Raw genomic sequence first — 144,179 nt, 5'->3', positions numbered from 1 at the left:
CTTTTTCTTTGTTTTTTTAGTAGAGATGGCGTTTCACCATGTTGGCCAGGCTGGTCTCGAACCCCTGACCTCAGGTGATCCGGCCACCTTGGCCTCTCAAAGTGCTGGGATTACAGGTGTGAGCCACCACGCCTGGCCTGTACAGGATTTTTAAAACAAAATTTTAGAATTTTAATTATAGCCATTGCGTTTCCTTTTTCTCATTCAGGGTTCTTTGTCTTATGCTTGGCTTTTTTCTTTTTTTTTTTCCCAGACGTTAAAATACATATCAAAATCACCATGCAGACACCAGAGTCCTGAGACTGTCAGAGAATTTCTCACAGCAATGAAAAGCCACAAGTTGACCAAGTAAGTAAATCTCTTAAGTAGGAAGAGAGTGACACATGGTGAAATGATAGTTGCTACATTCATAGCAACCATGTATTGATATTCAGCTGGGTTTGAATTTAAAGGAGGATGATAGTATTGTAGATGAAACAACTGAAAGTTAGACATTGGGACCCTTCTAGAGTAAGGAACAAAACTTAATGGGGTTTTAAAAATCTTTTCTTGGAGTCCCAGTTTGTATGACCTATTGTATCACCCCCACTCCCAGAATTCAGACCAAATTGGATGAAAAGTAGGGTTTACAAGTTAAAGTATTAATTTTATAAAGTTGATCAATGAAGTTCTTTGATGTTTGTGTTTGCTTGAGGCAAAAGTGGCTTGATCGTATTCTGTGAGTTCTTGTAGTGTCCAGTTCCTTTTCTTGGTTTGGAATGAGTTCAACCTATTAAAATGGAAAACGTCATGTATCAGTAGTTTATAGGAGAAGAAAACTAGCCCAAATTTTTTAGATTCAGTTCCAGAACTGATAAATTTCAAAAGCTTTTGTCATTTCACTTAGGATAATCAGTAATTTTCTTTTGGAGGAACCATTTGGTGTTACAGCAGGCACACAGGTGGTACCATCAGCAAACTAAATGCACTTCTCCCACTCCTTCCTCAAGAGAACTCTGAAGACAAAACAAATTCCGTGTGTGTGTGTGCAAATCTTCCATGTGTATCTTCTGTATTCATGTATAACACTTTTTAAAAACTGTAGTAAAATACACATAACATGGCTGGGTGCAGTGGCTCATGCCTGTAATCCCAGCACTTTGGGAGCCCGAAGCAACTGGGTCATCTGAGGTTGGGAGTTCAAGACCAGCCTGACTAACATGGAGAAACCCCGTCTCTACTAGAAATACAAAATTAGCTGGGTGTGGTGGCACATGCCTGTAATCCCAGTTACTTGGGAAACTGGGAGGAGAATCGCTTAAACCTGAAAGGCAGAGGTTGCAGTGAGCTGAGATCGCGCTATTGCACTCCAGCCTGGGCAACAACAGTGAAACTCCATCTCAAAAAATATATAAATAAATACACTTAACAAAATTTACCATTTTAGGCCAGGTGCGGTGGCTCATAGCTATAATCCCAGTGCTTTGGGAGGCTGAGGCGGGCGGATCACTTGAGGCCAGGAGTTCAAGACCAGGCTGACCAACATGATGAAACCTCTTCTCTACTGAAAATAAAAAATTAGCCAAGCGTGGTGGCGGGTACCTCTAATCCCAGCTACTTGGGAGATTGAGGGAGGAGAATTGCTCAAACCTGGGAGGTTGCAGTGAGCCAAGATTGCGCTACTGCACTCCAGCCTGGGTGATAGAGCAAGACTCTGTCTCAAAAAAATTACCATTTTAACCATTTCTAAGTGTACCGTTCAATTGTTGCAACCAATATGCAGACCTTTTCAGTTTGCAAAACTGAAATTCTGTATCCCTTAAACAATTCCACACTTGCTCCTCCTCCTGTCCCTGGCAGCCACCATTCTGCTTTTTGTTTCTATGAGTTTGACGCCCTCATACAAGTGGAACCATACAGTGTTTTTTTTAAAATCATACCTGAATGTTTAATTTTAAAATCATTTTAACAATTGAAGTGTGCAATTCAGTGGCATTAAGTACATTCACATTGTACAATCACTGCCATCTATCCACAGAACATTTTATCTTGCAAAACTGAAACTCTGTGCCCAGTAATCAATAAATTCCCCGTTCTCCCTTCCTCCTAGCCCCTGGCAACCACCAATTTATTTTCTGTCTTCATGAATTTGACTACTCTAAGTATTGCATGTAAATGGAATCATACAGTATTTATCACTTAGCATAATGTCTTTGCCCGGGCGCAGTGGGTCACACCTGTAATCCCAGCACTTTGAGAGGCTGAGGTGGGTGGATCACCTGAGGTCAGGAGTTCGAGACCAGCCTGCAAAATTAGCCAGGTGTGGTAGCGCATGCTTGTAATCCCAGCTACTCGGGAGGCTGGGGCAGGAGAATTGCCTGAACCCAGGAGGCAGAGGTTGCAGTGAGCTGGGATCGTGCCATTGCACTCCAGCCTGGGCAACAAGAGCAAAACTCCGTCTCAAAAACAAAAGGGCCAGGCACGGTGGCTCACGCCCGTAATCCCAGCACTTTGGGAGGCTGAGGTGGATGGATCACCTGAGGTCAGGAGTTCGAGACCAGCCTGTCCAACATAGTGAAACCCGGTCTGTACTAAAAATACAAAAAAAATTAGCTGGCTGTGGTGGCAGGCACCTGTAATCCCAGCTACTCAGGAGGCTGAGGCAGGAGAATCGCTTGAACCTGGGAAGTGGAGGTTGCAGTGAGCCAAGATGGTGCCATTGCACTCCCGCCTGGGGTACAAGAGCAAGACTTCGTCTCAAAAAAACAAAAACAAAAACAAAAGAAAAGATGTATGAGAAATTTTTTTTCTTTGTAAAAGTGAATAATATTCCATTTTATATGTAAATCACATTTTTCTTTCTTTATTTTTTTTTTTTTGAGATGGAGCCTCACTCTGCTGCCCAGGCTGAAGTGCAATGGCGCCATCTCAGCTCACTGCAGTCTCCCCATCCCGGGTTCAAGTGATTCTCCTGCCTCAGCCTCCTGAGTAGCTAGGATTACAGGTATCCACCACCAAGCCCGGCTGATTTTTTTGTGTTTTTTAGTAGAGATGGGGTTTCACCATGATAGTCAGGCTGGTTTTGGAACTCCTGACCTCAATTGATCCATCCACCTTGGCCTCCCAAAGTACTGGGATTACAGGTGTGAGCCACCGCGCCTGGCCCACAGTTTGTTTTTCTAACATCCATTGACATACACTTGCTTCCATCTTTTGGCTATTGTGAATAATGCTGTTATGAGCATGGGGGGTTCAAATATCTCTCTGAGACCCTGCTTTCAGTTCTTTGGGTACCCAGAAGATTGATACATCATATGGTAGTTTTGTTTTTAACTTTTTTGAGGAACCACTATACTATTTTTTTCTATTGGCTACAGCATTTTACATTCCTATCAGCAGTGCACCAGAGTTGCAACTTCTCCACATCCCTGCCAATTTATTTCCTTCCTTCTTCCCTCCCTCCCTCTAGCATCTATGAAATGTGAAGCAGTCTCTCATTCTGGTTTTATTTTGCATTTCTGTAATGATAAGTGATGCCAAGCATGGTTTTATGTGCTTATTAGCTATTTGTATGTCTTCTTTGAAGACTATCTATCCCAGTCATTTTCTCTCTCTCTTTTTTTTTTTTTTTTTTTTTTTTTTGGTGAGACAGGGTCCCAGTCTGATGCCTAGGTTGAAGTGCAGTAGTGCTATCTTGGCTCACTGCAGCCTCGACCTTCCCAGATGCAGGTGAGCCTCCCAAGTAGCTGGGATTACAGGCATGCCACCACCATGCCCACTTAATTTTTGTATTTTTTGTAGAGTCAGGGTTTCTTTGTGTTACCCGGGTGGCCTCAAACTCCTGGGTTGCCTGCCTCAGCTTTCCAAAGGGATTACAGGTGTGAGCCACCACACCTCATCCTTTTCCCGTATTCGAATGAGGTTTTTTTGTTCAGTTTTAGGAATTTTATATATATTCTGGATATTAATCCTTTGGTAGATACATGATTTGCAAATATTTTCTCCCATTCTGTGGGTTGTCTTTTTATTCTGTTGGTGAGTCCTGTGATGCACAAAGTTTTTAAATGAAGTCCAGTTTGTCTCTTTTCTTTTGTTACCTGTGCATTTGGTATCAGAGATCCAAGAAATCATTATCAAATTCAATGTCATGCCCTGGCACAGTGGCTCACACCCATAATCCCAGCACTTTGGGAGGCTGAGGCGCGGATCACCTGAGGTCCAGACCAGCATGGCCAACATGGAGGAACCCCATTTCTACTAAAAATAGAAAAATTAGGCCGGGCACGGTGGCTCACACCTGTGATCCCAGCACTTTGGGAGGCCGAGACGGGTGGATCACGAGGTCAGGAGATCGAGACCATCCTGGCTAACACGGTGAAACCCCGTCTCTACTAAAAAATACAAAAAACTAGCCGGGCTAGGTGGCGGGCACCTGTAGTCCCAGCTACTCGGGAGGCTGAGGCAGGAGAATGGCGTGAACCCGGGAGGCAGAGCTTGCAGTGAGCTGAGATCTGGCCACTGCACTCCAGCCTGGGCAACAGAGCGAGACTCCGTCTCAAAAAATAAATAAAATAAATAAAATAAAATAAAATAAAATAAAATAAAATAAAATAAAATAAAAAATTAGCCAGGCATGGTGGCGGGCCCCTGGCGTCCCAACTGCTTGGGAGGCTGAGGCAGGAGAATGGCGTGAACCCGGGAGGCGGAGCTCGCAGTGAGCTGAGATCGCACCACTGCACTACATCCTGGGAGACAGAGCGGGACTCCATCTCAAAAAAAAAAATAAAATAAAATAAAATTAGCCAGGTGTGGTAGCACATGCCTGTAGTTCCAGCTACTTGGGAGACTGAGGCAGGAGAATTGCTTGAACCCGGGAGGCGGAGGTTGCAGTGAACCAAGATTGTGACACTGCACTCCAGCCTAGGCAACTCAATGAGACTGTCTCAAAAAAAAAAAAAAAATTTCAGTGTCATGAAGCTTTTTCCTTATGCTTTCTTCTAAGAGCTTTATAGTTTTAGTCTTATGTTTAAGTCTTTGATCCTTTGTGTAAAATTTAAAAAAATTTTTTTAAATTAAAAAATTTTAGGTTGGCGCAGTGGCTCATGTCTGTAATCCCAGCACTTTGGGAGGTGGAGGTGGGCAGATTACCTGAGGTAGCGAGTTCAAGACCATCCTGGCCAACATGGAGAAGCCCCATCTCTACGAAAAATATAAAATTAGCCGGGCGTGGTGGCACATGCCTGTAATCCCAGCTACTTGGGAGGCTGAGGCAGGAGAATCGCTTGAACCTGGGAGGCGGAGGTTGCAGTGAGCTAAGATCTTGCCACTGCACTGCAGTCTGGGCAACAGAGCGAGACTTGTCTCAAAAAAAATATTAATTGAGATAATTTATGCATATTTCTGGTGTATAAAGTCGTGTTTTGATATGTATATAATGTTTAATGCTCAAGTTAAGGTAATTAGCATATTTGTCACTGCAAATATTGATCCATTTTCAGTTCATTTTTGTATGTAGTATAAGGTAAGGATCCACCTTCTTCCTTTACCTGTGGATATCCAGTTTTTCTGGTACCATTTGCTGAAAAGATGATTTCTTCTTTCTTGAATGGGTCTTGGTCTCCTTGTCAAAATCGTTTGACCATATATGCAAGTGTTTTCTTTCTGGGTTCCCTACTCTATTGGTCTGTATATCTGTTTCTCTGCTAATACTACATTATTTTGATTGCTATAACTTTACAAGAAGTTTTGAAATCGGGAAGTTTGACTACTCAGACTTTATTCTTTTTCAAAATTGTTTTAGCTATTTGGGGTCTCCTCGGATTTCATATGAATTTTAGAACGGATTTTCCTATTTATGAGAAAAATGACATTGAGATTTTTGTTTGTTTGTTTTTGTTTTTGAGACGGAGTCTTGCTCTGTCACCCAGGCTGGAGTGCAGTGGCGCGATCTCTGCTCACTGCAACCTCCGCCTCCCGGGTTCACGCCATTCTGCCTCAGCCTCCCGATTAGCTGGGACAACAGGCAACTGCCACCGCGCCTGGCTAATTTTTTGTATTTTTAGTAGAGACAGTGTTTCACTGTGGTCTCGATCTAATGACCTTGTGATCCGCTTGCCTTGGCCTCCCGAAGTGCTGGGATTACAGGCGTGAGCCACCACGCCCGGCTGGTTCTGCACAAATTTTTTTTTTTTTTTTTTTTTTGAGACGGAGTCTTGCTCTATCACCCAGACTGGAGTGCAGTGGTGTGATCTCGGTTCACTGCAAGCTCCACCTCCCGGGTTCACACCATTCTCCTGCCTCAGCCTCCCGGAGTAGCTGGGACTACAGGCATCTGCCACCACGCCCGGCTAATTTTTTGTATCTTTTAGTAGAGATGGGGTTTCACTGTGTTAGCCAGGATGGTCTCCATCTCCTGATCTCGTGATCAGCCTGCCTCGGCCTCCCAAAGTGCTGGGATTACAGGTGTGAGCCACCGCGCCTGGCCTATTAGTAGTGTTTTAACGTTTACTTTCTGTATTCTTACATATTTTAAAGAACTTAGAACAGAAATAGTCTTTTATGTCTACCCAATGTCATCGTTGTTTTTTACTCTCTATTCCTGAAGTTCCCTATGTCCTTTTTATCATTTACTTCACCCGGAAGCATTTCCTTTGGCACTTTTCTGAGAATAGGTCTGCTGGCTACAAATTCCCTTATTTCATTTAGCTGAGAATGTTATTATTTTCTTTCATTCCTGAAGGATAATTTCACTGGGTTGATTGGACTTTTCTTTCAGAACTTTAAAGATGTCATTTCAGTGACTTCTGGCTGTCGCAGTTTCTGATTAGAAATCTATGATCAGGCTAGGTGCAGTGGATCATGCTTGTCATCCCAGCACTTTGGGAGGCCAAGGCAGGAGGATCACTTGAGGCCAGGAGTTTGAGACCAGCCTGGGCAGCATAGCAAGACCCCATCTCTTTTTTAAAAAATAATTAATTTTTTAAAAACTTTTAAAAAATCTGCTATCACTCTAACCATAATGTGTCCTTTTCCTGTGGCTGCTCTTAAGATTTTTTAAATCCCGTCTCTACTCCCACTGCTTCACTTCATTAGCCTGAAAAAATTTTTTTAATAAAATTAAATTTTAAAAAAGATTATTCAAGTCTTTGGTCCTCAATAATTTGATAATGATATATTTCAGTTTTTTTGCCACAGTTTATCTTTACTGAGCTCCTTGATTATGCAAATTTATGTGTCTTACTAAATTTATGAAGTTTTCAACTATTCTTGAAATATTTTTTCTCTCCCGATCTCAATCTCTTTATCTTCCCTCTTTTCTTGAACTACAGAAACACAACTGGTAGACCTCTGATGCTGCTGTACAGGTCTCTGAGGCTCTGTTTCTTTCTAAAACAATTTGTAGTTCAAATGGAATAATTAATTTCTCTTTTTTTTTCCTGTCTCTCTCTCTCCTTTTTTTTTTTTTTTTTTTTGAGACAGAGTCTCACTGTCACCTAGGCTGGAGTGCCATGGCATGATCTCGGCTCATTGTAAGCTCTGCCTCCTGAGTTCACGCCATTCTCCTACCTCAGCCTCCCAAGTACCTGGGACTCTAGGTGCCCACCACTGTGGGCCTATCCCGCCCAAGGGATCGCCGAAGCAGGCCCCTGAGGAGGAGGGAATTTGGGGACAAGAGACGAGAAATGGAGACAAGACAGTGCTCTGATCAAGTCTCGCTTTAATGGCGGTAATGCAATGCCTTATATACACTTGAGGGGAAGGGGTTGGGCCAGGAGGCGAGATGATCTCATCGCTGAGGGTGTGGCTAGGTAGGTATTGGTTTGGTCGGACGCCATGTTATACCAAGGCCTGTCAGTTGGTAATTTTCCCGGCGCAGGATGGTGCCCGGCCCTACAAAGTAACAATTTTCGCTGGGGAAAACAGGTGAAGAAAAACAGGAAGAGCTCTATCTTTATGAGGTATTGATACAAAAGAGAAACAACAAATCTAGGAGGAGGTAGAAGGTGGAAAGGAATAGAGTCATGCTTAATCATTAATTATTATTTACATGGCTGGCCATTCGACACAGGCCCAGCTTTTTTTTTTTTTTTTCAGTAGAGACGGGGTTTCACTGTGTTAGCCAGGATGGTCTTGATCTGCTGACCTCATGATCTGCCTGCCTCGGCCACCCAAAGTGTTGGGATTACAGGCGTGAGCCACCGCTCCCGGCCTCTTGTCTCTTGTTAACAGAGACAGAGTTTCACTCTGTTGCCCAAGCTGAAGTGCGGTGGCGCTGTCAGCCTCACTGCAGCTTCAGAGTCTAATGGGATAATTTCTGTTGATCTGTCTGTATATGCACAGATTATTCTAGCATCTTCCATTATCAAGCCTACCAGTGAATTTTTCATTTCAGGTATTTTTCAGTTCTAAAGTTTCCGTTTGGTTATTTTTTATACCTTCTGTTCTTTCCTGAGAACTTGTATTATTTCATTCATTTCAGGAATGTCTACTTTTACCCCCAGTTGTTATAGTAGCTAAATTCTTGATAACTTTAATGTCTGGGGTATCATGGGCTTGGCACCTGTTGATTATCTTTTCCTTGTAGAATGAGTCGTATTTTCCTCGTCTGGGTAATTGTAGATTGTATCCTGGGCATTTGAGTTGTATATTGTTTGGACTCTGGGTCCTGTTAAAAGCCTCTGTTTTGTGTTTTAGGAGGCTGTCAACCCAATTAGCTTCAGACTTCAAGTCGGTCTTGCCTTCTGGGGCAAGGATTTCAGTGTCATTTTGTTTTGAAACCCACTCTGGGTCTTTGCATATGGGGCTGGACTGGTGGTGTAACTCGCTCCTTTCTCACTGGGGGTCTTTGCTGTGCTGGGTCTGTTCCATGCTTGCTGTTTTGGTGCTGTTCTGCACGTAGCTCAGATGAACCTAGGATTTGTGTTGATTGAAATTCAAATTTGGAGTCCCCTTCTCTAGCTCTCCTCTCTGGGACTCCCTCAATCCTACTCTCTGGCCCACATGAGACCCCTTTTTTGGTTCTCTATCCACAGGTTCCAAGCTTCTCTCAAAAGTTTACCTGCCTGCCTGTGTGTAGTTGTTACTAGAGCTATCCTTGGAGCAGAGCAGGGAAAGTAGAAAAGGCAAAAGGACTCTTAGGCAGTCTGGACAGCAAGGGCTCCCTTCCTGCTGCTGGTCCCCGCCTGGGGGGCTGCCCTTGAGTTGTGAGCTCCTCATGGGTCTCCAGCCTTTCTCAGTCTCCTGGCCGGAAAGATTGGATTTCTCCTGGAGCTGGAGCTGTCTGTGGGGCCACCACAGCTGCACCAGGATTGAGGCCCTGAGACAAAAGAGGGAAAAAGCCCCAAGAAACTCACATCCATCCTCCACTCCAGATGGTTCTTGGGTTTTGTTTCCCTCCCAGACCACCTGCTTTTGTTTGCTTTTCAGAGTCCTCAGGTGTATTTTTGTATATTTTGTCTGGAGATTTTTTTTTTTTTTTTTTTTTGAGATGGGGTCTCGCTCTGTTGCCTAGACTGCAGTGCAGTGGCACAGTCCTGGCTCACTGCAACCTGTGCCTCCCGAGTTCAAGCAGTTCTCCCACCTGAGCCTCCTGAGTAGCTGGGATTACAGGCACATGCCACCACACCCGGCTAATTTTTGTATTTTTAGTAGAGATGGGGTTTTGCCATGTTGACCAGGCTGATCTCAAACTCGTGACCTCAGATTATCCTCCGCCTCAGCCTCCCAAAGTACTGGGATTACAGGCTTGAGTCACCGCACCCAGCTGTCTGGAAATTTTTCATTGTAATCTGTGGGGATAGAAAGGCTTTTGTGGGCTTTCTCAATCTTCTCCTGTAGCAGCAGTGCTAACAGTTGATTTTTAAGGCCTCTTTTCAGCTCTTTGTGTGGGCTGATGTATTGCTTCCTAGGCCAAACATCTTTTCCACTATAAATATGGACAAATACTGTTCAAAAAAAACCTACAAATAGGCATTGTCTTGCAAGCCGATTCATGATTGTCCATAATCTATATAAATTTAAAACAGATTTTAATATTAAAGGATTAATTAACTAAAATCAATTAATTTTAACTCCCTTTTTTCCACTAGTGATCCTAAAATTGAGGATTTTAAAAAATCTTTTTAAAAGGCTTTCTAAACCTTTTAACCTCAACCGTTTCATTAATTGCTTAGTTCTGTGACTCTGGCAAGAGCAAACACTACAGGTGGTGGTGTCCAACAGCCAGTAGAGGGAGCGGCAGGCTTCTTCACTGTGGCTGGGCCTGGCTCCTCCTCTAGGAACTTGCAGCCCTTGCAATTCAAACAGCCTCAGTGTCCCATGACCCACGGGGCTGCTTGACCAAAGCCATGAAGACCTGGACCATCGTGTGCTAGCTGTTGCAGTTTAAGACATTACACTTACAACAGGAACTGCTGAAGCATCTTTAATCCTGGTGTTTGAATATCCTCAACAGAATTTTTCTCTGCTATTCTCTCAGGGAGAGGAGATTCAAGATAACAGCCCTTAATGAGTCTGATTCTATTAGTGCAAGCTGGGGCTCTATTAACTTGCTTAAATACCTCCACTACCAGAGATCTTGTGGGTAGGGTAAGAATCATGTTTTGGTTGACTTTATAACCTTATTCAGCAGTGTTGGGACTCAACTGCAAGTCACTGTGATATGATGTTCTGTGTCATTTTTTCTTTCTTTCTTTCTTTTTTTTTGAGACGGAGTTTCACTCTTATCACCTAGGCTGGAGTGCAATGGCATGATATCAGCTCACTGCAACCTCTGCCTCCCAGGTTCAACCGATTTTCCTGTCTCAGCCTCCTGAGTAGCTGGGATTACAGGCGCCTGCCACCATGCCTGGCTAATTTTTGTAATTTTTAGTAGAGACGAGGTTTCACCATGTTGGCCAGGCTAGTCCTGAACTCCTGACCTCAGGAAATCCACCCGCCTTGGCCTCCCTAAGTGCTGGGATTACAGGCGTGAGCCCCCGCGCCCGCCTCTGTGTCATTTTTTCTACAGCATGTTACTTCCTCTGAAGCATTTGACTCTTTAATAATTTTAGTTTTTTCTTCAGGCATCTGTTTCTCAAAGAACTGCAGCCTGGCTTGTAGCCCCAGCTCTCATGCTGACATCTCCTCCCTAAGGTATACACTCTGTCTTAGGGTTGAGATTAGGTCTGCCAGGAATGGAGAAAGAGGACTTGCCTTCAAGACCCAGCTTAGGTAGGGTAGTAAATAACTTTGCATCCCTAAAAGGGACTCTTCTGGGCACAGATTATTCTTGGGAGTGGACACCATATTTGGAATGTGTTCCTCTGGTACCAGCAAAGCTCAGAGTCGATGGATGAGTTGTCGGGTTCCCTAGTGTCTGGAGTCCTGGTACCCTGGCTGCTTTCAGAGCATGGAGTCCTGCCCCGTATCTCCCCAGAGTTTTCCCCTTCTCTCCCATGAACTTCTGCAAGTCGGGGCTTCCCTAGCTCTTTCTCTTACATATGCTTCAGATTACGTTTACCTCATGGTAGCTTTGTCTCGGTTGTTGGGGACAAAAAGATGAACACAGCGGAAGTGCTATGGTAGGGGCACGGTGGAGAGACACCGAAGTGTCAGCAAACACCATGTGCCAAGTAAGGCCTGAGATCAGGAAGAAGCCTCGTGCTTTTCTGTAAGGTGTTTGCAGTTGGGGTCAGTTGGGGTGTGAGTGCAAAGTAGGGCCATACAAAACTGTAGAGACTGACAATGACCAGATTTCAGAGGGTTCTGGGGGCTGAACTAAGGAAATTCAAGTTCAGACCACAACCTGTGAGGACAGTGGGAGGATTACAAGCAGGATAATGAGATGACCATGTTTCTATCTTGTAAAAGAGACTTTATTTGTATGAGTGTAGACAGATTGAAAAGGTGGCAGCCCACTGAAAATGAAGGTCATTGTCCTCTAACCAAGAGGTTGGAGTGGGCTGTAGAAATGGTGAGGAGGGGAGGAGTATCTTTTTTTTTTCTTTTTTTTTTTTTTGAGACGGATTCTCACTCTCACCCAGGCTGGATGCAGTGGCATGATCTTGGCTCACTGCAACCTCTGCTTTCCAAGTTCAAACGACTCTCCTGCCTCAGCCTCCCGAATAGCTAGGATTACAGGTGCTGGCCACCGCGCCCAGCTAATTTTTTGTATTTTTAGTAGAGATGGGTTTTCACTATGTTGGCCAGGCTGGTCTTGAACTCCTGACCTCGTGAGTCTCCCGCCTCAGCCTCCCAAAGTGCTGGGATTACAGGTGTGAGCCGCTGCGCCCAGCCGGTATATGGGATATTTCAATAGGCATACAACGTGCAATAATCACAGTAGGGTAAATGGGGTAGCCATCACCTCAAGCATTTATCCTTTTCTGATAAACATCCATTTATACTCTTGTAGTGGTTTTTAAATGTATAATTAAATTATTGTTGACCATAGTCACCCTGTTGGGCTATCAAATACTAGATCTTATTCATTCTTTCTATTTTTTCATACCCATTAACCATGCAAACTTCCCCCCACCTCTCCCACCCCACTGCCCGTCCCCGCCTCTGGTCTGCTACTCTCTGGTCCTTCTCTTCTCTCTGTCTCCAGAAAGCACGGACTTCTTGGTTACAGCCTGTAGTGGTAGCTGAGATTGTGAGGCCTGGGTGAAGACGTCAGTAGGAGGGTCAGAGGATGAAAGTCAGCACCATCAGCGTGCCAGAGCCTTGTGGGAGAAGAGAAAATCCAGAAGGAGATGAAGAAGGGAGAATTGGAAGGATCAGAAAAGAATTGAGAAAGAAGGTGTCATGGAAGCCCTGAGGGCAGGCAGTTTCAAGGAGGGAATGATCAACAGTGTCACATGTCACCAACAGGATGGAGTGGGACCGAGGAGCAGCCACTATGTGTGGAGGACACCAGGCCCTTGAAGCAAGAACAGTTTTGGTGATCACTGGGGCAAGAGCTAGGGTGTGGGGAGTTGAGAAGCAAGGGGAGAAAGTAGACACAATGAAAGAGGCTTGTTTAGGCCAGGCGCAGTGGCTCATGCCTATAATCCCAACACTTTGGGAGGCCATGGTGGCAGATCACAAGGTCAGGGGATAGAGACTATCCTGACCAACATGGTGAAACCCTGTCTCTACTGGAAAAAAAAAAAAAAAAATTAGCTGGGCGTGGTGGTGCGCTTCTCTAATCACAGCTACTCAGGAGACTGAGGCAGGAGAATCCCTTGAACCTGGGAGGCGGAGGTTGTAGTGAGCCAAGATCACACCACTGCATTCCAGCCTGGGCGACAGAGCAAGACTCTGTTTCAACAAAAAAGAAAAGAAAAAAAAAGGCTTGGTTCTGAAGCCAGTGGGGAATGTTTGTAGCCTGACCCTCTTAACTGCCCCAATACCCCAGACTGGAGTGTGCAGTGTGTGGGGGCCTGCCGTGACCACAGCAGTGCTAAGCTCCTTGGATGTAGGACAGGGAACTTGCTTGGTGGTTCGACCTCGAGTTGGGGTTCTTCACGGAGCGGTTGTGAATGTCGTTGCTGATCTTACTTCTGGTCGTCTCGTTACAGATCCCCTGCAGCTTTTAGTCCTTGCAATCCCTCTTCTCCCTCTTCACGTGGAGACCTCTCAGATGGGAACTGAGAAAACTACCCGGAATGAACTCATCTCCCTTCCAGTCATTTCTGACTGACTACTGTTTTCCCCTCACTGTGGTCACGATGGAACTGTCTCGGTCTTGCTGGAGGTTTGGGCAGCAGTTTCTGAGGGTCTTTCCGTTTCCCTCCTGGAGTTTCAGCCTTTCCACGTGTTTGTCTTCCCAGCCGGTGGCCATTCTCCAGTCTCCCTCCGGACCCTCCCTCCTCAGGCAGCAGTTGCTTTTTTACTTCTGTGTTATCAAGAGGCTGTTTGCTCCACAATCATTCCTCAGTCGCCTGAGACCAGTTGTCATTCTGCTGAACTTTCCACTGTCATTCCACTGCACAGGCCACCAATGACTTCTTGGTTAGCAAATCCAGTGACTTCTACATTGACACTGTCAACCTATTTTTCTCTCTCTGTCGCCCAGGCTGGAGTGCAGTGGTGTGATCATAGCTCACTGCAGCCTCAGACTCCTGGGCTTGAGCAATCCTGCCTCAGCCTCCCGAGTGGCTGGGAGGACTACAGGTGTGTGCCACCATGCTTGACTAATTGTTTTATTTTTATTTTTTGTAGAGACAGAGTCTCAGTTTGTAGTCCAGGCTTTTTTTGAACTCGTAGCCTCAACTGATCCTCCTACTTTAGCCTCCCAAAGTGTTGGGATTACAGATGTAAGCCACCGCGTCTGGCGTCTGGCCCCTTAAATGGAGGCGCTTTATGGTGTTCTGTCCTGGTTCACTCGGTCCACAGTTGGTCTCTGGAGCATAATATCCACTCCATAGTTTCATGTAACTCCTTGCAAATAAAGCTAGTGCTAGTTTTTTTCTTTTAGTTCTAGACCAAATTAGACCTCAAACTAGACACACTTTTTGACAGAAACCTCTTCAGAGTTATAAAGGTACTACAAACTCAAATTTCATTTGAAATAATACATTTTTTTGTAAACACCCTAACCTTGACTCTATCTGTTCCTTCACTCCTCCTCCCCGCACACAATCTACGCAGGTCCTGTTAACTTTACCTGAGGGTGACAGGAAGAATTTCACATCTTTAGACGCTTACTGGCATGCCTGTTGCTGCTGGCCAACTTTATAACCTCATTCTTGCATTCTCGCTCACCCAGGGGTGTTACAGTGTGTTTCTCACTGTCTGCCTCCATTTTTTGTGGGTCTTCCAGAATCGCTGCCAGCACCAGCCAGAGCATGCCCCTCTTCCTTGGTTGCTCTCCTGTATTGACCAAATCACACCCAGCATCTTGATAAGTCAGAGCCTTTTTGATCTTTTCCCAGATGATTCTTTCACCCCGTGTCCCACCCCTTTCTAGCTGTTTCCTAAAACTCTGGGAGGTTTCTTTCCTATGTCCTTGTGTTGTTCCTGCCCTGGCTATCTGTCCCTGTCCCTCCCATCCCCTTTTTTTTTTTTGAGATGGAGTCTCGCCGTCTCCCAGGCTGGAGTGCAGTGGCGAGATCTTGGCTCACTGCAAGCTCCACCTCCCAGGTTCATGCCATTCTCCTGCCTCAGCCTCCCGAGTAGCTGGGACTACAGGCGCCCGCCACGATGCCCGGCTAATTTTTTGTATTTTTAGTTGAGACAGAGTTTCACCGTGTTAGCCAGGATGGTCTCGATCTCCTGACCACATGATCCACCCGCCTCGGCCTCCCAAAGTGCTGGGATTACAGGCATGAGCCACCGTGCCCGGCCCCTCACATCCCCTTTTGAGTTGAAAAGTCATCAGGGTCGAGAGCAAGCGTCATCTCTGTGGAGTCTCCCTTCTTGAGTCTATAGTAAATGTTTGGGGGATTACAAGAAGTAGAACTTGACTAGAGCTGCCCTAACAATGACTGCCATTTATGGAGAAATTGTTGTGGGACAGATTGCATTATGACGCTTTCCATCCGTTATCACATGTACACTAGAAGCAGATGGCCAAGAACAGGAGCTTTTCTGCCATTTACTAGCTTTGCAACTGTGGACAAGTTAATTACTATCTCAGTGTCAGTGAAATCTGAGGATTCAATGTACTTCCACATGGAAAACAAGCAATAAATGGTAGCGGTGGCCTCTGGGAAGATTTTCATCCCTCTTCATCCTCTCATAAGATAGTAAGTACTGTTATCATTTCTATTTCACAGACGAGGAAACTGAGGCTCAGGGAGAGTGGGTAGTTGTTCTGCTTCCCCCAACACATGGCTGCAGGAGTCGTGGCTTCTTCATGTTTTCACTCCGGAAGGTCTTTAATGCACTAAATACTTACTGAGCTGATTGGAAAGATGGATCTGCAGCCCCAGAGTCAAATTGAGAGAGAAATATAGAAGTTGTCACCTGCACGGGGGTGGTCATTGCAGTTGTTTGATCTCCTCGAAGTTCTGTAGTCTTTCAGTGTCCACACAATTCAGCCCCCCTTTCAGCAATGAGCTGTGTCTTTCTTTGAGGCAGATGATCACTATATCTAACTGTCACTCACATCTTTTGTTGTGAAAATTTGCATGTATTTGCCTTCTTTCTCCAGCTGGGTTAAGTGCTTTCAGGGCAGAGGGATTTTACCTTGTATTTCTGTGTATTAACTCCTGCCTCTTTTAGTCCCTGTTTTGTTTACTAAGATAATAGGTCAAATCTGGGAAACAATAAGTCTTAATCTCAAAAAGGAATTCACCCATTTCTGAGAGACGACCAAACAAGATAATTTGGTGTGTTTTAATTTTTTAGTTTTAGTCAGTTGCAGCCCGAACCTGGCTCTGCCAGCGTTCTCACCTGGCACTGTCATTATTTCTTTGGCTTGATCTTTGATCAGACTGTGGGATCAGGAGAGAGAAGGAGTCCTATTTATTGTTGCTTCCCATGTACTCTGCAATATCTAACACAGCATGCGCTAAATAATACCTACTCAGGGCATGGATGAGATCTTAGAGCCATGTTTAATCACTCACTTTGTCCTTTTGTTTTGCTTTTTTTGAGATGGAGTCTCACTCTGTCACCCAGGCTGGAGTGCAATGGCATGATCTCAGCTCACTGCAACCTTCACCTCCTGGGCTCAAGCAGTTCTTTTGCCTCAGCCTCCCAAGTAGCTGGGATTACAGGCGCCCACCACTGTGCCCAGCTAATTTTGTATTTTTGTAGAGGCGGGGTTTCGCCATGTTGGCCAGGCTGGTTTCGAACTCCTCACCTCAAGTGATCTGCCTGCTTCAGCCTCCCAAAATCCTGGGATTACAGGCATGAGCCACCATGCCTGGCCTTTTCTCATTTTTTTATCCATCTCATTTTTTTTGCCCTCCTCAACAAAGTTATGTTGCTTTGTCTTGTGGTTGTTTTTTGTTTTTTTTTTTTCATGTGGATTGCTGAACCCCACCCAGCCCCTCGTACCCTCTCCAGCCAGCTCACACTCGTTTGTCACAGCTCCTGGAACTGCCATTGACACACAGGGAATAGCCACCCACAGTGGACTGTGCTGTTCTGTTTTCTCCCTTAAATTTATCGTGCTTACAGAATGCCACTTCTGCAAACTAGTCAAGTAGGGGGCAATGGCTCGTGGATATGCTCGCTTGCTCATCCTCTTTGAAAAGGTAACCAACTCTGAATTATTTTATCTTTGAGACAGAGTTTCACTCTTGTCACCCAGGTTGGAGTTCAGTGGTATGATCTTGGCTCAGTGCTGCCTCCGCCTCCCAGGTTCAAGCAGTTCTCCTGCCTCAGCCTCTCAAATAGCTGGGATTACAGGCGTGCGCCACCACACCTATCGAATTTTGTATTTTTAGTAGGGATGAGGTTTCACCATGTTGGTCAGGCTGGTCTTGAACTCCTGCTGAGATTACAGGCATAAGCCACCGTGCCCAACCCCAGCTCTGAATTATTTATTTATTTATTTATTATTTTATTTATTTATTTTTGAAACTAAACCAGCCTGGTTTAGTTTAATTTCATCATTCATTCATTCATTCATTCATTCATTCATGACAGGGTCTCGCTCTGTCACCCAGGCTGAAATGCAGTGGTGTAAACACAGCTCACTGCAGCTTCGACCTCTGGGGCTCAAGCAGTCCTCCCACCTCAGCCTCCCAAGTGGCTGGGAACACAGATGTGTGCCACCAGGCTTGCTAATTTTTGTATTTTTTGTAGAGACGGGGTCTTGATGTGTTACCCAGGCTGGTCTTGAACTCCTGGGCTCGAGCAGTCCGCCCACCTCGGCTTCCCAAAGTGCTGGGATGACAGGTATGAACCACTGCAACTGGCCCAAAGACGTATTTTTACTTATAGTGTAGTTCAGCCTTAAGACTGTACCAGCGGATAGAGGTGGAAAAGTAATGTAAAGCGAATATCAAATTACGTTTACAAATAAAGCAGTTGCTCATTAAGGTTTTTTTTAAAGCCTCCTTTTTTATTCTGGGTTACGTCATTCCCTGGCTGTCTTTACCCCAGCATCAGTGAGTCCTGCAGTCACTATAGCCCCCTGCGAGGACAGATATTTTGGTCATCATCAAGTGGATCTTTATTTTTATCTAACTTTACAATTCTGCCAGTTCTGACCCTTACATTCTCTTGCCTTGAATCCCAGGATCTGCCTCTGGTGTTCACTGTGGTCCAGTGTGGTTCTAACTTGACCCATCAGAAGTCATCTGAATCGCTTTGTGTCTTTTTTTTTTTTTTTTTTTTTTTTTTTTTAGCACCGCTGAGAGTGCTGGGGAATAAAAAGGGGGTCTTCACTAGGCAGAGACAACCAAAAGGTGCAGCGTACCTTTTGCGAGAGAGATACTGGAAGATTGCCAATGAAACCAGGTATCCCCACTCAGTAGCCAAGTCACAGTGTTTGGAAAGTTGGTGCCCATTTATTTTGAGCAAGACTGACAATCATTCTCCGTGTGTCCCTTTCCTCCCCTCGAGTCAGGCGACTCCACAGCAGCAGAAAAGTGCCTCTCGGACTGTTCACGGCAGACTAGAACGTTTCAGGCCTGGGTTTTATGGTCATCTGTGCTAGCAGGGAACACAAGGTGGAAATAAATATTTTCGGCATGGAAATAAAGAGTTGGCATGAAAGTGGCTACTTCGAAAAGCATCTTGAAATCATTTCTGTAAGGCCGCGGTTGCTTTTCAGATCTAACTATGTGTGTGATTCTTGGAGAAACTGCCCAACACCCCCACCATGTTCAGAGCAGCTGGTTCCAGAGTATCTGCAGAAATAGCCTCCATGGTCCTGGGTCGTCAGGTGGTGTTTTGTGGTGCAGTAAACTGGGCCAGCCTCGACAGGGAGTAGAAGACTTTCACAGCTGCTGTTCGACTCCTCAGATGACCTAAGTCCCACATGCACCAACAAATTATAGAAACGCTAAGTCATGCTGGCAGCATCTTAGTGGTTCAGGAGCCAAGCCTACGGTTGTTGGCAGTAAGTTCGGAACTGGAAGGTTAGATGCGTAACTGACCTCCTTGCGATCGCTCTGATCCCTGAATTATAACGCCGGATTTAAAACAGAAAAAACTTCCATGTATTTTATTTCATAACGGATGCCACTGGAGTGTGACAAGACCTCCTTAAACAGCTCTGCCTACAAATCAGCATTCCATGGCTTTACACCCCGAAGTGATGCCACCTACCCCCTCCCAGAGCACAGTCTTTCCTTAAGGAATGTCTCCCTCTCTGGCCCTGCAAGGCAGGCGCATTTTTGGTGCATCAGTTCTGATTTGAAGTATATGCTTTGAAAAAATGTTCCTTTTGGTGTCCAGTCAGTTGGAATACAATAAACCGATAGAGTCTTTTTTGTTTTGTTTTGTTTTCTTGAGACAGTCTTGCTCCATCACCCAGGCTGGAGTGCAGTGGTGCACTGCTCGCTACAACCCTCCTTTCACCTCCGGGGTTCAAGTACTCCTCCTCTCAGCCTCCCCAAAGTGTTGGAACTACAGGCACCTGCCATCACGCCACCCAGCTAATTTTTTTTACATTTTAGTAGAGACGGAGTTTTGCCATGTTGGTCAGGCTGGTCTGGAACTCTTTGGACTGTGTGGTGATCCGCTTGCCTCACCCTCCCCAAGTGCTGGGATTACAGGCATGAGCCATTGCGCCTGGTGGGGGCAGTGTCCCTTTCCACAGGTCTTAAGTTCCAGCAATGTTAACACTTGTTCTAGTCCTTGAGGATATTCAGCTGTATTTCCAACAGATTCATCTTTTCTTGCCGATGATACCTTTTAGAGGATTATACATGAGTATTCAAGGTGTTAAAGTAAAACTATGGAAAAACAGCTCATTAATATTCTGAGTGTTCACAGAACAGGCAGGACACATTTTGTCATTAATTCTGACAATCACATACATCATAAACTCCACAGGAATTTCAAGATCTAGAGGTCTGAGGACTCCCTGAATCTTCTGCAAGTTATGTATGATTTAAGAGAAAAAGAATCAACCCTGTATACCTTAGAAATGAGGTTACAGTATTGACTTCAAGAATATAAGGCTCCTACCGAGTCTAAAAAGACTGTTTTCAGCTTTTTTGGAAATGCAACCCTGCATGGTAATATCATCAATGGGGAGCACAACTTCCACAGGTAACTTCTACATTTATTTTATACCAAAAAAGTTATGTGCAACAAATAAACATTCTTACATATTTACATTTGGTTTTATTTACCAGTTAGCAAACGGCGCCTTAAATCTCTGATAAAGAGTATTTCTATCTAGATTAAAGGGGAAACCTGCCCACTGAACTCCATTTTAAATGAATGTTTTTTACCTGGAGCTTTAAAGCAATTTGGGCTAGTAAGAAATCTTCTCATGGAATGTTCTGTATTGGTGATCATACACTCCATTTAGGTCATGCCTAATACAGTTTTATAACAAAACATTTCACCTTTTCTAGGTGAATTTGTAGTAAAAAAATGTTTAGCCAAGTAGCTGGGGCTCCCACCCTTGCCTTTTTTGTTTGATGGAAGGGTAGTTGTCACAATTAGAAACCGTAAGTGCTGCCTGAGGTGTCTGAAATGTTTCACCAATGCTTGTGTGTTGGAGGAAAAGACATGAAGACAGACACTGTATACTAGGTCATTAGGTCGTCTCCCCAAATAGGTTACCAGAAGTCACAGAAGGTCTCCTTGTTGGCATCTGTCTAATATTGATTTTCAAGACAAGATCTCCTGTCACTCTTGGTACCAATCTAAGTTATGAAGAAATTGCTGAAGATAACGCTGTACTTTTGCCACTAGTCTTTTCAAAAACTAAATGAAAAACAAAAGTCAACAAATAGTTTGTTGTTGTTGTTGTTTTGAAACAGTGTTTCACTTGTTGCCCAGGCTGCGTATCGGTGCACGAATCTACTGCAACCTCCAATTCACCGGTTCAAGCAATTCTCCTGCCTCAGCCTCCGGAGTAGCTGGCATTACAGATGCCTGCCACCATGCCCAGCTAATTTTTGTATTTTTAGTAGAGACAGGGTTCCACTGTGTTGATCAGGTTGGTCTCGAACTTCTGACCTCACGTGATCCACCTGCCTCGGCCTCCCAAAGTGCTGGGATTATAGGTATGAGCCACCATGCCCGGCCAGCAAATAGTTTTAATTTCACTGTAGTCTTGGTCCTCTTTGAATGTAGTCTCTTTGAATAAAAATAGTCAATGCTTTGAACATCATTTGAAAATAATGAATTTAAGGAGAGGACACATGTATAAAGGAACAGTGATTCTGGACACACAGCCAGTTAACCCTGAGTTATTTCACCAGAAATTTACTTTTACTGAGAGCAACTATCTGTAATGCAAAACCAAATGAAATCCCTCCAAATCACCCAGATTCCCTAGAATTTATCATCTAACCCCAATTCGTCTTATTTCTTCAAATGATATTTGTGAGCATCAAGTCAATAAATGGCTTCATTTGGAACAAATTACTTAAAAGATGAAGCATGGAGTTACTGCTAAAAACAAAAGTTTCCCCTCATCTGTCCTTTAACACTGGTAGCTAGTAATGCTGCAGTGTTCAAATATTCAGTAAATAGGGCAAAACGATCTAATTTTATAACACTGGTGATTCCCCCCTCTTCTGGGCAGAATAGAAGGTATAGAAGGGAATCTGAATTCTCCAGGGCAAAAAACACCCAACTAATACCACCAGGGTTCTGTTACTTACGGAGACACTGGCATTACAATGCTGTTATGACAGGCAGTACGTGTTCCTCTCTCAGTGAGATAAAAGGGTATTAATTCAACTGGGCCATAAGAATGTGGCAAAAAAAAATTTATACAACTGAAACAGTGGTTTCCCCGAGCCTTAGAAAAGCAAAGGAAAAACTGAAAGGGTCTGGCTGACCATTTTCCCATGTTTTCTCAGGTAAGAGTTGAAGACATTTGCAAGAATGCAACATCAAGACAAGCTTTAACTATACTCTGCTGATTGATACAAAATAGGATGAAAAACCATTGGATCCTGGGACACGAGGAACTTGTTTAGCACAACCGGTGTTATGTGTACCACAGTTTTAACCATTAGGCCATTTCACTGTAGCTTAGAGAAAAGAACCAGAGGACTGCCTTGGTAGAGCTGGACGCGCTGCTATAAGACGGCCTCGCTGTACAGCCCTCAAACGTGAGGACTTCTTTCTCCATAGGTACCAGACGGCCACTCAGTGCTTTCTAGAGTTCTTTAACTACTTCAGAATACAAGAACAGTACATCCATACTCCAACAGCCATTGAAAGATTCACATTCATGGGAAAACACAAGTCTTGATGAAATCTTGAGTTAAGCTATCTTTTAAGAAACTGGTTGAAACTGGTGAAAAGTTCATTACAATTCAGGCTTGATACCTGCCTCGGTCCAGAAGACCTACGTTGCATCAATTCTGAGTCAGTGGAAGCTACAGAATTGTTGCTGACCCTACACATTTGAGTTTACAGAGCAGAGCCTGTCCCCTCCCTTCAAAGAGAAGGCAAATAAAGCACTCAAGAGGTACTGGTCTCATTGACTGTTTTTAACATAAAATGATTAATCAGATTGGAAGCAAAAACATTACTGCTGCTTCCCAACCGGAGGAGTGAAATGATCACACAGGATCCTTCTGCAGAGTGCGGGTTTTCTACCTGACGGTGAAGACAGGAGGGTAGGACACTTCTGCCCAAGGTCAACACACAAAATATTTGGTTTGAGATTTAAGACAGAAGGCACTTTTAACATTCTGATATCAGATGTTAACCATACAAACGTCCTGTCACAATTTCATTTGGGTTTACTTGAATCCCCTTCCAAAATTCTTCTTACTGCATGTGTGTCATTATGAGAGCAGTGGCGACACGACCAGATTTAGCCTTGAGATGTGTCTACCTGTTCCTATTCTCCCGATGAAGCAAACTGCGCAGCATGTCAGCCCTGAAGGTTACAAATCCAGTATTTGGCTGCAAAACAACTAAATTAGACATCCGAGTGGTTAGTGCAGAAAGAAACAATGAGCAAGAACACTGGCTCCCACGCTGGAGCGACGGGGCTTAGACTGGTCTTTTCCATCATAATACTGTTTGGTTGACTGGCACCAACGTTAAGGAAAAATATCTGCATGAAAATTCAACTGGTGGAAGAAACTTTACCTAATAATGCCAGGCTTATATTTCCAGCTTTTCTCCAAAGAAAAAATACCCATTTTTGGTCGGGTGTGGTGGCTCACACCTGTAATCCCAGCAGGCCAAGGCAGGCAGATCACGAGGTCAGGAGATTGATACCCTGGTGAAACCCCACTCTACTAAAAATACAAAAAAATAGCCGGGCGCGGTGGTGGGCACGTGTAGTTGCAACTACTTGGGAGGCTGAGGCAGGAGAGTGGCGTGAACCCAGGAGGCGGAGCTTGCAGTGAGCCAAGATGGCACCACTGGGCTCCAGCCTGGGTGACAGCGAGACTCCGTCTCAAAGAAAAAAAAAAAAAAACTATTTTCGAATCCTTAGTGTCCTGAAGGCCTTGAACTTGAAGGTCTGGTCATTACGGACTCATTCTGTTAATTGGTCCAGTTTTATGACTGGACACAATCTGGACTTGAACATTCCAATTCAATTTCTTCCTTTCAGAAGAGGGAGATGAAAGGGAACCAACCACCCTATTATTATTTTTTTCACCCTATTATTTGCTGCAACAACAGCGGCCAGTACTTTCCACAAGATGCTGTGTAGAGGCTATTTTCACTATCTCCTCAGTCAATGCTGAACTGACAGTTCTTCAGTGCTACACTCCAACTAAACTGTACAGTAAGTTCTGCAGAAATGGATCTAATATTTCTATCTTTATTTACAAATATCACATAAACGGATTCTAGTTGAATCTACATGTTTAAATCCATTGGCTAAAAACATACTACATATTGTAAACATGGCAATATTTAATACACTATCTATTCTAGAATATTTTCATGTTATGATCACATTTGTTATACCTGAAATTGAATTTATGCACATTAAAGAATTACTAGCAATGGTTGCTGACTTTACAATTGAGGGCAGGGGGCTAGGGCTACATTTTATCATTTCAGAAACATCTTCAAAGTAAAGTTAAAGCTTGTCTTTGATTGGCTCGGCGTATCCTTTTTGTATCCATATTTAAAATGAAGATTGACACAGAAATTAGTTTAGGGCCCTAATTTATTATAGGATTTTTAAAAATCAGTTTGAGATTCTTAGGAAAGTGTCTGCTGTGAATAATACTAATAAAACCTGCTGCAAAATAAACTGAATGGAAAAGGGGCTTGAGACTGTCAGGGCAGAGTCCGTCGAGGCGTCAGTCCTGCTTGGGCTGCAGCTGCCGCTTCCAGGCCTCGTTCAAGTAAACTAGTCGTTTGTAGTTGATAATGAGAAGAAGGAAGTTCAGCACGACGTGACGACGCAGATGATGCAGAACTCCTTCAGCACAAAGTACAGAATGTAGGCCAGGTACAGGGACCCCACGACCGACATGATGGAGGACGTCATGAGGATCAAAGCCAAGCGCTTGCTGCCGCTGTCATGCCTGTAAGAGAAGAGACGCAGGCTCAATCAGGCCTTGGCGCTGGAGAGAGGCTTTCTGAGTGACAAGGACTAACACTGTGTGACTTGCTGCGGTGTTTGAATACTGATCTTCCTGCCAAACTCTGAAAATTGAGAACAGAAATACTGGTTTGTTTCGTTAAAATTATACAGGTTGACTCTAGCAAAATGCCAGTTTTTTGGCTTTTTTTTTTTTTTTTCTTTTTTTGAGACAGAGTCTCACTGTATCGCCCAGGGTGGAGTAGAGTGGCACAATCTCAGCTCATGCAACCTTCACCTCTTGAGTTTAAGCAATTCTCCTGCCTCAGCCTCCGGAGTAGCCAGGATTACAGGCAGGTGCCACCATGCCTGGCTAATTTTTGTATTTTAGCAGGAGACGGCTACCATGCTGGCCGGTGGCAGGGTCTCCAACTCCTAACCTCAGGTGATCCACCCGCCTCAGCCTCCCAAAGTGCTGGGATTACAGGTGTGGGCCACCATGCCCGGCCAAATGCCAGTTTTATAGCTGCAATGTTTTTGATTTCTCAATCTTTCAGGTGAAATATTACTAATTTCCTCATAAACTTCAACTTAATTGGAAAATATGCACACAAAACAAATATGCAGTCTCACAATCACATTACTCAATGAAGCTGACTTATAACATCAACAGCCCCAAGACACCAAATGAATAAAGGGACATGAGGACCGCAGCCTTTTCCTAAACCGAGCTGCACACATTTGGTGAGAACCTTCTCTGGTTTTCATTACAGCCTCCTCATCTGTGGAAAGTAAAATTTGCTTTTCCATGTTTAGATCAGATTGATTAAAAATCCACAATGAGAGGTGACTACACCAACAAGTTGCTGAGGAGAGAAAAACTCTTGCTAAACATTCCAGGAAGGGCTCACCCTGGTGGATAAGGGAAACCACAAAGCCATTTTCATTACCGTATGTGGGCCAAACTCGATCAAGAAAAATGGTGGACATGTGTACTAAACCCAGGCTCTCAGTACAAAAAGGCACCTAAAGCCAGGCGCGGTGGCTCATGCCTGTAATCCTAGCACTTTGAGAGGCCGAGGCAGGTAGATAAGATGTCAGGAGTTTGAGACTAGCCTGGCTAACATGGTGAAATGGCGTCTTTACTAAAAAAAAAAAATACCAAAAAAAAAAAAAAAGAAAGAAAAAGAAAAAGGAACCATTAGTTGGGCATGGTATTGTATACTTGTAACCCCAGTTACAAGGCAGGCTGAGGCATGAGAATTACTTGAACCCAGGAGGCAGAGGTTGCAGTGAGCCAAGATTGCACCACTGCACTCCAGCCTGGGTGACAGAGTAAGACTCTGTCTCAAAAAAAAAGAAAAACAAAAAGAAAAAGAAAAGGAAAAAAAGGCACCTGAATTCTGGACTCTATCTTCACATGTATTGTTTTTAATTTCCTGTGGCCAACAGTATGGAGAATATGTGCATTTATTTTCAAGGACAGAGAAGGCAGAGCATGTTAAACTACCCTCCTACCCAATGACTCATGGGTAAGGATAACAGAAACAGGAACAAAATAACAGATGGGAGCAGGTTTGAAGAAGTCAATTAAAGAGACAGATTTTCTTTGTGTAATGTTTTATATACATATTTTTTTCCAGATAGAGTCTCCCTCTGTTGCCCAGGCTAGAGTGCAATGGCACAATATCAGCTCACTGCAACCTCTGCTTCCCGGGTTCAAGCAATTCTCCTGCCTCAGCCTCCCAAGTAGCTGGGATTACAGGTGTGCGCCACCACCCCTGACTGGTTTTTGTATTTTTAGTAAAGACAGGGTTTCACCATGTTGGCCAGGATGGTGTCGAACTACTGACCTCTTGATCCGCCCGTCTTTGCCTCCCAAAATGCTGGGATTATAGGTGTGAGCCCTTGAGCCTGGTCTGTTTTTAAAACTTTTGAACCATGTGAATGGATTACCTATGAAAAAATTAAATTAAAAATGCTGTATCTCAAACAGCTTAGAAGTGAGTACAGATGCCATGCTCTGGAAACTGTTGGGTTAGTTCAAATGTGCCTCCTGTAAAGACACCAACATTAAAAAGCATGTGAAGCATCTAAATGCAAGTCAAAAAAATGCAAATAAAAAAACACATATGGTACATATGATTTAAAATATGTATACAGCATGGCATTAAATTAATGGCATAAACAGAAATTTGACTATAGCACCTCTATCTTCAAAAGTTAATCTAATCAAAGGCTTTTCTTTCTTTCTTTTTTTTTTTTTTTTGCGACAGACCCTCCCTCTGTTGCCCAGGCTGGAGTGCGGTGGCATGATCTTGACTCACTGCAAGCTCTGCCTCCTGGGTTCACGCCATTCTTCTGCCTCAACCTCTCGAGTAGCTGGGATTACAGGCACCTGCTACCACACCTGGCTAATTTTTATTTTTTAGTAGAGATGAGGTTTCACCGTGTTAGCCAGGATGGTCTAGATCTCCTGACCTTGTGATCCGCCCACCTGAGCCTCCCAAAGTGCTGGGATTACAGGCGTGAGCCACCGCACCTGGCCATTTCATAGTATTTTCTAATTTATTCAACCGTTACCTATTTCTAAGCTACTTTTTTTTTTTTTGCTATTTCACACTGTACTGCTATGAATATCCTTGTCCACACATCTTTGTAGTTCTGCAAGATAAACAGATATGGAACTGGGGAAACTCGACAGAACAACTGACAATGATTTAGATTTACAATTTGCCTTATAACAAATCAATTTCAGATAGACAGAAGAGTTACATGTATTTTTAATTAACCAAATTAGAAGAGCTGACAGATAATGGAATATTAATAATTAAAATACAAAGACATTGGTATGCAACAAGATCTTTAAAAAAGGAGAAAAGTAAAATGCAAAGACAACAATGGATGGATTTAACTCTAAAAATTTAATACAATACAAATTCATAACACTAACAAAAAGGATAAAGAATGCGCTAAATGTTTGTAACACATATAAAAACATACTACTGTCGGGATCCCAATAACTAAATGGGCAATAAAAGGAAATTAAAAAGACTAAAATTTAATGTAATAGGTACTAATGTGTAGCTATTAGCAATTTTTCCAGGTTAAGATTATCATTACAATAAAAAAAAAACAAACTTTACAAAACACTTTTTAAAAATGAAGACTGCTGGAATTTCAGGGAAACCAAAGAACTGAGAGAAAAGCAACTTGGTAACACCAATTAAAATAGAAAAATCTGTGTTTTTTGATCCTATGCCTGGAAATTTATTTTGTGGAGATAATTCAAAGAAGGAAACAGCAGAAGGTCTTTAAACAAAGTTGATCACTGCAGCATTATTTAGAAGTAAAAGGTGTGGGTCGGGCGTGGTGGCTCACGCCTGTAACCCCAGCACTTTGGGAGGCCGAGGTGCGTGGATCACGAGGTCAGGAGATCAAGACCATCCTGGCTAACACAGTGAGACCCCGTCTCTACTAAAAATACAAAAAATTAGCCGGGCATGTTGGCGGGTGCCTGTAGTCCCAGCTACTAGGGGGGCTGAGGCAGAAGAATGGTGTGAACCCGGGAGGCAGAGCTTGCAGTGTGAGCTAAGATCGTGCCACTGCACTCCAGCCTGGGCGACAGAGCGAGACTCTGTCTCAAAAAAAAGTCAAAGGTGTGAAACCTAGATGTTAACAGTAACTGGATAAACAACACTATGTTGAAACACAGTTCACATTAAATTATTATTAGTTTTTGAGACAGGTCTTGGTCTATCTCCCAGGCTGGAGTGCAGTGGTGTGATCTTGGCTCCCTGCAGCCTCCATCTCTTGGGCTCAAGTGATTCTCTCACCTCAGCCTTTCAAGTAGCTGGGACTACAGGTGTGTGCCACCACACCCAGCTACTTTTTGTATTTTCTGTAGAGACGGAGTCTCGCCATGTTGCTCAGGCTTGTCTTGAACTCCCGGACTCAAGTGATCTGCCCTTCTCAGCCTCCCAAAGTACTAGGATTACAGGCGTGAGCCACCGCACCTGGCCCCAAATTATTATTATTATTATTTTTTTTTGAGATGGAGTTTTGCTCTTGTTGTCCAGGCTGGAGTGCAATGGTGCGATCTCAGCTCACTAAAACCTCTGTCTCCCAGGTTCAAGGGATTCTCTGGCCTCGGCCTCCCGAGTAGCTGGGATAACAGGCACTTGCCACCACGCCCGGCTAATTTTGTATTTTTAGTAGATACAGACTTTCACCATGTTGGCCAGGCTGGTCTCGAACTCCCAACCTCAAGTAATCTGCCCACCTTGGCCTCTGAAAGTGCTGGGATTACAGGCGTGAGCCACCGTGCCCAGCTCCAAAATTATTTTTAAAAGCAGAAGACTGTAGAAATAGTGGATATGTAAAGGTGATGGGATTATGAATATGGTTTCTTGTTAATGTCCCCTCAATATGTGATATTTTTCAAGGCTACACAGTCTATAAAATAAGGAAACACATTTACAGGGAAGATGGGAGTGATAATTTCTGGAATGGGACTGGTTTTTCTGGACATCATGAGATACAGCTCTCCATGATTAAACAGCAAGTGACATAAATTCAACATTAATATAAAAAAATTTTAGTGAATCAAGTTTTCACAACACAAAAATGTACACGCTAGTGGCTCTATAACACATGCTTTTATTTAACATCAAGACACTTCAAGGCAAAGACACAAAGTACTAAACGGAATATAACAACCTTATTTTTGTATTGATAAATACCAAGTAATAACTGTAGTATATAAAATATAAGTCCTAAGACACTGTTTGGCTGGTTTAATACACCATCCTTTCCAAAAATGGAATCAAAAAGACCAAATTTTCGACCCCATCTGTAAAATAAGGAAAACCAGTAACCCTATATTTGAATTTCCCTATTTTAAAAAATGTAAAATTATTTGAGAACGTTATCCAATTCTAAAATCAACTAAGTTGCCATATGTCTTAAATGTCCTGTGTTGAGGGAGTGATTTACCCCAAAGAGGGAGGCCAGTCACTAGATTTCTGATTAAAAATAATCATCTAAAATGAACATATCTAAAAGTACCAATATACCCATCTGAATCAGTTGCCAATTTCTATATATTCTCTTTTCCAAAAGGTAGGGCAAAGTATTCATTTTCCAGTGGCATTAGTATTTGCAGAAGGAGACTTCTCTCTGCTTAAGCCAGGGTCTCTTAACAGTGGACCACTGACATTTTGGGCTACATAATTATTTGTGTTGTGGGGTGTTCTGTGCATTACATAACAGTACCCCTGGGCTCCACCCATTAGATGCTGCTAGTACTCCTCCACCCCAGGTGTGGCTACCAAAAACGCAGTCACAGCCATTGCCAAACGTCCCCTGGGACACAACTGTCCCCATTTGAAAGCCATAGATGTAAGTTGTGCTATTTATTCACTCAAATAATATAGATTGAAACGTTTTTTTCTTCACGAATTTCACCAGGATATGCATTAAGAAATACACTGGGAATGTATTTTTTAAATGTAGGGCTGGGCATGGTAGCTCACGCCTGTAATCTCAGCACTTTGGGAGGCCGAGGTGAGCAAATCATGAGGTCAAGAGTTCGAGACCAGGCTGAAACCCCTGTCTCTACTGAAAATAAAAAAAATTAGCTGGGTGTGGTGGCACACGCCTGTGGTCCCAGCTACTCAAGAGGCTGAGGCAGGAGAATCGCTTGAACCCAGGAGGTGGAGGTTGCAGTGAACCGAGATTGCACCACTGCACTCCAGCCTGAGCAACAAGAGCAAAACTCCATTAAAAAAAAAAAAAAGGTAGGATAATATCAGAAACCGTAGGTCTTTCCTGGAGTCCTATCTCAGAAGTAAAAAACCAGATACATGATATGCCCTTTCAGGTTTTATTTGCAAGTCAACTTTAAATCTTGCATTTGACTTAAGATTTTTAAAATCTGATTTTCTTTTTATAAATTGTTAATACTGATTTGATAAAACTTGATACAAATATCAAACTAGCACTCATTTTGAATTAAAAAAAACCTTTAAAGGTAATGTTAACTCTGGATGGAACAAGAGTGCTTCTTAAATACTAAAAAACATAACCAGTTATGGTGTTAAGTCAGTACAGAAACACTCTAAATAAAATCTAAACTTAGGTTCTGAAGACAAACTCCCCCAAAGCAAGGATAAATAAGTGATTCTTCACTGGCCACAATAGTTTAATGGCACTCGATGCCCAAGACATAGAATGAAACCCCTGCATAATGATGATGTTGGACGAGAAAAATCACCCCGATTTTACAAACAAGTGAAAGCCATGAAGATTTTTATTGTACAATTATGCAATCCTTTTTTTGCGGGGGGGGGGGGGGGGGCGGGAAGGGGACAGGATCTTTCTCTGTTGCCCAGGCTACAGTGCAGTTGCAGTCATGACTCACTGCAGCCTCAACCTCCCAGTTGCAAGTAATTCTCCTGCCTCAACCTCCCAGTTTCAAGTAATTCTCCTGCCTCAACCTCCCAAAGTAGCTGAGACTACGACACTCAGCCTTTTTTTTTTTTTTTTTTTTGTGTGTGTGTGTGTGTTTTTTGTAGAGTTGGGGCTTTGCCATGTGCCAAGGCTGGTCTCGAATTACTGGGCTCAAGCAATCCTCCCACACTGGCCTCCCAAAAATCTGGGATTACAGGCTGAGCTATCACACCCAGCCTTCAGTTATACGTTTCAAAGAAAATAAAATAATATCCATTATATTCATTTCTTCTTTCACTCATCTAAATACTTATTGGGCATGTACTGTGTGCACTGGTGCTAGGTGCTGGGGATCCAGAGTGAACGAGCCAGACAAGGTGCTGCCCTTGTGGACCTTAAATTCTATTTAGGGAAGAAATAAACAGGTAAACAAACGCCAGGTTACCTGCAGAAATGGACACACCTGGTAACAGATACACGGGAAAACACTGGCCTCAAGTGATCCGCCCCCCTCTGGTTCCCAAAGTGCTGGGGTTACTGTTCCTGGCCTCTGTCCCTGCATCTTTATGTGCTTGCAACACCAAGAGGGAGCTCTTGGCCCCTGGATTAGGGTCAGGGCCCCAGAGGCCCAGGGTCAAGGCTATGGCTGCATCCTAAGGACAAGAGGCTGCATCTGACAGGTATGGAAGAGGCTCTGCTGAGGCCTCCTTGAATTCCTGCTGGGGAAAGCAAGTGGAGGTGCTCCTTGAAGAAACAGGGGGATCCCACCGATCTCAGGGGTTCTCTTCTGGCCTGCGACCCTGGATCGTCCAGCCTGGGCCGGGATGGGGAGCAGACCTCGCCCTTCTTAGCTGGGGCTGAGGGTGAGGGTCCCGTTTCCCCAAAGGCCTAGCCTGGGGTTCCAGCCGCAAGCCCCCCTGGGCAGCGCCCAGCCTCGCCCCGCCCGGCCCCTCCAGGCCTGGCACTCGTCCTGAACCAAGATTACCCCGATGGCCTCGGGGGCGTCACGCCACCTGCCCGTGTCTCCCGACCCGCCCTAGGAGCACCTCCTGCGCTGCTCTTAACCCCGCAGATGGTGGCCGAGCGGGAGAGCGGGAAGCATGGCCCGGAGGACGGCGGTGGCCTGGGCGGCGCTCGGGCCGCTGTTGTGGGGCTGCGCGCTGGCGCTGCAGGGCGGGATGCTGTACCCCCGGGAGACCCCGTCGCGGGAGCGCAAGGAGCTGGACGGCCTCTGGTGCTTCCGCGCTGACTTCTCCCACAACCGACGCCGGGGCTTCGAGGAGCAGTGGTACCGGCGGCCGCTGCGGGAGGTGCGATCTGGGGGCAGGGCCGGGAGGCGCCCAGAAGCCCGGCGGTGGGAGTGGGGGAGCCCGGGCCCCCCCGCAGGCTCCTTTTCCTGGGCTTCCCGGAGCTGGGGGCCCGCAGGGGGTTAAAGGTCAACGGGCTTAGGGGGCGTGGGGTTGGGGGACGTGGGAACGGGAGCACCCTGGAGGGCCGGGGTGGAGGAGGCAGGAGGAGGAGAAAAGGCTCCTGCCCAGCCCCTTCCCGAGGCGAAGGCTGAGCTTGGGCAGTGTCCTTCCTTTTAATATTTATTTTTAATTAAAAAAATTTTTTTTGAGATTGGATTTGCCCCTGTCTCCCAGGCTGGAGGGGAGTGGCGCCATCCTAACTTCTGAGCTCCAGCAGTTCTCCCGCCCCAGCTTTGCAGTTTAGCTGGGGCCACCACGCCTAGCTAAGTGAAAACACACACACACACACATACACACACACACACACACACACACACAACCTTATCCAGGCTCGGTGGCTCACGCCTGTCATCACAGCACTTTGGGAGGCGGAGGCGGGTGAATCACCTGAGGCCAGGAGTTTGAGACCAGGCTGGCCAACATAACATGGTGAAACCTCGTCTCTACTAAAAATATAAAAATTAGCCGAGTGTGGTGGCTCACGCCTGTAATCCCAGCACTTTGGGAGGTCGAGGCGGGTGGATTACAAGGTAGGAGATCAAAACCATCCTGGCTAACATGGTGAAACCCCGTCTCTACTAAAAATACAAAAAAATTATCTGGGTGTGGTGGCGGGCGCCTGTAGTCCCAGCTACTAGGGATGCTGAGTCAGGAGAATGGCATGAACTGGGGAGGCGGAGCTTGCAATGAGTCCGAGATCCTGCCACTGTACTCCAGCCTGGCAACAGAGCAGACTCTGTCTCAATAAATAAATAAATAAATAAATACTCACTCCGTTACCCAGGCTGGTCTCAAACTCCTGGCCCCAAGCCATCCTCCCACGTTGACCTCCCAAAGCGCTGATTACAGTCATGAGCCACCCAGACACTTGTCAGGCCAGAGCGACAGGAGCTGCACAGAACTGGGCCCGGGGATCGGGAGGAGGGGACGGTTTAGACATCCTGAAGTCAGCTCTGCTGAGGAGGGAAGGTCCTTTGGTTTTCATGGTTCAGATAGAGGACAGGACCTGACATCAGGCCAAGGACGCGACCCCTGTTCCCCTCCTGACTTGGATGTGGTCAGCAGAGAAGTGGGACCCGGTGAGGTCTATATCCTCTTTTTCCGACTTTGCAGCATTCAGTACAGGAGGGAGAGAGGAGGGGGCTGGGTGCCAGTGTGCGCCCCACTCACAGTGTCCTAAGCAAAGTTCCCCCCATCCCCCCAACCAGCCTTCCTCCCTGTGACAGGCAGTGGGCCATCTGCCTCTTAGTCACGGGTCTGAACCTTCTTTCCTCTGGCTGGGATGTGGCCCTGGGCTCGCTCCTGTCTCAGGAGATACTGGGCCCCACCCATTCCGAGGAGGAACTCCTGGCTCCCCTGGCCCAGGTGCACGAACCGCCCTGGCAATTGACCTGTTATCAGCAAGTTATCTGTCTGTTCCGCCAAGAGTCCTCACAATGTGTCAGGGCTTTTGCACTAAGCCTGGGACACAGCTGTGCAGCACACTGGTCCCGGATCCCTTTGGGGGCCTAGGAGCTGAGCCCGGCCCTTCTCTCCACAGTCAGGCCCCACCCTGGACATGCCGGTTCCCTCCAGCTTCAACGACATCAGCCAGGACTGGCGTCTGTGGGATTTTGTCGGCTGGGTGTGGTATGAACGGGAGGTGATCCTGCCGGAGCGATGGACCCAGGACCTGAGCACAAGAGTGGTGCTGAGGATTGGCAGTGCCCACGCCTATGCCATCGTGGTCAGTGCGGTCAGGAGCAGGCAGGGTGGGTGGGCACGGCTGTTGCACGGCATGGGACCCCCAGCTGCCACCCACAGCCTGTCTGCCGGGGTGGGATGGTGGGGGGCCCTGCCCTGCCTTGGGTGCTGTGCCCTGTGTAGGGGAATAGGTGGCCTGATCTACCCCATTGGGATGCCATTCTTCCCTTCTAGCGGGCAGGCCCCAGAGCCCCATACTGTTGGATATGTGAGGGAGTGCCCGACAGCTGGGCACCTCCTCATGCCCTGACCTGCCACCCCCTGCCCATGTCTCCTGTGTCTGCAGTGGGTGAATGGGGTCGACACGCTAGAGCATGAGGGGGGCTACCTGCCCTTTGAAGCCGACATCAGCAACCTGGTTCAGGTGGGGCCCCTGTCCTCCCAGCTCCGCATCACTATCGCCATCAACAACACGCTCACCCCCACCACCCTGCCACCAGGGACCATCCAATACAAGAACGACACCTCCAAGTGGGTACCATCCTGCTTCCATTGCACGCACCACCTTCCCGCCCCACTCCATGGTCTTCCTGCTAGGGACAGGGTGGCCTTTGCAGAGTGGAGGCCCTGGATCTGGGGAGGCTGGGAAGGCATGTGAGCTGAGGTCAAGGGACCCAGGGTAAGGGCCCAGCGAACCACAGTCCTCCCACTCTAGCTATCCCAAGGGTTACTTTGTCCAGAACATATACTTTGACTTCTTCAACTACGCGGGACTGCAGCGGTCTGTGCTTCTGTACACGACACCCACCGCCTACATCGATGACATCACTGTCACCACCGGCGTGGAGCACGACAGTGGTGAGGGCTTTTGGTAGGATCCTCCCTCAGCGGGGCCCAGGGTGGCTCTGTTTGTTCCCTGTTTGGAAAGCTCTCCCAGGAAAAAGGTGCTCCCAGCATCTCTAAACCCTCACAGGTTCCCATCCACCTACAAAGCTAAATTCCAGGCTGTCTGAGTGGGCACGGGCTCCCGAAATCACCCGTGTGGTTGACCTCCCTTGGAGAAGAGGGGTCTGGCCTAACGTCACACAGCTCAGGGTGGCAGTCGTGTCCCTTCGCCACTGTGCTGCTCTCACTCCAGCTCCCCTTGCTACAGGTCATGCTCAAGGAACAGGCAGCTTCGGGGGGCCAGGCACGATGGCTCATACCTGTCATCCAGCACTTTGCAAGAAGGCCCTGGTAGGAGGATCTCTTGAGGCCAGTAGTTCAAGACCAGCCTGGGCAACGCAGCAAGGCCATCACCACAAAAAATTAAAAAATTAGCCAGGCATGGTGATGCATGCCAGTAGTCCCAGCTGCTGAGGCAGGAGAATCACTTCAGCCTGGGCGGTCAAGGGTGCAGTGAGCTATGACTGTGCCACTGCGTTCTGATCTGGGCAACAGAGGGAGACCCTGTCTTTCTTTTTTTTCTTTTTTCTTTTTTTTTTTTTTTGAGATGGAGGCTTGCTCTGTCACCAGGCTGGAGGGCAGTGGTGTGATCTCGGCTCACTGCAATCTCTGCCTCCTGGGTTCAAGCAATTCTCCTGCCTCAGCCTCCCAAGTAGCTGGGATTACAGGCACCTGCCACTACACCCGGCTAATTTTTGTATTTTTTTTAGTAGAGATGGGGTTTCACTATGTTGGTCTGACTGGTCTTGAACTCCTAACCTAAGGTGATCCACCCTCCTCGGCCTGCCAAAATGCAAAGGTTACAGGCGTGAGCCACTGCGCCCAGCTGGGGGATACCCTGTTTTTTTTTTGTTTTTTTTTTTGTTTTTTTTTTGTTTTGAGATGGAGTCTCTGTCTGTTGTCCAGGCTGGAGTGCAGTGGTATGGTCTTGGCTCACTGTAACCTCCGCCTCCCAGGTTCAAGCGATTCTCCTGCCTCAGTCTCCTGAACAGCTGGGATTACAGGCATATGTCACCATGCCCAGCTAATTTTTGTATTTTTAGTAGAGATGGGGTTTCAGCATGTTGGCCAGGCTGGTTCAACTCCTGACTTCGGGATCCACCCACCTCAGTCTCCCAAAATGCTGGGATTACAGGCATGAGCCACTGGGATATCCTGTATTTATGAAAAATTTTTGTTTTAAGTTTTTTTCTTTTTTAAAATGTACATTTTTCAGGTCGGGTGCCATGGCTCACGCCTGTAATCCCAACACTTTGGGAGGCCAAGGCAGTCGGATCACGAGATCAGGAGCTCAAGACCATCCTGGCTAACACAGTGAAACTCCGTCTCTACTAAAAATACAAAAAATTAGCCGGGCGTGGTGGTGGGCGCCTGTAGTCCCAGCTACTCGGGAGGCTGAGGCTGGAGAATGGCGTGAACCCAGGAGGCGGAGCTCGCAGTGAGCCAAGATCACATCACTGCACTCCAGCCTGGGTGACAGAGACTCCATGTCAAAAAAATAAATTAAAAAAAAACTTATCTTTTTCTTTTCCTGCTATGAGGCCTTGCACTGTCGCCCAGGCTGGAGTGTAGTGGCAAGATTATTGACAGCTGTCATAAGCCTGCAGTTCTAAGTTTAAAAGAATTTAGGTGCCGTGCGCGGTGGCTCACGCCTGTAATCCCAGCACTTTGGGAGGCCGAGGCGGGCGGATCATGAGGTCAGGAGATCGAGACCATCCTGGCTAACACAGTGAAACCCTGTCTCTACTAAAAATACAAAAAAAATTAGCTGGGTGTGGTGGCGGGTGCCTGTAGTCCCAGCTACTCTGGAGGCTGAGGCAGGAAAATGGCTTGAACCTGGGAGGGGGAGCTTGCAGTGAGCCGAGATTGCGCCACTGCACTCCAGCCTGAGCGACAGAGCAAGACTCCGTCTCAAAAAAAAAAAAAAAAAGAAAAAAAAATTTAGGCTGGGTGTGGTGGCTAATGCTTGTCATCCCAGCACTTTGGGAATCCAAGGTGGGTGGATCGCTTAAACTGAAAAGTTTCAGACCAGCCTGGGCAACATAGTGAGACCCTGTCTGAGAAAAAATAAAATAAATGAATAAAAAAGAATTGAAAAAAGAATCACACAGCAAACGCAATGCAACATAGAGCAATTTATTGCCCAGGAAAAGTATTTTGAAAGTAAAGTTTAGAATAGCCTGGGTGCAGTGGTTCATGCCTATAATACCAGCACTTTTGGAGGCCGAGGCGGGTGGATCACTTGAGCTCAGAAGTTCAAACCAGCCTAGCCAACGTTAGCTGGGCATTGTGGTGTGAGCCTGCAATCCCAACTACTCAGGAGGTTGAGATGGGAGAGTTGCTTCAACCTGGGAGATGGAGGTTGCAGTGAGCTGAGATTGCAACACTGCACTCCAGCCTGGCTGACAGAGCGACACCCCAACTCAAAAAAAATAATGAAGTGCAAAATACACGGTTCACCCTGAGACACAGAATTCAGGACAGGCTGCTCGTAAGGATGAGACAGCGCCGATTATTACTGGGGAAACTCCCTTTCTGGGAGTCTTCCATGATGAATTCCTAAGGAGCTGGGAAGAGGTGTTACTGTAAGCACGTTCTGGGCTGTCCTCTGGGTGCTGCACATGCGCAGTAGCTGTACATGCGTGTTCACACGTCACGTGTCTCAACGCCGTGGCTGGCATGTCCAAAGGGCACAGTCACTTCTTGACTACCTACCCTGCCTCAAGATCATAGCTCACTGCAGCCCCGAACTCCTAGCTCAAGCAGTCCTCCCACTTCAGCCTCCCAAGTAGCTGGGGCTGCTGGGGCTGCAAGCACGCACCAGCACGCCCGGCTGATTGTTTGTGTTTTTAGGGAAGAAGTGGTTTCCCTGTGTTACCCAGGCTGGTCTTGAACTCCTGGGCTCAAGCAATCCTCCCACCTCAGCCTCCTCAAGTGTTGGGATTACAGGTCTGACCACTGTGCCTGGCCGAAAAAATCTTTTTTTAAATTAAAAAAAGCATTGGGTGCGGTGGCTCACACCTGTAATCCCAGCACTTCGGGAGGCCAAGGTGGGTGGATCACCTAAGGTCAGGGGTTCTAGAGCAGCCTGGCCAGTATGGCAAAACCCCATCTCTACTAAAGATACAAAAATTCACCAAGCATGGTGATATAAGCCTATAATCCTAGGTACTTGGGAGGCTGAGGCAGGAGAATCACCTGAACCCCAAAGGTGGAGGTTGCAGTAAGCTTCCAGCCCAGGGGACAGAGTGAGACTCCATCTCAAAAAAATAATTAAAAAATTAACTTTAAAAAAAGCAACAGAAGCAAATGGCTGCCTGGCAGCGGTGGCTGCAGGGCACTCCCGTTTGTGCCACTCAGGTCGTGTCCCTCCCTCAGCCCTGCTCTCTCTCGTTTCTCGCAGGGCTGGTGAATTACCAGATCTCTGTCAAGGGCAGTAACCTGTTCGAGTTGGAAGTGCGTCTTCTGGATGCAGAAAACAAACTCGTGGCGAACGGGACAGGAACCCAGGGCCAACTGAAGGTGCCGGGTGCCAGGCTCTGGTGGCCATACCTGATGCACAAACGCCCCGCCTATCTGTACTCGTTGGAGGTAATGGTGGTTTGGGGCTTGCCCAAGGGAGGTCTTTTGCCCACATCTGGTGACCTTGGCTTCAGCAGGAGCCCAGGACAGGTGAACGGGCAGCGTGGTCCTCTGAGCTTTCTGATGTTTCTCACCCTTGGTGGGAGGCCCAGTTTTTTTTGTTTTGTTTTGTTTTGTTTTTGAGATGGTCTCACTCTGTCACCCCGGCTGGAGTGCAGTGGCCTGATCACAGCTCACTGCAGCCTTGAGCTCTCAGCCTGCAGCAATCCTCCTACCTTGGCCTCCTGAGTAGCTGGGACTACAGGCACATGCCGCCATGCCTGGCTAATTAAAGAAAAAAAAATTGTAAGCTGGGCACAGTGGCTCATGCCTGCAATCCCACCATTTTGGGAGGCTGAGGTGGGTGGATGGCCTGAGGCCAGGAGTTTGAGACCAGCCTGGCCAATATGGTGAAACCCTATCTCTACTAAAAATATGACAATTTGCTGGGCATGGTGGTGCACACCTGTAATTCCAGCTACTCGGGAGGCTGAGGCAGGAGAATTGCTTGAACTCAGGGGGCAGAGGTTGCAGTGAGCTGAGATCACACCACTGCACTCCAGCCTGGGGGACAGAGTGAGACTGTCTCAAAAAAGTTTTTTTTTTATAGAGATGAGGTCTCAGGCTGTTGCCAGGCTGGTCTTGAACTCCTGGACTCCAGTGATCCTTCTGCCTTAGCCTCCCAAAATGTGAGAACTCCAGGCATGAGCCTCCTTGTCTGGTCAAGGGGAAGACCCCGTTTTGAAGGGCAGGTCCCAGGTTCAGCCAGGGGAGAGCAGAGCCTCTGATTGCTGCATCTCTGCTTACAGGCCCAGAGGCGGCTGCTGGGGTGCACGAGGGGCCTTCCTGGCAGAGGGCTTAGGCTGTTGGGGTGCTCACACCTGGTGCTTTGGTTGTTGTAGGTGCGACTGACTGCACAGATGTCGCCGGGGCCTGTGTCTGACTTCTACACACTCCCTGTGGGGATCCGCACTGTGGCTGTCACCGAAAGCCAGTTCCTCATCAATGGGAAACCTTTCTATTTCCACGGCGTCAACAAGCATGAGGATGCGGACGTGCGTTGGGGCTCCTGGATCCTTGTGGGGGCTGCTTCTGGTCACCCTCCACTTTCACCTTCCCTGTGTCCTGCAGTTAAGGGCAGCTCAGGGCAATGAGGCAAATGGCTCCAAATGGAGAGGGGACTCGTGGGGTGGCTCTCCAGGGTCCTGGCTCTTGGAGAAAGTGCACCTTTGACAGGGACGGGTCATTCAGTTCTGTTGTCCCGTAGATCCGAGGGAAGGGCTTCGACTGGCCGCTGCTGGTGAAGGACTTCAACCTGCTTCGTTGGCTTGGTGCCAACGCCTTCCGCACCAGCCACTACCCCTACGCCGAGGAAGTGCTGCAGATGTGTGACCGCTATGGGATTGTGGTCATCGATGAGTGTCCTGGCGTGGGCCTGGCACTGCCGTGAGTTCCTGCTGTGCACCTGCTCCGCCTGCCCAGCCCGTGGGCTGCACCATGACCCTCTGTCCCTTCCCTCCTGGCCTGCAGGCAGTTCTTCAACAACGTGTCCCTGCAGAACCACATGCGGGTGATGGAGGAAGTGGTGCGCAGGGACAAGAACCACCCCGCCGTCGTGATGTGGTCTGTGGCCAACGAGCCTGCGTCCGACCTAGAATCTGCCGGCTACTACTTGAAGTGAGTGCCCCCTGCCTGCCCTCGGCTAGGTTGGGGAGGAGACCCTGGCAGGCGGCTGGCTGGGGTGGGCGTGTGCTGTTCGAGATCAGCCTCCCGTCCAGCCCAATGGGAAGGCCGTCTATACCTGGACATTCAGGGGACCAAATACCCACCCACATTGTGGTTTTCTATTTATTTATTTTTATTTTTGAGATGGAGTCTCACTGTGTTGCCTAGGCTGGAGTGCGGTGGCGTGATCTTGGCACACTACAACCTCTGCCTCCTGGGTTCAAGTGATTCTCCTGCCTTAGCCTCCTGAGTAGCTAGGATTACAGGCACCCATGAGCCACTGTGCCTGGCCTGGTTTTTTTTTTTTTTTTTTTCCGAAACAGGTTCTCACTCTGGTTGCTGAGGTTAGAGTGCAGTGGTGCAATGTTGGCTCACTGCAGCCTTGACTTCCCAGGCTCACGTGATCCTCCTGCCTCAGCCTCCCAAGTAGCTGGGATTATAGATGTGTGTCATCACACTCAGCTAATTTTTGCTTTTTTTGTTTGTTTTTTGATATGGAGTCTCCCTCTGTTGCCCAGGCTGGAGTGCAGGGGCATGATCTCAGCTAACTGCAACCTCTGCCTCCTGGGTTCAAGCGATTCTCCAGCCTCAGCTTCCCGAGTAGCTGGGATTACAGGCATCGGCCACCACGCCCGCTGACTTTTGCTTTTTTTGTTGTTGTTGTTGAGATGGAGTCTCACTCTGTGGCCAGGCTGGAGTGCAGTGGCACAATCTCGGCTCACTGCAACCTTCACCTCCCAGGTTCAAGTGATTCTCTTGCCTCAGCCTCTTGAGTAGTTGGGACTACAGGCACACGCCAACACACCCTGCTAATTTTTGTATTTTTACTAGAGATGGCGTTTTACCATTTTGACCAGGGTGGTCTCAATCTCTGATCTCGTGATCTGCCCAACTCGGCCTCCTGAAGTGCTGGGATTACAGACGTGAGCCACCGCGCCTGGCCAACTTTTGCATTTTTCAGTAGAGACAGGGTTTCACTATGTTGGGCCGGGCTGGTCTTGGACTCCTGACCTCAGGAGATCCACTTACCTCGGTCTCCCAAGTGCTGGGATTACAGGTGGGAGCCACTGTGCCCAGCTAATTTTTGTATTTTTAGTAGAGACTGGGTTTCACCATGTTTGCCAGGCTGGCCTGGAACTCCTGGCCTCTAGTGATCCTCCTGCCTCAGCTTCCCAAAGTGCAGGGATTACAGGAGTGAACCACTGCTGGCCCCCTTTTCTTCCTTACAATCGTGCAGTTCTAACTTAGTGTCCAGAGTAGGTTTTTCACTTGCGGTAGAGGCAGCAGAGGTGGTAGAAATGCTTGACTCATAGCACACCCCAATTTCATGCAGTGCTTTGGGCTGAGCCAAGTCTGCAGCAGGCAGAAGGCTCTGAGAAGTTGTCGCAGCCTGGGCCATGGACAATTCAGAGCTCAGGCCACAGGGGTGTGCTCAGCAGGACTGGGTGGACAGGACGTTTGTTGCGAAGGGAAGGGGAAGAGTACAGGCTTCCAGGAGCAGGTGTTTGAGGATTCCAGACAGGCTTCTTTGGGAGGTGGCCAGAGGAGATGCCTATTTTCTGGGGCAGGATTTGGAGGGAGCCACCCAGGCTGGAGAGGTTCAGCCAGGCTGTCCCAAGACTTTGAAGCATCCCATCTGAGGGCAGAGCCTGGGGCTGCTGGAGAGTGTGTGGGCTTCAACTTGGAGGGGGCGTTCTGTTCCTCCAGCAGCCAGCCTTGGACGGGCGGTGACAATGATTTCAGAGAGCGTAAAAGAAGAAATGAACTCCAGGAAGGAGGAAAACAGGCTTCAACAACAGTCTAGGCTGGGCGTGGTGGCTCACGCCTGTAATCCCAGCACTTTGGGAGGCCAAGGTGAGTGGATCACCTGAGGTCAGGAGTTTGAGACCAGCCTGGCCAACAGATATATTGAAACCCCATCTCTACTAAAAATACAAAAATTAGCCAGGCGCGTAGGTGGGCGTCTGTAATCCCAGCTACTTGGGAGACTGAGGCAGGAGAATCGCTTGAACCTGGGAGGCGGAGGTTGCAGTGAGCCTAGATCATGTCATTGCACTCCAGCCTGGGCTACAGAGTGAGATTCTGTCTCTTAAAAAAAAAAAAAAAAAAAAAAAACACAAACAAACAAAAAACCAGTCTACTGTGGAGGCCTTGGGCGGGTGCTGGGAGCTCTGAGCACAGATGGGTTCTTCTGTTGGGTTTTTCTTCTTTTCATCCCTCCTGGTTAACTCTACTCAGCATCAGGGCCATTTCTTCTTCTTCTTCTTTTTATTTTGAGACAGAGTTTTGCTCTTGTTGCCCAGGCTGGAGTGCAATGGTGCCATCTTGGCTCACGGCAACTTCTGCCTTCCAGGTTCAAGCAATTCTCCTGCCTCAGCCTCCCGAGTAGCTGGGATTACAGGCATGTGCCACTATGCCCGGCTAATTTTGTATTTTTAGTAGAGACAGGGTTTCTCCATGTTGGTCAGGCTGGTCTCAAACTCTCGACCTCAGGTGATCCGCCCCCCTCAGCCTCCCAAAGTGCTGGGATTATAGGTGTGAGCCACTGCGCCTGGCCTGCGGGCCGTTTTTTCTAAGAGGCTGTCCCTGACTCTCCAGTCCAAGTTATGTTTATTGTCTAGCAGAGCCCAATTTCTGCCACCACTTGTCACTTCCATTTGAAACATTTCTTTCATTGTTTGTTTTTCAGAGTCAGGGTCTCGCTGTTCCCCAGGCTGGAGTGCAGTGGTGCAGTCACGGCTCATTGCCACCTCGGCCTCCTGGGCTTAAGCAATCCTCCCCACTCAGCCTCCCAAATACCTGGGACCACAGGCGTGCACCGCCATGCCAGGCTAAGTTTAAATTTTTTTTTCACAAGATGGAGTCTTGCTCTGTTGCCCAGGCTGGAGAGCAGTGGTGTGATTTCGGCTCACTACAACCTCTACCTCCTGGGTTCAAGCAATTCTCCTGCTTCATGTGTAGCTGGCATTACAGGTGCGTGCCACCATGTCTGGCTAGTTTTTTTTTGTATTTTTTGTAGAGATGAAATTCCATCATGTTGGCCAGGCTGGTCTGAAACTCTTGATCTCATGATCCATCTGCCTCAACCTCCCAAAGTCCTGGGGGGATTACAGTCATGAGCCACCATGCCCGCCCCTAATTTTTAAATTTGTTGTAGAAACAAGGTCTTGCTATGTTGCCCAGGCTGGTCTTGAAATGCTGGTCTCTAGTAAGCCTCCAAAGTGCTGGGATTCTAAGCGTGAGCCACCGTGCCCAGCTCTTACACCATTTCTCTGTGCATACGTCTCCACTCCCACTGCCCAGGACCTGTGGACTTAGATTTGATCACTGCTGAGCACCTCGCACCCAGCCCCATGCCTACTTTCCAGGGAGTGCCCCTGTTTGCTTGATGCACTAATAAATACCCCACCCAATTCTGCACCCATCCACTCCTTAAGTTCAAGAGCTGTTTCAGGGAGTCAACCTCATTTTTAGCAGTGTTCAGCCCAGTGGCCTCGGCTCTGTGTACCTGGAAGGGTGGCTACTCCTGTGGGAGGATAGGATTCAGAGACGGGGGGAGAAAAAGTGATGTTAGAGAGCTCGGTCTAGGACTAGAGGAACATGTGCCCTTACTTAAAATACATCTCCAGTTAGGGGAAATAGTGCCAAGCAGCTCCATGCTTTTTCTTTGTTTTTGTTTTCTTTGTTTTTGTTTCATTTGTTTGAGACAGGGTCTTGCTCTGTGGACCAGGCTGGAGTGCAGTGGCGCGATCTCAGCTCACTGCAACCTCCACCTCCCGGGTTCCAGTGATTCTTGTGCTTCAGCCTCCCGAGTAGCTGGGGTTACAGACACGCGCCACCATGCCCGGCTAATTTTTGTATTTGTAGTAGAGAAGGGGTTTCACCATGTTGGCCAGGCTGATCTTGAACTCCTGACCTCAGGTGATCCACCTGCCTCGGCCTCCCAAACTGCTGGGATTACGAGTGTGAGCCATCTACCCTCCCCCGTAAGTTGCCCCCATGCAAGATGGGACAGAGAGATGGGAGGTGTCTGAGCCATTCCTGGACTGACAGAAACTGTGTCTTCTGCCTTTTGTGGACAGGATGGCGATCGCTCACACCAAAGCTTTGGACCCCTCCCGGCCTGTGACCTTTGTGACCAGATCCAACTATGCAGCAGACAAGGGGGTGAGCCTGGGGGCCCCCGTCCCACTTCTCCCTGACTTTGCCTAGGCTCGTCCTGAAACCTGCTCATTGGAACATCTGGAAAGAACCATGCGCTGCCAGTCTGGGTTTTTTTTTCATTTTGTTTTTTACTTAAAATGATAGAGACAGGGTCTTGCCATGTTGCCCAGGCTGGTCTCGAACTCCTGGGCTCAAGTGATCCTCCTGCCTCAGCCTCCCAAAGGGCTGGGGTTACAGGTGTGGGCCACTGTGCCCAGCCACATCCAGTCTGTTTTCACAGATGGTCTTTGGGTTAATGAGAATTCTCCCCCTGCTTACTGGCCAGGCAGTGTGGCTTTCTCAATCCAGTGAGGCTGGGCATAGGGAGATGGGATTTGTTTGCTCAGTTTGGACTCAGCGTTTTTTGCACTTCAATGTAATAGACTCATAAAACATCAAAGGTTTAAGGGAGCTTAGAGTTCATCTGGTCCACGCCTGGCTGATGAGAATCTCTAGGGGAAGTTTTTATGAAATGCCAGATCTCTACATTCTTAGATCCTGATTTAGTAACTCCAAGGTTGGAACCTAAGTTTTCCTTTTTCTTGTGTAGAGGCAAGGTCTTACTCTGTTGCCCTGGCTGGAGTGCAGTGGTGTGATCACAGCTCACTGCAGCCTTGAATTCCTGAGCCCAAGTGATCCTCCTGCCTCAGCCTCCAGAGTCTCTGGGACTCCAGGTTTTCACCACCATGCCTGCCTAATTTTACATTTATTTTTGTAGAGGTGGGATCTCTCTATGTTGCCCAGGCTGGTCTCAAACTCTTGAGCTCAAGTGATCTCCTGCCTTGGCCTCCCAAAGTGCTGGGATTACAGGGACGAGCCACAGGGCCTGGCTGACATTAACATTCTTTTTTTTTTGAGATGGAGTCTTGCTCTGTTGCCCAGGCTTGAGTGAAATGGCGCAATCTCAGCTCACTGCAACCTCCTCCTCCCGGGTTCAAGCAATTCTGCCTCAGCCTCCTGAGTAGATGGGATTACAGTGGACAACACCACACCTGGCTAATTTTTGTATTTTTTAGTAGAGATGGGGTTTTGCCATGTTAGCCAGGCTGGTCTCAAGCTCCTGACCTCAGGATCCAACACCTCGGCCTCCCAAAGTGCTGGGATTACAGGTGTGAACCACCGCACCCAGCCAGCATTTTTACTAGAAAGAAATGTTTTCAGGACACGTTAGAAACTAGCCAGTTGGACACAGAAGCCTCTGCTGCTCAGCCGTGAGCACTGCTTTGCTGAAGCTGGGGGTGGTCCTACTCAGTCTTCCTTGCCCTGCTCCTAGGATGGACTCTTGCAAGGCTTCTACAGCCCACAGTGCTGCCTCGTGAAAGCTGCCTCAAGATTCTCTGTGACAGCCGGGCATGTGGCTTACATCTATCATCGCAGCACTTTGGGAGGCTGAGGCAGGCGGATCACTTGAGGTCAGGAGTTCAAGACCAGCCCAGCCAACTGGTAAAACCTCGTTTCTACCAAAAATACAAAAAACTAGCCAGGCGTGGTGGTGCGCACCTGTAATCCTAGCTACTCGGGAGGCTGAGGCACAAGAAGCACCTGATCATGGGAGGCAGAGGTTGCAGTGAGCTGAGATTGCACCACTAACATTTTAGCTTGGGCGACAGAGCGAGACTATGTCTCCAAAATAAAACAAAAGATTCTCTGTGAGAACGACTTCATCGGCCCCTCGGGTGGGAACGCTTCTCCAGGGCAAGGTGAGGGGAAGCCCAGTGATGGGAGTGCTGCCTGGAGAGGACACAGTTCCAGTGGCGGGGGCCCTGGGCTTTGGCTGAGGACTGTGCGTTGGCAGCTGCTGTGCCTCTCACAGCCCTTCCCAGCTGCGCATGTCGTGAGCATCAACGTGGAGTGACAGGCCTGCCTCCTTTGGGCCACTATGTGACCATGTTTCCTGCTTATGGAGCAGGGTAATTTCAGGATCTAAATTGGTGTATTTGCATGTTCTCAGGCCCAGGAGACAGCTCTTCCCGTTCTAGGTGTTTTTTTGTTTGTTTGTTTTGTTTTTGTTTTTAGTAGAAATGGGGACTTGTGATGTTGCCCAGGCTGGTCTCGAACTCCTGGGATCAAGCGATCTTCCCACCTTGGCCTCCCCAATGTGTGGGAATTACAGGCATGAGCCACCATGCCCTGCTAATTTTCTTACTACTATTTTTTGTAGAGCTGGGGTCTTGCTGTGTTGCCCAGGCTGGTCTCGAACGCCTGGCCTCGCTTCATCCTCCCTGCCTCAGCATCCCAGAGTGCTGATTACATCCTCTTTTTACCTTCTCTGTCAGAGAAGCCCCCACAGTGTGTGAGTGCTGAGTCATGCTGTCTTCTGGGTGCTGAACGGTCTCTCCCGCTCTGGTCCTAGGCTCCATATGTGGACGTGATCTGTGTGAACAGCTACTACTCTTGGTATAATGACTTCGGGCACCTGGAGTTGATTCAGCAGCAGCTTGCCACCCAGTTTGAGAATTGGTATAAGACGTATCAGAAGCCCATTATTCAGAGCGAGTATGGAGCGGAAGCGATTGTTGGGTTTCACCAGGTAAGCGGTGTTGAGCTTTCTGTTTGTGTGTTCTCTCGAGGCAGAGATGTCACTCACCTCCCCCGGCCTGCCCTGCGCCCACTGCACTGCTCCCCTCACTTCAGCTTTGGGCTCTCCTCCCTCTGCCCTGCCCACGTTCGCCTCGGCCCCCTTTGCTTGGTCCTCAGAGGTGGCCTCCTTACCAGCTTTGTTTCCAGACAGCCTCCTATCACCTGTGCCCAAGTAGTCTTTCTAGCAAATCCAAATTTGTATTTGTTTGCGTTTGAGACCGGATCTTTCTTTGTCACTAAGGCTAGAGTGTGGTGGTGCAATCACTGCTCACTGCAGCCTTAACCTCCTGGGCTCAAGTGATCCTCCCACCTCAGCCTCCTGAGTAGCTGGGACCATAGGCACATGCCAACATGCCTGGCTAATTTTTTTTACTTTTGTAGAGACGGGGTCTTGCTGTGTTGCCCAGGCTGGTTTTGATTTCTGGGCTCAAGTGATCTCCTGCCTCAGCCTCCCAAAGGGCTGAGATTACAGGTGTGAGCCTCTGCGCCAGCCACAGATGACAATTTTGGGAGTCCTGTCATTGGCTCCCCCAGGCCCACAGGACAAAGCCCTAAACCCTGGTCAGGACACTCAGTGTCCTCTGCTCTCTCCTGGGTTTTCATCCTCTTCTCCCCTCACTCCCGGCCACTGATCTGTTTCCACTGCCCTCGTTTGCTCTCCCGCTCTTGCTTGAGCTGTTTCTTCTACCTGGAATTCCCATGTTGGCACCACAATCACCAACTAAAGGATCCTTTTTTTCATCTTTATTGTTTTAGAGACAGGGTCTTGCTATATTGTCCAGGCTGGTCTCGAACTCCTGGACTCAATTGATCTTCCCACCTTGGCCTCCAAAAGTGCTGGGATTATAGGCGTGATCCAATGCGTTAACCTTTTCCTTTTTTTTTTCTTTTTTTTTTTTTTTTGCAGGGTCTTGTTGTGTTGCTCAGGCTGGGATGCAGTGGTGCCATCATAGCTCACTACAGCCTTAAACTCCTGGGCTGAAGGGATTCCCCTGCCTCAGCCTCCTGAGTAGCTGGGACTACAGGAATCACCACAATGGGCAGCCTATTTTTAATTTTTTTTGTAAAGATGGACTCTCGCTATCAGGCTGGTCTGGAACTCCTGGCCTCATGTGATTCTCCTGCCTTGGACTCCCAAAGTACTGGGAATCCAGGCATAAGCCACCATGCCCGACCTGTCCCCATGTTTTTAATCCATCTCATTTTTTTGTCCTCCTCACCAAAGATATGTTGGTTTGTCTTGTGAGGTTATTTTTTTCATGTGGATTCCTGAACCGTGTCCAGCCCCTCGTACCCTCCCCAGCCAGCTCACACTTGTTTGTCACAGCTCCTGGGACTCCCGTTGACACACAGAGAATAGCCACCCACAGTGGACTGTGCTGTTTTGTTTGCACCCTTAAATTTATCGTGCTTATAGAATGCCATGCTCATCCTTTTTGAAAAGGTAAACAGCTCTGAATTTTTTTTTTTTTTCCGACATAGTTTAGCTGTTGTCACCCAGGCTGGAGTGCAGTGGTGCAATCTTGGCTCACATACCTCCACCTCCTAGGTTCAAGCGATCCTCGTGCCTCAGCCTCCCGAGTAGCTGGGATTACAGGCATGCACCACCATGCCTACCTAATTTTGTATTTTCAGTAGAGATGAGGTTTCACCATGTTGGTCAGGCTGGTCTTGAACTCCTGACCTCAAGTGATCCACCCGCCTTGGCCTCCCAAAGTGCTGGGATTACAGGCATGAGCCACCATGCCAAGTCCCAGCTCTAAACTCTTAAGAAACTCTTGAGAGGGTCTAGGTCAGTGCTGATAGAACCTCTGCAGTGCTGGGCCTGGTGGCTCGCACCTGGAATGCTAGCACTTTGGGACGCCAAGGTCAGAGGATCTCTTGAACCCAGGAGTTTGAGACCAGTCTGCGTAACACAGACCCCATCTCTACAAAAAATTTAAAATTAGTTGGGCATGGTTGTGAGTGCTTGTAGTTCAAGCTACTTGGGAGGCTGAGGTGGGAAGATTGAGCCCAGTAGGTCGAGGCAGCCATGATTGCACCACTGTACTCCCACCTGGGTGACAGAGTGAGACCTTGTTTCAAAACAACAACAACAACAAAAAACTCTTGCAATGATGGAAATGTTCTACATTTGCACTGTCTGAAATGGTACACACTAGCTACACATGGCTATTGAAGTCTTGATATATGACTAGGATAACTGAATTGATTTAGTTTAATTAAAAACAATGTTTTTGAGACAGCCTCACTCTGTTGCCCAGGCTGGAGTGCAGTGGCATAGTCACAGCTCACTGCTCACCCTCCTGAGCTCAAGCGATCCTCCCTCCTTAGCCCCCAAAGTACCTGGAACCACAGGCGTGCGCCACCACGCCTGGCTAATATTTAGGCTTTTTGTAGAGACTGGGTCTCACTGTGTTGCCTAGACTAGTCTTGAACTCCGGGCTCAAGTGATCCTCCTGCCTCGACCTCCAAAAGTGCTGGGATTAGAGACCTGAGCTACCATGCCCAGCCCGGTTTAGTTTAGTTTAATTTAATTTAATTAATATACATATATATATTAGAGACAAGGTCTCACTGTGTCACCTACGCTGGAGTGCAGTGGTGTGAACACAGCTCACTGCCACTTTGATCTCCAGGGCTCAAGCAGTCCTCCCACCTCAGCCTCCCAAGTAGCTGGGACCACAGATGTGTGCCACCAGGCTTGGCTAATTTTTGTATTTTTCATAGAGATGGGGTCTTGATGTGTTGCCCAGGCTGGTCTTGAACTCCTGGGCTCAAGCAGTCCGCCTACCTCAGCTTCCCAAAGTGCTGGGATGACAGGTATGAACCACTGCAACTGGCCCAAAGACATATTTTTACCGGTAGTGTAGGTTAGCTTTAAGATTGTACCAGCAGATAGAGGCAGAAAAGTAATGTAAAGTGAGTATCAAATTACATTCATAAATAAAGCAGTTGCTCATTAAGGTTATCTTTTTCTTTAAACCTCCTTTTTTATTCTGGGTTACATCATTCCCTGGCTGTCTTTACCCCAGCATCAGTGAGTCCTGCAGTCACTATAGCCCCCTGCGAGGACACATATTTTGGTCACCATCAAGTGGATCTTTATTTTTATCTAACTTTACAATTCTGCCAGTTCTGACTCTTATTCTCTTTGCCTTGAATGCCAGGACCCGCCTCTGATGTTCACTGAAGAGTACCAGAAGAGTCTGCTAGAGCAGTACCATGTGGTTCTGGATCAAAAACGCAGAAAGTACGTGGTTGGAGAGCTCATCTGGAATTTTGCCGATTTCATGACTGAACAGTGTAAGTGGCAGTTTGGCTCATGGGATAAGGTACCCGTCCTTATTTTTTCAGGTTGCCTTGCCAATGCTGGCCATTTCGATTGTAAGAATATTGGAAACAGTGGGGAAGCTGGTTTAATCCATGTAGGTTGCGTTGAGAATTTCGTAGGAAAAGTAAGTTGTGCTTAGGAAGCAGGAAAGCAGTCAGGCCCCCGCCTCCCAAATGTGGTCAAAAAGCAAACAGGAGAGTCAGCTATGGTGAGACGGAAATGGCTAGCTTGCCTTGTTCTTGTCTATTTCATAGCCAAGGAGGAAGGAAAAACGGGACCTCATTATGGATTTACTTTTGGGAAACACTCATTATTCCATAGTAGGGTACAAAGCCTGAGAAGCTTAAGGTATTTCAGGCTGTTGTACATTACTCACCTCAAAAGTGAATACAGGTGAGTTTCAACGCATCTTGAATGAGGCAGCATTTAAAAGTCTTCAGGCTGGGCATGGTGGCTCATGCCTGTAATCCCAAAACTTTGGGAGGCCAAGCTGGGAGGATCGCTTGAGGCCAGGAGTTCAAAACCAGCCTGTTCAGCATAGCAAGACCCCATCTCTACAAAAACAAATTAGCTAGGCGTGGTGGTGTGTGCCTGTAGTCCCAGCTGCTTGGGAAGCTGAGGCAGGCAAATCACCTGAGCACAGGAGTTGGAGGCTGCAGTGAGCTGTGATTGCACCACTGCACGAGAGCCTGGGCAACAGAGCGAGACCTGCCTTTAAAAAACAAAATTGGTCTTCAAAGAGAATAAGATCTGTGTTCTCACATGGGGACAGATGAGGGGCTGCCATGTTCGCAATGAATGTGTCCCATTTCTTAGTTTATGGACTTACTGTAAACTCAGGATGGCAGTTTGGTGGGTTGGAGAAGGATATGGTAATGGTGGGAATTATATTACTTACAGGGGAAGACAGGCCTTTGAAAGGTTAAAGCTTAAAAGTGAGAGTGGAAAAGGGATGAATGAATGAACAAGATGAGGTGAGAAGGAAGAGGGAAAGGGAAAAGGAGAACAGGAAGCTCTCCTCTGCGTGGCACCTGCAATAAATGGTTTCTGGGGACATCCGTGATGGCAGTTTTGTGGAGAGGCGTGAGGCTTTATGTGATAAGAAATGGTCTGCGGGCTGGATGCAGTGGCTCACGCCTGTAATCCCAGCACTTTGAGAGGCCGAGGTGGGCAGATCACCTGAAGTCAGGAGTTTGAGACCAGCCTGGCCAATATGGAGAAACCCTGTCTCTACTAAAAATACAAAATTAACCAGGCGTGGTGGCGCATGCCTGTAGTACCAGTCACTTGGGAGACTGAGGCATGAGAATCGATTGAATCTGGGAGACGGAAGTTGCAATGAGCTAAGATCACACCCTGTACTCCAGCTTGGATGATAGAGTGAGACTTCTTTTTTTTTTTTTTTTTTTTTTTGAGATGTAGTTTTGCTCTTGTTTCCCAAGCTGGAGTGCAGTGGCGCTATCTCAGCTCACTGCAACCTCCACCTCCCGGGTTCAAGCAATTCTGCCTCAGCCTCCCGATTAACTGGGATTAGAGACAAGCGCCATCACACCCAGCTAATTTTGTATTTTTAGTAGAGACGGGGTTTGGTTTCTCCATGTTGGACAGGCTGTGCTTGAACTCCCAACCTCAGGTGATCCGCCCGCCTCGGCCTCCCAAAGTGGTAGGATTACAGGCATGAGCCACCATGGTGGGCTGAGACTCGGTCTTAAAAAGAATAAAATGAGCTGCATCACGATGGGCAAGTCGCCTAAGCTTATCATAAGCCTGTCCAGTGGGGATAATGCCGCCACCTTGTGGGTGTTGTAAGGGCTGCATTTGACAAAGTACTTGGCGGTGCCTGTGTTCACTCGTGGAAGAAACAGTCTTGAACCTTTTGGTGGGGAAGGCCTCCTTTCCATTTAACATTTCCATTTACTGGTGCTCTCACCGGGGACGGAGAGTGTCCTGAGAGCACAGTCCTGATAGCTCGATGCCAGCTGTGCTCCCCTCCAGGCTCAGCTCAGGCCTAATGACCACCGGTGGTGGGTGCTGCCATGCTGGACGTTGGCCCCAGAAGGCTTTGAGCTCCACCAGTAGGTCCCACATAGGCACCTGTGGTTGGTCAGGACCCTGGCTCCCACTCGGCGCTATCTCTTCAGAAAGGCCCAAGTGTTTTGAAGGGTAACTGTCCCAGATACCCCCAGCTCTCTGCCGACCCAGTTACCAGACAGCTGGGTACCCAGCATGTAAACCTTATTTTGCAATTAAAAGATAAACTTTTGGTGTTTTTTTTTTTTGGGGGGGGAAGGAGTCTCACTCTGTCGCCCAGGCTGGAGTGCAGTCACAATCTCAGCTCACTGCAACCTCTGCCTCCTGGGTTCAAGCAATTCTCCTGCCTCAACCTCCTGAGTAGCTGGGACTACAAGCGCCCACCACCATGCCCGGATAATTTTTGTATTTTTAGTAGAAACCAGGTTTCACCATATTGTCCAGGCTTGTCTTGAACTCCTGACCTTGTGATCTGCCTGCCTTGGCCTCCCAAAGTGCTGGGATTATGGGCATGAGCCAATGCGCCTGGCCTGTTTTTTGTATTTTTAGTAGAGATGGAGTTTCCTCATGTTGGACAGGCTGGTCTCGACCTCCTGACCTCAGGTGATCCACCTGCCTCAGCCTCCCAAAGCGCTGGGATTACAGGCATGAGCCACCACACTCAGCCACTGTTTTGGGTATTTCCCCTAACAGAGTAGAAAATGAGGAATTAACACACCAGGGAACCCAGGTGTTTGAGCAGAGCAGTGGTATTTAAATATTTCAACCCATAAATTGTCACTTCACAGCAAGCATCCTGAAACTATAAGAGGACATTTGGCTGAACATGGTAGCTCGTGCTTATAATCCCAGCACTTTGGGGAGGCTGAGGAGGGCAGATTGCTTGAGCCCAGTAGTTTGAGACCAGCCTGGGAAACATAATGAGACCTTGTCTTTACTTAAAAAAAAAAAAAAAAAAAAAAATTAGCCGGGCACGGTGGTGCTTGAGAGGCTGAGGCGGAGGATCGCCTGAGCCCAGGAGGTTGAGGCCACAGGGAGCTATGATTGTGTCTCCGCATTCCAGCCTGGGGGACAGTGAGATCATCTCAAAAGAAAAAAAAACAAGACATTTCTATGTAGTGCCTACCTTGGCTCCAGTGTGGTTCTAACTTGACCCATCAGAAGTCATCTGAATCGCTTTGTGTCTTTTTTTTTTTAGCAATCAATTTAGAGTGTTGGTAATGCAAGGGGTCTTCATCCCTCGCAGAGATGTCCCGTGCAGCTGCTCCTTTTAAGTGCAGAGATACTGGAAGTGACGTTACCAGTTCCCAGGTATCCCTACTCAATAGCCAAGTCACAGTGTTTGGAAAACAGCCCGTTTACTTGAGCAAGACTGACACCACCTGTGTGTCCCTTCCTCCCCGAGTCAGGGCGACTTCCACAGCAGCAGAACAAGTTCATGGCAGACCAGAACGTTTCTGGCCTGGGTTTTATGGTCATCTGTGCTAGCAGGACCACTAGAGGTGGAAATAGAAGATTTTCTAGTATGGAAATAAAGAGTTGGCATGAAAGTGGCTACTGAAAAGCATCTGAAATCATTTCTGTGCGTCGTGCTGTTTTCAGAGCCTTAACTATGTGTGGACTTTGGAGAAACTGCTGCTCCAACACCCCCACCATGTTCAGAGCAGCTGGTTCCAGAGGGCATCTGCAGAAATAGCCCCATGGTCCTAGGGCCGCCGTGTTTGTGTAGCAAACCGGGCCAGCCTCAACAGGGAGTGAGTAGAAGACTTTCACAGCTGCTGTTCGACTCAGATGAGCTAAAGTCCCACATGTACCAACAAATTCATAGAAACGCTGTCATGCTGCAGCACTTAGCAGGGTCTGTGAGCCAGTTTCCACATAGTTAAGCTGGCAGTGTCTGAACTGGAAGGTTAGAGGTAACTGGTTCTCCCAGGACATCGTTCTGACCTCAGCCATAGGGTCTTGACAGAAATGGGCAGATGAGTGTAAACGCCCATTGGCTTTATCATAACGGATGCCACTGAGTGTGACAAGACCTCCTTAAACAACTCTGCCTACAAATCAGCATTCCATGGCTTTACACCCCGAAATGACGCCACTTACCCCCTCCCAGAGCACAGTCTTTCCTTAAGGAATCTCTCCTCCCTCTCTTCACGGGCTCCAGTAAGGCAAGAATGGTGCATCAGTTCTGATTTGAAGTATATTCTTTGGAAAAATATTCCTTTTGCTGTCCAGTCAGTTGAAAGACAGTGAACCAATACAGTTTTGTTTTGTTTGTTTTGAGACAGTCTTGCTCTGTCGGCCAAGCTGGAGTGCAGTGGTGCAACCTCGGCTCACTGTAACCTTCACCTCCGGGGTTCAAGCAATTCTCCTGCCTCAGCCTCCGAAGTAGCCGGAACTACAGGCAACTGCCACCACTCCCAGCTAAATTTTTAAAAATATTTTTAGTAGAGACAGGGTTTTGCCATGTTGGCCAGGCTGGTCTTGAACTCCTGACCTCAGGTGATCCGCTCGCCTTAGCCTCCCCAAGTGCTGGGATTACAGACATGAGCCACCGTGCCCGGCCTCCAGTATGGTTCTTGCTATAGAACTTGATTTCCCCCTCTCTTGTGGTTGAGCCCCCTGTCTCCACACAGACCCTCCTTTTTAGCTTTCCTGTGCAAGCTCCATGAAAAAAAGAATAAAGTTAATTTCACCTGGTTTTATTAGGCATCGTCAGTCCATTTTTAAAAAATGAGAGTGTAGTCAGTTCCAATTAAGAATCTAGGGCTTGTGTATTTTTTATCAACCTCTCTTTAGTTTTCAAAGGAATCAAGTTTTGTGTTCCAGTATATCAAGGTATAATGAATAAAAGTTGACAAACATTAAGAAAAGTTAAATGTAGTAGACACATCTAAATGGTTTACAAATTACGGGTAGTCCTTTTTTTTTTTGAGATGGAGTCTTCTTCTGTTGCCCAGGCTGCAGTGCAGTGGCATGATCTCGTCTCACTGCAACCTCCTCCCGGGTTCAAGCAATTCTTCTGCCTCAGCCTCCTGAATAGCTGGGATTACAGGCACACGCCACAATCCTGGCTAGTTTTTTTGGGTTTTTAGTAGAGACAGGCTTTCACCATATTGGCCAGGCTGGTCTTGAACTCCTGACCTCAAGTGATCCACCCACCTCTGCCTCCCAAAGTGCTGGCATTACAGGGATGAGCCATTGCGCCCAGTGGGGGCAGTGCCCCTTTCCACAGGTCTTAAGCTCCAGCACAGAACACACTTGTTCTAGTCCATGAAGGATAGCTCAGCTGTATTTCCAACGGATTCATCTTTCTTGCCGATGCTACCTTTTTAGAGGATTATATATGGAGTATTTAAGGTAAGCTAAAGTAAAACTATGGAAAAACAGCTCATTAATACATTCTGAGTGTTCACAGAACAGTAGGCAGTGACACATTTTGTCATTAATTCTTGACAATCACATACATCATAAACCCACAGGAATTCCAAGATCTAGAGGTCTGAGGACTCTGAATCTTCTGCAAGTTACATATGATTTAAGAGAAAAAGAATCAACCCTGTATACCTTAGAAATGAGGTTGCAATTATTGACCTCCAGATATAGGAGCTCCTACCGGTCTAAAAGAGATTTTCGTTCGGCTTTTTTTGGAATGCAACCCTGCAGTTTAAGAATAATGGGAATTACAAAACTTACAGGTAGCTTCTGTTTATTTTATACAAAAGTTATGTGCAACAAATAAACATTCTTACATATTTACATTTGGTTTTATTTACCAGTTAGCAAAATGGCGCCTTAAATCTCTGATAAAGAGTATTTCTACCTAGCTTAAAGGGGAAACCTGCCCACTGAACTCCATTTTAAATGAATGTTTACTCTGGAGCTTAAAGCACTAGTAAGAAATCTTTCTCATGGAACATTCTAGACAGATCATACACCTAATACTTAGGTCATGCCTAATACAGTTTTATAACAAAACATTTCACCTTTTCTAGAATTGCAATTTGCTTGAAGTAAAAATGTTTAGCCAAGTAGCTAGGGCTCCCACCCCTTTACCTTTTTGTTTGATGGAAGGGTAGTTGTCACAATTAGAAACCGTAAGTGCTGCCTGAGGTGTCTGAAATGTTTCACCAATGCTTGTGTGTTGGAGGAAAAGACATGAAGACAGAAACTGTATAATAGGTCATTAGGTCGTCTCCCCAAATAGGTTACCAGAAGTCACAGAGGGTCTCCTTGTTGGCATCTGTCTAATATTGATTTTCAGGGCAGAGATCTCTGTCACTCTTGGTACTTATTCTAGAGATTCACAGAGAAGAAACTGCTGAAGATAACTCTGTACTTTTGCCTTTTGCCAATAGTCTTTTCAAAAACTAAATGAAAAACAATAGTCAACAAATAGTTTTTATTTATTTTTTATTTGAGACAGAGTTTCACTCATTGCCCAGGCTGGAGTGCAATGGCACAATCATGGCTCACTGCAAACTCCACCTACCGGGTTCAAGCAATTCTCCTGCCTCAGCCTCCAGAGTAGCTGGCATTACAGGTGCCTGCCACCATGCCCAACTAACTTTTGTATTTTTAGTATCGATAGAGTTCCACTATGTTGGTCAACTGGTCTTGAACTTCTGACCTCAGGTGATCCACCTGCGTCGGCCTCCCAAAGTGCTGGGATTACAGGTGTGAGCCACCATGCCCGGCCAGCAAATAGTTTTAATTTCACTGTAGTCTTGGTCCTCTTTGAATGAAAACAGTCAATGCTTTGAACATCATTTGAAAGTAATGAATTTTAGGAGGACACGTAGTAACAAAAGGGTAGTGATTCTGGAGCTACTGGCAAGTGAGCTACTGATTCTTCACCCAGAAATTTACTTTTACTGAGAGCAACTAGCTGTAATGCAAAACCAAATGAAATCCCCAAATCTTAAGATTCCTAAATTTATCATCTAACTAGTCTTATTTCTTCAAATGATATTGCATCAAGTCAATGAATAGCTTCATTTGGAACGATGCCAAAAGATGGAAACATGGAATTACTGCTAAAAACAAATGTTTCCCCTCGTCTGTCCTTTAACACTGGTGGCTAGTAATGCTGCAGTGTTCAAATATTCAGTAAATAGGGCAAAACAATCTTCTAATTTTATAACACTGGTGATTCCCCCTCTACAGGCAGAATAGAAGGTATAGAAGGGAATCTACTCCAGGGCAAAACACCCAATTAAGCCACCACCAGGGTTCTGTTACTTACAGACACTGGCATTACAATCTTGTTATGACAGGCCGAGTCACGTGTTCCTCTCAGTGAAAGAGGAAAAAGAAATTATTAATTCAACTGAATTCATAAGAGTATGGCAAAAAATTTATACAACTGAAGTGATGGTTTCCCGAACCTTAACAGAAAGCAAAGGAAAAACTGAAAGGGTCTGGCTGACCATTTTCCCATGTTTTCTCAGGTAAGAGTTGAAGACATTTGCAAGAATGCAACATCAAGACAAGCTTTAACTATACTCTGCTGATTGATACAAAATAGGATGAAAAACCATTGGATCCTGGGACCACGAGAACTTTATTGTTTGAAACTTCAAGCAGGTGTTATGTGTACCACAGTTTTAACTTTCATTAAATTTGGCACTGCTAAGCTTAGAAAGAATAACCAGAGGACTGCCTTGGTAGAGGCTGGGTGGCAGCTGCTATAGGAGACTGACCTGCAGCTGTACAGCCCTCAAGCGTGAGGACTTCTTTCTCCATAGGCACCAGACGGCCAATCAGTGCTTTTCTAAGTTCTTTAACTACTTCAGAATACAAGAACAATTACATCCACATACTCAACAGCCATTAGAAGATTCACATTCATGGGAAAACACAAGTCTTGATGAAATCTTGAGTTAAGCTATCTTTTAAGAAACTGGTTGAAACTGGTGAAAAGTTCATTACAATTCAGGCTTGATACCTTGCCTGGGTCAGAGAAGACCTACGTTGCATCAATTCTGAGTCAGTGGAGGCTTCTTGGTGTTGCTGACCCTACATTTGAGTTCTACCGGAGGCAGGCCTGTCCCTCCCTTCAAAGAGGCAAATAAAGCACTCAAGGTACTGGTCTCATTGACTGTTTTAACATAAAATGATTAATCAGATTGGGAAGCAAAAGAAACATTACTGCTGCTTCCCAGCGGAGGGAAGTGAAATGATCACAGGATCCCTTCTGCAGAGTCACGGGTTTCATACCTGGCCAGTGAGACAGGAGGGCAGGACACTTCACCCAAGGAGTCAACACACAAATGCTGGTTTGAGATTTAAGACAGAAGGCACTTTTAACATTCTGATATCAGATGTTAACCATACAAGCGATCTGTCACAATTTCATTTTGGGTTACTTGAATCCCTTCCAAATTCTTCTTACTGCATGTGTGTCATTATGAGCAGTGGCGACCACGACCAGATTGTGAGATGTGTCTACCTGTTCCTATTCTCCGATGGAAGCAAACTGCATGGCATAATAAACAGAGGTTACAAATCCAGTGTTTGGCTGCAAAGGCAATAGAATTAGACATCAATTGGTTAGTGCAGAAAGGAAACAATGAGAGCAAGAACATACGCTGGAGGCGACGGGGGCTTAGACTGGTCTTTTCCATCATAATACTGTTTGGTTGACTGGCACCAACGTTAAGGAAAAATATCTGCATGAAAATTCAACTGGTGGAAGAAACTTTACCTAATAATGCCAGGCTTATATTTCCAGCTTTTCTCCAAAGAAAAAATACCCATTTTCCCATCCTTGGTGTCCTGAAGGCCTTGGACTTGAAGGTCGGGCCACATGACTCATTCTGTAAGGTTAACAATTGGTCCAGTTTTATGACTGGACACAAACAGGACTTGAACGTTCCAATTCAATTTCTTCCTTTCAGAAGAGGGAGATGAAAGGGAACCAACCACCCTATTATTATTTTTTTCACCCTATTATTTGCTGCACCCACAGCTGCCAGTACTTTCCACAAGATGCTGTGTAGAGGCTATTTTCACTATCTCCTCAGTCAATGCTCAGCTGACAGTTCTTCAATGCTACACTCCAACTAAACTGTACAGTAAGTTCTGCAGAAATGGATCTAATATTTCTACCTTTATTTACAAATATCACATAATGGATTCTAGTTGAATCTACATGTTTAAATCCATCAGCTAAAAACATATTACATATTGTAAACATGGCAATATTTAATACAGTATCTATTCTAAAATATTTTCATGTCATGATCACATTTGTTATACCTGAAATTGAATTTATACACATTAAAGAATTACTAGCAATGGTTGCTGACTTTACAATTGAGGGCAGGGGGCTAGGGCTACATTTTATTTAGAAACATCTTCAAAGTAAAGTTAAAGCTTGTCTTTGATTGGCTCGGCGTATCCTTTTTGTATCCATATTTAAAATGAAGATTGACACAGAAAATAGCGAGGGCCCCTTCTAATTTACAGGATTTTAAAAATCAGTTTGAGATTCTTAGGGAAAGTGTCTGTTGTGAATAATAATAATAATAAAAACCTGCTGCAAAATAAACTGAATGGAAAAGGGGCTTGAGACTGTCAGGGCAGAGTCTGTCGGGCATCAGTCCTGCTTGGGCTGCAGCTGCCGCTTCCAGGCCTGGATTCAAAAGTAAACTAGTGGTTTGTAGTTGTGTAGGAAGAAGGAAGTTCAGCACGTACGTGACGATGCAGATGATGCAGAACTCCTTCAGCACAAAGTACAGAATGTAGGCCAGGTACAGGGACCCCACGACCGACATGATGGAGGACGTCATGAGGATCAAAGCCGCCACCGCGCTTGCTGTCATGCCTGTAAGAGGAACAGGCGGGCTCAATCCCGTGCCAAGCTGGAGAGAGGCTTTCTGAGTGATAAGGACTAACACTGTGTGACTTGCTGCGGTGTTTGAATACTGATCTTCCTGCCAAACTCTGAAAATTGAGAACAGAAATACTGGTCTGTTTCATTAAAATTATACAGGTGGACTCTGCAGATCAAATGCTAGCTTTCAGGGTTTTGAGATGGGGTTTCACTATATTGCCCAGGCTGGAGTGCAGTGATACAATCTCACCTGACTGCAATGTCTACCTCCCGGGTTTAAGCAATTCTCCTGCCTCAGCCTCCAGAGTAGCCAGGATCACAGGCATGTGCCACCATGCGGCCCAATTTTGTTGGCCAGGCTGGTCTCCAACTCCTGACCTCAGGTGATCCTCCCGCCTCAGCTTCCCAAAGTGCTAGGATTACAGGTGTGGGCCACCATGCCCGGCCAAATGCCAGTTTTATAGCTGCAATGTTTTTGATTTCTCAATCTTTTGGTGAAATATTACTAATTTCATAAACTAACCTAGTTGAAAATATGCACACAAAGCAAATATGCAGTCTCACAATCACATTAAGCAATGAAGCTGACTTATGGCATCCAGCAGCCCCAGACTGCCAAATGAATATAAAGGGACATGAGGGACCGCAGCCTTTTCCCTAAACCAGGCTGCACATTTTAATTTGAGAACCTTCTCTGGTTTTCATTACAGCCTCCCCATCTGTGGAAAGTAAAATTTGCTTTTCCATGTTTAGATCAGATTGATTAAAATTCACAATGAGAGGTGACTACACCAACAAGCTGCTGAGGAGAGAAAAACTCTTGCTAAACATTTCAGGAAGGGCTCACCCTGAGGTGGATAAGGGAAACCATATTTAGCTCGTTGGCTCCATGTGGGTCAAAACTGATCAAGAAAAATGGTGGACATGTATGCTAACCCCAGGTTCTCAATACAAAAAGGCACCTAAAGCCATGCACAGTCACTCATGCCTATAATCCTAGCACTTTGGGAGGCTGAGGCAGGGAGATCATTTGAGGTCAGGAGTTTGAGACCAGCCTGGCCAACATGGTGAAACCCCGTCTCTACTAAAACATACCAAAAAAAAAAAAAAAAGGTGGGCATGGTATTGTACACTTGTAATCCCAGCTACAAGGAAGGCTGAGGCATGAGAATTACTTGAACCCAGGAGGCGGAGGTTGCAGTGAGCCGAGATTGCGCCACTGCACTCCAGCCTGAGGGACAGAATGAGACTCTGTCTCAAAAAAAAAAAAAAAAAAAAAAAAAGGTGGAGGGCGCCAGGTGAATTGGCTCAAGCCTGTAATCCCAGCACTTTGGGAGGCTGAGGCGGGCAGATCACAAGGTCAGGAGATCGAGACCATCCTGGCTAACATGGTGAAACCCTGTCTCTACTAAAAATACAACAATATTAGCCAGGCGTGGTGGCGGGCACCTGTAGTCCCAGCTACTCAGGAGGCTGAGCCAGGAGAATGGTGTGAACCCAGGAGGCTGACCTTGCAGTGAACCCAGATCACACCACTGCACTCCAGCCTGGGCCACCGAGCGAGACTCTGTCTCAACAACAACAACAAAAAATAATAATAATAAAAGGAAAAAAAGCACCTGAATTCTGGACTCTATCTTCACATGTATTGTTTTTAGTTTCCTGTGGCCAACAGTATGGAGAATATGTGCATTTATTTTCAAGGACAGAGAAGGCAGAGCATGTTAAACGGCCCTCCTACCCAATGACTCATGGATAAGGATAACAGAAACAGGAACAAAATAACCGGTGGGAGGAGGTTTAAAGAAGTCAATTAAAGAGCTGAAATCCCGGTGCCTGTTGGCAAAAAGAAAAGCAACAAGAAGACGCCTATGGGCTGGCTGGGCTGGCTCGGCCACAGCCACAGGACTAGATGCTTTCATAGGGCACTTCAAGACTAAGGTGCTGCTGAATTACTGCAGGGACTAGCAAATCTGGCCAGCTACCTGCTTTAGTAAATAAAGTTTTATTGGCACTCAGCCATGCTCATTCATTTATGTAATGTCTGTGACTGCTTTCACACTAGAAGGCAGAGTTGAATGGCTGCAGCAACTGGCAAAGTCAATTTTCTGCCAGGCCCTTTACTGAAAAAGTTTGCTGACTTCACCTATGCTAAACAACTAACATTTCAAAATTAATGCGGTCACAATTTTATCTAAGAAAGTTAATTTCAAAATGAGACGGGCAAGTTATTTCTTCCTCCATGCCTCTCTTTTCTCAACTGTAAAATTGGGATAACAATCATGCTTACTTCCCAAGACTGCTGGACAATTAAATGAGCTGAGATAATGCAGGGTTAAAGCACTAGAATAGTGTATAAATACCAGCTGTCCGTTAAATACTACCGTAATGCAACTAGGTACTTGTGGCTCAGGGTAAAATTCCCAATGGAATTTAAAATGTGCTGTAACTCTAAACAAATGATGGTACAATTATGCAATGGATTATTCTGCAGCTGTAAAAAAGAATGAAGACATTTAATAAACTGATATGGAAAAATCCCCATGATATATCCATCAAGCAAAAAAAGAAAAGAAAATGCAAGCTGTAGAACAGTGGGTATAGCATCTGCCTTTTATATTTTAAAAAGGAGGAAAATTAAGATTGTGTATGTGTACTTTCTCGTATATGCAAAAAGAAACTCTAAAACAATAACAAGCTACCAGTTGGGGCTGAGGAGCAGTGGAAACCAGGGAAAAAGAGAAGGGGTGGGACAGATTTTTCTTTGTGTAACATTTTATTTATATATATATATATATTTTTTTTTCCTGAAGGAGTCTCGCTCTGTCGCCCAGGTTGGAGTGTAGTGGCACGATGTTAGCTCACTGCAACCTCCGCCTTCCGGGTTCAAGCAATTCTCCTGCCTCAGCCTCCCAAGTAGCTGGGATTACAGGTGCATGGCACCACACCCGGCTAATTTTTGTATTTTTAGCAGAGACAGGGTTTCACCATGTTGGCCAGGCTGGTCTTGAACTCCTGACCTTGTGATTCGCCCATGTTGGCCTCCCAAAATGCTGGAATTAATGGCATGAGCCACTGCGCCTGGTCCTTTTTTAAAAGTTTTGAACCATGTGAATGGATTACCAATGAAAAAATTAAATTAAAAATGCTGTATCTCAAACAGCTTAGAAGGGAGTACAGATGTATACATATGTAACAAACCTGCACATTGTGCACATGTACCCTAGAACTTAAAGTATAATAAAAAAGAAAAAAAAAAGTGAGTACAGATGTCCTGCTCTGGAAACTGTTAGGTTAGTTCAAATGTGCCTCACATGAAGACACCAACATTAGAAGGCACGTGAAGCATCCAAATGCAAGTCAAAAAATGCGAATGAAAAAACACATATGATACATATGATTTAAAATATGCATACAGCATGGCATTAAATTAATGGTATAAAAAGAAATTTGGCTGTAGCACCTCTATCTTCAAAAGTTAATCTAGTCAAAGGCTTTTCTTAGGTTCTTTGCCTTTAAGGGAAAACGCCTTGCATTTGGGCTTATATTTCATATTATTCTCTAGAAATCCAGCAAAATGGAAATATGCAGAATACAGTGAAATTTCTCCCTCCTGCCCAACCACCAGACCCCTTTCTATGCATTTACATGCATGTATACAAACATGTTTATCCTATACATATTATACCAAAATTTGCATTTTTCACTAAATAGTATATTTATCTTTCTAGGATATAAATATAGATCTCCTTTTTCCTTTAATGGCTACATAGTATTTCACACTATTTTCTAATTTATTCAACCATTACGTATTTCTAAGCTAACCTTTTTTTTTTTTTTTTTTTTTTTTTTTGCTATTTCACACTGTACTGCTATGAATATCCGTGTGCACATATCTTTGAACTTCTGCAAGATACACAGATATGGAACTGGGCAAACTCGACAGAACTACTGAGAATGATTTAGATTTATAATTTGCCTCATAACAAATCAATTTCAGATAGAAGAGTTACATGTATTTTTAATGAACCAAATCAAAAGAGCTGACAGGTAATGGAATATTAACAATTAAAATACAAAAGCATTGGTATGCAATAAGATCTATAAAAAAGAAGAAAAATAAAATGCAAAGGTAACAATGGATGGATTTAACTCTGAAAGTATAAAAACTTAATAAAATATAAATTCATAACACTAACAAAAAAAGATAAAGAATGCGTTAAATGTTTGTAACACAATAAAAACGTACTATTATTGGGATCCAATATCTAAATGGACAATAAAAGGAAATTAAAAAGAGTAAAATTTAAATAGGTACTAATGTGTAACTATTAGCAATTTTTCCTGGTGAAGATTATCATTATGACTAAAAAAAAAAAGAAATTTTACAAAACACATCTTAAAAATAAAGACTGCTAGAGCTTCAGGGAAACCAAAGAACTGAGGGAAAGCAACTTGGTAACAACGATTAAAATAGAAAATATCTGTGTTTTTTGATCCTATGCCTAGAAATTTATTTTGTGGAGATACTTAAGGAAGGAGTGGGAGGTCTTTAAACAAAGTTGATCAGTGCAGCATTATTTAGAAGTCAAAGGTGTGAAACCTAGATGTTAACAATAACAGGATAAACAACACTATGTTGAAACACAGTTCACATCAAATTATTATTAGTTTTTGAGACAGGGTCTTGCTCTGTCCCCCAGGCTGGAGTGCAGTGGTGTGATCTCGGCTGCCTGCAACCTCCATCTCTTGGGCTCAAGTGATTCTCTCACCTCAGACTTTCAAGTAGCGGGGACTACAGGTGTGTGCCACCACAACCTGGCTAATTTTTTTATTTTCTGTAGAGACAGAGTCTCGCCACGTTGCTCCTGGGCTCAAGTGATCTACCCTTCTCGGCCTCCCAAAGTGCTAGGATTACAGGTGTGAGTCACCGCACTTGGCCCCAAATTATTATTTATTTATTTATTTATTTTTTGTGAGACAGAGTTTCGCTCTTGTTGCCCAGGCTGGAGTGCAATGGCGCGATCTCAGCTCACTGCAACCTCCGTCTCCCGGGTTCAAGTGAATCTCCGGCCTCAGGCTCACGAGTAGCTGGGATTACAGGTATGCACCACCACACCCGGCTAATTTTGTAATTTTAGTAGATACAGACTTTCACCATGTTGGCCAGGCTGGTCTCGAACTCCCAACCTCAGGTGATCTGCCCAACTTGGCCTCCCAAAGTGCTGGGATTACAGGCATGAGCCACTGCGCCCGGCCCCAAAATTATTCTTAAAAGCAGAAGACTGTAGGAATAGTGGATATGTAAAGGTCATGGGATTATGAATATGGTTTCTCATTAATGTCCCCTTAATATATGATATCTTTACAAGGCTACAGAGTCTATAAAACTAGGAAACACATTTACAGGGAAGATGGGAGTGATAATTTCTGGAATGGGACTGGTTTTTCTGGACATCATGAGATACAGCTCTCCATGATTAAACAGCAAGTGACATAAATTCAACATTAATATAATAAAATCTTAGCGAATCAAGTTTTCACAATACAAAGATGTTGTACATGCTAGTGGCTCTATAAATAACACATGCTTTTATTTAACATCAAGACACTTCAGCGCAAAGACACAAAGTACTAAACGGAATATAACAAACTTATTTTTGTATTGATAAATACTTACCAAGTAATAACTGTAGTATATAAAATATAAGTCCAAAGACACTGTTTGGCTGGTTTAATACACCATCCTTTCCAAAAATGGAACCCAAAAGACCAAATCCTCGACCCCATCTGTAAAATAAGGAAAACCGGTAACCCTATATTGGAATTTCCCTATTTTAAAAAATGTAAAATTATTTGAGAACGTTATCCAATTCTAAAATCAACTAAGCTGTCAAATGTCTTAAATGTCCTGTGTTGAGAGTGATTTACCCAAAGAGGGAGGCCAGTCACTAGATTTCTGATTAAAAATAATCATCTAAAATGAACCTATCTAAAAGTGCCAGTATACCCATCTGAATCTCTCAGTTGCCAATTTCTATGTACTCTCTTTTCCAAAAGGTAGGGCAAAGTATTCATTTTCCAGTGGCATTAGTATTTGCAGAAGGAGACTTCTCTCTGCTTAAGCCAGGGTCTCTTAACAGTGGACCACTGACATTTTGGGCTACATAATTCTTTGTGCTGGGGAGTGTTCTGTGTATTACATAACTAACAGTACCCTGGGGCTCCCCCAACTAGATGCTGCTAGTACTCCTCCACCCCAGGTGTGACTACCAAAAACACAGTCACAGCCATTGCCAAAGGTCCGCCGGGACACAACTGCCCCCAGTTGAAAGCCATAGATGTAAGGGGTGCTATTAATTCACTCAGAGAATACAGATTGAAAAGCTGTTTCTTCACAAATTTCACAAGGATATGCATTAAGCAATACACTGGGAATGTATTTTTTAAATGTAGGGCTGGGCATGGTGGCTCACGCCTGTAATCCCAGCACTTTGGGAGGCCGAGGCAGGCAGATCACGAGGTCAAGATTTTGAGACCAGGCTTGCCAACATGGTGAAACCCCTGTCTGTACTCAAAACACAAAAAATTAGCTGGGCATGGTGGCGTGCACCTGTAATCCCAGCTAAATGGGTGGTTGAGGCAGAAGAATCTCTTGAACCCGGGGAGCAGAGCCAAGACTGCACCACTGCATTCCAGCCTGGGCAACAAGAGAAAACTCCATTTCAAAAACAAACAAACAAACAAACAAAAAACGGGATAATATCAGAAACTGTAGGTCTTTCCTGGACTCCTATATCAGAGGTAAAAAACTGGATACATTATATGCCCTATCAGTTTTTATTTGCAATTTAACTTTAAATCTTGCATTTGACTAAACATTTTTAAAACTTGACTTTCTTTTTTAAATTGTTAATACTTATTTGATAAAACTTGATACAAATATCAAGCTAACATTCATTTTGAATAACAAAACCTTTAAAGATAATGTTAACTCTGGATGGAATGAGAGTGCTTCTTAAATACTAAAAAACATAACCAGTTATGGTGTTAAGTCAGTAGAGAAACACTCTAAATAAAATCTAAACTTTGGTTCTGAAGACAAACTGCCCCAAAGCAAGGATAAATATGTGGTTCTTCACGGGCTACAATAATTTAATGGCACTCAATGCCCAAGATAGAGAATGAAACCCCTGCATAACAGTGATGTTGGGAGAGAAAAATCACCCCAATTTTACAAACAAGTGAAAGCCATGAAGATTTTTATTTTTATTGTACAATTATACAATCTTTTTTTTTTTTTTTTTTTTTTGAGACAGGATGTTTCTCTGTTGCCCAGGCTACAGTGCAGTTACAATCAGGACTCACTGCAGCCTAGACCTCCCAGGTTCAAGTGATTCTCCTGCCTCAGCCTCCCAAAGTAGCTGAGACTATACAACACTCAACTTTTTTTTTTTTTTTTTTTTTTTTGTATTTTTTGTGGAGTTGCAGCTTTGCCATGTACCAAGGCCGGTCTCAAAGTACTGGGCTCAAGCAATCCTCCCACGTTGCCTCCCAAAGTGCTGGGATTACAGGCTGAGCTACCACACCCAGCCTTCAGTTATACATTTCAAAGAACATAAAATAATTTCCATTATATTCATTTCTTCTTTCACTCATCTAAATACTTATTGGGCACGTACTGTGTGCACTGGTGCTAGGTGCTGGGGATGCAGAAGTGAACGAGCCAGACAAGGTGCTGCCCTTGTGGACCTTAAATTCTATTTAGGGAAGAAATAAACAGGTAAACAAACGCCAGGTTACCTACAGAAATGGACACACCTGGTAACAGATATACAGGAAAATTAGAAGGGGAACCTCTAGATCAGTGCTTCCGAAATTTTAAAAGCACAATCACTTTGGGGTCTGGTTAAAATGTAAGCTTTTCCTTCAGTGCATCTGTGGTGGGGCCTAAGAGTCTGCGTTTCCAGAGAAAACAACCCAAAATGAAAAGCTTGCAGGTGATACTGACGCTTCTGGTCTGAAGACCACACTTGGAGATCCACAGCTGTGGGAAGAGAAGGGGTGCAGGAAGCTCCTCTAGCTCGATGGTCAGGAAGGACCTTTTTCAGGAATTAAGTTTTAAATGAGATCCTGAGTGATGGTAAGCAGTCAGTCTCATGAGCAATGGCAAGTCAAAGGCCTTGAGGTAGGAATGAGCTGTGGGTGTGCCAAGGAAGGTCATTGAGGCTGGGGCATGGTGATTGAGGAGAGTGACAGGAGAACTAGGTGTGAGTCCAATCATTTACATTATTTACGGCCTTGTGTGTAGGCCGTGCCAAAGAGTTTGAATTTTATTCTAATTGCAATGAAAGACGTTTAGTAGCTTTCAAACCGGAGAGTGAGATAAGCTTATTTACGATTACTCTTTGCTGTGGCATAAAGAACAAACTGCTGGGGACCCGCGTACGGCCAGGGGGAAACTACATGCAATCAAACCTCTGAGCCCTACTCATCCCAGGCAGGAATTCAAATTTCAATCACTGCCTTTGGCAACAGAAATAAGTGGCATACTGCCAAAATGATCATGGCTAAACAGAATTTTTATATATTCAAAGCATTGGTCTATGCCTGATTATTCATGTAAGATCACATGGGTATTTTCCTTGAAAACAATGTGGCATCCACAAATGAATATATTATCAAAGTTATACATGCATAAGGTTTCAAAATAAAAGAACATCAAAGCCTTCTAATACAGAGATGTTCCCTCCTCTAGCCCTCCCCAAGCTCAGTTCTCATCCCCAGAGGCATCCACTTTGATGTCCGTTAACTGTTTTCACTTTTTTTTTTTTTTTTTTTTGCTTTTTTTGAGATGGAGTCTCACTCCTGTTGCCTAGGCTGGAGTGCAGTGGCGCAATCTCCGCTCACTGCAAGCTCCGCCTCCCAGGTTCAGGCCATTCTCCTGCCTCAGCCTCCTGAGTAGCTGGGACTACAGGCGCACACCACCATGCCCAGCTAATTTTCTGTATTTTTAGTAGAGACGGGGGTTTCACCGTGTTAGCCAGGATGGTCTCGATCTCCTGACCTCATGATCTGCCCGCCTCGGCCTCCCAAAGTGCTGGGATTACAGGCATGATTTCACTCTTATTTACTTCCACATTTCTAAATAATATGTTTACGTTGCTATTTCTTTCTTTCTTTTTTTTTTTCATTTTGAGACAGTGTCGCTCTATTGCCCACGCTGGCGTGTAGCAGCGCAACCTTGGCTCAATGCAACCTTCACCTCCTGGGTTCAAGTGCTTCTCCTGCCTCAGCCTTTTAAGTAGCTGGGATTACTGGCACCTGCCACCACGCCCAGCTAATTTTTGTATTTTCAGTAGAAATGGGTTTTCACCATGTTGGCTAGCCTGATCTTGAACTCCTGACCTCAGGTCATCTGTACGCCTTGGCCTCCCAAAGTGCTAGGATTACAGGCATGAGCCACTGCACCCAGCCCTAAATATTATCTTTTGACTTTCTAATATGGTAAGCCAGAATGTTGCTTTTTTTTTTTTTTTCTTGAGATGGCGTCTCACTCTGTCAATCATGTTGGAGTGCAGTGGTGCGATCTGGGCTCACTGCAACCTCCACTTCCCAGTCTCAAGCAATATTCCTCCTCAGAATCTTAAGTAGCTTGGACCACAGGCATCCATCACCATGCCTGGCTAATTTTTGTATTTTTGGTAGAGATGAGGTTTCATCATGTTGCCCAGGCTGGTCTCGAACTCCCCAGCTCCGGCGATCAACCTATTTTGGCGTCCGCAAATGCTGGGATTACAGGTGTGAGTTACTGTGGCCAGCCAAATATTGCTTTAAAAAAAAATTATTATATAATAGAAAACTTCAAATGCACATACACAAAGTGAGCACAAGGATGTAATAAACACCCATGTATCTATCATTTCGCTATGGTAAACAGAAAAGGTATTATAAAAACAAAACACACACAAAATATCCAAAAACCCCCAGGTACCCATCACCAGCTTCAATAATTATGCCTTTCTTGTTTCATCTCCACTTTACATTCTCATCACTTGAGAATTACTTTTAGTTCTTTTATTTATTTTTATTGTTTGAGACAGAGTCTCGTTCTGTTGCCCAGGCCAGAGTGTAATGGTGCTATCTCGGCTCACTGAAACCTCTGCCTCCCGGGCTCGAGTGAGTCTCCTGTCTCAGCCTCCTGAATACCTAGGATTACAGGCTCCCACCACCACACCGGGCTAATTTTTTTATTTTTGGTAGGGCCAGGGTTTCATCATGTTGCCCAGGCTGGTCTCGCCTCCTAGATTCAAGTGATTCTCTTGTCTCAGCCTCCTGAGTAGCTGGACCACAGGCATGTTCCACCACACCTGGCTAATTTTCTGTATTTTTCAGACCTCAAGTGATCTACCCACTCCAGCCTCCCAAAGTGCTGGGATTACACGCACAAGCCACCGTACCCAGCCACAAGTAAGTTAAACTTCTGATTACCTTTATTTACTGATTTGTTATTGATATTTTGGAAATCATTTGCTTTTTTCTTTGTTTAAATTTTTGTTACTAATAAATACGCCATTATCTTGCTTTTACTACTTTATCAACATTTATTCTTTAAAACAATAATCTTAAAATTCTCTTTATTTTTATTTATGTATTTATTTTTGAGATAAGAGTTTTGTTCTTGTTGCCCAGGCTGGAATGCAATGGTGCAATCTCGACTCACTGCAAACTCCACCTCCTGGGTTCAAGCGATTCTCCTGCCTCAGCCTCCCGAGTAGCTGGGATTACAGGTGCCTGCCACTACTCCTGCTAATTTTTTTGCATTTTTAGTAGAAGTGGGGTTTCACCATGGTGGCCAGGCTGGTGTCGAACTCCTGACCATTAAAAAGGAAGAAGGAACATTTACGAGGCTTAGAAGGGTACATGTAAGATGTTCTGAGGAACTTAGTGGAAGATTTGTAAACTTATTTGGTAAGTTGCTGTTTTGTTTTCATTATTTTTAATGTTATTACAATTATACATAATTTTAAAAAATCAGATAGTGCTACAAGACTTGGAACAAAACCCAGCATTCCTCTGACCCTTGAGGTATCCTCCTTAGAAGCAACTCATTTTAGTGGTTTCTCTCAATATTTACCCACAAATTTCTTTTTACAAAAATGCCTTATTATTTTTGCTTTTTAATTAAAAAAATTTTTTTTGTAGAGATGGGGTTTCGCCATTTTGGCCAGGCTGGTCTCGAACTCCTGGGCTAAAGTGATCCTCCCACCTCAGCCTCCCAAAGCACTGGGATTACAGGCATGAGCCACCAGGCCTGGCCACTTATAATTTTTGGATCATCTATCACTGTATGCTAACCTAGACTGTTTGGTAGACTTTCACTTCCCTTTCCCCCTCCCAATACCATAATTTGTACTTATATCGAAATTTTTGGTTCTATCAGTATATATTGTTTACGTGATTATCACTATATTGTCTGACACAGAGCCCAGAATGATCTGTTCTAACAAGATTCTGTAGAGTGAATCAAGTCACAAGCGATCAGTACATAGAAAATGACAGTAACACAACACCAAGTTGCACAGTCCAGGCATCATTTTCCCCAGCATGTTAAAAGTGCTCACACCTGGTATCCCAGCACTTTGGGAGGCTGAGGCGGGCGGATCATTTGAGGTCAGGAGTTCGAGATCCGCCTGGCCAACGTGGCGAAACCCCCATGTCTCCTAAAAATACAAAAATTAGGTGGGTGTGGTGGCGAGCACCTGTAATCCCAGCTACTCAGGAGACTGAAGCCAGAGAATTGCTTGAACCCAGGACGCAAGCCGAGATCACGCCACTGCACTCCAGCCTGGGTGAAAGAGCAAGACTCCATCTCGGAAAAAAAAAGAAAAAAGAAAAAGAAAAATTCAATGTCTTTTTTTTTTTTTTTTTTTTTTGAGATGGGGTCTTGCTCTGTTGCCCAGGCTGGAGTGCAGTGGCGCAATCTCAGTTCACTGCAAGCTCCGCCTCCCGGGTTCATGCCATTTTCCTGCCGCAGCCTCCCGAGTAGCTGGGACTACAGGTGCCCACCACCACGCCTGGCTAGGTTTTTTTTCCCGTATTTTTAGTAGAGACGGGGTTTCACCGTGTTAGCCAGGATGGTCTTGATCTCCTGGACCTCATGATCCGCTTGTCTCGGCCTCCCAGAGTGCTGGGATTACAGGCGTGAGCAACAAGTCTTTAAACGCTGCTAGTAGTTTTACTAGAAATATCATTGCTTTCATCATCTGGTAACAAGGTTACATGGATTTTGAGTGGTCTGCCCCATTCCTGTCCCATAACCTCTGGTACTTTTTAGAAATACTTTTTATTGGAGCATCATTATACATCATGAAGTACATAAAGTACATAAAGTTCAGCGAATTTCTATGAGCTGAACACAAGCCTTTACCAGTAGCCGGATCAAGAAACAGAGCAATAAGGCCAGGTGCGGTGGCTCACGCCTGTAATTCCAGCACTGTGGGAGGCCAAAGCAGGTGGAGCACTTGAGGTCAGGATTTCAAGACTAGCCTGGCCAGCATGGTGAAACCCCATCTCTTCTCAAACACATGGTAGCACACGCCTATAGTCCCATGGTGAAACCCCATCTCTTCTCAAATATGTGGTGGCACACGCCTGTAGTCCCAACTACTTGGGAGGCTGAGGCAGAGAATCGCTTGAACCCGCGAGGCAGAGGTTATAGTGAGCTGAGATCATGCTATTGCACTCCAGCCTGGGTGACAGAGCACAACTCTGTCTCAAAAAAAAAAAAAAAAAAAAAAACTTAAGAAAAAGAAACATAACAATACCAGCAGCGCCTCAGAGGCACCCAACCCCCATGCCCTTCTTCCAGTTACCCCTCCTCCCCCAGAATAACCACTCTCCTGGGGTCTTTCTAAAAAATATTATATTTAACATCATAATATACCAAACAATATAGTAAATGTAAAATGAAATAAGCATACAAAAATAAAATACATTTAATAATGTATTTTTAAAAATTATTTTTTACAAGGCACATACCCTTATAGCCACACCCACATCGAGAAACAGAACTCTGGCAGGGCATGGTGGCTCATGCCTCTAATCCAGCACTTCGGGAGGCCAAGGTGGGAGAACTGCTTGAGCCCAGGAGTTCAAGATCAGCCTGGGCAACATAATGAGACTCTGTCCCTACCTAAAAAAAAGAAGAAAGAAAAAAAAAATTGCTGGGCGTGATGGCACATGCCTGCAGTCCCAGTTACTCGGAAGGCTGATCACTTGAGCCCAGGAGTTTCAGGTGGCAAGCAGTGAGCTATGATTGTGCCACCATACTGCAGCCTGGGTGACAGAGTGAGAGCCTGTCTTAAAAAAAAAAAGAAAAAGAAAAAAGAAAGTAAATAGAACTTTCCTAGCCCCTCTCTGTGCCCCAATGCAATCAAACACCTCTTCTTTCCTCTAAAACCACTATCTCAACTTTCACTGTTGAGTTTCTCTAAGGATTGATGACAACTGAGCATTCCTAGACACTATATAGTTTAACCCCCACTCTCATTCTCTTTTACTTGATATGTTGTTTAGGACTCTCTTAAGCTATAGGTTGCTTGCCCTAGTATTTTTAGGGCTCAATTCTGTAGAAAATAAATTTTTCCAGGGACATGTTATACTATCCATCACAAAAATATCTATAATTAACTGTCATCATATTTCCTTTTGAGCACAAATTGCTTTTCATGGAGTTACGAATTTATATTTTGTTTGCTTAGTTTTCTATGTCACTATTACTGGTTTTCTGAACCCCTTGTGAGCAATACTTTAAACAAGATCAGTCATGTGAAGAAATCTATGATTTTCATCTTTCTCTGAAGACATCTCTGTTGGAGCCCTCGCCTTCCTGGTGCTCTCTGGATGACATGGTTTGGGCTGACTACTCACTAGGCCTGCTGCAGCTGTCGTCCTAAGACTTCCAATCTCTTCCATATAATGGAAGAAATACAAGAATCTTCCATTTCTTATATTTGCTGTCTCCCATTTCTCCCTGGTTTACTTTACTTGGTGGCACAATCCTCTAATAGTTTCTTTCCTTGAGAAAATACACACAGGAGGTCAAATTTCTGGATGCTGGACATCTAAAAATGTCTTTCTTCTGCTATCATAATTGGTTGATAGTTTGTTTGGGTATATAATTATACATTAAAAATAAGTTTCTGGCTAGGTGTGATGGCTCATGCCTGTTATTGCAGAACTTTGGGAGGCTCAGGATTGCTTGAGGACAGGAGTTCAAGACCAGCCTGGGCAACATGGTGAGACCCCATCTCTACAAAAAATTAAAACATTAGATAGGTGTGGTGGCACACACCTGTAGCCCCAGCTACTTGTAGCTGGGGTAGGATGACTGGGTCCAGCAGTTCGAGGCCACAGTGAACAAGGATCACATCGCTCCATTCTGGCTTGGGTGACAGAGCGAGACCCTGTCACAAAAACATAAAAACTAAAAAAAGTAATGACAATTTTCCCTCAGAATGTTTTAAAGACACATTTCTTTAGTGTCATGATCAGACTATTACATTTGGCAATCAACAGCATGGGTGCAAAAAAAGTCTACATTACAATTCGTTGGATTGTTTTAGTTTCCAGAGAACAGAAACTAAAATGCCCTGTTATACAATTACAGCCCAAAGACACCCCTCAAGTCTTTTGCCCATACACATGAGTATTGTCTGAAGCATATCCCTGAAGCAATTAGGCCCCCACCACCATGCCTGGTTGAGTTCGCAAATCTGTTGTAACCTGAGGCTTCCCTGTCGCTGCTCTGGCTAAGCCTTATTTCTCTTGCTAAGCCTTGTTTCCTGCAGTAATTAATGCCCTCTGCCTCTGCCATAGCTACTGCTGCTACTGCAACCACCGCAGCCACCTTGGTTTCAGGGTTTGGCAAAATATTGGCTTCTACCACCATAGGGGCCAGAGCTTCCGCCTCCAAAGGTTTTTCTCTTTATGGGTCCAAAATTTGAACACTGATTGTTGTAACTGCCAAAATCACTGTCACTTCCACCACATCCAAAATTGCTTCCATTATTACCAAATCCATGACAGTCATCCCCACTGCCACCATATCCACCACCATCATTGCTGGCACCAAAGCCATCATGACCAAACTTGTCACTCCCACCAAATCACTTCCACGACCACCACCAGTTTCTAGGACCCCTCTGACCTCTTTGGCTGGATGAGCCACCAGCCATGTCTTGCTGCAACCTGGGCTTTTCTTACTTCACAGCCATGGCCATTTACAGGATAATATTTCTGAATGACAGTCTTAGCCATGGAGTCATGGTCATCAAAGGTTATAAAAGCAAAGACCCTTTTCTTGCTACTGCCTCAGTCAGTTGTGATTTCAATCACTTCAATTTTCCTATCCTGTTTAAGGATAGGAGATATCTTTTCCACAGTCACATAGGCACCCGGTCTTTGAGAATCTTCTCTTCAGACAGCTCTCTGAGGTTCCACAGCTCTTCTATCCACCTGGTATGGCCTTGATTCATGGCTACATCCATCTCCTCCACAGTGGCAGATGACCAACACAAAGCCCCCAGAGTGCTTGAAGTCTAGGTCTCAGGACCACACAGTCATGAGCATGGTTCAGAAGGGCTCCCCAGACTCAGCTGTTTCAAGGCTTCCGCAGCTTCGGGCTCTTTAGGAGACTGGCTTAGACATGCCCGCAGTGGGAAGAGAGGCTTGAACGATGCTTCCTCGGCAGCATTGAAGGCCACAAATCCCTCAACATTTTTAAAGATACTGTTCCACCATCCTGCTTTCAGAGTTGGTTTTTGAAAAATCTGATGCTGTTCTGAGCTTTGAATGTGACCTGTTTCTGCTCTAAGAATCTTCTTTTTAATCTGGGTATTCTCGAATTTCACAAAGGATGTGCCTTGTTGTGGGAGTTGAGTGTTGAAGGGCTCTTTCAATGCAGAAATTCACATTCTTCAATATTAGGAAATGTTCATACATTTCTTAGCCAAATGTTGGCCCTCTAATTTTCTTTGATCTTTTCTTCTATTTTCCCTCTTTCTCCTTTTACTCCATTTGTAAGAGATTAGCATGATATATTCTCCCAAACCCATTAAATTCATTTATTAAACTTATTGCTAACTCATGTTTAATTTTATGTGTTCTCTCTTAGTCTCTGATTATTTCTTTTACATAAATAGCATCTTGCTTTAAGGATATCACTTTTTTTTTTTTTTTTTTTTTTGGAGATGGAGTTTTACTCTGTCGCGCAGTGGTGTGATCTCTGCTCACTGAAACCTCCACTCCCAGGTTCAAGCGATTCTCCTGCCTCATCCTCCCAAGTAGCTGGGATTACTGGCACCCACCACCATGCCTGGCTAATTTTTATATTTTCAGTAGAGATGGGGTTTCACCATGTTGGCAAGGATGGTCTCGAACTCCTGACCTCAAATGATCCACTCACTTCAGCCTCCCAATATGCTGGGATTATAGACATGAGCCACTGCACCCGGTCAAGGATATCACTTTTTCTTAGATCTAAGGAGATCAAATGATTTATGTTTAAGTTTATTTCTGGCTACTTCAATTTTTGGTTGCTCTGAGTTCCTTGGACATACATCCATATGTGTCTGTCTCTTATACTAGAGACTTCTCAAATGTTTGAGGACCACTAATTGTCTATTCATTTGTAAGATCAAGGCATTAAAAATCTGAGTGTCAGCCAGGCACACTGCCTCACGCCTGTAATGCCAGCACTTTGGGAGGCTGAGGTTAGAGGGATTGCTTGAACCTAGGAGTCTGAGACCAGCCTGAGCAACATAGTGAAACCCTGCCTCGACCAAAAACAAACGAAAAAACAAAAAAAATGCCAAAAAAATATTAGCTGGATGTGGTGGCACACGCCTGTAGTCCTAGCTACTAGGGAGGCTGAGGTGGGAGGATCAGTTAAGCCCAGAAGTCAAGGCTGCAGTGAATTGTATTTGTGCTACTGCATTCCAGCCTGGCAGAATGAGATACTATCATACTATCTCAAAAACAAAACAAAACAAAACAAATCTGGATGCCAATTCCAGTGCTGGATAAAATATAATATGCCCACTACAAGCTGTTCTTCCTGACAGATTACAATTAAAAATTGGACAACACAAAAAGCAACTGAGGATTCTGAAAAGGAAAAATAGCTGGTTGATAGAGGGGAGGAGTAAAAACTGGAAGATGAACTAGTACATTGGAGTTTCTTGGGTTCTTTTCCCCTCTTCTTTGCAGAATTGCCCAAAGGGGTAAGGTGTGTGAGGGGTCAGACAGCAAACAAACAAACAAACAAACACAAAAAAACCCACAAAACTTTCTGGCCAGAGGAGGAGGACAAGAGATCCATGTGGGCTGGAGAGCATGATGATAGCGTACTTTCACATTCATTATTTTTTCCCTCTTGGCCTTGCCTAAAGGTTGGCCAGCAGTCCAGGCACCTCAAAGCCTGAGAAAAGCCTGTCTCCTTCCCTGGAAGAAATGAGAGAAGGGGTCTCTGTGGCCCTAAGCATGTAAAAGGAATCCTGTTGTTTATTCTCTTTTCTTTGACTGCCTCACTCTTCGGGTGCCAGTCACATGGAACTGTGTGACAGTGAAGAGGTTAAAACTGTCTGAGAGAAACCTATCTTTCTAGCAAGAGAAACGGAAAGGGGTGCCTGGGAGCCAGAGACAGGGAAGAAAATTCCAGCAAGGAAAGGACCAGAGAAGGGAATCCCTTAATTCTGTGTAGGAACCATCACAAGTCCCAGACTCACCCAAGTGGCACATGCATGGAATAGACCCCAAAGGCATAGCAAAGTCTCTCAGAAATAAACTATGATATAAACCATCACTCAAATTGCAGACAAATCACTGAGAGGCGCACATGAGGGCAAACTCAAACAGGATAGCAAACACTTTTAAAATAAAACTGGCATTGAACCCATCACCCACAGAAGGAGAGACAGAGCTTGTGGAACTGGATTGCCTGTTAAAGCAAAATCATCATTCTCCAAATGTTAACAGCACCCAGACTCTTACAACATAATCTTCAAAATACATTAATGATGCACTCCAAGCTTATATGACATACAAAGAACCAGAAGAATGTTACCAATTATCAAGAGAAACAAACTATGATGAACAGATGTCAACCCTGAGATGACACAGATTCTGGAATTATCAGAATAAGATTTAAAACAGTTGTTACATCTATGTTCCACAAATGAAAGTAAAGAGAAATGACTGGGAAGAAGGAAGTTCTCAGCAGAGAAAAAGTAACCATTAAAAAAAAAAAAAAAAGTCCGGGCGCAGTGGCTCACACGTGTAATCCCAGCACTTTGGGAGGCCGAGACAGGCGGATCACAAGGTCAGGAGATCAATACCATCCTGGCTAACACGGTGAAACCCCGTCTCTATTAAAAATACAAAAAATTAGCTGGGTGTGGTGGTGAGCGCCTGTAGTCCCAGGTACTCGGGAGGCTGAGGCAGGAGAATGGCGTGAACCCGGCAGGCGGAGGTTGCAGTGAGCCGAGATTGTGCCACTGCACTCCGGCCTGGGCAACAGAGCAAGACTCCATCTCAAAAAAAAAAAAAAAAAAGGGAACTATAGAACTAAATAATATAAGATCTGAAATTAAAAATCCACTAGATGAGGTCAATAGCAGAATGGAGATACCAAAGGGAAGATTCAGTGAGTTGAAAGATTAACAGAAGTTATCCAATTTGAACAACAGAGAGGAAAAACATATTAAAAAAAAAAAGAATGGAGACTTAAAGAACAATCTTAAATATCAATCTGAAATGCAGGACAATATTTTGGTAGTGTCCTATATTTAACAATCTTAAATACAGGATAGTATCAAAAGGTCTACTATTTATTTCATTGGACTTCTGGAAGGAGAAAGATTGGTGCACAAAAATGTATGAAAAAAATAGTGGCTAACAACTTCCCAAATTTAGCCAAATATACAAATTTATAGATTCAAAAACTCAGTGAACATTAGAGTTGATTAAACTCAAAGAATGCCACATCCAGACACATCATAACCAAACTACTAAAAACCAAAGACAGAAAAGCTCTTGAAAGCATCCAGAGAAAAATGACACATTATATAAGCAGACAAGAATTCAAATGCCTACCAATTTTGTATCAGAAACCATGGAGGGGGCCGGGTGCAGTGGCTCATGCCTGTAATCCCAGCACTTTGGGAGACCAAGGCAGGTGGATCACGAGGTCAGGAGATCGAAGACCATCCTGGCCAACATGGTGAAACCCGTCTTTACTAAAAATACAAAAATTAGATGAGTGTGGTGGCACGCGCCTGTAATTCCAGCTACTCAGGAGACTGAAGCAGGAGAATCGCTTGAACTCGGGAGGTGGAGGTTGCAGTAAGCCAAGATCACGCCACTGCACTCCAGCCTGGTGACAGACCAAGACTCCGTTTCAAAAAAAAAAAAAAAAAAAGAAACCATGGAGGCCAAAATCTTTAAAGTACTGAAAAGAACTGTCAACTGAGAATTCTACATCCCTCAAGATCTCTTTGAGGGATCAAGAACACTCAGACACTTCCAGAAGCAAGAAAATAAAGAGAACTTACTACCAGCAGACTGGCACTATGAGAAATGCTGAAGGAAGTTCTTCACATTGAAGGAGAATGACACCAGAGGGAAATATGAAATTTCAGAAATGAAGAAAAACAGAAATGGTAAATATCTGGGTAAATACAATGGACTTTTTTCTTTTCTTTTTTTGAGACGGAATCTCACACTGTCGCCCAGGCTGGAGTGCAGTGGCGCGATCTCCACTCACTGCAACCTCCACCTCCCAGGTTCAAGTGATTCTCTTGCCTCAGCCTCCTGAGTGGCTGAGATTACAGGTGCCCGCCACCATGCCCGGCTAATTTTTTGTATTTTTAGTAGAGACGGGGTTTCACTATGTTGGCAAGGCTGGTCTTGAACTCCTGACCTCATGATCTGCCCGCCTCAGCCTCCTAAAGTGCTGGGACCACAGGCATGAGCCACTGAGCCTGACCTAGACTTTTTTTTAATATCTAAAGTGCTTTAAGATTGTTCAGCCTTTAAAACGAGGGAAATTCTGTCACTGGTGACGTGGATGGAATTGGAGAACATTATGCTGAGTGAAATAAGCCCAGCACAGAAAGACAAATACCGCATGTTTTCACTTACATGTGGAAACTAAGACAATTGAACTCATAGAAGCAGAGGGCAGAATGGTGGTTACAGAGGCTGGGGGAGTGGGAGGAATTAAGAACGGTGGTCAAAGGATACAAAAATCTCAGACAGGAGGAATAAGGTTTATTTTGAGATCTATTGCACAGCATAGTGAATACAGTAAATAATAGTGTGTTCTGCATTTCAAAGCTGCCAAGAGAATAAATTTGGAATGTTCTCAACCACAAAAAATAAGTATTTGAAGTGATAGATATGTTAATTAGTTTGATTTAACTATTCCATATTATACTGGTAAATTATAATATCATGTTGTACTCCATAAATATATACAATTATTGACTGTCAATTTATAATAAAATGATTTTTTTAAAGAAATGGGGGTCTCACTATGTTGCCCAGGCTGGTCTTGAACTTCTGGCCTCAAGTGATCCTCTCACCTCAGCCTCTCAAAGTGCTGGGATTACAGGTATGAGCCACCACACCCAGCTAATTTACATTAAAATTTTTAGAAAACTGACTAAAGATGTATCAAAAGATTTTTTTCAATTTAAAAACTTAAGATTGTTGGAAGCAAATGTAACATTGTGGAGTGGGGTTTTCAATATATGTAGATATAACACAAATGACAATTATAACATAAGGCGGGGGAGGATTAAGGAATCTTTATATTAACAGTTGTAAGATTTCTATATTATCCTTAAAGTTGTTAAATATAAAATATGACTAGAATATGAAAGGCTATGTGTGCATACTGTAATCTCTAGAGCTACCACCTAAGAATTCACAGAGATAAAAGTAAAAAGTCAATAGATAAAATACTAAAAACTACCAATATCTAAGAGGCATGAAATGGGGGAAAGGACAAACCAAAACAAAGAGGTTGACCTAAATCTAAACATACTAACAATTATATTAAAAGTAAATGGTCTGAATATACCAATAAAAGACAGACACTGTCAAACTGAACTAAAAAGCAAAAAAGACCCAAGTATATGCTATTTACAAAAAACTCACTTTAAATATTATAACATAGGTTAAGAGTAAAAAGATGAAACAAGTTACATCATACAAACACTAATCAAAAGAAATCCAGAAAATGTAAATTTTATTTTATTTTATTTATTTTTTATTTATTTATTTATTTATTTATTTATTTATTTTATTTTTTATTTTTATTTTTTTTGAGACGGAGTCTCGCTTTGTCGCCCAGGCTGGAGTGCAGTGGTGCGATCTCGGCTCACTGCAAGCTCCGCCTCCCGGGTTCACGCCATTCTCCTGCCTCAGCCTCCAGAGTAGCTGGGACTATAGGCGCCCGCCACCCTGCCCGGCTAATTTTTTGTATTTTTAGTAGAGATAGGGTTTCACCGTGTTAACCAGGATGGTCTCAATCTCCTGACCTCGTGATCCACCTGCCTCGGCCTCCCAAAGTGCTGGGATTACAGGCGTGAGCCACCACGACCGGCCATAAATTTTATTTTGTATAAATTTTGCACAAGAAAAAAAAAGGAACTGTGGTTGTATTAATACCAGAAACTGTAGTCTCCAGAACAAGGGAACTTACCAGGGAAGAAAGAGACATATAACGGTAAAAGGATCAATTAACCAAAAGGACAAAACAATCCTAAATATATAGGCATCTAATAAGAGAACTCCCAAATAAATGAAACAAAAACTAACAAAACTGAAAGAAAGAATAAATTCACAATTATACTTAAAGACTTCAATCTCTCTCTCTCAGTAATAGACAGAACAGGTGGGCAGAAGATCAGAAAGGATACAGAAGGCCTGCCAAGAGAGCCATCAACCAGCCTGACACCTGACATTTACAGAATATTCTGCCCAACCAACAACAGCAGATGCTTTTTTTTTTCTTTTTTTTGAGACGGAGTCTCATTCTGTTGCCCAAGCTGGAGTGCAATGGTGCAATCTCAGCTCACTGCAACCTCCACCCCCGGGTTCAAGCGATTCTCCTGCCTCAGCCTCCTGAGTAGCTGGGATTACAGGTGTCTGCCACTGTGCCTGGCTAATTTTTGCATTTTTAGTAGATATGGGGTTTCATCATCTTGGTCAGGCTAGTCTTGAACTCCTGACCTCGTGGCCTCCCAAAGTGCTGGGATTACAGGCATGAGCCACTGTGCCCAGCTGTACACACATTCTTTACAAATACACGTGGAAGTTTCATCAAGATAGACCACATTGTAAACAAAACATAAACATATCATAAACAAACTTCAAGTTTAAAATAACTGAAATCGTACAAAGTGTGTCCTCTGACCATAATGGAATTAAACTAGAACTCATACAGAAAGATATCTGTAAAATGTTCAACTCTTTGGAAATTGAACAAGAGACTTCTAAAAAAAAAATTCATGGATCAAAGAGGAAGTATCAAGGAAATAATAACAAATTTTGAACTGAATAAAAATATGACAAATTAAAATTGGTGTTACATAGCTAAAGTAGTGCTGAGAGAAATTTATAGCATTAAAATGCTTATATTAGAAAAGAAGGTCTGAAATTATTACTCTAAGCTACCACCTTAAAAAACCACAAAAAGAACAGGCCAGGTGTAGTGGCTCACCCTGTAATCTCAGCACTCTGGGAGGCCAAGGTGGATGGATCACTTGAGCTCAAGGAGTTTGAGACCAGCCTGGCCAACATGTGAAACCCCGTCTCTACCAAAAATACAAAAATTAGCTGGAGGTGGTGGCGGGTGCCTGTAATGTTAGCTGGTTGGGAGGCTGAGGCAGGAGAATCGCTGGAACCCAGGAGGCAGAGGTTGCCATGAGCTGAGTTCATACCACTGCACTCCTGCCTGGGCGACAGCGTGATACCCTGCCTCAAAACAACAACAAAACCCAAAGAACAATTTAGATCTAAAGCAAGCAGAAGGAAGGAAAACAAAACAAAACTTAGAGCAGAAATAAATGAAATTTAAAACAGAAAAACAATAGAGAAAATGAATGAAACCAAAAGCTGGTTCTTTGAAATGATCAAGAAAATCAATAAACGGGGCCGGGCGCGGTGGCTCAAGCCTGTAATCCCAGCACTTTGGGAGGCCGAGACGGGCGGATCACGAGGTCAGGAGATCGAGACCATCCTGGCTAACACAGTGAAACCCCGTCTCTACTAAAAATACAAAAACTTAGCCGGGCGAGGTGGCGGGCGCCTGTAGTCCCAGCTACTCGGGAGGCTGAGGCAGGAGAATGGCGTGAACCCGGGAGGCGGAGCTTGCAGTGAGCTGAGATCCGGCCACTGCACTCCAGCCTGGGTGACAGAGCGAGACTCCGTCTCAAAAAAAAAAAAAAAAAAGAAAAAAAAAGAAAATCAATAAACAGGCTGGGCATGGTGGCTCATGCCTGTGATTCCAACTCTTTAGGAGGCTGAGGTCAGGGGATCACCTGAGGTCAGGAGTTTGAGACCAGCCTGACCAACATGGTGAAACCCTGTCTCTACTAAAAATATAAAAATTAGCCGGGCATGGTGGTGGGTGTCTGTAATCCCAGCTACGTTTACAGTAGCTTTATTTATAATTGTCCCACACGTAAGCAACACAACTGTCCTTCAATGGCTGAATGGATGAATACACTGGTACACACCATGGACTATCACTCAGCAATAAAAAGGAATTGTTTCATGTACTGATACATGAAACAACATGGATAAATCTCAAATACATTATAAGTGAACAAAGCCAGACTCGAAGGCTAGACACTATAAAATTCCACTTAAGTGATATTCTGGAAAAAATAAAACTCTGAGGGTAGAGAATAAATGCATGCCAGGAGTTAGGGATGGGGAAAGGTTGACTACAAAAGGGAACTGTTCTACAGGAGCACATGCCTGTAACCCCAGCTAACAGGGAAGCTGAGGTGAGAAAATCGCTTGATTGGCCGGGCGCGGTGGCTCAAGCCTGTAATCCCAGCACTTTGGGAGGCCGAGACGGGCGGATCACGAGGTCAGGAGATCGAGACCATCCTGGCTAACACGGTGAAACCCCGTCTCTACTAAAAAATACAAAAAACTAGCCGGGTGTGGTGGCGGGTGCCTGTAGTCCCAGCTACTTGGGAGGCTGAGGCAGGAGAATGGCGTGAACCCGGGAGGTGGAGCTTGCAGTGAGCTGAGATCCGGCCATTGCACTCCAGCCTGGGCGGCAGAGCGAGACTCCGTCTCAAAAAAAAAAAAAAAAAAAAAAATCGCTTGATCCCAGGAGTTCAAGGCCAGCCTGGGTATTACAGTGAGACCTCATTACCCCATTTGGAAAAAAAAAAAAAAAAAAGGTAGTGGGAGGGATTGTTCTGATGTTGGTGGTAATAGTGCCTACATGACTATACACATTTCTCTAAACTCAACAAATTATAAACCAAATAGTGAATATCACTGTATAGAAGCTTAAAATTTTTTTCCCATTAAAAAAAAATTCAATAGCTCTTGGGGCATGTAGAAAATCACCTGTATGTGGCAGTCCACTTTCAATTCTAAGTGCCTTAGTATAGGTTTAAACAGGCTACACAGAAATAGAGATAAAGAAGCAGAGGGTAGTGAGTCATCACTGCCCCCTCCTTCTTCCTGCCTTCCCTTTCACTCAGTGGCCAGGTGCCTATCGGTTGGGGCCCCTTAACTACCCTCTCCCCATCTCACCAAAGAATTCAGTTTAGGCTATTTTGCAACATAAATAATTGTACCCTTTCTTATCAGCTAAGTGCAGCCACTAGGGCCGTAAGACAAAAGTTTGGAGAGTTCTGAGACAGTTGCAATGCATGGTGGGCTGCAATAAAATGCAGCAGAAAGATCCTAAAGAACATACTTGAAATCTTAATCCAACTACCAATACGTGACGTCTGGGAAGATTGTAACCCCAGAGTACTCAGCAACTGGAGGAGGGACCTGCGCACTGGGGGATAAATGGCTTGTGACTGTGCTGGGTGTGCCTGCCCACCAGACACTTTATCTTGCAAGGCTGTCATTCAAAGTCTCACTTTTCGCTGTTCTCCTGGTCTCTGAGTCCATTGTTTGGGTTTGGACAGGTGAGTTTGTTTCTCACAGGTACAAGAGGTTTTTGGTTAACACGGATGAATTATACAATATATAAAATCCCAGAATTCACTATATATAGCGAATCCATATCCATCCTACATATAGTGAATTCTGGGATTTTAGTACACTTGTCATCCAATCAGTGTACACTGTACCCATTATGGATTTCCCCCCCCTCTTTTTTTGAGACATGGTTTCACTCTTGTTGCCCAGGCTGGAATGCAGTGACACAATCTTGGCGCACTGCAACCTTTGTCTTCTGGGTTCAAATGATTATATCTTGCCTCAGCCTCCCGAGTAGCTGGGACTACAGGAACCCACCACCACACCCAGCGAATTTTTGTATTTTTAGTAGAGACGGGGTTTCACCATATTGGCCAGGCTGGTCTCAAACTCCTGGCCCTCAAGTGATCCACCCTTCTCAGCCTCCCAAGATGCAAAGATTACAGGCATGACCTACTGTGCCCGGCCACACAATATGTTTATTATCCCTCACTTTTCTTCCAACCTCCCACTTTTGAATCTCCACAGTATAGTATATTACTCTGCTTTCGAGTACTCATAGCTTAGCTCCCACTTATAAGTGAGAACATATTGTTTTTGGTTTTCCGAGTTACCTCACTAAGGATAATGGCCTCCAGCTCCATCCAAGTTGCTTCAAAAGACATTACTTGGTTTCTTTTTATGGCTGAGTAGTACTCCATGATGTATATATACCACATTTTCTTTATTCGCTCATTGGTCCAATGGACACTTAGGCTGGTGCCATGTCTTTGCAATTGTGAATTGTGCTGCTATAAACATGCATGTGCAGGTGTCTTTTTCATAGAATGACTTCTTTTCCTCTGGGTAGACACCCGGGAGTGGGACTACTGGATCAAATGGTAGTTCTACTTTTAGTTTTTAAAGGAATCTCTATCCTGTTTTCCAAAGAGGTTGTATTAGTTTACATTTTCACCAGTAGTGTGTGTTTCCTTGAAGCTTAAAAAATAATTTTAAAAATTAATTAGGCTGGGCACAGTGGCTCATGCCTGTAATTCTAGCACTTTGGGAGGCTGAGGCAGGCAGATCACAAGGTCAGGAGTTTAAGACCAGCCTGGCCAATATAGTGAAACCCCATCTCTACTAAAAATACAAAAATCAGCTGGGCATGGTGGCGGGTGCCTGTAGTCGCAGCTACCCTGGAGGCAGAGGCAGGATAATCGCTTGAACACAGGAGGTGGAGGTTGCAGTGAGCCAAGATCACGCCACTTCACTCCAGCTTGGGCGACAGAGTGAGACTCTGTCTCAAAAAAAAAAAAAAAAAAAAAAAAAATTAATTAAAATTTAAAGGCAGAATAGAATTATCGTTGGGTGTGGCTTTGTCAACACCCAATATATGTTACCATAGATGAATAATTACATATGTTACCATAGGTGAATAATTAAGCAGAGAGTTAATTATATCATTAGTGGTCCCCAAAGGTCAATATATGTACATATTTTTTTCTAGAAAAAATGTTTCTTTCAGAAAAATCATTTCCACCAGCCTCCTACTTCTGGGGTACAGATGGGAATGAAGATGCTTGGCTGCCAGTGTTCTTGTACTCTGCCTATTTTCTCATTCTTCTTGTCCTGTGGTTTTATACAATTTATTGTATTCCTTTACTCTCATCTCCTTGGGGTTTCCTAAGGGTATAGAAATAAGCATGTGCATTAAATCCATTATATTTATCTGGAAATCTAAAATACACTTACTCAAATTTTATTAAATACCTATATAACAAGCAATAGGTATTAGAAGCAGTAAAAGCTTTGAAGTTTTGCACTAACCTAACATATAACCTCAAAGCCCTTACTGCTTCCAACACCTATTGCTTGTGACTGAGTAACAGTCCCTACCCTCAAGAAGCTTAAAGAACAGGGAGAAACATCATACTCTGAAACACAGTATAATGTACTAAATACTGCAAAGCACCTATGGACTCAAATGAAGAGGCTGAATTTTGCCTGAGGGGGTTAACAGTCACTGTGGCATTGGCATACAGCACAGATTGAAGGGGTCAGAACTGGCAAGAGTGAGACTAACTCAGAGACGGTAACAGTTTAGAGCACTGAAGATGGATCTGAAGATTGAAGAGTTAAGACTGACAGGATCTGATAACTGCTGAATCGAGGAAGAATGACTGACTCCCGGGTTTCCAGGATGACTGAGTAGATCGTGAGGCCATTCATGGGACAAAGAACATAGGAGGAAGAATAGATGATTGAGTTGAGTTTTGACATGTTGAGTTTTCACATACCTCCAAGTCACACAGATAACTCCGTCCAATAAGCAGCCCAAAATAAAAACCTGAAGGTTTTTAGATGGGTCTGAAATGCAGATTTAGAAGTGTGGTTCTAAACACAATAGCCATGAAGAAGAATGTTCAGGGAGAATATGAAGGAAAGGGAAGATTATGGATGGAGTACTAGGGAACACCAAAAGTTAAGTGAGGGACCAACCAGGAGGGAAAGCACCCATGAAGGTGATGGAAAACGCTGGAGTCAGGGGAGAACCAGGAGAGAGAATGGTAACAGGAAGGTACAGGAGAATCTAAGGAAGAACATAATATTCTATATCAAATGCTGAGAAAAAGATTCATAGAATACAGAGTAACAAATATTTATAATCCATATAAAAAGTAAGCACTTCATCATTTGTTACCATATCTGCAAAAATTACTAGATAGATCTTCACCCAATCTGAAGACCACCTGTCACATAAAAAGTTTACCTTGAAGTGTACTGTCAAAGTCTAACAGTGGTGCCAGTGAGGCCCTGGAGGTTTTACTTGACCAGAGGTTGGCAAACTACAACTCATGGCCAAATCTAGCCCACTGCATGTTTTTGTAAATAAAGTTTAATCAGAACAAAGTCATTCACATTTGTATTATTCTGGCTGTTTTCAAACTGTAATATTATAGAATAGTCATGTAGTTAGTTTGGGCAACGATCCTATGGCCCGTGAAGCCTAAAATATTTGCTTTCTGGCTCTTAACAGAAAAACCTGGCCAACTGCAGTATAATGTCACTATCGATAGAGTGTGCCACTCTAGGATGAAAAGGCAGCATCCAGGTTAACAGAAGGCAAAGAGGAGTTTGCTGCTAAATGGCTAACTGGCCACTAAAGGCCTCACAACGGGTGTTTAACTTGGTGCATTCAACCTGGTCCAGGGTCTAGCTTTGGGTTTTATAATCTCAAAACCTCGAAAAACCTTGGGAAGCTGCTATGCCCAACCTCAGTAAAGCCATGTATGAAGATATGAGAACATACTGATCTCACAGTCCTTACTGGGAATCCTACCCTGGCTAGGTCACCCTCTGCTACAGGCTCTAAGTCCCAACACATTAAAATCATAGGGTGGTACCACCTCATGCACTCCTATACTGGAAGAGGAAGCCTATGTAATCAGGGTAGAAATCCAACTACCCATCCATATCTCAGAAACTAACAGAACTGATCCTGTTAGCTTCACAGCATCCCTTCTACCTGTCACTGCCGGAAGGTGAGGCTTCCTAAGTCACACTGCTCTGTACTTTCCATTAAAATCCAATTTTTCATTCCTCTCCTATCCCGAACCTCTCAGCTCTGTCCTCTGAAATCCCTGCTCATTGATCGATAAGCTATTAACTTTAGAAAAGTATTTCTGCCTTTTCTCTTGCAGCCCATTCAGCTGGAAACACTTTTTGGTCTCACACTCCTAATTTGTCAAGGCCAGGAAGGAAAATACCCTCCTTCCTTTACATTTTGCTGTCAGGAGTTTGCACCTCTTTCTCTCTTGCAAATCTTCCTGCTCCTTGGAGGTGTGTTTCCATATAACTACATATGCTCCAGCCACCACTCTCTGTTGCCACCTACCAACTTAATAATCACACTTACAGTCACTGCCTTACACGCTCTCATTCAAGGAAGCTGTTTCACTCCTGGCTCATCAGTCTTTCTCTCCTCCCCAATTACTATCATCTTTTTTTTTTTTTCTTTTTGAGACAGGGTCTCACTCTATCACCCAGGCTGGAGTGCAGTGGTGCAGTCACAACTCACTGCAGCCTCGACCTCCCCAGGCTCAAGTGATCCTCCTGCCTCAGCCTCCCAGGTAGCTGGAACTACAGGCATGCACCACCACACCCGGCTAATTTTTGTGATTTGTGGAGAGACAGGGTCTTGCTATGTTGCCCAGGCTGGTCTTGAACGCCAGGGCTCAAGCAATCCACCTGCCTTGGCCTCCCAAAGTGCCACTGCGCCCTGATCCTATCATCTTTTTAAGAAATGTCAGCCTCACACAGATGAACAAGCACATCAAGTACATCCTTAATAACTCCAACTCAGTTACCTTTCCTATGATCAAATGCTCTACTTTATCATCAGCAAAAACAGAGGGAAGAATAGGACAAAAGCAAAATTTGGAGAGGGAGAGAGATAATGGTTAAAACTTCCAAAATTGAAGAAAGACACACTAAGCCATAGATTCAAGAAATGTTGAACCCCAGGCAGAACACATAAATACTTATGCAAGCACATCACAGTAAATTTTCCGAAAACAAAAGAAAATTAACCATCTTTAAAAGCAGCCAGAGAAGCGAGGAAGAACACAGCACTCTTAAAGCAGCAAAACTAAGACTGACAGCTAACACCAACAGAAAGAAAGGAAGTCAAAAGACAGTGAACTGCCAATCCACAATTCCAGATGCAAGTTCACATTTTGGCTGAAAATGAAGGTTAAAAAATTTCTTCTCCAGAAGAATAAAAACTGAATTTGTTCACACCAAAGGAAGTTCTTCAGGCAAAAGAAACATGATCTGGCCAGGAGCAGTGGCTCACGCTTGTAATCCCAGCACTTTGGGAGGCTGAGGCGGGCAGATCACCTGAGGCCAGGAGTTAGAGTCCAGCCTGGCCTACATGGCGGAGCCCCGTCTCTAGTAAAAATACAAAAATTAGCCAGGAGTGGTGGTTAAGCACATCTGTAATCCCAGCTACTTGGGAGGCTGAGGCAGGAGAATCACTTGAACCAGGAGGCGGAGGTTGCAGTGCGCTAAGATTGCGCCATTGCACTGCACTCCAGCCTGGGTAACAGAGCAAGACTCTGTCCTCTGTTTCAAAAAAAAAAAAAAAGAAAGAAAAAAAAAAGAAACATGATCCTAGACAGAAGCACTGCAAAGATAGAGGGGGAATAATGATTGAAAGGAGAAATATAAGGGAGACTAGATGAATACTGACTCTGTCAAGCAAAACGTCTTGTGGGGTCAAAAATATGCAGAATTAAAATAAATGACAACAATGACACAAAAAGTATGCAAGTAGTAAATGAAGCCTAAATATCCAAAGGTCCACGCACTGATAGAAAAGTGATACAACTATTAATTTATATTAGACTTCAATAAACAAGGAGGCACGGTATAACCTGTGGGGTGATGATTTAAAAGAAATGAGGTGGCTCATGCCTGTAATCACAGCATGTTGGCAGGCTGAGGTTGGAGAATCCCTGAGGCCAGGAGTTTGAAATCAGTGTGGGCAACACAGTGAGACCTGTCTCTAAAAAAAAAATCTCTTTTTTTTTTTTGAGACAGAGTTTCACTCTGTCGCCCAGGCTGGAGTGCAGTGGCACGATCTCCGCTCACTGCAAGCTCCGCCTCCCGGGTTCACACCATTCTCCTGCCTCAGCCTCTTGAGTAGCTGGGACTATAGGTGCCCACCACCATGCCTGGCTAGTTTTTTTGTAGTTTTAGTAGAGACGGGGTTTCACTGTGTCAGCCAGGACGGTCTCGATATCCTGACCTAGTGATCCGCCCGCCTCGGCCTCCCAAAGTGCTGGGATTACAGGGGTGAGCCACCGCGCCTGGCCTAGCCACTGTTTGTATTTTTAAAAGATCACTCTGGCTGTAGTACTGAAAATAGACTATGAGGAAAAAGGATGGAAATAAAACTCAGTCCACTACTCCAATGATCCCAGCAGAGAACATCGTAGCTGAGACCAAGATGGCCGCAGTGGAGGTGGTGAGAACGGAGAACTGGTTGGGCCCAGTGTATATTTTGAAGGTAGAGCCACCAAGACTTGCTCACAGACTGGATGTGCAGCGTGAGACAAGAAAATGGTCTAAGATGACACAGAGGTTTCTAACTTCACTAGCTGGGAAGAAAAGTTGCTCTTTTCTGAGTTAGGAAAGAAAAGGCTTCAGAGACCAGAAACTCAGGATCAGGAATTCAGTTTTGGATACAAGTTTGAACTACCTTTTAAGTGGAAATGTCAGAGAGGCAAATGGATATATGAATTTGCAAGTTAAGTTAGAAATAAAAATTTTGGAGTGGTTAGCATATAGCTTGGTATTTAAAGTCAAGAGACTGAATGACATCAACAGGTAACCTTTGATAAATGCATCAAACCATTAATCAATGACTAATAAATATATGACTATTAGCCATCAGAGCTGTCAAGGATGAACAGGTAGTGTAGGACTATGGGGACCTGAGCTTCTGTTGGAGTGGAACACAGCTATGCTGTTGTTTTAGTTTATTATTATTCCTATTATTTATTTATTTATTCTTTTGAGAAAGGGTCTCGCTCTGTCACACAGGCTGGAGTGCAGTGGCGCGATCACTGCAACTTTCTTCTCCTGGATTCAAGCAATTCCCATGCCTCAGTCTCCCGAGTAACTGGGATTACAAGCACGTACCACCACAACTGGATAATTTTTGTATTTTTAGTAGAGATGGGATTTCACCATGTTGGCCAGGCTGGTCTTGAACTCTTGGCCTCAAGTTATCTGCCTGCCTCAGTCTCTCAAAGTGCTGGGATTACAGATGGGAGCCACCACGCCTGGCCTGTTGTGTTAGTTTTTAAAGAATCTTCCTTTGCCTTCAGATAATCTCATATACCACCTTTGAGAAAAAATTGCATAGCCAACATGAACGCAACATGTATTTTCTCAGTTACCTCTTATTTGATCTCCAAATTTGGTGGCTTTCCCCTTAACTGACACCATAGGTTACCTGCACTGAAGCAAGAAAGCACCTTGAGATGGAGGCTGTGCATGTCTTACCAACACCTGGCTGAGAAAAGTGCCCTTTGTGGCAAGTGAAGATCATCCCAACCATTCATTTCTCTAGGTCTGACTCTTAAATCAGCCCAGACCACCAGAAAGCTATGTCTTTGGACAATATTGTCTCTCTGATGTAAAAGCGCTTGCAGGAAATTTCACATCAGCATTATGTCTTAGTAATTTCAAAAGGAAACGGTCACATGAATGCCTTTGTTTCATTTGCTCTAGCAAGGTTGCTGAAAATATTATCTATATATCTCTGTATCCTTTATGTGAAACCCTCCAAGAGATTTCTTTTATAATCCATGGAAAAACTTTGCATTCCCTGAAGAGTTACAGGCAATGTTTCCCTTTTTAGGCAATACTGCCAGGAAGTATACAATGTTTGATTCCATTTATATGACCTTCACAGCCACATGCACAGCAGAACGGAAGGATAGGAAACCTAGAAGAACGATGAAGGCTTAAATCAACACACTGAGAAAAAGTGGAGGGAGGGGCTGGAGATGAGAAGCATTAAAGTAAAATCAATAGGACTTAAACACCAGTTGGATTAGGAATGTGAGGATAAAGAAAAAAGAGGTGTGAGAAAGTAACCAGGACACTTTTTTGTCTCGTTGGGGTTCTTGGTGCATGGGAGAAAGTCTCACTTTGTAAAATGAGGAATTAAGTAAATGATTAATTATGTGATATTCTAATACTATCATCTAACATCCTTGAGACCTGAAACTCGTGGTGTAGAAGAAAAGGGATAAGACACAGGAGACAAAATAAACACTCTGAAGTCCTGAATTTGAATTGGGAGTGTTTTAAAGATAACCATGTACTGTTATCTTAAAAAAAGATATTTCAGGTCAGGCGTGGTAGCTCATGCCTGTAATCCCAGCACTTTGGGAGGCCGAGGTGGGCAGATCACCTGAAGTCAGGAGTTCAAGACCAGCCTGACCAACACGGAGAAACCCCATCTCTACTAAAAATACAAAATTAGGCAGGCATGGTGGCACATGCCTGTAATCCCAGCTACCCAGGAGGCTGAGGCAGGAGAATCGCTTGAACCCGGGAGGCGGATGTTGCAGTAGGCTGAGATTGCGCCATTGCACTCCAGCCTGGGCAACAAGAGCGAAACTCTGTCTCAAAAAAAAAAAAAAAAAGATAGTTCCTATATCTCTAACAATGACCAATCTATCGCAATAAGATCTAAGTTGTGATCTTTTAATTCCATTTCCCCCTAAAAGAATCTAGGACTCCTCAGAGAAATGGCTAGTTTCAGGTAGGGGGCAGGTAGGGGGCAGGAAATGCACAAGATGAACCAAGAACATCTGGTCATACCAGACAACAGGAAGCTATCGAAGGCGATGGAAGTCAGGGGAAAAGGACTTAGAAAAAGGCAGAGAAGTCTGGGTGTCAATAAGGATAATAACCATGATGGATTGAAGCACATCAAACATGTTTAAATCCTATGACTTTCTAATAATGCAAACTAATTGGTCAACATGGGAAATGCTAGGGAACCAACTCATTATTTTCAAAACTGGCAAATAAAGAGGAAAAAATCAGGCACATAACCTGCCTTTTCTATACAAACTGTATCACTGGGTAATTAAGTAGTAGACAAAAAGGATGTTTCCTTTTTTTTTTTAATTTTAGACAGTCACAGTCTGTTGCCCAGGTTGGAGTAGAGTAGCACGATCTCAGCTCACTGAAACCTCTGCTTCCTGGGTTCAAGCGATTCTCCTGCTTAAGCCTCCCAAGTAGCTGGGATTACAGACATGCACCACCATGCCCAGCTCATTCTTGCATTTTTAGTAGAGACGGGGCTTCACCATGTTGTCCAGGCTGGTCTTGAACTCCTGACCTCAAGTGATCTGCCTGCCTCAGCCTCCCAAAGTGCTGGGATTATAGGTGTGAGCCACTGTGCCCGGCCAGGAGGTTTCTTCTTATACAAGTATTGCAGCTAATACATGAAGAATGAATGATGGAATAGCACCATTTTGCAACACCTAATAAATTAGTGGATTTAGGCATTGAACATAAATAGCCTCGCCCCCCATCATGCCCCTACTATCAAACCTCTAGATCTAACTACCAATTTCCCAGATGGTGGGAAACTCTACTAAACCAAAAAAAAAAAAAAAAACAAAACTGGTTTCTTTAATAAACTGCAAGGGGTGGAGAGACAAAGGGAGATACAGATTAAAGGTATCACCAGGCCGGGAACGCCTGTAGTCCCAGCTACTTGGGAGGCTGAGGCAGGAGAATCACTTGAACCTGGGAGGTGGAGGCTGCAGTGAGCCGAGATCACAGCACTGCACTTCAGCCTCGGTGGCAGAGCAATACTCCGTCTCAAAAAAGAGAGAGAGAGAAAGAAAATAAGCTCACAAAGGCCAGGCGTGGTAGCTCACGCCTGTAATCCCAGACCGAGGCGGGCAGATCATGAGGTCAGGCGATCGAGACCATCCTGGCTAACATGGTGAAACTCCATCTTTACTAAAAATACAAAAAATTAGCCAGGCATGGTGGTGGGCGCCTGTAGTCCCAGCTACTTGGGAGGCTGAGGCAGGAGAATGGCGTGCATCCGGGAGGCAGAGCTTGCAGTGAGCGGAGATCGTGCCACTGCACTCCAGCTTGGGCAACAGAGCGAGACTCTTATCTCCAAAAAAAAAAAGAAAAAGAAAATAAGCTCACAATCACAAATCACACACCGAAGAGTGGGGATTTTTGTTTTTTGAGACACGGTCTTGCTCTGTTGCCCAGGCTGGAGTACAGTAGCACAATCATAGCTGACTGCAGCCTCGAACTCCTAGGCTCAAGTGAGTTTCCCACCTTAGCCTCCCATGTCCCTGGGACCGCAAGGCATGTGCCACCACACCCAGCTAATTTTTGTTGTTTTTTGTAGAGACAGTCTTGCCATGTTACCCAGGCTGGTCTCAAGCAATCCTCCCACTTCAACCTCTCAAAGTCCTGGACTTACAGGCTTGAGCCAAAACACCCAGCCAGAGGGAGAGTAAGCAGATCCTAACAAGAGAATCCTAAGAATGTAAATAATAAAACAATATGAGGGTGGAAAAGAATTAGCTTGAAAACAGCAAGGGGAAGCAGAAAGAATGCTGTCACCCTCTTTTGTACTCCATGGTATGTGGGCTGTGAGAATTTGAATGTGTACTTGCCATTAAAAAGCAGTGCTGGAAGAGGTGAGTTTCATTGAGGTAAAACTGCAAAGGGAAAGACAGGGAGGTTAAGGATGCAGGACAATTTATTTACAGAGGATACAGAGGGAAGGGATAGGAGAGATGTGGCAAAAAAGAAGTGCCTGGGTTGTGTGCGGTGACTCACGCCTGTAATCCCAGCACTTTGGGAGGCCAAGGTGGGAGGACCAACTTGAGTCCAGGAGTTGGAGACCAGCCTGGGCAACAAAGTGAGACCTTACCTCTACAAAAAACTTTAAAATTAGTTGGGTGTGGTGGTATGATGGTGCACACTTGTAGTTTCTGCTACTCAGGAGGCTGAGGTGGCAGGATTGTGCAACTGCACTCCAGCCTGGGTGACAGAGACCCTGTCTCAAAAAATTAAATTAAAAATAAAATAAAGGCACCAAAGACTTAGCGTCTCTATATTAATACACTGTACCAAATTTAAGACACATTTTAATTTTTTTATAATGCTTCTAAACTTAAGAAATAAGGGCTGAAGTCTTAAGTTGGTTCAACGGGTCATTCCAGTTCCCACTTGTAGTCATTCCAGTTCTGTGTTTTGGCAGCTTTGGAAACTCTCCCATATACCTAGTATTGGAGGGAGACCCTAAAAGTTTATTTTGGCACAAAAAGCCACATCAAAAGAACTACCCAGAAATTTTCCTTAGTGATTTCATCCATATAACTTCAATCAGACCTCTGTTCATCCTGGTAACTGAATATTCTCATTCCACTCCCCAACACCTCCCCCCTTCTTTTTTTTTTTTTTTGAGACAGAGTCTCACTCTGTCACTCAGGCTGGAGTGCAGTGGCCCGATCTTGGCTCACCACAACCTCCAACCTCCCAGGTTCAAGTGATTCTCCTGCCTCAGTCTCCCGAGTGGCTGGGATTACAGGTGTCCACCACCACACCCAGCTAATTTTTGTATTTTTAGTAGAGATGGGGTTTCGCCACATTGGCCAGGCTGGTCTCAAACTCCTGACCTCAAGTGATCCGCCTGCCTCGACCTCCCAAAGTGCTGGGATTACAGGTGTGAGTCACCATGCCTGGCTTTTTTTTCCCTTCTGATGGCAGAGAATGTTATGTGAGTGAAGATCTGGGTGGAGGAACATCCCAGCTCCTATTTGACTGCTGTAGTACAATGAACAGCAGGCCCAGATCTCCTTCCATAAGGACACGTTACATGAAAAAAAACAAAGGGTCTAGCAACAGTGCTAAAGAAGGGAACCAGGAACGTTCCCAGGACTCAGAGAAGCAATCTGCCTCTAAGGAAAATTCACTATCAGAATAAAGAATATGATTTATATTTCACCAAAATTTAACTTTTCATAGTTATAGCAGCCAAGATGGGCTCTGACATGTACATTTCAGATCTGTGGAGGAAGCAGCCCCACAGGATGCTCTATCGTTTGCAGTTCTGCTGCTGACAGTATTACCAGCTCTCTAAGATACCCACAGCTCCCTACCCAATCTTGCAGTAACACAGACTGATTGGCATGCAAGGCTCAGTAACTACCACGGTGCTACTCAGAGAGGGTTCCATGGACTGGTGCTGCTCCTGTAACTGTTTACTAGTCCATGATGAAATACATACAGAAATGGAAAAGAAAAACTTTCCTATGTTGTCACATTTACTAAAATGTAATTTTATATATTGAATGTATTAATAAAAATGTGGTATATACTTTTTACATTTTATATTTTTATCTTTTAAAATGAACTTTTCTAGTACTTTGTTTCAATTATATTTTACAAAGTATAGCTCCCCACCTGATGGGTGGGGGGAGTATTTCCTCATCACAATGTGAGAAGCACTGATTTACTAGATTCTTATACACTAGGCCTTAAGTGCCCAGTTTTGAAGGGTACAAGCGATGGCATGGTGTCAGTAAAGCTTCCTTGGAGCCTTCAGTCAGCTGTTGAGGAACATGCTGCCTGCTACATGGGGCCTTTGTGCATTAAGATTTAACATGCAGATCCTTCATGAGGTTATTCTCACTAATCCATTACATGAATCAGAAGAAACTGACACATGATGGAGCCAGCTGAGAAACACGGGATGTTACATGCACTGAAATGCATCAGCTGTCAACACCGTGAGCTCGGAAAGAGCCACAAGCTCCACCACACAATATATGGTTCCTGGTGGCTTCCTGTAGAAGAAACAATATTCTACAGCTCCACTAATACAAGCTACTTTTGTAAATTCACACCTCAGAAACATTTACGCACAGCTCATGCCTACTTTAAATGTTCTGAAATTCTAGTTAAAATAGCAGATGCCTATAAATGAATGCATTGTCAAGCTTTTGAAAATTAAAGTGCAATATGATGAAATATAAAGTTAGAGCATTTCTCTTTTTTGTTTTTTCCCTGAGATGGGGTCTCGCTCTGTCACTCAGGCTGGAGTACAATGGTGCGATAGAGGCTCACTGCAACCTCTGTCTCCCAGGTTCAATCAACCCTCCCCCTTTTACCTTCATATTATATTATGGGATTATATGTCAATAGTGGGTAATGTGCCCTGTTGTGTGATATAATAGTTATCAAATAAATCCTTTAAAAAGATGTAGTGAAACTAGCTATTTTCTATGGACTTAATGCATGTGAAGCCTATAACTTTCTTAAGAATGATACAATCATCCAATCACAACAAAATGCCTACCAGAGCAAAACCACAAACCAGTGCTGGTCTATGAATTATTTGTTATGAATCCACGATGGGGTCAGTTCAGAAACTGAGAATAAGCATTTAGAAAGTTGTATAGGCCAGGCACAGTGGCTCATGCCTGTGATCCCAATACTTTGGGACACTGAGGTGGGAGGACTGCTTGAGCCCAGAAGTTCGAGACTAGCCTGGGCAAAATAGAAAGATGCTGTCTCTATTAAAAAAAAAAAAAAAAAGTTTTATACACATTCAACAATGCCATGACATGCAAGGGCACGACCAGTGATTTGTCTTGCTGAACAGAGAGTAATAACCGATCCAGGTGCTGTCAAGCTCACGTGGGGAGGTGCATATGGCATGACATGTACTAGGCAGGTATGGCAGAATCAAGTTACATGGGATATGCTATGGCTGTTTTACCAACTACCTAAATGTATACAAAAATCTGAGAAAATGTACGGGTTTATTCATTTTTATAACTACTTAATTTTGCAAACATTTTCATCTTAAGCCTGTATTTAAATCTGTAATTTAACATGAGTTAAACTAGAGAAATGAAGTTTACATTCTTTTTAACCAAATTTACATATGGATAAACAAGCTTCAGTTGATTGTGCAGCATCTTTTCACTGGAAAAGACATGCCTCTGAATATAGTAAACCACAGGACGGTGAAGGAAGTGAATCCAAAGAGATGAAGACCAAAAGACGCCTCACATACTGAGTTCAGGGTTGTAGCCATAATTAATGGTGAAGTGTAACGTCACAGTTTGTTAACTGCAGAGAAATACAGGTTAATGGAGCAACAAAATCATCAAAATTTAAGGGGCACTTATAAACCAAATGTACAGACATAAGCTCAAAACAGAGAGAATTCTTTGAAAGAGTACTACATTTTAAAGGTTAACAGAAGCAGATGATCAGTATTTTATCCATAAATGTTTTAGATGCTTTCTGTCCCAGCACTTTGGATTGCTAAAATAAAAATGCTATTGTCAAGAAACAAGTGAATATTACGTACGTCAAAGGGCAAATCTGTACTTTCCAATGAAAGCGCAGCTTGCTACCTTTGGAAACTAATGATACAGAAGACCAATTTACAAAAAAAAAAAACTTGCAAAGTGCTTTTCATTGTACCTTGACAAGCGCATAGATACTCCTAATGTGCTACCCGAAAATGATGGTAATGTGAAGAATTCTTTTTCTCAGTTTTACATCCAACAAACACACTAGTTCTGAACTGGGTAAAACGAGAATTATGTTGGCAACAAAACTGGTCTGGAATTCTGTATACAAGAATGTTCTGATAGCACAGCTGCAATGACAAGAAAACATTCTGGAGTAGTTCTCCAGATTAAGCAGCTTGCACCAGAAAGAAAATCACTGCTTAGTGTGTGTGATCTTGGTACAAAAAATGTCAGTTGAACTAAACAGTATGTGTGTAGTGTCATAATAAAAATCATGAGAATGCAAATACACATTAATGATTATTCTCTTTATTATGTGCTAATAAAAAAAGGATACTGCTAATGAATTAATGTTAAAACAATGTTCATGTTAAAACAAAGGTACTGAGGAGAAATTTGAATTACAGAACAGACTCAGAGATTCTGCAAGGTAAGAAACAAGTTTCTCTAACTTTTAAAAGATGTGAACTGGTTAGCCAATTTGTTACTTTTAATTATCTTAACACTTCCTTACAAGGAAGGAAAGCAACATGCTTTTTAACAACGGGTAAGATTAAAAGGCAAAAACAAGGCGGGGCATGATGGTTCACGCCTCTAATCTCAGCACTTTGGGAGGTCGAGGTGGGTGGGTCACGAGGTCAAGAGTTCAAGACCAGCCTGGCCAAGATCCTGAAACCCTGTGTCTACTAAAAATACAAAAATTAGCCTGGCATGGTGGCACATGCCTGTAATCCCAGCTCCTTGGGAGGTCGAGGCAAGAGAATCGCTTGAACCCAGATGGCAGAGGTTGCAGTGAGTCGAGATTGTACCACTGCATTCCAGCCTGGGCGACAGAGCAAGCCTCCGTCTCACACACACGAAAGGCCTGTAAATCCCAGCACTTTGGAAGGCCGAGGCGGGTGGATCACCTGAGGTCAGAAGTTTGAGACCAGCCTGGCCAAAACCCCTGTCTCTACTAAAAATAGAAAAATTAGCCAAGCATGGTGGCACACACCTATAATCCCAGCTACTCAGGAGCTGAGGCAGCAGAATCGCTTAAACCCGGGAGGCAGAGGTTGCAGTGAGCCGAGATCTTGCCACGGCACTTCAGCTTGGGAGACAGAGCGAGACTCCATCTCAAATAAATAAATAAATAAATAAAAGAACAGAGATTTATTCAAGATTGTCTGGATTTAATCTGTTCACACAAACTCAAAATGTAAGTAGCTACTTACGGCTAGCCTGGTATTTCTCAAACCAGTGAAGGCAGAGTTTTTAAAATTTCCAATCCAGGCCAGCCATCATGGCTTATGCCTGTAATCCCAGCACTTTGGGAGGTCGAGGCAGGCAGATCACGAGGTCAGGAGATGGAAACCATCCTGGCTAATACGGTGAAACCCCATTTCTACTAAAAATACAAAAAATTAGCTGGGTGTGGTGGTACACACCTGTCTTCCCAGTTACTCAGAAAGCTGAGGCAGAATTGCTTGAACCTAGGAAGCAGAGGTTTCAGTGAGCCAAGATTGCACCACTGCACTCTAGCCTGGGCGACAAAGCAATTCTCCATCTCAAAAAAAAAAAAAAAAAAAAAAAAAAGATTCCAATCCATTGTAGACTGATATGTTTGCAAAATGAAGTATTAAAAAATAAATAAAAACATCAGGCATGTAAAATACAAGCTCATGTAATTTATTCAGCTGAATTATGTTTTAATAATATCAATAAATACAATACAGGCTGGGTGTGGTGGCTCACGCCTGTAATCCCAGCACTTTGGGAGGCCGAGGCAGTCAAATCACTTGAGGTTGGGAGTTCAAGATCAGCTTTACCAACATGGAGAAACCCCATCTCTACTAAAAATACAAAATAAGCCGGGTGTGGTGGTGCATGCCATGCCTGTAATCTCAGCTACTCAAGAGGCTGAGGCAGGAGAATATCTTGAACCCGGGAGGCGGAGGTTGTAGTGAGCCAAGATCGCGCCATTGCACTCCAGCCTGGGCGACAAGAGCAAAACTCCATCTCCAAAAAAATAAAAATAAATACAATACAAAGAATTATAAAAACTGGACATAAAGAATCATATACATAGTTGTTTTGCAATTGTAACTGAATTAAAAGTGACAAAATAATGTGATAGATGAGCTTACCTCATTAATTTATCTAGGCTGGATTGAAGACAGCATTACTTTCTTTTTTTTTTTTTTTTTGAGGCAGAGTCTCTCTCTGTCGCCCTGGCTGGAATGCAGTGGTGTGATCTCGGCTTACTACAATCCCCACCTCCCAGGTTCAAGTGATTCTCCTCCCTCAGCCTCCCGAGTAGCTGGAATTACAGGCCCACACCACCACCACACTCGGCTAAATTTTTTTTTTTGAGATGGAGTCTCACTCTGTTGACCAGGCTGGAGTGCAGCGACGCTATCTTGGCTCAACACAACCTCTGCCTCCCAGGTTCAAGTGATTCTCCTGCCTCAGCCTTCCCAGTAGCTGGGACTACAGGCATGCACCACCATGCCCGGCTAATTTTTGTGTTTTTAGTAGAGACAGGGTTTTACTATGTTGGCCAGGCTGGTCTTGAACTCCTGACCTCCTGATCCACCCACCTCAGCCTCCCAAAGTACTGGGATTACAGGCGTGAGCCACCGCACCCAGCCTAATTTTTTTTTTTTTTTAGTAGAGATGGGGTTTTGCCATGTTAGCCAGGCTGGTCTCAAACTCCTTGCCTCAAGCAATCCACCCCCCTCGGCCTCCCAAATTGCTGGGATTACAGGTGAGCCACCGCGCCCGGGCACAGCATCAGTTTCAATTGACAATATAAGACTAAGCTTTGCTATGTTTTGATTTAATAATACTCTTAAGCAGAGAAACCATTGTTACTGAGATGTCTTGATGGAATGGAAGAAGAGATCTTAAAAACAATTTCACCAAGTTCAGGATATGCACTTCCAATTTTATCCAAAATAAAGCAAGTCTCCTCAATCCTTTATCTTTCAGCATTAGCCAATTCTAACAGTTTATGCCATGAAGAGTTTAATTATCTTTAGGTGAAGGAAATAGATTTGGTTCTATTACATTTCCTGTGTGTGGATCTCATTGGTTGAAAAATTAAATTTTAGAATATTCTGTTTCATTTATAAGGTATTTGGTGATAATCTGTCGAAACTGTTCTTTGAAGCTTCTAACTTTTGTTTTTGCTCCCCGTCCCGCACCTCCCCCTCCACCGCCTTTTGTGTGTGTGAGACGGAGCCTTACTCTGTCGTCCAGGCTGGAGTGCAGTGGTGCAATCTCAACTCACTGCAACCTCTGCCACCCGGGTTCAAGCCTCAGCTCCTGAGTAGCTGGGATTACAGGTGTGTGCCACCATGCTTGGCTAATTTTTCTATTTTTAGTAGAGACAGGGGTTTTGGCCAGGCTGGTCTCGAACTTCTGACCTCAGGTGATCCACCCGCCTTGGCATTCCAAAGTGCTGGGATTACAGGCATGAGCCACCATGCTCAGCCAAATAAATCTCTATTAACTGAGATTCTACTAATACAAATTTGAAGGGTATAGGAAAATGTCTTAACTGTCAATATTCATGGGCACAGCAGTTGTAGCCTCTGCGTATCACAGGAGTTAAAAGATCTGACATACTGCTTGCTTGTTTTCCTGGTAAGCAATTTAAGCTGGGACCAGAGCACATTTTCATACTTAATCCAGTGTTCGTTCCATTGAAACTGCTGTCTTTGATAAGGGAAAAAAAAACTGATGAAGGAAGATCTTGAAAACAAAACCTATCTCGCTTAGATTAACCAGCTGAGTAAAACTGTTATTGGAAATAACCAAATGTTCTGATTGTAATCTCAGACTCCCTGAAGTTCAAGTGAATTTGAACTTGAAAAATTATTAAACACCTGCTCAAAGATCTGTAGATCATTAGCCTACCTAGTCGCAGAGAAAGTATTAAAACCTTTTCTCTATGATTAAAACAAAATGAAACAAAACAGTAGTATTCACAGTGGCATTTATTGACAGTAATCACAACTGAACAGCGGGAGGCCCAGGGAGGGTCATTCTGGACTATGAAAGCAGTCTACATTTCTCTTCCTAGCCAGTAACAAAAGGATGCCAGGGGCTGTCAGAAATACTGCTACCATGAATAGTTTTTGGTATGAGGAAAGATATTTAAATTCTCCATTTTTTTTTTTTTTAGACAGAGTCTCGCTGTGTCGCCCTGGCTGGAGTGCAATGGCACGATCTCGGCTCACTGCAACCTCCGCCTCCCAAGTTCTAAGCAATTCTCATGCTTCAGCCTCTGTCGTAGTTGGGATTATAGGCACACGCCACCACGCCTGGCTCATTTTTGTATTTTTAGTAAAGACGGGATTTCACCATGGTGGCCAGGCTGGTCTTGAACTCCTGACCTCAGGTGGTCTGCCTGGCTCCTCCTCCCAAAGTGCTTGGGATTACAGGCATGAGCCACTGTGTCTGGCCAAAAACCTCCAATTTACATTATAAATTGGAGGTTTATTATAATGTAAATTATATTTACATTATAATGTGAAAAGTAACGATTCTCTAGCAGTCTTATCCTGAAAACTGGGGCTGATTATAAAGCACTACTTTGCTCTATCCCATTTTCCTTCAAGTCACCTATTTTGAGTAAATACACTAGTTTCATTTTCTACCCCTGTATAGGCGCTGTAAATACTACTAGGAAAAAACCCATAATTAGCACCAGTACAAGTTCAAGGTTTCCAACCTGAGCGTAAGCACTGCTTTATCATTTTTTTACCCATCCCAGGTTAAAGCCTCCTCTGGCCCCAAAATGAAATCTCAAATGTCCTCCATTCTGCATAAAACCGATGCTGGTCCCTCCGTGGAAAATGTCAACCATGAATTATTGATCTCTTCCCCTTTACCTTCACGCCACTGATTTCTGTTGCACGGACTGTGCTTATTACCATGTACGTCTAACATTAAACTGGACTCCTAGAGAAGACGAACTCACATTCATTTCTGGGTCCCTAGGGCCAAACTCCAAAGTGTAATTAAGGAAAGGAATAACTCCAATTGTTTCAAGTTCTAAATTTGTGTTCCCCTCAAAAATAGGCAGTGTGTATTCAAGCTCTGCTTCTTTCCCTGATCCAGTTCTCCAACTTTGGGGGTCTTACAAAATAAGCCAGGAAGTAAAAAATGTCTAGGGATTACTCCCACATGGTAATCTTTGCAAATAAAACTCTTAGACCTAACTTTATACTACTAAAAATTTCACCATAACTTTTTTTTTTTTTTTTTTTTTGACACAGTGTCTTGCTCTGTCACCCAGGCTGCAATGCAGTGGTACTATAGCTCACTGCAGCCTCATCCTCCTGAGCTTGAGCAATCCTCCCACCTCAGCCTCCCAAGTAGTTGAAACCACTGGCACCAGGCTGGTCTTGAATTCCTAACCTCAGGTGATCCTCCCCCCTTGGCCTCCCAAAGTGCTGGGATTACAGGCATGAGCCACCACGCCTGGCCTTTTTGACAAATTTATTAAGCATCTAATATACTATGGCCACGAAACAACAGAAAATATGGGAGATATGGAATGTGTCTTCAAAATGTTCACATTCTAGAACCAAAGAAGCTGAAGTAGTAACCAAAGAAGTGAATGAAGAAAACTATGCTGATGAAGAAAAGGGGCAGGAAGAGAAGGAAAGGGAAAAATAAATGTATACGTTTTATGTTTTAGCCAAATTTAAGGCAAAGAGATTTTGGTAGAATTTCAAAGATTTCAGAGATAAAGTAAGTATCCTACAAGCACAGTAAGGATTGGGTGTCTGGGGTAATCAGGTTTTTAAAAAATCTGGGTGGCAACGTTTTTAAACTAATATCACACGTGGACCAAGGATAAGGTTAAATTGGCATTTCCATCCATCTGTAATGGAAACATAAATTGTTTTAATTTTCTAGATGTAAATTTGACAATTCCACTTGTAGGAATACAGCCAAAAAATCAATGATGTAGGCCGGGCGCAGTGGCTCACACCTGTAATCCCAGCACTTTGGGAGGCAGAGGCGGGCGGATCACGAGGTCAGGAGATCGAGACCATCCTGGCTAACATGGTGAAACCCCGTCTCTACTAAAAATACAAAAAATTAGTCGGGCGTGGTGGCGGGCGCCTGTAGCCCCAGCTACTCGGGAGGCTGAGGCAGGAGAATGGCGTGAACCCGGGAGGTGGAGCTTGCAGTGAGCTGAGATTACACCACTGCACTCCAGCCTGGGTGACAGAGCGAGACTCCGTCTCAAAAAAAAAAAAAAAAAATCAATGATGTAAAGATTTACACAGAAGTATACAAGAATACTCAGCATTATTTAAAATGGCAAATTTGGCCAGGCACGGTGGCTCACACTTGTAATCGCAGCACTTCTAGAGGTCAAGGCAGGCAGATCACGAGGTCAGGAGATCAAAACCATCCTGGCTAACACGACGAAACCCCGTCTCTACTAAAAATAAAAAAAATTAGCCAGGTGTGGTGGCAGGCACCTGTAGTCCCAGCTACGCGGGAGGCTGAGGCAGGAGCATGGCATGAACCCAGGAGGCAGAGGTTGTAGTGAGCCGAAATCGCACCACTGCACTCCAGCCTGGGCAACAAAGCTAGACTCCATCTCAAAAAAAAAAAAAAAAGGCCAACTTAAAACAAATTATATGACAAATTATCTAGAATGAAACAAGTTATAAGGTGGCACTTGGTGGAACACTATACAGACATTAAAAGCTATTTTCAAATATTTTATTACAGGTCCAAATGTTCACTATTAAAAGTTAAAGGAAACAAAAAGCCTGATTCCAATTTTGTTTCTAAAAAACTGCACATTATTTATGTGTATACACCTGCATTTGTACGCATATATGTATGTATATGTATACCTATACATACCTATATACATACATACCTATATGTATACATATACATATATACAGGCGTGTATGTATATACACATGTATGTATATATACACATATATGTATACAATGTGTATAACATACATATATACATACATACACAGGTACAAATGTATATACACATATATACATACAGACAAAAATCAACTGGAAGGAAGTATACTTAATGATGGTGAAAATGGAGATTTTTATCTTCTCCTGTATTTTTAACCTGAATGAATTTTTCAAGACCATTTACATTTAATGTAATAATTGATCCATGACTCTGTTGAAATGTACCATTTTGCTGTCCTTTTCTATTTATCCCATCTGTGCTTTCTTTCCCTATATGTCTTGCATTCTTTTAGATTAATTATTTCTTTAGAATTCTATTTATCTCCACTATCAGTTTGTTAGCTATACTTCTTCAATTTTTCTGGTAGTTGTTCTAGGTTTTAAATTATACATTGTTAACTATCAGTCTGCCATGTACAGCTTAAGAACCTTACTAAGATTTCCGCCAGGCATGGTAGCTCACGCCTATAATCCCAGCACTTTGGGAGGCTGAGGCAGGCAGATCACTTGAGGTCAGGAGTTTGAGACCAGCCTGGCCAACATGGTGAAACCCCATCTCTACTAAAAATACAAAAATTAGCTGGGTGTGGAGGTGCACAACTGAAATCCCACATATTTGGGAGGCTTGCTGAACCTTGTTGAACCCAGGAGGCAGAGGTTGCAGTGAGCCAGGATTGCGCTACTGTACTCCACCCTGGGCAACAAAGCGATACTCTGTCTCAAATAAATAAATAAATACACAAATAACCTGACTAAGGTTTCTTATACCTTTCCTGTCCCCTTCCATTCTTTGAGCTAATGTCATAACTTTTACTCCCATGTGTTATAAAACCTATAATGCATTATTATTTGTGCTTTAAGCAACTATCTTTTTAAAGCTACTATTTCTTTAATTCACAATGTTGTGCAACCATCACCACCAATTGCAGAACATTTCCATCATACAAAAAGGGAAATCCTGTACCTGTTAGCAATCACCTTCAATGTAGCCGTCTTTTAAAGAGATTAAAAAAGAAAAAAAAATTGTCTTATTTTTACTCCCACAGTTACCATTTCTAGCACTTTTCAATCCTTTATGAAGATCTAAATTTCCATTTTAAACCATTTGCCTTCTGCCTGAATAACTTCAACATTTCTTGCGCAGGTCTGCTGGCAACAAATTCCAGTAGGCCTTTTTTTTTGAGACAGGGTCTTGCTTTGTATTACGGCTCACTGCAGCCTCTGCTTCCCGGGCTCAAGTGATCCTCTAACCTCAGTCTCCCAAGGAGCTGGAATCACATGCGCACGCCACCATGCCTGGCTGAGTTTTGCATTCTTTGTAGAGATGGGGTTTTGCCATGTCACCCAGGCTGGTCTCAAAATCTTCCTTCCTTGCCTCCCAAAGTGCTAGGATTACAGGTGTTGGCCACTGCACCCAGTCCCAGCAGTCTTTTTTTAAAAGCACTTTAAAGATGTCTCTCCAGGCTGGGCATGGTGGCTAACACCTGTAATGCCAGCACTTTGGGAGGCCGAGGCAGGCAGATCACAAGGTCGGGAGTTCAAGATCAGCCTGGCCAACATGGTGAAACCTTGTCTCTACTAAAAATAAAAAAAATTAGCCAGGCATGGTGGCATGCGCCTGTAATCACAGCTACTTGGGAGGCTGAGGCAGGAGAATCACTTGATCCTGGGAGGCAGAGGTTGCAGTGAGCTGAGTTCGCGCCACTACACTCCAGCCTGGGCAAGAGTGAGACTCTGTCTTGAAAAACACAAAAATGAAGGCCAAGCACGGTGGCTCATACCTGTAATCCCAGCACTTTGTGAGGCCGAGGCAGGCAGATCACCTGAGGTCGGGAGTTCGAGATCAGCCTCACCAACATGGAGAAACCCCATCTCTACTAAAAATACAAAATTAGCCAAGCATGGTGGTACATGCCTGTAATCCCAGGTACTCAGTAGGCTGAGGCAGAAGAATCACTTGAACCCGGGAGGTGGAGGTTGTGGTGGGCCGAGATTGTGCCATTGCACTCTAGCCTGAGCAATAAGAACAAAACTCCATCTCAAAAAAAAAAAAATTAAAGATGCCTCTCAATTGTATTTTGATTTGCTAAATTTCTGATGAGAAGTCTGCTATCATCCTTATCTCTGTTACTGCGTACATGATGTGTATTTTTTCTCTGCCTGCTTTCAAGATTTTCTCTTTATTATGAGTTGTCAACAGTTTGACGGTGATGTGCCTTGGTGTGGTTTCCTTTACAGTTATTCTCCTTGGGATTCTTAAATATGTGGGCTTATAGTTTTCATCAAATTTGAGAATTTTCTTGTCATTATTTTTTACAATCTTTTTTTCTGTTCTCCCCTTTCCCTCTTTTCTGGGGCTCCAATTACATATGTTAGATTGTTCCTATCTCTAACAATTGTCCTTGTTACAGTCATTGATGCTCTATCAATTTTTCCATTTTTCTTTCCGTTCTCATTTTGGACAGTTTCTATTGCTGTCTTTAAGTCCACTGATCTGCAGTGCCTCAACTGCTGTTAATGCCATCACTGCATTTTAAAATTTATTTCCAACTTTAGATGTTCTGTTTGGGTCTTTTTAAAATATACCTTCCACTTCTCTTTCCAGTATGTTAACCATTTCCTCTATTTTTTTGAATCGAGAGCATATTTATAATTGCCGTTTTCATGTCTTTGTTAATTCCATCATCTCTGTCATTTCTGGATCTAGTTCTGTTGATTGTTCTCCTGATTATGTCATATTTTCCTGGTTCTTTGCATGCCTGATCATTTTACTGAATGCTAAACATTATGAGTTTTGTGTTTTGGGTGTTGGATTTTGTGTCTTCCTTTAAATAGGGCTGGACTTTGTTCTCACACACAGGTAAGATTCTTTAAATTGGCTGGATCTTCCCAGACTTGCTTTTTCATTGTGAGAGTAGGTCCAGAGTAGCCTTTAACTTAGGGCGCATTTAGCCTCATTACAAAGGCTCTTTTGATGCCCTTGCATATACTCTGGCTAATGGGAACACAGACTATTCCCAGCTCTGTGTGAGTTCCAGGAATTGTTTGGCCTGCTCCTTTCCAGTGGGGTTCTTTCTCAGGTCTCAGGTGCTCTCCTCTCATGCACGTGTAGATCAGGACTCAACCAGACTTCAGGAGACTCCTCTGCCTATCTCTGGAGTTCTGTGTACAACTCCCACCTCTCTGGTACTCTGTCCCATGAATGATGACAACCTTCCCTCCCTGCCAACCCCCATCTTGTCCTCCCAATTCTAAGACACCAGGCTCTATTTGGCTTCCCCATCGCTGCTCTGCAGCCTGAAAACTACCTCCAGATAATAAACTGGGGCAATCATAGAGCTCAGTAGGTTTGTTTCCCACCTTTCAGTGACCACAGTCTTGCTTTGCCTGTTACCTAATGCCTACAAATTGCTATTTCACATATGTAAATCCAGTCCTTGTTATTCCATCACTGCTGGATGAATATATATTGCAAATCAAGTAATAGTTTCTCAATTTGTATCTTGTTGTTGTTGATGTTTTGAGACAGGGTCTCACTCTCACCCAGGCTGGAGTGCAGTGGCTCATAACTCACTGCAGCCTCAAACTCCTGGTCTCAAGGCATCCTCTCGCCTAGGCCTCCCAAAGCACTGGGATTACAGGCACGTGCAAGCCACTATACCCTCAATTTAGTATTTAAATGCTTAGTCTTCATCCAGCTCTCCCTCTTTATAACATCAAACAAAATTTTTCCTCCATTTTTCTTGGAATTTGCTCTTCTTAGTTTGACACTAAACTCTTAATTCTCCTACCTCTTTGATTATGATTTCTGATTCTTGAATCCTGAAAGTTCTTGGCAAGTTTCCAAAATCCTATTCTTGCCACATTTTCTTCTCCATTTGTGTAGGATCTCAACTGCGAAATTTCAACAAGTCCTACAGATTCATTCATGACCTCTTTTGCAGAAGTACTAAGCGACTGGCCTTGGACTTCTTCATTCACAGAGGGAAAAAGGGTGAATACAAAATATAATTTCTACTACATTTTAAAGTTTATATATATACTTTTATTATTTTTATTATTATTATTATTTTTAGCAGAGTCTTGCTGTGTCACCCAGGCAGGAGTTCAGTGGCACAATCTTGGCTCACTGCAACCTCTGCGTTTGGGGTTCAAGCGATTCTCATGCCTCAGCCTCTCAAGTAGCTGGGACTACAGGAATGTGCCACCACACCCGGTTCTAATTTTTGTATTTTTAGTAGAGATGGGGTTTCACCTTGTTGGCCAGGCTGGTCTCGAACTCCTGGCCTTAAGTGATCTGCCAGCCTCAGCCTCCCAAAGTGCTGGGATTACAGGCGTGAGCCACCACACCCAGCTATATATGTACTTTTATACACATACAACCAGAGGAAAAAACAGCAGTTAATTCACTTAAGGTATTAAGAATGATGACCTGTTTTGTGAGTAACACTTTCTTTCTTTTTTTTTTTTTGAGACAGAGTCTTGCTCTGTCACCCAGGCTGCAGTGCAGTGGCACAATCTCGGCTCTCTGCAAGCTCCGCCTCCCCTCCTGGGTTCATGCCATTCTCCTGCCTCAGCCTCCGAAGTGGCTTGGACTACATGTGCCTGCCAGCACGCCTGGCTAATTTTTTTGTATTTTTAGTAGAGACAGGGTTTCACCGTGTTAGCCAGGATGGTCTCTATCTCCTGACCTCGTGATCCACCCACCCCGGCCTCCCAAAGTGCTGAGATTTTAGGTGTGAGCCACTGCACCCGGCTATTTTTTTGTATTTTCAATACACACCCACACGAAGTTTTTTTTGTGTGTGTGACGGAGTTTCACTCTTGTTGCCCAGGCTGGAGTGCAATGGCGTGATCTTGGCTCACTGCAACCTCTACACCCCAAGCGATTCTCCTGCCTCAGCCTCCCAAGTAGCTGGGATTACAGGCATGCGCCACCATGCCCAGCTAATTTTTGTATTTTTAGTAGAGATGAGGTTTCTCCATGTTGGTCAGGCAGGTCTCAAACTCCTGACCTCAGATGAACCACCCGTCTCCAGCCTCCCAAAGTGCTGGGATTACAGGTATGAGATACCACGTCTGGCACGAAGCTCTTTTTTAAGTCCCCATTTCTAGCTCATAACTCCAGCTGTTTTCACAGGCCAGAATCTCACACCACTGTTTTCAAAAGCAAGTCACATATCTTCCACCTACAGCCTGCCTTTCTCCCTCTGTGCCAGTTAATGATACCCAGTCCTCCCATAAACTTCAGAGTCATTTCAACTTGTCCTTCTGTTTCCACATCTAGTCAAAAATCCTACTGGAAACAATGAATTTCAATCCATGAGAAACAATATTACTGCAGAGGGCTCTAAAATAATGATCTCATAGCAGCACTAAAAAGTTAGCAGAATGAAAAAAACCCCTTTTTTCCAGGTCAGAGATATGAGACAATCTGCAAAGAGGAAGCCATGCACTTGGCATAGAAGCAGCTTGTTTCTGGGATAAAGAGGTGGATTTGGAAGAGCAGGCCAAAGTTGGACAATAAGCCAAGGGGGGAAACTGTGGAACACAGTCAAGAGGCTGGGGCCTTGAGCCTGCAATTTGGGTGGCACCCAAAGATGACAAAAGGCAAAACATGTCATAAACCAGGCTTCAAATGGCGCTTTGGCAGAAAGTTGTTTTGCTGCGCAAACTGGCATTTAGTATTGGTTGAAATGAGTAAGACACACCAGCCATCAACTTTTTACCATGTAATTAACCAGCTCTGAATAAGGTCATGTCTTTTTACTTTAATGCTCTTTTGAAAATGGGTAATAAACAAAATATTCAAAAGTCACAAAACCGTATGGACCTTGAGAACACTGTGCTAAGTGAAACAAACCAATTACAAAAGGACAAACACTACATGATTCCACTTGCATGAGCTATCTAGAGTAGTCAAATTCATAGAAACAGAAAGTAGAATGGTGACTGCCAAGGGTAGGGGAAGTATTAAGTACTTGTTTAATGGCTATGAAAAAGTTTTGGAGACTGGTTGTACAACAATATGAATATACATTACCGAACTGTACCCTTAAAAATGTTTAAGATTGTAAGTTTTGTTATATGTATTTTATCACAATTAAAAATTTTTAAAAATTTTAAGCCACAAATTAGTATAGAAAGTGTCACCCAATTCTGCCTTCGAGCCACTCAGTTCCACTCCTCAGAGATAGCCAGTGTTAGTATATCTTCCCATCTTTCCAAATATATTCTAATTATATAAGCTTGCAAATATACGCCTATTGAGATAAAACACACCCACACACAAACAGTGGCATACTACACGTACTGTTCATGCACTTTGGTCTTTTCATTTAATGTATCTTAGAGACTTTTCTAAATTAGTTCATATAAAACTGCCTTACTCCTTTTAGGAGCAGGTACCTGGCTGGGTGCAGTGGCTCACGCCTGTAATCCCAACACTTTGGGAGGCCAAGGCGGATAGATCACGAGGTCAGGAGTTCAACACCAGCCTGGCCAAGATGGTGAAACCCTGTCTCTACTAAAAATACAAAAATTAGCTGGGCGTGATGGTAGGTGCCTGTAATCCCATATACTTGGGAGGCTGAGGCAGAGAACTGCTTGAACCCAGGAGTCGGAGGTTGCAGTGAGCCGAGATTGCACCACTACACTCCAGCCTGGGTGACAAAGCGAGACTCTGTCTCAAAACAAAACAAAACAAAACAAAAAAAAACTGCTACTACTTTACTGTATGACTATATCAATTATTTTACCAGTTCTCTATTTATGGGTAATTAGGTTTTGTACGAGCTTTTGTGCTTATAAACACAGCAATGAATACCTTCATGCTATTTTTAACCCCCACATATACAAGTGTGTGTGTAAATATATGTTATGCCTAGGATGAAACTGCTAAAACAAAAGTTATGTGCATTCTTTATGTGTGACTGTGTGATGCGTGTGATGTGACTTGATGTATGCATACTATTTTTATTTACATTAAAATGTGTATTGAAGTATAGCATACATTCAGAGCAGTACATAATTCTTAAGTTCATAGCTTGATGAATTTTCTCAATATAACTCCACCTAACAGAGATTAAAAAAAAAAAAAAAAAGATGATAAGCCTCTAAAAGCCCTTCATGTCTCCATCCAGTGAGCTCCCCAAGAATAATACTACCCTGACTTCTAACACCAGAATTTTGTCTTTTTTTGAACTTATATTTGTGTTTGGCTCTTTCACCCAACATTATGATTGCGAGTCATTCATGTTGGGTGAATTGTAATTCATTCATTCTTATTGCTCTATAATATCCCATTGTGTAAATACACCACAACTGATCTAAACTACTATACTACAAAAGGTATGTGCATTCTTGAATTTTAATGGATATTACTCAACTGCTTTCCATAGAGTTTAGAATCTTACCATTAATATACGGAAGTAGCTATTTTCCTACACCTTAGTCAATAGCTAATCAAACTTCTTAATCGTGTTAATCGGTTATTTTTAAAATGCTTTCAGTATAGTTTCAATTTGCTTAACTCTTATACTGACTGAAACTGAGGATCATTTCATACATTTAGGAGTCATTTGTCTTTCCTTTCAACTGTCACTGAATGTGCCCACTTGTCTACTGAGTTGTTGGTGTTTTCTATCAGCAAGTGATCCTGCTTTTTAAAGGAAATGAGCCCTTTGAACATGCTGCATGGCAACTACTTTTTCCCAGCTTATCACTGGAGTCCCAGTTTTGTTTATACTAGTTTTTGCCATGTCTAGGTTGTCTGTTTGTTTATTTATTTATTTATTTTTGAGATGAGGAGTCTTGCTCTGTTGCCCTGGCTGGAGTACAGTGCAGTGGTGCGATCTCAGCTCACTGCAACCTCCGCCTCGTGGGTTCAAGCAAATTCTCCTGTCGCAGCATCCCAAGTAGCTGGGATTACAAGCATGTGCCACTACACCTGGCTAATTTTTGTATTTTTAGTAGAGACGGAGTTTCACCTTATTGGCCAGGCTGGTCTTGAACTCTTGGCTTCAAGTGATCTGCCTGCCTCAGTCTCTCAAATTGCTGGGATTACAGGCCTGAGCCACCAGGCCCAGCAGCTTGTCTGTTTTTATGCAAATTCATCAACTTTTTTTCTGTATGTAAGGTCTCAAGTTGAATGATGAAGAATCGTAAGAGAGAGAGGAAGAGAAAGAGGAAGAAGAAAAGGAAGAGGAAGAGGAAAGGAGGGAGGGAGGGAAGGAAGGAAGGAAGGAAGAGGGGAAAGGGAGAAGGGGGAAGGGGGAAGGGAAGGAAGGAGGTAAGGAGGGAGGGAGGGGAACCTATTACATTGCTGGTAGGAGTGTAAGCTGTTACAATCATTCTGGAAAACTGGCAATATATGCCAAAACAAAACAAACATACATCCTATGACCCAGCAGTCCCACTCAATTCCAACAGAAAATGAATATTTATGTCCACTAAACATGTACAAAATGTTCTTAGCCGTTTTATTCACTTTAGCCAAAATAAAGAAATAACCAAAATTTTCATCAATAGTAAAACAGATAAAATGTGACATATTAACACAATATAATCCTATACAATAAAGAAGAACTGCAATATACAACATAAATAAATCTCACAGACATGTTAAACAAAAGAAGTGAGATTGTGGCTGGGCACGGTGGCTCGTGCCAATAATCCTAGCACTTTGGGAGGCTGAGGCGAGTGAATCACTTGAGGTCAGGAGTTCAAAACGAGCCTGGCCAACATAGTGAAAGCCCCGTCTCTACTACAAAGAAAAAAAAAGTTGGCTGAGCGTGGTAGCGGGCGTCTGTAATCCCAGCTACTCGGGAAGCTAAGGCAGGAGAATCGCTTGAACCCGGGAGGCAGAGGTTGCAGAGAGCCGAGATCACGCCACTGCACTCCAGTCTGGACGACAGAGGGAGACTCCGTCTCAAAAAAAAAAAAAAAGAAGTGAGATAGCAAGATAATTCTCTTTTTTTCCCAATGGCTACTCAGTTCATCCAATACTATTTACTAAGGAATTCCTGATTTTCATCACATATACCACTGTTTACCACATAAAATATTTCTATAGATGAAACTACTTCAGTGCTCTCAACTGTGTGTCAGTGATCTGATGTTCAAATTGGTTTGGCTTCGACACACACTTTAATATTTCACAGCACTAATACCTCCTTCATGAACAGATTTTCATAATTTTTGTAAAAAGTTTCATTTTTGTTCTTTCATATAAACTTTAGAGTCAAGTTTTGAAAAGCCTATTGAGATATTAATTGGGATTACTTTAAATTCACAAATTATATGTGTCTGTGTGTGTATACATACATATATATATATATTTTTTTTTTCCCCCCCCACAGATGGCATCTCACTATATGGCCCAGGCTGGTCTCCAACTCCTGGTCTCAAGTGATCTTCCCACCTCAGCCTCCCAAAGTGCTGGATTATAGGCGTGAGCCACTGTGCCTGGCCAATTTCACTAAATTTAAGACATTTTCAATGTAAGATGCACAGTTATTTTACGCCAATTGAAATAGCTTCCTTAGACTTAAATGTTTCTGTTTTCATATCCCATCTAACTTGTGCTTATAATGAAAGTAAAGTTATGTAAAATAAGTTGGTTAAGATGCTCCTAACCTAACTTCATAATTACCACATGGCCAGAAGCACCTGGAAGATGTCATTAGCTTTAAGGCGTATCTTAACTTTAGAAATCATAAAAGGTTAAAAAAAAAAAAAAAAAAAAGTATTTTTCTAACAATACAAAATATAGCAACTTAGAGCGGATACTGACATCTTAAAAATGTGAGAGCTATCCTATTCAAGAACAAAATATGTTTTAGCATTTATTCAATTCTTTTATGAGCTTCAGTAAAGTTTTGCAATATTTTTCAGAAATATCTTTCATTTTCTTGTTAATTGTTAAGTTTCTCTTACTTTTTCTTTGTAGAGATAGGGTCTCACTGTGTTACCCAAGCTGGTCTCAAACTCCTAGACTCAAGTGATCCTCCTGCCTTGCCCTCCCAAAGTGCTGGGATGGCAGGCATCAGCCACTATGCCTGGCCAATTGATTTCTTTCATTTATTTATTTATTTCTGAGACGGAGTCTCTCTGTGTTGCCCAGGCTGGAGTGCAGTGGCGCGATCTCCGCTCACTGCAAGCTCCGCCTCCCAGATGCACACCATTCTCCTGCCTCAGCCTCCTGAGTAGCTGGGACTACAGGTGCTCGCCACCACGCTCGGCTAATTTTTTGTATTTTTAGTAGAGATGGGGTTTCACTGTGTTAGCCAGGATGGTCTCAATCTCCTGACCTCGTGATCCGCCTTCCTCAGCCTCCCAAAGTGCTGGGATTACAGGCATGAGCCACCGCGCCCAGCCCCAATTTATTTCTAAGTAGAATTTTTTCCTTCAAAAATTCTGTTTGGAAAATGTGCAAACCTTTATACAGAAAATTATATAACAATATTGAGAAAAAAATTAAAGTTCAAAACATATGGAGAAATAATGTTTATGAATCAGAGGATTCAATAGTATAAAGATTTCAAATTCCCATTACGGCAGGTGTAGATTAAAAAAAAAAAAAAGAAAGAAAATTCTGGCCGGGCGCAGGCGCAGTGGCTCATGCCTGTAATTCCAACACTTTGGGAGGCTGAGGCAGGTGGATCGGCCTGAGGTCAGGAATTTGAGACCAGCCTGGCCAACATAGTGAAACCCTATAAAAATATAAAAATTAGCTGGGCATGGTGGCGCATGCCTGTAATCCCAGCTACTTGGGAGGCTGAGGCAGGAGAATTGCTTGAACACAGGAGGCGGAGGTTGCAGTGAGCTGAGATTGCATCATTGCACTCCAGCCTAGGCAACAGAAGCAAAACTCCATCTCAAAAAAAAACACAAAAAAACAAATTCAATTATTCCCAGACCGATTCAACACAATTCCAATCAAAATCCTAACAGGTAATCTTGTGCAACATCACAGCTGATTCTAAAATGTATATGGAAATGCACAGGGCCCAGGGCCACACAAAACTAAGATTTATTATCCACTGGATATTAAGAGACATAAAACTACATGAGTCATTCTCAAACCTTTTGGTTTGACATTCCCGCAAACTATTGAGACTCTAAAATGCTTTAGTTAACATGCGTTATACCTATTATATTTATCATGTTAGAAATTAAAACAGGAAATTTATTTATTTATTTTTACTTTTTTTGAGATGGAATCTCCCTCTGTCACCCCAGGCTGGAGTGCAGTGGCATGATCTCGGCTCACTGTAACCTCCACTTCCCAGGTTCAAATGATTCTGCTGCCTCAGCCTCCCAAGTAGCTGGGATGACATGCATGTGCCACCACATCCAGCTAATTTTTTATTTTTAGTAGAAACAGGATTTCACCATGTTGCTCAGGCTGGTCTTGAACTCCTGACCTCAGGTAATCCGCCCGCCTCAGCCTCCCAAAGTGCTGGATTACAGGCGTGAGCCACCGTGCCATGCCCAAACAGGAAAGTTTTAAATATCAATTCATTCATTTAAAAATAACAAGAAATCTATTATATGCTAACATAAATAACACTTTAATGAAAAATAACTGTTTTCCAAAACAAATTTTAAAAATGAGTGAGAAAAGTGGTACTGTTTGATATTTTTTGGAAATCTCCTTAATGTCTGGCTTGATGGGAGACATCTGGGTTCTCCTATCTGCTTCTGCATTCAATCTGTCGCAACACTGCACTTCATGCGGCCTCTGGAAAATCCTACTGTACACTTGTGGGAGGATGAGTGTGAGGCAAAAAACCACCAAGTGTTACTATGAAAACAGTTTTGACCTGGCCTCTGAAAGGGTCTCAGGAAACCCGCATAGTCCTGGGACCACACTTTGAGAATTGCTGAAATACAGTACTTAAGACAATGGGTCACTGGCAGAGGACAAACAGACAGGAATAGAAGAGGCAGGCAAATCCTGGTATACACAACCACCTGACTTATGACCAAGGTAGCTCTACAGAGCAGGAGGAGATGGCCTTTTCAATAAATGGAACTAAACATCATCATCATTATCATGACATCTAGTAAAACAAACTGACCCAATCTCATATCACACACACAAAAATTCCAAAGATCGTTGATCTAAATGTGAAAGGCAAAAACAGTGACAGAAAATAATGTAGATTACCTTCATATCAGGATACAAAAACCTCTAATTACAAAGGAAAAGGCAGAAACATTCAACTACATTAAAATTAAGAATTTCCATTAATCAGAGAAATGCAAATCAAAACTACAATGAGATATCATCTCACTCCAGTTTAAATGGCTTTTATCAAAAAGACAGGCAATGAGAGATGACGGCGAGGATGTGGAAAAAGGGAAACGCTCATACACTGCTGTTGGGAATGTAAATTAGTACAATCACTATGTGGAGGTTCCTCAAAAAAACTAAAAATAGAACTACCATGTGATCCAGCAATCCTGCTACTGGGTATACACCCAAAAGAAAGAAAATTGGTGTATCGAAGAGATTTCTGCACTCCCATGTTTACTGCAGCACTATTCACAATAGCCAAAATATGGAATTAACCTAAGTGTCCATCAATAGATGAATGGATACAGAAAATGTGGCACTTATACACAATGCAGTACTATTCAGTCATCAAAATGAATGCAATCCTGTCATTTTCAACAACATGGATAAAACTGGAGGACATTATGTTAAGAGAAATAAGCCAGGCACAGAAAGATGAACATTGCATTTTCTCACCCACATGTGGGAGCTAAAGAAAAAAAAATTGAACCCATGTAGATAGAGGACAGGAAGGGAAGTGGAAAATAAAGAGGGATTGGTGACTGGGCACAAAAATACAGTTAAAAAGAATGAGTAAGTCTACTGTTCAGTACCACAATATGGCAACTACAGTTAACGATAATTTATTTTATATTTCAAAATGACTAAAAGACGAGAATTGGAATATTCCTAACATGAAGAAATGATAAATGCTTCAGGTGATGGGGTACTCTACCCAAATTTGATAATTATGCACTATATGCTTGCATCAAAATACCGCATCTACCCCATAAATATGTATGGCTATTATGTATTCATAATAATTAAAAACAAAAACAAAAACAAAATTGTTAGTGAAGAGATACCTTTAAGAGAATAAAAAGGAAAGGCTAGCCACTAGCTAGTAATAAATATCTACAACACAGATATGGGGCAGGGAGGGGAGGGGATCAATACATTTATCCCTTATACAAACCAATAAAACAAAGAACACCTACCAGAAAATCAGCCAAAAGACTTCAATGAGCTCTTCACAGAGAAGTTATCCAAATGGACAAAAAACATATAAAAGGCTGCTCAACCTCACTGGTAATCAGGGAAATGCAAATTAAAACCAAAGTGGAGTGTTAATTAGTACAACCACTTTGGGAAACTGTTCTATCGTTTCTAATAAAGTTAAACACTCACCTATCCCATAACCCAGAAATCCACTCCTAGATATACACACAAGAGAAATGAGTATATATGAGAATGTTCATAGCAGTTTAATTAGCCAAAACCTAGAAACAATCAATAAGAAAATGAATAAACAAAGGGTAATATAACCACACAACAGAACTCAGCAAGAAAAAAAGAGTAACTGATAAAACCAACAAGTTAGATAAATTGAAAAAAAAAAAAACAAAACATTATACTGGGCAAAAGAAGTCAGACACAGCAGAGTCTATACTGTCTGAGCCCATTTATATGAAGTTCAAAAACAGGCCAAATGCATGTATAGTGGCTGAAGTCAAAACAGTGTGGTTAGAATAGCAGCTTCTTTCTGGAAATTACCATGAGAGAACTTTCTAGGGTGATGAAAATATTCTATATCTTCATCTGGGTAGTGGTTACCTAGATATATTTATATGTAAAATATTCTTCAGGCTGTATATTTTTGTTTTTATTGTGTATGACATCTACCTTAGTTACACACAAAAACCCATTATGTACCTACCAGAATGGTTAATAAAATTTAACAGATTGACAATTCTAAGCCTTGGCAAAGAGGTGGATAAACAGGAATTCTAACACATTGTTGGTAGGAATCTAAACTAGTGTAACCACTTTGGAAAATACTCTGGCATTACCAAGTAAAACTGAAGATATACAAAAATGTTTATAGCTGCAGTAGTCCTAATTGCTGCAAACTGGAGACAAATTTCCATCAAAAAGAAAGTGAAGGCTGGGTGTGGTGGCTCACATCTGTAATCCCAGCACTCTGGGAGGCCAAGGCAGGTGGATCACCTGAGGTGAGTTCGAGACCAGCCTGGCCAACATGGTGAAATGCCGTCTCTACTAAAAATACAATTAGCCAGGTGTGGTGGTGTGCAACTGCAGTCCCAGCTACTTGGGAGGCTGAGGCAGGAGAATTGCTTGAACCCAGGAGGCAGAAGTTGCAGTGAGCTGAGATCGTACCACTGCACTCCAGCCTGGGCGACAAGAGTGAAACTCAGTCTCCAAAAAAAAAGAGAGTGAATATAATATCAATTGTGTTATATTCATAATAGAGTATTATTCAGCAATGACTAATGAACAAACTACAGTTCCATAAAACACAGGTGAATCTCACAAAATAACACTGAGTGAAAGCAGTCAGGTAAAGAAAACAAACTAAATGGTTCCATTTATATAAAGTTCAAATAGCAAAACTAAATTACCAAGTTTGGGTGTGATCTTAGAAAAGTAAGAAAATGATTCTCATAAAAGTCAGGACAGTAACTTTTGAGAAGGGGGATACATATAGTTGATTAGGGGGAAGTTAAGGGAGGGCTTCCTGCAGTGCTGACATTGGTGTATTTAACGACTGGAATGTTGGTTACAGAGTTATGCTTTGTTGATTACAACAACAAGAAGACGCACCGCTCAATGCTTTTTCTGTATATTATAGTTCACAATAAAAGAAAGTTGAAAACAATCAATGGGACCTGGTGATTGATTAAATTTGGTGGGGGAGGGGAGGAGAGAGAAAGAATCACGAACAAGTCCCAGGTTTCTGACTTGCACAATTGCTTAGGTGGTGATGCCTTTCACTGAGATAGGAAACAGCATTTTCAGAGGAAGAGTATGAAATAAATCTTGGACATACTGATTTTATTACTTTTGGGACATCCAAGTAGAGACAGCTAGTAGGCAATTAGATATTAGCAAATGGAGTACTCAACAGCAGAGGTTGGGGTTGAGATAAAAATGTTGGATTCACCCATGCGTGAGACCATGGACATGGCTGTGACTGTTAAGGGAAAGAAGAATGACAGAAAGGCCTAAGGCTGCTTGGTGGGACATCAGCATTTAATGGCCAAATACAGGAGAATAAGTCAGCAAAAAAAAAAAATTGAGAGTGGTAGGAGGAAAATGAAGAACTGTCATAAACCATTAAGCAAGAGGAAAGAGCGTCTCAAGAGTAAGAAGTCACTCTCTGCAGGTTGATGCGTAGTTGGGAGGTGGGGTGGGGGACATGGATTATGTGTACTACTCTGCAGGCCAGTTTTTACTCCACTTCTTTCTGGCTGACTTGACACAAGCAACAACCCAACAGAAAACCAATGCTTCTGAGAATGGCTGCAAGTTTTTATGTGCTGTCTTTTGAGGTAAGAAATCAAGGCTGAGCTCTTCTTTCTCCTAATTCTCAGGAAGGAGGAAGGCAGATGTGAGAACACTGGGTCTTCCGTGCTACTGGGCAGCATCACTATTAAAAGGTCAGCACACAGATGCGAGATCACTTTTCTGCTTCTTTCATGTGACTGAAGTGGTTGAGAAGGTTGTCACTCCCCCCTGCACCCCCCACACCCCCGCAGTAAGGGAGAGCCAGGGCCAAACCTACAGCTTGGGCAGAAGAGGCCAGGGCAGGTGTCCAAGGCCAGATCAGCAGTCAGCCAGGGCAAATGGGCTCGCTCTGGTTACATGACCTGGGGCAACTGACAGAAAGGAGTGAAATGTGGGGAGGATCTCAGTGTGTTTGAGAACTGGGGAGATGAAAAGGGTTCATTCTCGTGGCCTACTTTAGTTTGAAATAATTTAAGCTTAACTAGATTCCAAAAAAACAGTAATTCCACCTGAACCAGCTGGGTTAATTCCAGTCTTCTACCCTGGAGTTTGGTGCACAAGTCCTAGTTAAGAATCAAATGTAGAGTCCTTTTGTCATCCATTTGTCAGTGCAAATATTCAATATAAATATTTCTCCCAGGGACCCTGTAGACTTGAAAACAGTGGCTATAGATTGAAGACAATTTTGATATTCCAGGGATCCCTGACCAGGATAATAAGAAATTACCATAATTTCTCAATTTCTAGCACCACACAAATTGCATCTCACACACACAGACACACACACACACACACACACACACACACAGGTGCGGGCTTACCTACTTCTCAGAAAATTGCACAGATTCAACAAGAAAAGAATAAATAGTAATTAATATGTTCCTTAATGGCTGGCTGGTGAATAATAATAAAATGTTAACTAAAACATAAACAAGCCGGGCGCGGTGGCTCAAGCCTGTAATCCCAGCACTTTGGGAGGCTGAGACGGGCGGATCACAAGGTCAGGAGATTGAGACCATCCTGGCTAACACGGTGAAACCCCGTCTCTACTAAAAAATACAAAAAACTAGCCGGGCGAGGTGGTGGGCGCCTGTGGTCCCAGCTACTCCGGAGGCTGAGGCAGGAGAATGGCGTAAACCCGGGAGGCGGAGCTTGCAGTGAGCTGAGATCCGGCCACTGCACTCCAGCCTGGGACACAGAGCCAGACTCAGTCTCAAAAAAAAAACAAAAAAAAAAAAACAAAAAAAAAAACATAAACAATTTTTATATTTAAAACCACTATCACCCCTCACCAAATATTTAAGTGATAAAGTCTAAACTGACAGCACAGCAAATTAGTACAGTCCTTTGGGAGGGAAATATGGTGATACATATTAGGAAACAATCCTCTTATTTGTTGCCTTTTTTTTTTAATGACAGAAAAAACAAAATTAAAAAAGGCTACGTTTCATAAATCACAATACATTCTTACAATGAATACTATGTAAACACTTTAAAAATGAGATGCTTGTGTGAGAACTAACTTTGAAGGAGGCGCAAGGTATTTACAAATTATTCTATTGAATGATAGCTAGTATTTGTGCAACACCTAGGTACTAGGGCTGTGTTGACTGCTTGTACACCTGCTGTTTTAATTTTACAATAACCTTACAAGGTAGGTGGCATACTAACCTCATTTAACAAATAAAATGGAAGTGGAGGCTTAAGTTTATTATCTATTATCACTGAGGGAGGACATAGCAGAATTAGGATTTAAAAACCATAAAAAAACCTTGATTTCAGAACCTACACTTCCACTCACTGTGCCAGTGTGTCATAAAGTATACATACTTTTGAAAAACTCATTTATTTAATATGCATCAATGTTACATTTCTTTAATACACAGCAATGTACATAATATCAACATTATGTATTGAATATACATCAATGTATGAGTTCACAGCTCTTATCACTAAGGATTTTTGGGTTTCTTTAGTAAATTTTAAGAAAACTGTTATGAATTAACAGTACAGATGATACAAACATATGGCAAAAGTAACAAGGAGGCACTCCAATGACTGAAAGTTTGGACAACAAAACTCTCACCTTCTCGGCCGGGCATGGTGGGTCATGCCTGTAATTCCAGCACTTTGGAAGGCCGAGGCAGGTGAATCATGAGGTCAGGAGATCGAGACCATCCTGGCTAACACGGTGAAACCCCGTCTCTACTAAAAATAAGTAAAATTAGCCAGGGGTGGTGGCGGGCATCTGTAATCCCAGCTACTCGGGAGGCTGAGGCAGGAGAATAGCTTGAACCCGGGAGGCAGAGGTTTCAGTGAGCCAAGATCATGCCACTGCACTCCAGCCTGGGTGACAGAGTAAGACTCTGTCTCAGGAAAAAAAAAAAAAAAAAAAAACCTGGGCTGAGCGCAGGGGCTCATGCCTGTAATCCCAGCACTCTGGGAGGCAGAGGCAGGCAGATCACAAGATCAGGAGATCGAGACCATCCTGGCTAACACGGTGAAACCCCATCTGTACTAAAAATATAAAAAATTAGCCGGGTGTGGTGGCGGGCGCCTGTAGTCCCAGCTACTCAGGAGGCTGAGGCAGGAGAGTGGTACGAACCAGGGAGGCGGAGGTTGCAGTGAGCCAAGATTGCACCACTGCACTCCAGCCTGGGCGACAGAGCAAGACTCTGTCTCAAAACAAACAAACAAACAAAACTCTCACCTTCTCAAAAGGCACTTTCTTCTTTATATGCTGCAATACTGTATGAAATCTTCACAACAATTACATATTACCTCAAAGAGGTTTTTTGAAAAAATAAAACAACCCCTCCTGAAACATTTTTCAAATAAAACAAGAGTAAAAACACTATCTTAATGTGTACCCTCAGAAACTGGAAACATCCTTCATATCTAACAATAAGAGTTAAGCACAGTTACCAATTTGATTAAGTGGTCCTTAATCATTAAATTAATGACTATAAGGAAAAGAGATCATAATATACTGCTGATTATTACAAGAATCTGAGTATACATACACCATATACCACGATAAAGTCTCTTTAGACCCAAAAGTAAAGGTGAAAAAAGAAATGAAAACAGGGATAGATGATATAAGGCTTTGCCCTCAACTAATTTACTCTAATACTATCTTTGTAATACATGTGTTTAGAACAAAACAATGCCACAATGAGCATCTAGGTTAAAACCATTATCAGACAGGCAACTCTAGAATAAACAGATACAATATGCTCCTTGATGGAAACACCTGCTAGTGAGAACTGACTCCTTCCCATATTCATCTATAAATTTAGCATAATTCTAATCAAAATCTCAGTGGGATTTGTCTTAGAACTCAACAAAATAATTCTAAAATTCACCAGAAACAGTAAATTCATGAGAATAGCTAAGAAAAATTTGAAAACGAGCATATTTGCCCTATCAGATATCAAACTTCTATAAAAAGCCATGGGGGAGGGGTGGTAATGGAATAAACACAGACAGACCTGTCACTGGAACAGAAATGAGAATCCAAAGAGGCCTTATGTATGCAGGAAAGCCTTGTGGCATTTGAAATATGAACAAGTCAACGAACTGACAGAGGCAAAAGTCTATCCATTTAGGAAAAATTTAGATCCCCACCCTTACACTAGACACAAAAGGAAATTCCATACAAACTAAAAGAGCTCAGTGTGAAAAAAATTTTTTCACACAAAATACATGAAAAATTTTAAAAGATAATCTTGGGATGGTAGAGATTTTGCTAAACCAGAAAAAAAAAACCAAAAAAAACAAAAAAAACCTATAAAGAAGTGAAAGATTTTCAAGTTGAACAATGAAGAATTTTTTTAAGTGAAAGATCTGACCACCTAAGTTAAAACTTCTATATAAAGACACCATAAACAAAATTAAAAGACTAATAACAAATGAGAAGAAAATGTGTAACACATATAACAAAAGATTAACCACTGTGATATCTAAAGAACTCCTATAAGGCAATAAGAAGAAAAGATAAACAACCAAGAAAGGGAAAAAAATGGGCAAAGGTATGAATAGGCAATATCCAGAGGAAATGCAAAATTTTTGTCTGTACAAAATTATGTTGTAGACTCATGTAACACCCAGTAAACTACATTCTAGGAGATTAAAGAAGTCATGTTTTTCAAGACTAACAAACTACATACATTTACACGACATCAGAATGGGAAATGCCTGTCTGAACTTGAATCTACAGACAAAAATTACCAAGAAAAAATCATTGAAATTATCATAGACTTGAAAAAACCTTTGTACTAGCATTTGTCTAAATCAAGGTGAAAAATTCTAAAACTTATCCAGGCAGGAGAAGAAACACAGTTAATAAAACCATGAAAACCTCATTATTAAACAAGGTGATTATAAATTAAACGATAAATTTTTTTTTAATGTGAAACCATCAAATCTTGCTGATGCTTGGGGAAAATGCAAATCAAAACAATAACATGACAGTTTTCATAAATTATATTGGCAAATATCTAATAAATGAGAATGCCCAATTTGGCAAGGGCACATGGCACCCAACATTCTCTTCCATTACTGGTGGAATTTTTAACAACATGGGAAAACAGTGGTAGTATTTTTTTTTTTTTTGAGACAGAGTTTCACTGTGTCGCCCAGGCTGAAGTACAATGGCATGATCTCGGCTCACTGCAACCTCTCCCTCCCCAGTTCAAGCAACTCTCCTGCCTCAGCCTCCCAAGTAGCTGGGACCATGGGTGTGCATCACCACGCCTGGCTAATTTTTGTATTTTCAGTAGAGACCGGGACCGGGTTCACCACGTTGGCCAGGCTGGTCTCAATCTCCTGACCTCAGATGATCCACCTGCCTCAGCCTCCCAAAGTGCTGGGATTATGGCCACCATGCCCAGCTGTGATATGTTAAGTGAGGAAAAGACATATTAAACATAGAGTAAGGGCCGGGCGCGGTGGCTCAAGCCTGTAATCCCAGCACTTTGGGAGGCCGAGACGGGCGGATCACGAGGTCAGGAGATCGAGACCATCCTGACTAACTCGGTGAAACCCCGTCTCTACTAAAAAATACAAAAAACTAGCCGGGTGAGGTGGTAGGCGCCTGTAGTCCCAGCTACTCGGGAGGCTGAGGCAGGAGAATGGCGTAAACCCGGGAGGCGGAGCTTGCAGTGAGCTCCGGCCACTGCACTCCAGCCTGGGCTACAGAGTAAGACTCCGTCTCAAAAAAAAAAAAACGTACAGTAAGATGTCAACCATGTTCTAAAATAATAGTAACTATGTTTTATGAGTACCCTTACGCCAGACACCAGGACTGTTTACATGTACATATTGACAATAATGCTATGAGTTAACACTATTATTACCCTCATTTTATGGAGAAAGAAACTGAGACAACAAGACATCAAGTGATAGAGCCAAGATTTCAACTCAGGTTGACTCTAGAGTCCAAGATCTTAACCACTAGCACAATGTACAGAAATTAATCAAACTCTTCAAACACAGTGGAGTTGAGTATACTGTCTACTGTAATTCCCGATTTTGTCACAGATTTTCTACTACTTTACTTCTCAAATATAAGTTTTTAAAAGGATCAGTAATCACAAGACAGCAACAGTGTCCCTGAAATTCCCCTAGAGATGCTAACTACAAAATAAAACTTATAAATCATAATTCAATAGCTTTAAATATTGTAGCACAAGAACATTTTTCTAAATTAAATTTTATGTGCATCTATAACATAAGAAACAGATTAGGCTGGGCATGGTGGCTCACGCCTGTAATCCCAGTACTTTCAGAGGCTGAGGCAGGCAGATCACGAGGTCAGGAGGTCAAGACCAGCCTGGCCAACATGGTGAAACCCTGTCTCTACTAAAAATACAAAAATTAGTCGGGTGTGGTGGCGGGTGCCTGTAATCCCAGCTACTCGGGAAGCTGAGGCAGGAGAATCACTTGAAACTGGAAGGCAGAGGTTGCAGTGAGCCGAGCTCCCGCCACTGCATTCCAGCCTGGGTGAAAGACCGTTTCCAAAAAAAAAAAAGATTAAAGCAGTATTTTATTCTATCAATGCATTTTAAAGCTCAAATGTGGCCGGGTGTGGTGGCTCATGCCTGTAATTCCAGCAGTTTGGGAGGCCAAGGTGGGTGGATCATTTGAGGTCAGGAGTTCGAGATGAGCCTGACCAACACAGTGAAACCTCGTCTCTACTAAAAATACACACATTGAAAAAATTAGCCAGGCATAGTGGCACATGCCTGTAGTTCCAGCTACTCAGGAGGCTGAGGCAGGAGAATTGCTTGAAGCTGGGAGGTGGAGGTTGCAGTGAGCCAAGATGGCACCACTGCATTCCAGCCTGGGTGACAGAGTGAGACTCGATCTCCAAAAAAAAAAAGCTCAAATGTATAACATGTATAATGAGAACAATAAAATTCTTCTGATGAACACCAACTTTAAATTATGGATGATTGGGCAGTCTTACGTCAAAGTTGTTTTGTTTTGATTGCATGGTATCAAGAAAAACCTGACTCACAAAGATGAATAGATGATAAAGCATGTTTTGCAAATAATAATGTTTTGTGTGTGTTTTTTAAATAGTACATTAACGCTATCTAAGGATTTAATTACATCTGTCCAGAGGTTTTAAAAGTAAAACATTTCTAACTTAATTCTGTAATAGTGTTAAGGAATGAATACTTTGTAGTCATAAACTTTTTGGTAAAAAATAAAAACTTTACAATATGTACTAATCCTGATATATGCATTAAGCAGTCACGTTATTGCATAATGCAATAGTTCTAATACTACTGAATGTGCTTATATAATGTTACATGTACAAACAAGCACTAGCCTAAAATTTCAAAGTATCAACATAAAGCTACAGTTTTACTAGTCAATAACATTTTTATCCTTTCTAACTCTGAGGAGGAAATAAAAGGAAAGAAAAAATTTTAATTAAAAAATAAAATGGCATTTTAAAAGTTTCAGTTCTACACACAAAGTGAGACACTCTATTCCAAGGATTGTTGTCCTGGGTGTGAGCATTACAGATAATTTACATTTTCTTCCTTTTGTTTATTTTCTCTCATATATTCTAAATGCACTGCTTTTTTATTTTATTATTATTTTTTTGAGACGGAGTTTCACTCTTGTTGCCCAGGCTGGAGTGCAATGGCGTGATCTTGGCTCACTGCAACCTCTGCCTCCTGGGTTTAAGCAACTCTCCTGCCTCAGCCTCCCTAATAGCTGGGATTACAGGCATGCACCACCACGCCCGGCTAATTTTGTAATTTTAGTAGAGACAGGGTTTCACCATGTTGGTCAGGCTAGTCTCGAACTCCTGACCTCAGGTGATCCTCCCGCCTCGGCCTCCCAAAGTGCTGGGGTTACAAGCGTGAGCCACTGTGCCCAGCCTTTTTTTTTTTTTTTGGTTTGAGATAGAGTTTGCTCTATCGCTCAGGTGGAGTGAAGTGGCATGATCTCAGCTCACTGCAACCTCTGCCTCCCAGGTTGAAGTGGTTCTCCTGCCTCAGCCTCCCAGGTAGCTGAGACTACAGGCACCCATTACCATGCCCAGCTAATTTTTGTATTTTTAGTAGAGACAGGGTTTCACCATGTTGGCCAGGCTGGTCTTGAACTCCTGACCTCAGGTGATACACCTGCCTCGGCCTCCCAAAGTGCTGGGATTACAGGCGGACGCCACTGTGCCTGGCCAACTTTTTATTTTAAAATTACTATAATTATAAACCACAGGAATTTACAAAAAAGTACACAGGGAGGTCCCAAGTACCCTCACCCAAATTCCTCCAATGTTATATAACTTATGTAACTCTACTAAACTGTCACCATCAGGAAACTGACCTTGGTACAATCCCTAGTTTATTCAGGTTTCACCAGTTTTTTTTGTTGTTTTTTTTGTTTGTTTGTTTTTTGTTTTTTTGAGACGGAGTCTGGCTCTGTCGCCCAGGCTGAAGTGCAGTGACCGGATCTCAGCTCACTGCAAGCTCCGCCTCCCGGGTTCACGCCATTCTCCTGCCTCAGCCTCCCGAGTAGCTGGGACTACAGGCGCCCGCCACCTTGCCCGGCTAATTTTTTGTATTTTTTAGTAGAGACGGGGTTTCACCGTGTCAGCCAGGATGGTCTCGATCTCCTGACCTCGTGATCCGCCCGTCTCGGCCTCCCAAAGTGCTGGGATTACAGGCTTGAGCCACCGCGCCCGGCCAGGTTTCACCAGTTTTGTATGCAAAATGGGACTTGAGTATGCTAGGATTTGTATGCAGTATGTGATTGGTTGTATGAAATTTTTATCACATTTGTAGCTTTGTATAATCACACCTGAGATACAGAACTGTTCCATCCCTACACAGCTCCCTCATGCCACCACTTTATAACCACACCACCCCTCACCTCCCATTCCTAACTCCTAGCAACCACTAAATCTGTTTTCCACCTCTGCAGGTTTGTTATTTCAATAACGTTACATAAATGCAATCATACAGTATGTAACCTTTTAGGGTTCTCACTTGTTTTCACTCAGTAGAACTCTCTTGAGATAACCTGGTGGTACAAATCAGTTGTCTCTAATATATTAAAATTTAGCATGAGATGCATTTGAGTGTGTATAAACATTCATAATATTTCAAAGTTTAAGACATTAAAATGTGAATCAAAGGTGTATAAAATCCCTGTTTCATTGACAGAGAACAGGGATTCTGAGATACAAATTTTGAAAACTGATAATCTAATACAAGCCTAGTACAATGTAGTACAGGTTGAATATTCCTTATCTGATACACTTTGAAGCTGAAATACTTCGAATTTGTGATTTTTTCAGATTTGGGAATATGTGCATTTAACCGGTTGAGCATCCCAAATCTGAAAGTCCAAAATCCAAAACGGTCCAAAATCCAAAACTTTGAGCGCCAATATGACACTCAACAGAAATGCTCACGGAGGCACTTCAGATTTTGGATTTTCAGATTAGGGATCCTCAGCCTGTACAAGAACTTTATAGAAGAAAAGCCCAGGACTCAGTGCTCCGTCTTATCACTGTTTACAAGAGTACATGGTTTACAAGAATGCCTAGTTTTGTACTTGTTATGACCAACATCTAGATTCTGGTTCTTTCCCAATCCAGTTGAGTATGTTACATTCAAATATGACCACTTGCTATTATTCTCAAATGACCACAGTTTGCTACCCTTTCAAGTTCTTCCTAATGACAGAGGAAACAAACTCCTCTTAAATTCCCAGATCTATGTGGTGCTTTAGCTAGCACCACACCTCAGGTCCAATTCTCCTGTCTTTATATGCAGCAGGTCCACACGACAAGGCCTCCCTCAGAAAAAGCTACCCCAACCTAGGACAGATTCAAACAAACTCTTCTCCCTCCCGCCCCTCCACGTGCCCAGAACCCCTTTCTCCTTCCTCCCTAGGCTAACCTGGTAAGTCTTCCGGATAGCTCACTCCACTGTCTGTCTGTTAGCTAACTGGGTGTGACAAACCACGTCCTCACACCTTAAAAGGCAAACACTCCAGGAACTTACTTCTCGAATACCAACACCTTAACAGTAATTTCCCTGCCTTTCCAAAAAGTGTTCTAAACAGGTAAAAGCTATAATACAAACTCTATATATTTTTGCAATACAGATACAAAAGCTGGCACTATTATTTGCATATTTTAAAAATCTGGTTGATATGGTTATCGCTCTATCAGTATTAGATCTAAGTGGAATTTAAAGTAGTGGTAAAAGGCTGGGTGTGGCAGCTCAGACCTGTAATCTCAGCACTTTGGGAGGCCAAGTGGGAGGACTGCTTGAGGCCAGGAGTTTGAGACCAACCCAGGCAACAAAGTGAGACCTCGTCACTATGAAAAATAGAAAAAATCGGCCGGGCGCGGTGGCTCAAGCCTGTAATCCCAGCACTTTGGGAGGCCGAGACGGGCGGATCACGAGGTCAGGAGATCGAGACCATCCTGGCTAACACGGTGAAACCCCGTCTCTACTAAAAAAAAATAAAAAAAAAAAATTAGCTGGGCGAGGTGGTGGGCGCCTGTAGTCCCAGCTACTCGGGAGGCTGAGGCAGGAGAATGGCGGGAACCCGGGAGGCGGAGCTTGCAGTGAGCTGAGATCCGGCCACTGCACTCCAGCCCGGGCGACAGAGTGAGACTCCGTCTCAAAAAAAAAAAAAAAAAAAGAAAAATAGAAAAAATTAGCCAGGCATGGTGGTGGGGTGTGCACCTGTAGACTCAGCTGCTCAGGAAGCTGAGGTGGGAGGATCACTTGACCCAGGGAGGTTGAGGCTACAGTGAGCGATGACTGCACCACTGCATTCAGCCTGGGGACACAGAGTGAGACAATGTCTCAAAAAATGAAAGAAGAAAGAAAAGAAAAGAAATAAAAAAAAAAAAAGGAAAGGAAAGAAAAGAAAAAGAAAAGAAAAAGAAAAGGAAGGAAGGAAGGAAGGAAGGAAGGAAGGAAGGAAGGAAGGAAGGGAGGAAGGAAGGAAAAGGGGAAAGGGGGAAGGAAGGAAAAAGAAAAGAAGGAAGGAAGAAAAGAAAAGAAAGAGAGAGGGAAAGGAAGAAGGAGGGAGGCAGGGAAAGAAGAAAAAAAGAAGGGAAGAAAGGAAGACAGAAAGAAAGAGTAGTGGTAAAGAGCGTGGACTCTTGAGCCAGACTGCCTGGGTTAGAATCAGGTCTCTGCCACTGTACTACCTGGATCAAGAGTTAGTCAGTCTGCCTGGCTCAGTTTTCTCATCTGTAAAATGGTGATAAAAGCTACCCGCCTCATGGGACTATTGTGAGACTTCAATAATATAGGCAAAACATTTAGAACACTGCCTAGCACATAGTAAGCATTATCTGTAAGTATTAACATTTATCTCTACTACAGTCCAGATTCACTTCCTTGTGATATTTCTCTATTCCTCTTAGACTCTTTTCAGTTCAACTTGCTTCTGAAATTTCCATACCAAGAAACAATGATAATGTTAAGAATTTTATTTCTGAAATTCATCCTAGTTAGTCAAAACTACTAGAACAAATTCTCTAACAGTTATTAACTAATAACTAACAGTTATTAACATTTCACTAAATATGAATATAAGCATTTAAAATATGGGAGCAATGGAACAAATGCCAAGCAAAAAGCAGGCTATCAATCAGGACACATACGTGATACTCCCATGTTAAAAAAAGGGAGGAATCATATGGTCATATGGATGTTTGTCCATGCATCAAACGGCTCTGAAAAGTTTCACAGCAGTCTACTGAGAGAGAGGGAGAACTGTCTGTTTGGTGGAAGGGATAAGAAGGAGACTTTTCACTGTACATGCTTTTTTATTTTTTATATTTCAAATCTGAAGCAGTGAATGCATTACCTAGACAAGAATTTAATTTTTTTTATTTTTTTATTTTTTTTTGAGACAGTCTCACTCTGTCACCCAGGCTGGAGTGCAGTGGCATGACCTCGGCTCACTGCAACCTCACCTCCCGGGTTCACGCCATTCTCCTGCCTCAGCCTCTCGAGTAGCTGGGACTACAGGTTTGTGCCACCACGCCTGGCTAACTTTTTTTGTATTTTTAGTAGAGACGGGTTTTCACCATGTTAGCCAGGATGGTCTTCATCTCCCGACCTTGTGATCCACCCGCCTCAGCCTCCCAAAGTGCTGAGATTACAGGCGTGAGGCACCGCGCCCAGCCAAGAATTTAATTTTTAAAATGGGGGTGCAAAGGAGACTTTAAATAAGTACTCTGGAAGCCAAGTGTCAAAGTCTCAATTTGCTACTACCTGTGTTATCTTTGGCAAGTCACTTAACCTCTGAGTCTCAGACAGAGCAAGAAGCAGTAAATACTTCTAGGTTCTTTTAAGACAGAGTTTCCCTCTCATTGCCCAGGCTGGAGGGCAGTGGCATGATCTCAGCTTACTGCTACCTCCGCCTCCCAGGTTCAAGCAATTCTCCTGCCTCAGTCTCCCGAGTAGCTGGAATTACAGGTGCCCACCACCATGCCCGGCTAATTTTTCATATTTTTAGGAGGGGGGGGGTTTGCCATGTGGGCCAGGTTGGTCTCGAACTCCTGAACTCAGGTGATCCACCCACCTCAGCCTCCCAAAGTCATGGGATTACAGGCGTGAACCACCATGCCCAGCCCTGGGTTATATTATAATTATAAAAGTTTTATTATCTCAATGGGGTAGTAAATAGATGGTACTTTTTTTTTAAGATATGGTAGAGGTAGTAATCCAACATTTTGTAAAACAAGGCAACTTTTTTGTGGACTTGATTTTCAAATGCAGTGGATCCTTGAAGAACATGGGTTTAAGCTGTGTGGGCCCACTTATATGTGGATCTTTTTCAACCAAATGCAGACTGAAACCTGCATTTATGGAGGCCCAACATTTCATATTCAGGTTCTGCAGGGCCCACAGTGGGGACTTGAGTATGCCAAGATTTCAGTAGGAACAGGGGTCCTGGAACCAATCCCCTATGGTATACGTCATACCATATGTATGTACACGTATAGGACCTATACATATACCAGAGGACAGCCGGACTATTTTTACAGTTTTAAGAAACATAGATTTGTCAAGCCCATTAACCTTTCCAGATTATTTGTACTATTCTTACAAAGAAACCCTTCTGCCGGGCGCGGTGGCTCAAGCCTGTAATCCCAGCACTTTGGGAGGCCGAGACGGGCGGATCACGAGGTCAGGAGATCGAGACCATCCTGGCTAACACGGTGAAACCCCGTCTCTACTAAAAATACAAAAAACTAGCTGGGCGAGGTGGCAGGCGCCTGTAGTCCCAGCTACTCGGGAGGCTGAGGCAGGAGGGCCAAGCGTAGTGAGGAGAGCAGAGCTTACAGGCGAGATCCGGCTGCTCCAGCCTGGCCATTAGCTGAACTCCGTCTCAAAAAAGAAACCCTTCTTAGAGGAGGTCTAATATATAGAAAATACCTACATAGAATATTCTGCATATTAGGGCCGAGGAGGCAGTGGCTGATGCTAATCTCAGCACTGGGAGGCTGGCTGAGGGCAGATCTGAGGTCAGGGTAAGACCAGCTGGTCAACATGGCGAATTCGATCTCACCAAAATACAAAAATTAGCTGGGCATGGTGGTGGCTTGTAATCAGCTGCTTGGGAAGGGCTAAAGGCAGAGGAGAATTGCTTGAACCGGAGGTGGAGGTTGCAGTGAGAGATCGCATCACTGCACTCCATGAGTGACGAGACTCCATCTCAAAATAAAAATAAAAATGAAATATTCTGCATATTAGTTTTTCTTGCACAACTTCAAAACTCTTTTAAATGAACAACGTCTTTATATGCGCCATGAAGTCAGCAATAAACTACATTAAAACAATTAATGTTTAACATATGAGAATATTACAAGAAACTAAAAGGCATTTATTGTAGACACTGAAAAAAAGAACATCTCAATCCAATGGTAACAGCTATAGCAAGGGACAGGCTTTGCTTCAGGAACTTATACATGTATCTTTTTTCATCATAACACTAACCTGGCAAAGTAGGTTTTTTTGTTTATTTTTCTTTTTTGGAGACAGAGTCTCTCTCCACCACCAGGTGGAGTGCAGTGGCACCATCATGGCCTGGGACCTCAGCCTCTCTCTCTCAGGCTCAAAAAGTGATCCTCACACTTCAGCCTCCCAAAAATGGAAACTCTGAGCATGTGCCACCATGTCGGAACCAATGTTTTTAAATAAGGCTTAAGGTTTTAAGCATTGCTTGGAGCTGGTATGGCTCCTGAGCTCAGCAGTCTGCCAGGTGTCAGCCTCCCAAGTGCAAGAGACAGGTGTGAGCCACTGCGAGCCCTAGAAACAAGTGTTAAAATCCTATTTAGGCGGTGGCTCAAGCCTGTAATCCCAGCACTTTGGGAGGCTGAGGCAGGCCCGGATATGAGGTCAGGAGATCGAGACCATCTTGGCTAACACAGTGAAACCCGTCTCTACTAAAAAATACAAAACTAGCCGGAGGTGGCTGAGCCTGTAGTCCTCAGCTACTCAGAAGGCTGAGGCAGGAAGAATGGTAGCAAACCCGGAGGGCCTGCAGTGAGCTGAGATCCGGCCACTGCACTCCTGCCCAGGCGACAGTGCGAGACTCCGTCTCAAAAAAAAAAAAAAAAATCCCTATTTAACATAAGGAACTGAAGCACCATGAAGACAAAGTCACAAGTCTAAGAACTGGGAGAGGTGGAAGCCCACCCAGATCCCTTAGATTTGAGCTCAGTGTACCAAACCAAGGGAGCAGAGAGTGCTAACTTAATGTTAGCTGGCAGGCAGATGCAGGTTTGCAGCAGTTTTCACCGATTTATGGGAAAATGGGAAAAAGTAAGGACACGAAAGTACAGACGAGGTTTCACCATGTTGGCCAGGCTGGTCTAGAACTCCTGACCTCACGATCCACCTGCCTCGGCCTCCCAAAGTGCTGGGATTACAGGCGTGACCCACCATGCCTCAGCCTTCCACAGTGCTGGCTTCCCAAAGTGCTGGGATTACAGGCATGAGCCACTGCACCCAGCCAAGAAAAGTCAATTTTAAGCACTTAAGCAGGCCAGGCGCGGTAGCTCACGCTTGATTCCCAGCACTTTGGGAGGCAGAGGCGGGTTGGATTACCTGAGGTCCGGAGTTCGAGACCAGCCTGGCCAATATGGTGAAACCCCATCTCTACTAAAAATATAAAAATTAGCCGGGCATGAAGGCAGGTGTCTCTAATCCCAGCTACTCAGGAGGCTGAGGCAGGAGAATCACTTGAACCTGGGATGCGGAGGTTGCAGTGAGCCGAGATCATGCCATTGCACTCCAGTCTGGGCGACAAGAACAAGACTCTGTCTCAAAAAAAAAAAAAAAAAAAGAACTTAAGCATACAGTAAGTACTCTTTCCATGCTCCAATGTTAAAAGGTCCATTTATTACAGACTACTTGTTTGAAAACAAATCTAAAATTGGTAATAATTCTGCTTAAATTCCATATTAAACTAGGATCAAAAGTTATTTTTAGTTCTTGTTTCTTAAATACTTGAAATGTGCTGCTGCAAATGTTTTCCTTAAATATTTATTCATTCAACTAACTTTGGGTGGAAGGTACTTGTAAGTTTAAAAGTCCTTTCTGAAAGTGGAAATAACACAACAATGTTTGCATAAAAGACACTCAGTGGTTTTCAAAGGGTATCTGGGAGTCTAATCAGCCTATTAACTTTGTTCTGAATAACCAACAACAAATGTGAGCTTTTTGTCACATCTACGTATCTTCCCCTGTAAACTGATACCTACATTTGAAATGCATTTTTAAAATGTTTCATTTGGCCCTATGATAATTATTTCTCCTCTAAAAAGCGACAGGATTTTGGTTTAAGAGCAAATGAGACAGACTATCTGGTCCATGAAAAAGGCTAAGTGGAAAGATCAGCTCCCTGAATTTTGTAATCAATAACAAGACAAACTCCAATGCTACCTTGTTCATATAATTAACAATATCTGAGTTGAAATAAACTAGTGAGCTACACATTTCTGATACATACCAATTTACCAATCAAAAGGAGGGGAAGAAATCGCTCAAATGTGACTACTGTTAACAAACATCTAAATATCAGACATAGTCTCTATTAAAATCGTAACCTATACATTTTGAAATCATTCCTTCGACTTGTTATTTTTTTAATCGCCCCATTTAAAAAAACAACAACAAAAAACAGCAGCCACTTTTAAAATGTAAATTCCCCCCTTTTTCAAAGTAACTAGCCTAGGAAAATTTAATGCATTAAAATAAAACGTAACAGACAAACCAATTACAACATTAAAAAAAAAAAAAACTAAAATGATTAGTAACACAAACCAATCGCTCCAGTTTAGCAAAGGGTGTGTTTTTAATCTGTTGTGGGTATCCTATTATACTAATAGGCAACAACGTTTAAAAGTCATCCCAATGCCTAAAACACCACCATACACATAACATACTTGCCCTTTACTCCAATGAAGCTTGAACTAGACCCAAACTCAGACCATTTTCCCCTCCTTGCACACTGAAATATACGAGGGAGAATCCAAGAAATCAGATATGCTAAGTGCTGGTATCTTCTTCCAGAGTAGGGCCAAATTCGTGTTTGCCAGCAAATGTCACCGTCCCAATAAGTCTGCAAATTCTCACTAGCGCTGGAGTACAAAGAGGCCTGACCACGGAAACACCTGTCCTAGCACCAGGAAGACAGTGGGAAACGCAACCCCCCTGTCTCCGCGCCGGCCCCAAAGCCTCGGCTGCAGCGATCGGGGGAACAAGAGGTGGCCGCTGGTCTTGCGGGTGCGGCGGACAGGGTCCCACACCCCCGGCCCGCCTCCCGAGAACCAGGAAACCTGTCAAGCCGGCCTGGACCCACCCTCCGCAGCCCCCTCGCGCTCCTGCCCAGCCCGGCCCCAGCCCGCCCGACCGCTCCGCGTCCGCCCCGGCCTCCCGGCTGCACTCTGCCACCTCATCCCTCCCGGCTGCCTCGCGGCCCCGCCACCTCCTCCCCGCGGCCTTGGCTGAGGCCGCCCCCCGGGCAGGAGCGCCCTGCAGCCGCCCCTCGCCCGGCCCCGACCCCGTCCGTCCCCTCAAGGCCCGGTCCCCGCCGCCCCCAGGCCTGAGCTCCCGCCGCGCGCTCCCCACCCCCAGACTCCGCCCTCGCCCCGCTCAGCCGCTCCCGGCCCACTCCCCCAAGCCGGTTACCTGGAGGCAAGGGCGGCGGAGCACTTCACCCAGGGCCCCAGGTCGCAGAAGGCCCGGTGCTCGGGGTCCCGCTCCTTCTCCCGCTCCACGTGGTAGGCGTAGATGGAGAGCAGAATCCCGGCAGCGCACACTGCATACCGGGCCACCCGCTCCCACCGCGGCACTGACACTCTCAGCAGGACGGGCGCCGCCATCTTCCCCCCGCCGCCGCCGCCGCCGCCGCCGCCGCCACCTCCTCCCTCCGCCTCCACCTCAGCCGCCGCCGCCCGTCGGGGCCCGACCCAGCCGCCGCCGCCGCCGCCACCGCCTCCGCCGCCGCCGCCACCACCGCCGCCGCCGCCGCGCCCCATTGGCTCGGTCGCCTGCTCCGGGCCCCGCCCCCACAGGAGCGCGGCCCAACCGCCCCGAAAGGAGTGAGGCGGACGGGGCGGGGAAGGCGCGCGCGGGCGTGGAGGCAGGGGGTGGAGTGCGCAACCGCCGGGGAGGCCGGATCGGCCGGCGGAGGCTGAGGCGGCGCGGCGCGGGGCGGCGGGCGCGAGGGGTGGAGCCCGGGGCAGAGAGGGGCGGGGCAGGGGAGGAGAGGGGCGGGGCAGGGGCGGGGCGGGGCCGAGCGGGTCCGCGAGGGAGGGACTTAGAGGAGCAGTGTAAGGAGCACATTGCAAGGATGCCACTGTGGGTGACTGGGCGAGCCGTGGGCCCCTCCTGAGGATGGCAATCAATTGCCATCCTTTTCCCCTTTTTCGTCGTTATCACTTGATATTTCTGACCCAATCTAAATCAACCCTGGCCAATGCTTGGAGCTCCAGAGCCACACTCCTATGAGCTAATCTTCCCACCACCACCTCTGTGGGACTCTGTGTTCGACCTGTACAAAACTTTTTTTTAATGTGCAAAACTATGTTTTAAATTTTAAAACTATTTTTTAAAAAATGATTTATGGACCGGGTACGTGGGCTAACACCCGTAATCCCAACACTTTGAGAGGCCGAGGCAGGTGGATCACCTGAGGTCAGGAGTTCGAGACCAGTCTGGCCTACATGGTGAAACCCCGTGTCTACAAAAAATACAAAACACAACAACAAAAAAATTAGCCGTGTGTAGTGGTGGGCGCCTGTAATCCCAGCTACTGGCGAGGCTGAGGCAGGAGAATCGCTTGAACCCGGGAGGCAGAGGTTGCAGTGAGCGGAAATCGTTCCACTGCACTCCAGCCTGGGCGATACAGTGAGAGTCTCAAAAAAAAAAAAATTTACGATTGCCTTGCTTCTCTGTAAGCTGAATTTGAGGTTGCTTACCATAAGTCATATAATATAGAACAATATAAAGATGAGCTAATACAATCAGGACGAAGAAAAAGAAAAGTCAGAATAAAATGAAAGGCCAGGAACAAGAACACAGATAAGCAGACCATAGGGGCTTACACAGTTATTAAAATTGCATCATAAATTTGGCTCTGAGCTTCCCAGTGGCCAAAACTAAAAGGAAAACAGATGTATGTACTTTCCTCACTGTCTTTAAGAAGAAACACAGTATTCTTGGAGATTTTCAGTTTCCCTGGTTGCAGCTTTCAATTTTTCAGGGGCATTATATAGTGATTTTGAGTAATAAGCAATATCTTTGTATTCTTTATCTATTGTTGGGTAAAAATCACCCCAAATTTAACAGCTTAAGAAACAATAAATTATTTTTTTCCTCACAGTTTCCATGGGCTAGGAATCTGGGTGAGGTTAGCTGTGTCCTCTGGCTCAGGCTCTCACGAGGATACAATCAAGCTGTCAGCCAGGGCTGCAGCTCTCCCAAGGCTTCAGATTCCTCTTTCAAACTCACTTCCATGGCTGCTGGCAGGCCTCAGGTCCTCTCTGGCTGTTGGCTAGAGACATCATTTCCTGTCCACTTGCACCTCTTGTTGAGAAGCGGCAGGCTTACCCCAGGGAGAGGGAGGGGAAAGAGGAAGAGACAGAAAAAGAAAATGAGAGTGAGATCACAGTCCTTTTTTGAAAACTAATCCCAGAAGTGACATCCCATCACTTTTACGTAGTCTATTGCTACTTAGAAAATAGTCCCTAGGTCCAGCCAGGCGCGGTGGCTCACACCTGTAATCCCAGAATTTTGGGAGGCCAAAGTGGGTAGAGCACCTAAGGTCAGGAGTTCAAGACCAGCTGACCAACATGGTGAAACCCCATCTCTACTAAAAATACAAAAATTAGCCGGACATGGTGGCACATGCCTGTAATCCCAGCTACTTGGGAAGCTGAGGCATGAGAATCGCTTGAACCTGGGAGGTGGAGGTTGCAGTGAGCTGAGCTCACACCATTGCACTCCACTTGGCTTACAAGAAGAAACTCCATCTCAAAAAAAGAAAAAAAGAAAGAAAAAGAAAATAGTCCCTAATCCAACCCATGCTCAAAGGGAGAGGATTACACAGGACATGAATATGAGGAAGCTATCTACCACAGTCCTCAAAAACATCCTCACTCTGCCTGGGTGGGGTGGCTCACAACACTTTGAGAGGCTGAGGCAGGAGGATTGCTTGAGGCCGGCAGTTCAAGACCATCCTGAGCAACATATGGAGCCCTGGTCTCTGCAAAAGATGTGCAAAACTAGCAAGGCGTGGTGCATGCCTGTTGTTCCAGCTACTTGGGAGGCCGAAGAGGGAGGACTGATTGAGCCCAGAGGGCTTGGGGCAGGAGTGTGGATTGAGGCTGCAATGAGCTGACATTATCCCACCGCACTCCAGCCTGGATGACAGAGTGACACACTGATTAAAAAACAAAAACAAAAACCCAAAAACCTCACTCTACATCCCTAATGGTTTTAATAAATTTAAGTGGACTCCTGCAACCTCCCTTCTTATAGATTCCTTTACTCAGTTGATGGGATCTCTTGATCATCGGGATTCTTTCATCAATAGGTCTGGGAGGTTTACCCATGCTATTGCAAATAGTGATTGTTAATTTTCATTACTGTGTAATAGTCCATTATATTAGATATCCACAATTTTACTTATCCATTCTACTACTGATGGACATCTGGCCCATTTTTAGCTATCATGAATTAAGTTGCTATGAACTTAATGACCTTTGATGCCTCATAAGCCCTCATTTTTTTTACTTTTAAATTTGAGACAGAGTTTTTGCTCTTGTTGCCCAGGCTGGAGTGCAATGACGCAATCTCGACTCACTGCAACCTCCATCTCACAGGTTCAAGTGATTCTCCTGCCTCAGTCTCCCCAGTAGCTGGGATTACAGGCATGTGTCACCAAGCCTGGCTGATTTTCTTTTTTTTCCTTTTTTTTTTTTTGGTATTTAGTAGAGATGGGGTTTCACCATATTGGTCAGGCTGGTCTCAAACTCCTGACCTCAGGTGATCCACTGCCTCGGCCTGGATCTACAGGCGTGAGTCACCATAAGCCCTCATTTATTTATTTATTCCTTCCTTCCTTCCTTCCTTCCTTCCTTCCTTCCTTCCTTCCTCCCTCCCTCCCTTGTTCCCTCCCTCCCTCCCTCTCTCTCTCTCTCTCTCTCTTTCTTTCTTTTTGAGACAGAGTCTCACTCTGTTGTCCTGGAGTGCAGTGGCATGATCTCGGCTCAGTGCAACTTCTGCCTCCCGGGTTCAAGTGATTCTCCTGCCTCAGCCTCCTGAGTAGCTGGACTACAGGCACATGCCACCACACCTGGCTAATTTTTGTATTTTTAGTAGTAACAGGGTTTCACCATGTTAGCCAGGCTGGTCTGGAACTCCTGACTCAAGTGATCTGCCTGCCTTAGCCTCCCAAAGTACTGGGATTACAGATGTGAGCCACCATGCCTGGCCTGTTTTTTTCTTTTGTTTTGTTTTTGTTTTTTTGAGATAGGGTCTTACTCTCTCACCCAGGCTGGAGTGCAGTGGCACAACCATAGCTCACTGCAGCCTCAAACTCCCAGGCTCAAGTGATCCTCCTGTCTTAGCCTCCTAAGTAGCTCCTGGGACTATAGGCATGGACCACTAAACCCAGCTAATTTTTTTTCTTTCTTTCTTCTTTTCTGCTAGAGATGGGGTCTCTTTTTGTTGCCCAGGCTGGTCTCAAACTCCTGGACTCAAGCAATCTTCCCGCCTCAGCCTCCCAAAGTGCTGGGATTAGAGACATGAGCCACCATGCCTGGCTGCTCCTTGTAGTTTTTAAATCACCTTTCTCTAATGACTAATGAATTTGAGCATTTTTTCCATGTGTTTTTTGACCACTTAGATGTTCTCTTTTGTGAAGTGCCATTCAAGTCTTTTGCCCACTTTAAAAGATAGGTTAAGCCTGAGCAACATAGTGACCTCATCTCTACTAAGAATAGAAATTAGCCAGGCCTGGTGGTGCACACCTGTGGTCCCCTCTACTCGGGAGGCTTAGGCAGGAGAATTGCTTAAGCCCAGGAGTTAGAGGCTGCAGTAAGCTATGATCATGCCACTGCACTCCAGCCTGGATGACAGAGTGAGACCCTGTCTCAAAATAAAAAATAAAAAAAGAAATTTGAATATAATTCTATTTTTTTAAAAAAGGTAATGGATTCTGTTATTTCATTATTGTCAGTACAGAGAAAATGCTCAGTTTTTAAAACCTGGAGGAGGTGTGGACCAGTAAACATCATTTGTACACACAGGACCCCTGCTGACCCATCAGGCAAAAAAGAGGCCTCCACTGAGCAAGTCTACCTGTCAGTTGCTATGTCATATTTAAACTTCATGAGATCTGGCCAGGCACAGTAACTCATGCCTGTAAATCCCTGTCGGTCGAGGCAGGAGGATTGCTTGAGGCCAGGAATTCAAGGCTGCAGTGTGCCATGATTGTGTCACTGCACCCCAGCCTGGGTGACCGAGTGAGACCTTGTCTCCACAAATAAATAAATAAACATCATATGATCTACCAGGGTACAGGTAGGTGTTATCCCCACTTTTCATCCTCAACTCTGAGTTGAGTCACACATCAACTCTGATGATCTTTGCTCCCACTCCCCTTAAGCCATCCACAGGAACAGCTACTTTATATAGAGAAGTCAATCTCAGAGGATTGAGTAACTTGCCCAATTACTGTAAAAGGTAGAGCTTCAATTAGCACCCAGGCCTGTCCGATGCTAGTATTTCCTCCCCACCCCTCTGTGTGGTTTCCCTTCATTTATTTTAATTTTTTTTGAGACGGAGTTTCACTCTT

At 44.0% G+C, this 144,179-nt stretch overlaps 3 protein-coding genes and 1 long non-coding RNA gene across 6 annotated transcripts in view; 3 read left to right on the top strand and 1 right to left on the bottom strand.

The window, feature by feature from the left end:
* The window catches only part of LOC110742326 (DNA-directed RNA polymerase III subunit RPC9-like), a 36,425-nt gene extending 19,831 nt beyond the window's left edge, over window positions 1–16,594 (top strand). The window contains exons 3-4 of one of the 3 annotated variants that reach the window (XM_021933513.2): window positions 254–348; window positions 15,504–16,594. In XM_021933513.2, the coding sequence (XP_021789205.1) occupies window positions 254–348; window positions 15,504–15,633 (225 nt within the window). In that variant the 3' untranslated portion in view covers window positions 15,634–16,594. Of the gene's footprint in view, window positions 1–253; window positions 349–15,503 lie in introns of those variants that run through there. The other 2 variants (XR_004183045.1, XM_031664898.1) reach the window with 2 other exon arrangements.
* A 1,156-nt stretch (window positions 16,595–17,750) lies between these two features.
* Window positions 17,751–18,624, top strand: LOC116268630. Its single transcript, XR_004183046.1, has 2 exons — window positions 17,751–17,793; window positions 18,137–18,624. It is a non-coding gene; the product is annotated as an uncharacterized LOC116268630 (long non-coding RNA).
* A 13,391-nt stretch (window positions 18,625–32,015) lies between these two features.
* Window positions 32,016–58,138, top strand: GUSB (glucuronidase beta). Its single transcript, XM_031664892.1, has 12 exons — window positions 32,016–32,298; window positions 33,998–34,183; window positions 34,487–34,671; window positions 34,856–34,998; window positions 38,489–38,676; window positions 39,609–39,761; window positions 39,974–40,152; window positions 40,237–40,383; window positions 44,514–44,598; window positions 46,988–47,164; window positions 50,385–50,520; window positions 58,030–58,138. Exons 1-12 carry the CDS (start codon window positions 32,089–32,091, stop codon window positions 58,038–58,040), a joined length of 1,800 nt encoding a protein of 599 aa, XP_031520752.1. The 5' UTR covers window positions 32,016–32,088; the 3' UTR covers window positions 58,041–58,138.
* A 1,533-nt stretch (window positions 58,139–59,671) lies between these two features.
* On the bottom strand, window positions 59,672–139,481 carry VKORC1L1 (vitamin K epoxide reductase complex subunit 1 like 1). Its single transcript, XM_017956673.2, has 3 exons — window positions 139,007–139,481; window positions 66,097–66,206; window positions 59,672–60,407 (listed from the first exon to the last, which is right to left on the bottom strand). The coding sequence occupies exons 1-3, from the start codon at window positions 139,354–139,356 to the stop codon at window positions 60,061–60,063; spliced, it is 807 nt and encodes a 268-aa protein (XP_017812162.2). The 5' UTR covers window positions 139,357–139,481; the 3' UTR covers window positions 59,672–60,060.
* Between the last annotated feature and the right edge of the window lie 4,698 nt (window positions 139,482–144,179).

The sequence above is a fragment of the Papio anubis genome, chromosome 4 (assembly GCF_008728515.1).
Source record: "Papio anubis isolate 15944 chromosome 4, Panubis1.0, whole genome shotgun sequence".
In the NCBI taxonomy this organism is placed as follows: domain Eukaryota; kingdom Metazoa; phylum Chordata; class Mammalia; order Primates; family Cercopithecidae; genus Papio; species Papio anubis.
This window is presented reverse-complemented; position numbering and strand designations above follow the sequence as displayed.

Bases quoted from the DNA above. Each gene is read 5' to 3' on its own strand.
- VKORC1L1 (XM_017956673.2), bottom strand. From the start codon at position 139,356: ATGGGGCGCGGCGGCGGCGGCGGTGGTGGCGGCGGCGGCGGAGGCGGT. The intron at 66,207-139,006 runs GTAACCGGCTTG...CTTATTTTACAG, and splicing joins TCCGCCGCCCTTGCCTCCAG to ATGGGGTCGAGGATTTGGTC. The intron at 60,408-66,096 runs GTAAGTATTTAT...TTCCTCTTACAG, and splicing joins TATACTACAGTTATTACTTG to GCATGACAGCAAGCGCGGTG.
- GUSB (XM_031664892.1), top strand. From the start codon at position 32,089: ATGGCCCGGAGGACGGCGGTGGCCTGGGCGGCGCTCGGGCCGCTGTTG. The intron at 34,672-34,855 runs GTGGGTACCATC...CTCCCACTCTAG, and splicing joins TACAAGAACGACACCTCCAA to CTATCCCAAGGGTTACTTTG. The intron at 47,165-50,384 runs GTAAGCGGTGTT...CTTGAATGCCAG, and splicing joins CGATTGTTGGGTTTCACCAG to GACCCGCCTCTGATGTTCAC.